Source organism: Enoplosus armatus, chromosome 18 (assembly GCF_043641665.1).
Source record: "Enoplosus armatus isolate fEnoArm2 chromosome 18, fEnoArm2.hap1, whole genome shotgun sequence".
Taxonomy (NCBI): Eukaryota; Metazoa; Chordata; class Actinopteri; order Centrarchiformes; family Enoplosidae; genus Enoplosus; species Enoplosus armatus.
This window is the reverse complement of record NC_092197.1, coordinates 12,282,148-12,388,387: the sequence shown is the minus strand read 5'-3', so window position 1 is coordinate 12,388,387 and position 106,240 is coordinate 12,282,148. Positions and strand designations below refer to the sequence as shown.

Here is a 106,240-nt window from a genome sequence, read left to right as displayed (position 1 = left end):
TACACTTACTAGCCCCTCTAGAGCTGACTTATTGACATGCTATATCTATGTTTGTTGAATCTGTACACAAACAGTTGAAATGGCTTTAAAAGAAGTTACATGCCCAAACTATTTCTTGTTGAACAACAGTTTATCAACCTCACTGTGATGACAAGACTCCAGGAAATGGCTGTGCCCGACTGTTTGCCAAGAGAGAGTTTCAGCATGTAATTCCCCAGAAAACCACAAATTGTTTTTACATTTCTGTTTGTAGACTGATAAAACAGATGAGATATAACATGTTAATTATTGACATTTAGAGGTGTTGGTAGGCGTATTCCTGAATTTTTGACAGAGCCAGCCAAGCTGTTTCCATTTGCTTGGAGTCTTCATACTAAGCTAAGCAAATTGCCTGCCAACCCGAGGTCTGTACTTGCTGCACAGACATGACACTGCTATCAATTTCTTATCTAACTCTGAAAGAAAGTGAATGTTGATCCATCCCTTCAAGACTTTTCTAGTTGAAATGATTCCCTTTTCTGTTGGATCGCATAAGTGTTCAACATTCAGAGCAGTGGCAAACACTTATATTCTACAAAAATAAATGTAAATCTTTAATTGCAATTGATGTTTGAATTCTAATTAAATTGATTTGTTCAAAAACTAATTTTGTGGCTGGAACATGCATGAAATGTCAGTATGTCAACACAATTTAGAATACAAATGACACGAGGGAGAGGGAGAGGAGAAGATGAGTTCACCAAACATTAACATGATGAAGAAGTTAAATGTGATGGTGTAACATTGATTTGACTGGATGATTATTAATTTATTTTATAATCTCCATTAAGCCTCAATGCAAGCAGTAATATAGACCCCAAAAAATCTTCACAAACCCACATCTTCCACACTGATAGACTGGAGTACACATTTTTTAATATGCTTACAAATTCCTCCTTAAGCCTTGTCACAATATTATCCTGTCTGGCTGCACTGACCCTGACTGCAGCATCACTCGATTCTCCCTCTCAGCCTCCTGGCTCACCCTGTTCCAGCATTGAATTTCACCAGGCGCACAAAAATGTCTTTTGCCACTGTTTCTTTGTGTCCCTGCACCCACCTCCAAGAATAATGACAACACAGAGCTAGCCTCAGGTAAAACGTTTCATCGTCCCTGTACTGACCCGCTTAGCTCGCCCCCAACTCTCACCTTGAATCAGGTATCTGGGAAATCCCAAAGGCTGTCGTGGAGAAAGGGAGGGGAGAGTTTAGGATTGTGAGGGGAACTATTTTCTCATGTAGCGATGATGAACCCAGTGTGTATTAGTATTGCCTGGGCAACGTTTCTTTAATTAGCGTCGCTTCGTGAATGATATATCATCATAATGGCTCTCGGCTAGTATGAATATAGCACCATGAGGACATTTGAAAAAAAACCTCACGGTGACCTGGGGGTCTCTTCATTTAATTACACAGCTCACTAAATGTATCTCATCCATCTGAACGACCTTGCTCAGTTGTTCTTCCAGTTCAAATTGCATGCTGATGTAAGAAGCGCTGCAGTAACTTTAAACGTGTTGTGCATGCACTGGAAGTGTGATTGCCCTTCCTTTTCGCGACATACTATATTTCTAGACAATGTTTCTTTTGGGAGGTTTTCGGGAATGTTTAAAATGAGTATCATCACCTGCAGTATTTCCCAAAAATGCAACTTTGGGTTTTGTCTCAGTTTTTGGATTAAACCACAACAGGCGACAAGAAATATTCATGTAGCTAAAAATGAATGATGTTCCCGCTACAATATTCCAGTGAAGAAAAAGTTATATTATCAGGCAGTGCAAACACTTTCAGTTTAGGCAGCCTCTAATGAAACTGAACTGCTACTTTATATTTTGAATACATTTGAAACTCTTTTTGAAAGTTGCTTTAGATCCTCTTTGGTAAACGACAAAGAGGATCTCGAGGCTATAAAGAGTTTCCTTTATCTGCTCTCTTCTTCCCCCTTAGCTCTAAATCTCTTTTATGACTAATGCACCTTTGTATGCATAATCAATATGGGATCTACTGTAACTGTCACCTGTATAAGTCCATGGTGGAGGTAGTCAGCGCTAATATTTTGAACAGAAATGTAATTGAACATGGATTGTTTCCCAGTGAAGTGGTGGGTGCATCAGTGCTCAGATAAAGGCTGACTTCTTTCACAATAACATGATGAATCCTGTCATTGTAAAAGAAGTGATAATATGTTAAAGCATATGTACACCTTGTGTTTGGTGTGTGTGTGTCTGCAACGTAGCAGTAGATAAACTTCTCAATTCACTGCACTTTTACAGTAAGAAGGGTGTAAAAAAGTGCACTTTAAACTGTCTAATTTTGAATTGTAGATACAAATCTAACAAAATGATGTCATCTGTCAGTCAGTCTATTATTTTTTTCCAAAATTGTCTTTTACCCTGAATGGTCAAAGAAAATGAGCTTTCACTTTCATATTGTCTCAGAAATAATTATATGTAATCAGATTTTGTCAGTCTGCCGCTGCGCCTCCTGCTCCTCCCCTCTGCCATGCCTTGCTCTACCCTCTACTGTGCAAATAATACCACTAGTCTGTGTGTGTGACAGGCTATGATCTTGGCACCAGCAGGAGCTGAGGTTGGCTCAGAGATATTACACTTCTTTGAACTTCACAGATGATGGATTGAAGAGCAGTTCTTATCCCTGAAAGTGATGCAAGCGGTAAAACGGTGTCCTCAGTGCACTCTTGTTATAGAAATACATGGACCAGTTCAGGGTTTTTAAAAGGCTGTGACAGTTGCTCTACACGGCCTAATCTGGCACTAAATAATAAGCATATTTCATCACTTTAAACAATAATCCTATTTTACAGAGCACACAGATTGGTTCTAGACACTTAAAGGAGCCAAATAATTTTATGAGCATTTGGATACCTTAACTAACTAACCCACAAGTGGAGAGAGAAAGTAACCAACAACAAAAGTCTGCAACGTGTTGGAATCTGAGGCGTTTTACCCCGACTAGCTCTGCCTAATGTTTACAGCATCTCTCCGACTGCTCAGTCTCTTCAACATGCTCATGATCAGCCTCTGATGAGCCTTGGCTAGTGCCAGCAGTGCTGGACACACAGCAGAAACTACAGCCAGTGGTCTGCTACAGAGGCTCAATGATGGCCCAGCGCCACCGGAGGGATAAATGTCAGCTCGGTGCGTCAAGGCCATTAGATACACATGGTAATCAAGCAACAATTGCAACCGACACATTGACGGACTGTTGTGTTTGTGTGCATTAATAGAGCAAACTATTTATTCCAACATCACATCCTCACACACATTCACTTACTCAATCTCACACCTCAAGCAACTTTACTCTAATAGCACGAACAGCAGTTACAGTATCTGCTTAGCGCTGCATAAATACAACAGACAAGAGCAGAGCTACAACTCGACAGCGTCTCCACTCTCAGGGCCCATCAGAAATAAACTGCTGTTTATGACAGAATATCAGTCCGTTGAGAGATATTTATGCAAACTCTCAGCACTGTTTGTTCTTCCATATTAAATAATAACAATAATGAAAGCAACAAACAAACCAAATCTCAGCACCCTTGGCAACGCATAATCTCTGCATGTTTGTATAGTGTGCTCGCAGGTGTGTTTGTCTATTCTAACTCCAAACAGGATCATAACAGTGGCTGCTGCCTGCCGCTGGTTCACTCCTGGTTTATAAGTTCAGTGTCAGTCAAGCCTGCTCCTGAGAAATCGCAGTGACAGAGGAGACAGTTTGTTGTGACACTCAGAGCGCCGTCAGGACCTCCTGGTGTGAAACATGTTAGCCATGCAAACACCGAGCAGATAATTGCATGCTGAATCTGCCCCTATGACAGATTAATACGCTATTGCAAAACACTGAAAAGTGTAATCATATGTAAGGACATACACTGCATGTGCACACACACACACACACACACACACACACACACACACACACACACACACATAGAAACCTTCCCTCTGGCTACGTGGTCTGTTCAGGGTAATACACTGCCCTCAAATAAATTGAATTTCTTTTCCTCTTCCTGAATTAGATAAGACACCATTAAATTACATTTGCTCCTTGACACTTGACAATGAGATAATTCCAATTTTAGACTCTTTCCTTACTTTGCTTTCTCTCCCCAAGCAACAGCATGGTACGTGTAATTTTAGCCCTGGGTTGGTGACTGGTTAGCTTAGCTTAGCTCGGGCTGACAGGCAAAAATGGTGTCTTGAAACATCTGCATGTGTCTCAGATAAGCTGCCAATTGTCTTGACAGAATGTATGAGGTGTGCACTCGTTTCAACAAGAACAAGTACTTGTTTGGAGACGTATCATGCTTATTCATCGCTACACAGCAAAGTTGGCTATAAAAAGTAGCTCTGAATTAAAAACTGTATAAAGTTACATGAAGGGATAAAATGATTACACTTGGCAGGTATGCAAATGTATTAACACAACATGCCAGAACAATACAGTGTGATCACTTCTGGACCTGTTTGGCTTCACAACAAAATTAATCAAGTGTCAAGAATCCAATTGTTGTATTTTACATAAAGAATTACTCTAGATGTTATACAGTAGTCTACATTCAAAAAAACGGATTCAACATTTGTTTTTCCAACTATGCTGCCAACAACAACAACTCAAAAAAGCAGCTTTCTGCAGGAAGTCACTTCCCAGTGCACAGGTAATGTTTGCTTTCATATCCTATCTTGTTTGCTGCTTGTTGCTACTGTGTGTGTGTGTGCAAACCCCCCTGCTGTTTACAGTCTTTATGCGTGGTCACCCCCATTGTGTGACTGGCTGTCAACTTGTCAAACAAAGTTTTATTGTGAACAGAAAGAATTACACCCACGTTCATCAGCACAAGGTCTGAGTCTTGAAACTGTGGGTGCATAGAACCAGCATTTATACATGAAAATATAATCTTTTGTGTCATTACTGCACTTCTCCAAGTTCGATTGAAGTTGAGGGCAACTGATAACACTTCAAACTTTCTTTATTATCTACAGTCCTTGATGGACATTTCAACAGTTTAGCCGCAGCCCGTACAGGTCTTTTCATGTTTTCCAGCTACAACAAAAAGTCTTTCTCTCTTTTCTATATAAAAAAAATATTTCAAATCAGAAGAAACTCACCAGCATCTGTGTGACCTGTGTGTGTGTATGTGGGTGAGAGAGAGAGAGAAAGTTGAAAGAGAGGCAGGATATTTTTGCAGACTGTGTGAATGTAAAGTCCTGAGCTCCCTGAGTAAGTCAAGGACATGCAACCTGATCAGTCATAATGTCCTCATACTGGATAATGGATATTTCATCTGATATTTAATCTAAATGTGTGCATTAAAATGTACCTGAAGGGATAAGTACCCACACAAGACACTGACACACACACACACACACACACACACATGCCTGGCCAGATGCCATAGTAAATGTAGTGAAACAAGAGGTGGTGTAGTGAAGGTCAAGTCATATTATACCATCATAACCTGGTTATCTCAGCACTCACCGCTACATAACCCCAGCTGCTGCTGCTGTTACTGCACACATCTGCCAAGCATACGGTTTGTGGGCAGGAGAGGAGAGAAAGCACAGGAGTCCCTTGGCAGCAGTTCTGTGTTTGTTAGTGTAATAAGACAACTAGAAAGTTATTTGTGTATGTATTTTTATGAATAAGTGGGTGTTTGCAATATACACTAAATTGCCTTGCTTCTGCCTGTGTGTCCGTGTGCATATTTGTCTTTGCAAAGAGCTTCCTGTAAAGAGCAGCTGGGCACCTGTGCTGCTCTGCTGCTCTCCTTCATCTTTTTATATCTCCATCCATATTCTTGGCACACTGCCAGTCATGTCATTCACTTTTTTTTGTCATCTTTCCCTTGCTTTTGCTTCCCACTGCCTCACTCTCTTATCTCCACCTGCTCTCTTGCTGTCTCTCTCCCTGTGGCCTCTCTCTGTCTGTTTAGCCTCTACTTCCATTAACTTCGCTGTCTTTGTCTCTTACCCTCTCTGTTCTCCACCACTCTCTCTCTCTCTCTCTCTCTCTCTCTCTCTCTCTCTCTCTGTCTGTCTGTTCAGCTGATGTACACTGCCTTAGGGAGCATGGGCAGGCCTCTGCTTTAAACATCACTTTGAACGGCAGTGCCACTCACAGGCAAAGACAGCACCTCTGACACGGGGATTGATAAATCGCGCTGTGCGTCACTTTCGCATATTCAAAGCACAGTCTGTCAAGCAAACATGGTATTTACAAGGAGTTACACAACTCAGAAGAGTCACAGGAGAGTCAGACGTTACTACGTATCTGAGGCACTGGTGAAATCACCACACAGCTGCTGCATATGGCAAAATGCTCTGTGGGAAATGATACCAACGGGTACACAAAAACCTGCACACAACATATCATCAGTTATGTGACTCACTTGCAATACTTTGCATTCTTAGACAGTTCCTCAATACTTTTTCTTCTTCCTGAACCTGGACAGAACCAGATTTGGGGATATTCTCTCTCTCCATGTCACCATCCTTGACTCTCGTTCTGTTTCTCTTAAGACATAGAGAATTATTATTCTAGTGGAAGCAGATGTAAGACATGAAGTTCAGTCGATGTAGAGTGTACCATTGACCTGGTACAAGCAGGTGTAAGGTAGAAGGCACGTAACACCAAAATTGCAGTGCTACACTGCTGGACTGCCAATGACAAACCCTCTCCTGTGTATGTCGTCCAACCGTGGCGCACTGCGAGTCACAAAAATACCAAACTGGCACAGGCAAATGGGGGAAAAAACTGTGCCTCTGGAAAATGCCACTTCACTGTCGCAGAGCTGAGCTTCGTGCCTTGCGTCTGCACATAAATAGAGCCCTTAATGTGAGACTTAACACTCCTTTGGTCTTGATCTGGGTGGCCCACTCAAATTCACAGATTAAAAAAAAAACATTAGTTGTTTGTTATAATGGTTTAAATGACCTCTCTTTTACCTAACAAAGGCCTCTAGTGGCTGTGCAAATTACGACTCTTGTCTGTCAGGAACAAAGGCAGCCGTAATGTGATGTTGTTATAGCACCACAAAAGCATGTGACTTTGACTCTGTAGACCGCTGTTTGAATCATGTTTCTTACCAGCAGTCAAAGTTTGTTTCTTTTGACCATGACCATGATCTTTCCCTTATCTTAGCCAAGTATATTTTGTGCCCAAACCTAATCGAAGCCGTATGAGATCAGAAAACAGTCATATGAATAATTTTTGTCAATTGTAACGGTTTTGGAAGGCCCTGGCAATACTCATACTGTACGTGTTGTTAGCAGATTTTATGTTTTTTAGTTTGGTACACAGACCATAGCCAGGAGTTTACATAAATGTTCTTTGGTTAGAGCAGTGTGAAAATCAGTTTACAGAAACTTACTGTGCTTCAGATGTGAAAATCTGTCAAATCCTGCACAGTGAACATCGTGTCTTCTTTTATTTTTGTCTTCATGTTTTTATCTGCTTGTGTTTAGATACAAAAACATGTGCAATTTTGTTAAAAATCTACATCATGCCGAAAAGGATTAATGTAGGAAAATCTGACTGAGTTATGTGTAGTCTTAATCTCTGAATCTGAATTTTCCTTGGTCTTCTTATCTGACACACACACACACACACACACACACACACACACGTGACATATAGAAACACCTGCTCACGTCCCTGGAGGAGAAATCATATGTGTCAAATGTATTTTCGCTTGATTAGGAGCAAAAGTGGACATGTATGATTCAGCCTTGGAAAACAAAAAAGAGGAAGGCGGTAGAGAAGGCCAAGATGCAAAGAGACAGCATGAAGCGAGTTTAGAGAGAGAAAAAAGGTACAGGGAAGGAGAAGATGCAGAAAGAAAGGAGAGGAGAGGAAGATGTAGAAACATGTTGAGAACAAATGATGAAAACAAAGCAGCAGAGGACAGCTGTGAGAGGACGGATGTACATGTCCTCGATGAAATGTGTAGATGGTTGAAGGAAATGTGTTAAAAGCTCAAGGTTGATGATTGCTTGGTTGTTAGTGCTAATGGTCAGTGCTCAAAAGGCAGTGTGTATAAAACGTACGGATAGGTCTTCAGTTACTATGGCGACAAGGGCTATTACAGACTGACATTTCACCATCGCCTTTTCTGTTCTTTGAGTGGGTGGTTTACACTTAAAAGTTCTATCTTTATTGTACTTGAAGCAACTTCACTCTTCACTGTATGCTAATATCTAAGCTGATAAACATGAAGCACGGTGCAGTCAGGCAGAATTGCAGAGACGCATAATGAGGTTCAACAGGAATTTATGAATGAGAATCTCTCCTCTCATGTGCACTTTACTTGTGATCAACTCTTATGGCAGAGTAAGTCAAGATCTTGTGGAGCTGGTTGCTCTTAGATTATTTTTGCGTCATCACTTTCCAAAAGGATACAGCTAAACTTGACTATTCCCATAATGAGCGTGTAGGATTTGTGAAGAAAGGCTTTGGACCATAAAGTTTGTAATGAGAAAGCCCCACGGCTTCTCTGAAGAGTACTGTATATTGTAGATTGAACTCACAGACATCATGCAAACTGTAAATGTAGTCTGAGCAGTATGCCGTCTGCCTTTATATTTAGTGTGTAATATATGCAGCATGCTGCAGGCCATATAGACAGACAGGCCAGCTGTGCAAGGCTTTAAGGAAAATCCTACATTTTCACAACATACGTCATCATTCCTACCAGCTATTTTTACATTTTACCAAACCCAATGCTGAGATGTGGGAACACAGCAGCAGCGGGGTCCAGCAGGGCAAGTAACACAAGCTGACAGCTTACAAAGAAATCCCCAGTTTCACCACGTTGTCTTACATATTTAGAAGTTCAAACAGAGGTAAATCTAAGAAATTGCCCAAACTGTCCGTTATAAACACCTGTTACTCTTTGCAGAGCTACCTCCAGGATCAACACTGCCCTCGCCTACTTACCGTGATTGTGAGCGTATAGTTTCTCAGTGCAATAATTGACAGTAATGGATATTTCAAAACTTCAAACTAATTTGTTTTAGATAACTGGAATAAACTGGGGTTTGATTACAACCTGTCTGATGATCTGGCCTTATTCTTAAGTGTGTCTTGTGATGTCATCTAAGCAATTAAGTTGCGAGGAAACTATGGAAATGAGGCCCATCTGGGGAAACACTGAAAATGAAGGCTTCTGTTTACCATATTAACTAATACAATTATTGGCACTATTCATTTCAGATGTGCATAAAAAATTCAATAACAAAGCTGCCATGGGTGAGGCACAGGAAGGGAAGGACACGTAGAGGAACAGCAGCTGTTCTTCTGCTGCCATTTCTCCTCACCCTCTTCCTGTTCTCCTCCCCTGCCTCCCTCACCTCCCTTCTACTCCTTGGAATGAGCTTCAATTTTTTACAATCACTCATTGGGATGAGGGCAGCTGACCACCGGCTTGTGCGTGTGCGTGCTGGTGGTATCGGTGTCTGCGTGGGAACCCATCTGTGCGTGAGCGTGATGTGTGAGCATGTCAGGGTGTAGCTGCGAGGGGAGAGCGGAGCGTGGTGCCGCGGGGGAGGGGAGGAGAGTCGGGTGGAGGAAGGGAGGAACGGGTGGTGGCTGTTTAACATGATCATTGAGCAGCCATATTCCCTTCCCCCAGTCTCAATCCATCCACTCCACTTCTCCTCTCCCCTCTTTATCTCAACCACAGTGGATCTACCCCCCCACCCCCCCGACCCCACCCCCATAGTGTATTTTAAAGGTAATTAAGCTGATATGTGAGTACACTTTAAATGCCTTGAAAAAAAAAAGCACATGTGGATATGCTGCCTCTGTAATTGCATTCAGTCTTGACTATTCTGCCAGTGTTTAAACCTTCCTTCCTCCTCCTCTTCTTCTCCTTCTCCCTATTTTATATGCGTTCTTCTCTCTACACCTTTCTTCATCTTTTTTCATCATCTATCTGTCTTTGAAATTTGCTTTTCCATCCCACTCATCTGCTTGTCCTTCAACTCCCTCTCTCTCCTCCTCGTCTTTCTCCTGATGTAATGATTGAGAGCAGCAGCAGCAGCAGACAAGAAACACACAGTCACTCATAGTCACGCTCCGAGGGGGGCTTGAGTGTGTTTGTGTGTGTGTGTGCACGCTGGAGTATGACTGATCTCCCAGGGGGCCAAGGTTGTTCCGAGGGTCACTGAGGAAGTCGCCATGGGAACACAAGCCCCGCCTTGTCTTTCACTGTTGTAGGCCCTCTAGAAGCGCAGTATGTGTGAGTGTACGTGTGTGTATTTATTTTATTTTCAGGCCGCAACATGAACGTAGTCCATGTTGTCATTCCCTATACTAGCTTTAGGTCATACTGATTAGGTGATATGATATGGAGTGTTTAAAACCAGTCACTGTGATGCTAAAACTAAGACAGTGTGGGCAAAATCAGAAGCACTAACATCATAACTGAATTCATGGTAGCTCAATGAATAACCATACAGCAGAGGACTCAAAGGCATATCAATCTGAGTAAGTGTGCAACCTTCAGTCTTCTTCACCCCTGGGAAATTAAAGGAAAAACCTACATTATGCATCTTAGAAAAGTGTTGGTGCCGCCACGAGCCCCCAGAGCCTCTCTGTAACTCTACTGGAGGACTGAGCACCATATTCCCTCGTTTGGTGATTTGATGATGGTTGGTGGAGAGCGTTGCGATATGGTGACTGCGAAGGCCGTAGCATATGGTTCATCATCATTTTCATACATTCAGTGACTCTTCATGCCGTGTAGGGAAGCATCTACACGCATTGTTTTTCTCCATTCATTACTTCAGGTTTTTTTACTTGAATTTGTGTGGTAAGATTCGATTTCAAACTTTTCAGGGCACGGGGAAGAGGTGGGGGATTTAGGGAGATTAGCTCAGGTAAACTCAATCAATGACTCCAAATCACATCTGCTGATACACAAGCACAGTAGAAAGTAATGAATGTTATTTCTCCTTTGGTTGTTTAAGCACACAATAGAGCCTGAACTGGGGCTGAGTTTACTGTAACAGGTTGCATTACATTGTGATGACACTTTCAAAGAAGTTATTTTCCAATCTGGGCAGTATGAAATAGCACTTTTAATAAAATTCATCTCTGCAAATCTTCCCCAAGACTCTTAAGGTACATCCCTCTGCTATAACAACAAAATATCTACAGAGGAGCAAGGTTCGTGTCATAACTATTCTCAGTCACTCTTACGACACATAAACTACAGAGGTCAGGAGTTAGAATCACTGCATATAAAAACAAGTCAGATTTTGAGTATTTCTCTATATCTTTATAATGTGGTTTGTGCAAATTCTTGCTCAATTGACTGCTCCCCCGTGTTCCGCCCATGTGCTGTTTTAAGAGACAGCAAACATACCCTTTTTATCAAATCTAAATACTGCAGAAGCTGCAATTTGAAATACTCACGGCTACACTTGTGGGTTCACATTTTAGCTGGTTAGTTATTACTTCATCCACCACAGTGTTTCCAAAACACCCAGTGGGTGGTGGGTTGCATGCTGTGTGTTCCCTTGCCTAAAATATTTTGTCATTTTAAGCGCATTCAGTGGAATGTTTTCCGTGTTGCGCGGCCTTAATGCTGCTTGAGATGCATTTCCACCCTGCCTAAAAATATCTGGAGCGAACAGTTTGGATGTGACCATGGCTAACAGTTGGTGACAGTAGCTGTGGCTCACAAGCCATGCTGTTTTGTCAGCGTGTGGCAAGCCGGCCAGCCAGCAAGTCTGTCATACAAAGCAGCTCTCTGAACCTCTCCCTCGCCTTTACCCTCTCTTTCTCATCCATCTTTCTGCCTGATTGTACAACCATAGCTGTTCAGTCTGGCTACTGTATCTTGGCCGTGGTTTCATTTAAGCTCCTAGAAATACACTCTCCTACGTGTACATTGTACTGAACGTTGGGTGAATGGACCATAATGAATAATAAATGTTCAGGGTGAAATAAGGAGAAGAAAAGCAGATTCCTCCCATCCTGCTGTGAGACAAGCATGGATCTGTCCATGGTGCTGAAATGAGAAACTCATGAAGCTCCTCAGCCTATATGCTCCTTTTGTCTGCCTCAGCAGTTAATCATATCTATTTTCTAACAAGCAGAACAGCCAACTTCTCACAACTGCATGCATGACTCAACAAGCAGATAACAAGCGAAACCAATATATAAAAAACAAACATATGAATGAGTGAATGGAGCAAAAGACTAACCGTCTCTCTTAAAAGGGTGTAGAGTCTTACCTTCAGAGATAAGAGGAATTCACCGGGTCACATCTAGGGTAGTGGTGGCTCCTTGGAGCTCAGGTCCCGACCTTTGCTGGTTGTAGTTTGTGTCGACCTCAGTCACTGAATAATGAAACCAATAACGGGGAAACAAAAGCCCCAGATGTTTGCAAAGTATTCAGCAAAACACTCAGATGTAGAGATGGAGCTCGACCCGCTGGGCCTGATCCTCTTTGGTTGTTAATTAAAAAGACAAAATAGAACAAATGCGTCCGTGCTGCAAAAATGTCCACGTTAATATTATTTGCTTCTACAATACTTTTCCCGACACAATTCGCAGGCAAAACATCTTTTTGTCCGATTCCAGACTCGCAGAGAGACAAGTGAAAAACACTCCAGAGACGCAAAAGAATGAGCTCCAATAACAACAATATCAACAACAGAAAGGCAGCCAGCCGCGCGCACACACACGCAGTCCCATCCACCGCTTGTCTGGAGTTGTTTGAACAGGAGAGACTGGTACACCAGCGGCTGTCCGCGAAATAAAACACTCCTACGCAAACATCATCACCGGCAGCATGTGTGTCGGAGGAGGAGACGGGATGATAGAAAATCTCGACATCTCCATTTCAACAACCGGCTTCCCACCGTCCGAGGAGGTCGAGGTCAGATATTTGTTGTAGTGCTGCTCCTGGTTCCGCGACCAATCGATGCGAGGCTTTTTTTTTTTTTTTGGAAGGGGCACGCTTCCCTTTCTACCCTATCAATCTATTCATCTATCTCCTCCCACCCTCCGGCATGTTTCTGTCTTTGCATCCCATGTTTGGCGAGAAGCAAGCTGGCAGGCAGTCGCTCTCGGTCTTCAAAGTGTGTGCAGCTGGCCGGTCCCACAGAATAAAGACTACAGTGTATTTCATGCACGGATGTTGGATTTCCGTATGTTTGCTGATTCCTGCAGAGCGACGTCCGGGCACTGCGCGGAGACCGAGTGAAATGCGCTTTAAATTCAGAGGTGGCTCTTAGCGCCTGCAGACCCAGAGAGTAAATGCAGCCTGGAGTGTGCAGCCTGAGAGATGGCGCTTTAGTCACAGGCTCGAGATTGGCTATGGGTGCTAGAGAGACGAGAGAGAGAGAGAGAGAGAGAGAGAGAGGGAGAGAGAGGGAGGGAATGGAAGATGCTGGATGAGGTCCCCCTTTTGACTTCCAAGCAGAAGTCTGTGAGCTGTGATGCGAGGATGCTGAGTTTTTAATATGGGGGTGGAATGTGGCTAGAAATTTTCATTACATAAAAAAAAACTAATGTCTGAAGAGCTCTAAGCTGTACCGACTTGCACAAACACATCTACACATATAAAATGAGTTGTGACAAAAAGTCAACAGAGAAAGTGCACAAGCAGTGGGATGAAGAGGGGGCTGAGAGGAAGAGTGCTGTCCTCAGACAAACTCTGCAAATGTGTCACCAGCACCCATCACACAGCCCAAACCTGAAAGTCAGACCTTCACTACGTCCTCCTCTATTATACTGGAGACCATAAATTCATTAAGCTTTCCCACTTACAGCCACAGCGGTTAATCACCCGAGCTGTATGCATATGTGACAGCCAACTCTATAAAGATAATTAAGAAATTACACCTGTCCTCTGCCCAAGGTTCAGCCAAGGTGGAAAAAACAAACTGGCCCTCTGTCTGGAACAAAACGTTCATTAAATCCCATTAGGATGACGGACACAACTGTCCCTGGAAGGATCATTTTTCTCTCTGTGTTCCTCCCTCTGTCTCTTGTCCTTTCAGTCTGTCTCTATCACCCCCCCCACCCCCGCCTCCAGCCCCCCAGTCCCCGACTACAGGAAGTTAGGAGTCCATCCATGCATGGGACAGACTTTCCTACCTGTTACCCTCCCATGTGCCTCTCTTTATGCCCCTGCTGTCAGCCTCATGAACCTGAACTGTTCCACCACTTTTTCTCCATCTCTCTCTCTCTCTTTTCTCCTCTCCTCTAATTATCCAGTCCGCCCATACAGCGGCTCGCCTCTGCCATTCAGATCGGTCGAGGGGCAGTTTGAGGCAGCGTTAAGAGTAGCAGTGTGAGTTTTTATTGCATTCATTATTCAAACTCATAGAAGTGGAGATTAGTGCACTTTGGGAGTGTGCAGCATTGAAATATTTATATTAGGAGAGAATGAGATGGTTGGATCGGTCATGTTGAGGTGAATTCTGCTTTTATCCATTCCTCTCTTTTTCTGTGTGTGTGTGTGTGTGTGTGTGTGTGTGTGTGTGTGTGTGTGTGTGTGTGCGCGTGCAGGGTGAGGTGTGTCAGAGTGGCTCAGAGGCAGCTCACATTCACAGCATCTTTGTTTTGCTCAAAATAAAATTTAAATTATGCTTTCGTTGTATTATCTATGAGCAGGGGTGTGCGCAACAACACCAACCATGTGTACAATCTTTTGGTCAAAGCTAGATTACCAAACACACAAAGTAAGCAACAGTCTTGGGGCTCCAGACCCCCACGGGGCCGTGAATGTCCTGGGTTCCCTACATGTGAATTGGTTTGGGTGCTTTGAGGATTTGCAAACTTGTAAGGAATTTGCACCATTTAAAAGTGAGACTATGTAACTTTAGAGCAAAGAAATCTTCTTTGTGTAATAGAATACATAAAACAATAAAGCACACCATGCTCAGTTCAATGCACTCTAGGGTTTTATTGTTACAGCCTTACTTGGTCGCTAGCTAATGTTAGCAAACTTTAGATAGATGTAGCTGTGTAACTGACGTCACTGAGTCAGTTTGCTGACTGTATGACTAACACTTGTGGCTCTGTTACCGTGTACACAGTATTTATCAAACCTGATAATAAATGCAATCCTATACAGAGAACTGCAAAACTACCATCAAGCTAAATCAACACAATGTATCTCTGATGTAGTTTAAAAGACGAAGATTATCATATACTATTATATATATATGTATTATACATATAATAAAATGCAATCAGACCCTAGATGCAGTACAAACCATAGCATAACAGAAAACGCATAACACTTGCCACAAAACATAAAACTATGTTCGAAAAGCTATGGATCATTTGTCGCATAGGTTCCTAATCATTTATATCTTCTGAGTGTGTGTTTCTGTGTCCATGCGTGAGCTTCTCCCAAACTGAAAGCAAAGCATGATGGGAACGTTTTTGGGGGCAATATCTGGATTGTTCTAGGCAGGATAATGTCAGATAGATCCCCAGGCTTGTTGCATAAACACACACAGACACGATTACACAAAGGGCGATCATTCTCTCCCTAAATCTGCCCCCCCCTCTTCCTCTCTGCATTCCCTCCGGATCACAGCCGACTTTACGGCGTCTTGTCTCGTTTGTGTTTGCTGACACATCAGTAGTGGTAGTGGCAGCAGAAAGATAAGTGCGCATGTAAGAGAAATGAGAAGGCAGGAAGAAAGCGGGATCAGCAGCAATGTGTGATGGAGGAGAGACAGACTGGCAAAGAAGTAGAAGTCTGATGGTGTAAAAGGTGAAAAGAAACAAAAAAAGACAGAAAAAAGAGATTATTGAGCCTCATATGAAGGCCAGAGACATTAGAAGGACACACACATCTCTGCTTTAGCCTCAGGGACTAACAGTCTTTATTACATTAACTAACACGATACCAGTCTGTGCCTTTCTGTTCCGCTCTCTCTGTTTTCTGCCCAGCTCAGAGCCAAACCTTTCCCTTTATGAGCCTCTTCCAGAAAAAGTATTCAATGGTTTGACATCATGTACAGCATTTAATCCAAAACGCGCAGAATTTGCATCACCCTACAGCACATTCGATGACAACCTTTCCCTGGAATTCACAGCAACTTCAAATGTATTGAATCAATCGCTTTAGACCAGGACATCAACAGAGATGTGTCAAACTACTGTACAAATGAGGTGGCATTCCCTGTAAATTCCCCCATCCATCCATGTGGTCAGAAGTCACCTTCTTTATATGTTTGTGCTTCATATCTTGAGTCGTTCTTTTACATGGGAGCCTCTGTGGTGGCTGACAAGGACAAACGTGGCCCAAAACTTTTCCATTAGGAGAAATGTACTGCAGCTTCAGGTACAATGCCAATTCAAAAACACATACGAAAAAATCTACATTAACAGCAAACACGCTGCAAATACAGAAATGATGCAAAGTCAAAAACACACAAACCCCCGAAAACAAATGCAACAGAAAAATAGTGCAGAGAAAGAAGATATCAGTGAAATATCGAAGAAAAGGCTTTTTCCACAGCAGGCAGTTTGACTTGTCCTACAGCAGGAAAAGCACAGGTATTACTGCAACATTAACGATGGCTCTGTTCTATTCAAGTGTCCCAGTAAGCCAGTAAGACAGTAAACCAGTATGCACAATACCAGGACACCGAAACTGAAGCATCTTAATGGAATTCAGCCATTTTCTTCCGCACCTGTGCTTTTCATTATTTGACAAAATATCATCTGTGAAAAAGCACATTGTTGGCCACCCCTGAGCTATATGTTATACATATATATTTTTTATGTTATGATGGTTTTATTCCACTTTGTTGAATTTATGCCTGTATTTTGTTTTTGTCTGCTTTATGTAAGGCACTCTGTGACATTGAGAAATGCTACAGAATACAAAGAAACTTTAGTATTATCAAATAACAACCCTACAGTGGTGAGAATTAACTCATGTAAACCCTTGATATTTATATACATAATTGTTTTCATTCTCTCAGCCCTGTATTAATATGTATGTTTATATAACTTTATACTTGTACGTGTTTGTGCCCTTTAAACATCTTTTTTTCATTTTGACTTTCGACTGTCGACTGCGAGTTGTTTTGCTGCAATTCCTGATTCTGTGTAATCTTTTTAATACTGTATTGATTCTCAAATGTATGCAGAAGGCCTGGACAGGCCATAGAGCAGTGTTTCATTTCTGTTTAAATTCATTATAATCCATTTGTCCACTAACTCACCTGTTTCTCACCAAATACAAACACACAGACGGACACAAGCACACACACATTTCTACAGGGGCTTTAGTAACCTTTGAAACCAACCTGAATGTGTCCCTCTTGCTTTTGAAAGCCATAATTGACAGTTTGATTAGGTCTTCTGCAGCCTTAGGCAGTGGCTTAAGGAAAGGGCCTAATGCATTAATGCCTTGTTTACGCCTCCACAAATGCTTGCTGCCCCCTAAATCCGCTTTGAATCAAATACCCAACAAGCCAGGTGAGAGGTATATTGTGTGGAATTCTTTTTGTCAGGAAATGCACAAGAAAATGCATGATACATGCTCACCAAAGCAAAAAAAACAAACAAATGATGGAGCGAGCAATAAAGTTTAGTTGGTCTAAGCAGATTGTCGTTGATAATGTCCATGGTTGAATTTGGATCAATTAGGGGCTGGCAGATGTGCAGAATCATGGTTGACCTCAGGGCTTAAAGGATACAATCCAATTTTCCTCAACAAATGTAATACTATTAGGCTGGATAAAAACAGACAACTCACAAGGGAGGAGTCTCTTAAAAACCAAGGTGGGGGATGAGACCGAGCAGTTGCTCAGAAGAAAGAGACAATACCCACAAGGGCTTGCAAACAGAGAAACCTAAAGACTGGAAAGTTAGTGATACTCAAAAGAAAGAAAATGAGGGCCTGAGAGGATAGAAAACATGGGAAGAAGAGAATAAACAACCTCACCTGACCACTACGAGGGAGAAACTGAGTCTACTGTGGCCAGAAAGGAGAGCAGAGCTGACGAGGCAAACAAAACCTGTGAGTGTTTGAGCTTGGGGAGTTAAAGCTTATACAGAACCACAGCGCTGGAGAAAAACTTTCCTCATAACTTTCTGGATTGAACTCCACGTCAACTCTGGCTGAAGAGACTGAGGAACACTGAAAGACAAAACAGAGGTGAAAAGGAAAAAAAAAAAACAATCCTGAGAAAAGATTGAGATTCAGATCCATCATTGAGGCTATGAGGCTCTTCAATAAGAACCTTCGCCTTCAGGACGTCACCATCATGTACTTCACTGCCCTGGCTGCTCTCATGGTCATCTTGGTGGCTTCATATCAGGCGCCCACCAATGCTGTCGAAGTGTCCAGCCTTAAACCAAACCCCTCCAGCCCTCTCCCACCTCTCCCCATGCCCTTCCGTGTGCCCCTCGACCCACGCGGGGAGCTCCAGCTGGCCTGGAACATCAGTTATGCCGACCAGGAGATCTACATGGAGCTGAGGGCGGCGGAGCTCAGACACGGCGTGGTCCTGGGGATGTCTGACCGCGGCGAGCTGACCAACGCTGACCTGGTGGTGCTGTGGGACTCGGGAACCAATAGCTACTTTGGGGTAAGCAGCCCTTCAATGTGCGTTATCTGTACAATCTGTCAAATGACTGAACTTGAAAGAATTTGGGGAGTCAAAGTTATAAAAAGTCACACTGACACAAGGCTTGACTCTAAAAAGAGGAGGGTATAATTTCTCACTCTTCCAATTTTTCTCTGTATGTTCACTTGTCAGATTCATAAATGCACAGGGATTACATGAAAGTCCTTAAGGAGTGGAGGTTTCCCTCTTTCTTAGTGTTCCACATCTGTCTGTGGTCCCTGGGGCATGAGATTGGTGTTTTTCCACGAGGAGCCGGCTTGCTTCATGATCACATGGTCACAAAGGATGTTATCGGCCCCTGCTAATTGGAAATCAGTCAAACTGCACTAATAGCAGGAGCTCATCTGGGAATCATTAGCAGATATTATATTAGCATATCAAAATTGAATCCTATGCTGATTAAGATGTGGAAGATGCCTCATTTTCATAGTACCACACACAAGCCTGTCTAACAAATCCAACCAAGATTTTTTCCCTCAAATTTCCTGATAAAGTTTTCTAAAAAAAATGTATCTTGCTATAAAAATCCCATTTACCTTCCTTTTCATTTGCATTTTGTCCATAGGGTTTATGTGGAAATATTAATGAGAAACAGTAAACAAGGTGAATACTAATTGCAGTAAAAAATGATCCAGTTTCAATTCTGATTCTTCTTCCTGAGAAAAACCTTTTCTATTTACTTTCTCTGTGTCACATTATTAACATAAGAACTGAGACGATATCTACCAACATCTGATTCTTTGTTCATGGATGACATACGCTTGCCTGTTTTTACAGAACCAGCTTCTGGTTTGTCAAAGTATTTACAATTCTATGCTGCTTATTATAGGGTTTCACCACAATGACCTGCAGCGTTAATGTCAGGTCATCCAACTTTTTTCCTCTTTAATGACAAAATATTATATATCAGGTCACTCTCCTTTTTCCTTAAGGCATATCACTTCACTATGCATTGTGTGTGCTGTTAAGTAGTCCCTCTCATCAATGCCTTAAACTATTCAATATATCATCAATATATATCAGCAAATGTTTTTCCTTGACCACAGTAAACATCAGTAAAGGACGTTAATCTACAAAATACATCTAATTTGATAATTAACTGCAATACTGAGAACATAAATGAATCAAAAAGTTACAAAGGGGGCGACATTAAGTTGCAGATTTCTTTTGCTAAAAACCTTTATACTTTTTTTTGACCAACTATTACCACTTGCTTAAATGTTCAACCACAGCAGAAAAGAAATCTCTGCAGGGAATCTCTACTGTGATTCGATCTGAGGCCAGAGGGAGCACACAGGACTCCAGAGGCCACAAACATGAAGGCTACTGGATGGTGAACATCAGAGTTTCAGTCGTGTCTCATAAGTCATAATATTCTCTGTCCCATTATGCAAGCAGATTTATTTATGTATACAGTATGTATATACACAAATTAGACCACCAGTTCAATTAGACAGTGAACAAACTTTGACACCTTACATTATGATAATCAAAGGATACGTCTGGCTTTGGATATAAGGTTTAGTTTTGTGCAGTTTGGTGCTTTATAATTCACGTTTATGTAATTAAATACATTTAGTATTACAAGCAAAAAAATATTTACAAGCAAAAAGTCTTCATTGTAGGTGCATAAGGGAGGAGAATTGAATTGGCATACATTTACATTAACAGTAGCCCATTCATTTCTACCTAATTTCTAAGTTCAGCCTAGTTTCCCTTTAAGTTCCAACCCAAATCCCAGTGTACCATATCCCTGCAGTTTAAAATCAAAACATCACAATGTAACACTCACATCATTGTAAAGTATTTTCTTGTTAAATTGATCTCCTCTCTGCTACCCGACTGCCTTCCTCCCCTTGTCCCATCTGTCTCTCTTCCCTCAGGAGGGAGAAACTACCAGCGGAAGAAAGGTCACTGCTGAGCTGCAGTCCTCTCTCTCTCTCACGCACGCACGCGCGCACGCACGCACGCACACACACACACACACACACACACACACACACACACACACACACACACACACACACACACACGCGCGCACACACACACACACACACACACACACACACACACACACACACTGCTCCTCACAAAGCCAGGCACATTTTAGATATGCTCTACTTCAGGGACTCCTAAAATCCCTTTTTAAATCAATGTATTCAAATCACCATGGAGACTTAAATTTTAAGATTTTGTCCCAACATACCAGGGATATCAAGATGAAATTTTTTTTTTCTTTTCTCTTTCTTTTCTTTGGTTAGATGTGACTCGTAGCTCAGCAAGGAAACAGTGTCCAGGGAAACAAACAAACTGAATTACTAACCCCCCATCTTTTTCACCATACTTAACATGAGATCTGTATCTGGATATCCCATCTGGATAAGGAGAAACACATGTTAACGCCAGGTGTAATTGCACACACAACACATTGTGATCAGAATAAGATCTGATCGGCCAGCACTGTGAACAGATCTCAACCAGGTGTAAATGCAATCTTTACAGCTGGACCACATTCAAGAAAAAAATCCACCCTGCAAGTTGAAAGGTCACCTAACTCCGCCTCTTCCTGCTTGCCTGGCAAAAGCTTAAAGTACAGTATCTAGCAAGTCTTCCCGCACTTATTAATACCAGAACACATGTTAATTCCAGGTGTAAATGGGGCCACACATTGGAATCACATTGGGAAAGCATCTGTTCGTGACCAAAAACTGTTTACCTAACTGCAGCCCAAAACCTAAACATAACTATTACCAAAACTTTGTACATAAACAACAATTTCAAGGCCTGGAACTTTTTTTAATTAAATAGTTGAGATATGTCTCTCAGCCATCTGCAGAGGTTGTCGCTAGTGCATACTGTACACAGACATGTCACATACATAACACATACTATATACTGCCCACATTTCTTTTCTAGATTTATATATACTGTATGTATTTTCAAAACCGTTGGCTTAAGAATCTTTGCGGTTTGTGCAGAACAGTTATATAAGAGGGACAGAGAGGGAGACAGAAATAAGAGAGATCTTAGGTGCTATTCTGGACAGATATGAATGTGAGAAACATAACAGAAGCAGATAGACGGAGCTGTTGCAAAGCCTCCTGGCAGAGAAGTGCAATCTTGTACACTGGGCTGGGAAGGTTTCACAACACGAACTGCACAAACACTTTCACTGATTTCTCTCTATTCATTGTATCATAAATCCACTAAAACTGTGTAGGTTTGTGTTCATTTTAAAATGAACTGTAGCAACATTATTTTTTTCCTCTAGTTAATGACATTTAAGTGACATTTCAGCATGAAGCTTTGTTTCAATAAACTTTCCCCTTCAAACGTTTTTCTGCTAAATTCAACTACTGGTTACTTTTTTCAGTAATATTTAATATTTTTCTACAGTAATTTGTAGCAGCACTTCATATTTAGTATACCCTCCAACCTGGTTTACATGGACACATAGCTCCACTGAAATATATTCAGTGATAGTGAGTTTCATTTGGCAAAACTACACCCTCCATACCTCTTTTAAACAGTTAAGAAAAGATCATCCATAGTCTAATCCATGCCCACTTGATGAATAAAACATAATAATGTGATCTTAAATGTTATATTGTGTCTATTTGGTATTTATTATATTTATTTGACTTTTCAAAGTGTGTCTTCTCCTTCAGGATGCGTGGAGCGACAGCGAGGGTCACGTTTCACTGGACAGCCAACAGGACTACGAGTTGATCGAAGCCAAACAGAAACACAAAGCATTCTACCTGCTCTTCAAAAGGCCGTTCAGCACCTGTGATCCCAGAGACTACCTCATAGAGGTGTGTAAAGTCTTTCTTTCACAGTGTGTGAACGTTTCAGAGTGCGATTGTGAATATAAATTGCTTTTTGGACTTGTTAGCAACATCGGCACTCTATTGACTACTGGGTACTCAATGAGATAATAATAATAAATTCAATGAGAGGCTCTTACTTTGGTTGATTGGTTTATTTATGTATTTATGTTTTGTAAGGTGAACTTAGAAGCATTAGGTTCGGCGTCTGTCTCACTTTTTTATCTTAACAATCCACTTTCTTTTCTAGAATTCAAGAATTAACGGCAACAAGTTATTTTAACTACTAAAGGAAGGTTAACACAGTTGACACTGCTGTGAGCTGTGTAAACTGCCAGAGCAAACATAGAAATGCATCTGTTGACCTACTTCAGAATCCTATATGTTGAGGGATGGTGTGCCGGATATCCTAATGCAAGGAATTAGCTCTTGTTTTTTTAACATTATGGGCTGAGGTATCAGGTGATTCTCTTCCTTATAACACTTCTACTGCAGTGCTCAGCTGTTGGTAGTCTCCCATTGTGTTACCGTTTATCTTTCTGCTGAAAAGCACTATACAAAGAATGTTTTTGATTTACAGCAGGATTCTCTCCTCTACATTCATGTCACCCCTCCAGTCTACCCGAGTACATGTAAAGGGCAAGCACACTTGTTGTCTTATAGGTCACATATGGCCTCAAGCCAAAATAACGTCTGTCAATCCTGAACTGACTGAACTTGACAGCTAACAGGTGGCGAGGAGACGTAGATAACATGGGAGGAAAGGCGGGAAAGATGGTGTTCGAGAGCATGCATGTGTGTGTAACCTAAAGAACCACGCGGTGTATTTGCAATGTGCCCATGTGTGTGTGGGAGGGTGTGTGTCTGCATTTTTTGTGGTATTTTTATTGCTGTCCTTAGTACATATAAAAAAAAGTAATGGCTAATTATCATGGAGCAGTTGCAGCATCAGGTGTGGACATAAGATACTGGAGATACAGTAAGATACAATTTCCACTGAAGCATTCATTATAATGATTATGGTTTCCATGGTACCACATCAGACCTCTAACAAAACCAATGCTCATCACTATGACAACATAATGAAAAGTTTGCCTGAGTAGGCATTTCAGCCAAATAATAATTGTGAGAGACGACTCATTCGAAATACAAATGCCTGCTGTTCATGTTCTGCTTTATCGCCATCAAACATGCTTTCTCATCTGATCGTTTTTTTATTGGTCAGGAGGGAACTGTGCACGTCATCTATGGATTCTTGGATCAACCACTTGCCTCCCTCGAGCAGCTGAACCTGTCCCGGATCCACACAGGAGTACAGAGAGTGCTGATGCTGCGCCCCGACACACCTTCACCCACCCTGCCTCCAGATGTGCAGATGCTGGATGTCGTGGCTCAGAATGTCATCATCCCAAGTCAAGAGACCACCTACTGGTGCTTCATACAGAGGCTGCCTGAAAACATGCCCAAGAACCACATTGTTATGGTATGAATGCCTCTAAAAATGGAAACACTTTCCATGGAGTTTATTTGCACAGTAGAGTGGGTGTTAGAGAGGGAGAGCAGCTATTATTGCTCCTTGTTTACCAGCTGGGCCTAAATAACAAGAGCTGCATTGTCATGGTTGGAAAAAAGAAAAAGAAATCTAAGAAAATGTATCAACAAAACACATTACAATTGATCTTGTATATATATATATAATGTGATGAAACATACAGTGGAATAAGATATGGAAGCTATTGAGCAGTATGTTGCATATAATCTATTTCAGAGAGGTTTTTATTGACATACCTGTCTGAGGCAACAATATTTCTGCAGCTTTTAGCAGTAGAAACACATAAAGCAACGTGGCCCTCTCTTTTTCACTTGTTTCTTTTCCCACCTCTCCCTGTTTCTGTCAGTATGAGTCAGTGATAACTCCAGGTAACGAGGCCATCGTGCACCACATAGAAGTGTTTGAATGTTCACCGGATATCCGCGAAGTTCCAGAGTACAGCGGCTCCTGTGATGACAAGATGAAACCGGGCAAGCTCAACTTCTGCCGACATGTGCTAGCTGCATGGGCTATGGGTGCTGAGGTATGATGGGAAACAGACAGAGACAGACAGACAGACAGACAGACAGACAGACACACACACACACACACTGACTATATCCACTTCCTGTTTCCCAAAACAGTGCTGCAAACACATCCTCAACACTTACCTGAATAATGATACCTGATGCAAATAAACCCAAGTCCTAACCCTAAAACTGCCCCTTGAAGATGTAACAATCAACCAGAATGCCATCATTTTGCAAAAGATTTAAGACTCAAACTATCCCAAATATAGAGAAGCACCCACACAAACACCACCATATAAAGCAGAATAAACATATACACATAACAGGTGTCTAATTGAAAAAGAGTTGGAATAAAGCTTGATTTTGGTGCAGTTCTCGTACCTATTATAAGAGATAAACAAAAACTCCTACGTGACTAATATCCAAGCCTAAAACTGCAGGCAGAAAAACCTTCGATCCCACACGCAGCACAAGTCTATTAAGAGCTCGGAGACAGTCTGTATGTGGGAAGCGCACTCGCGTGCAAATACTTGCTTACATGGACACTCGACACAAACACAAGTGAAAACCACATATTTATGTACGTTGGTAGCTTAGAAAGAGGCACCGTAGGTTTCATCATGGCTGATATTCTCATTCAACCAACTAAACATATAGTATGTTACAGGCTGAATTCTGTAGTCTTAGACTCTTAGAGTTACATATTTAAATTGGAACTACTTCCTATTTTATACTGACAATGGATAAAATGACTTTCCCTGACTTTCCCTCAGCTCTATGAAAGGTTTTCACCTAATTTTCCAGCCCACCACCTCCGCTCTCATCAGCGTTGCTTTGGATATTGAACTTACAGTCATCAGGTGGCCACAAACACGACTCCAAATGCTATGGGCAACTGTTGTCAATGTTACAGCTTGTTCGGCTGCCCCCAAGTGGCCCAAAAAGGTTTTTGTTCATAAAATGAAATAAAAATAGATTGATTCAATACGTCGCCACCACAATTGCATTCCTGGCAGCGTGAAGAAGTCTTTAAAGTTATAGTCCTTACGATTTGCAGTTAACGGAAAAAAATAAAGTGTGAAAACCTTAGTGATCAGTCCATTAGTTAATCATTAGCACCCACTGGACTTTTTCCTTCATCTTTTGGAGGGAAACAAACGAATCGCAGTTCTTTTTTGAGGCAGAGCTCCCAACCGAAACATTCAGTGCAGGAGAAACACACCTGTTTCCTCAGCCAGCTCGTCAGTCAGTCATCTATCAGGCATTAAATCACCACTTATGTACTATGGCTACCAACCAGCCGGCTGACCGAGCAAGCAGCCTGCTAGTCACATAAAGCAAAGAGGACAGGGAACAATGTGCCTGTCACCATATTTCTCTGCTCTGCTCCCCACTGTATCACAGCCAGCCTGGCCCCTCTCTGATTGGATTATCTGCCAGCCAAACAAAAACAAGCAGGATGCCTTCTGTGAGCTGTGAGCTGTGAAGACAAGATTAGGTGGGAAATATTCAGGCCTCTTTCATCACCTCTTAATAGTGTTGTTTCATTCTCCCCGGCACCGCATCTGAAGGGAAACGTGGCCTTGCAAAAACACAAAACAAGAGAGAAAGAGGGAAATAGAGTGGGGGAAGTTTGGGAAGAAGAGAGAAACAATAATGTATGACACTGTCAGAACGCAAAGACAGAGATCAGCACCAGAGAAGAAAAGTGTGTGTGTGTGTGTGTGTGTGTGTGTGTGTGTGTGTGTGTGTGTCGGGGAGAAAGCAAGTCTCTAAGGATTTTACTGTTACGACATGATTAAATAAAACATTTCTTTCTTCCGTTACGAACTGTATGTATCAGCAGAATTGGCTTAAGGTGGGCCTCCCTGTGAAATAAGTGACGACACTGATCATGAATCTAGATTAAATCAAGATGCCTTCATAATAGCGTGAGGTTTGACACCCATGGGGCCAGCAGTGACTCGAAAATTAATTCTTGCTACGATAAGCAGAACAGTTCAGAATCCAAGGAGTGAGAGAGGAAGAAAAAGAAAATATCCCAGAATCCCAGAGGGCGCCTCCATATGAGAATACAACCTTTCTCGGTGTAGAAATAATCAATAAACATCTTTTTGAGCCAGCTCATGGATCCCTGAAAGGCATTTCAAGGTTCTCAACAAGGAACATATTTGATACAAAGATTGAAATTATATAAATCAATGTGTGTAATTTCAGTATCATAATCAGTTTAAAAACACCCTTTGCAGTCTTACAATCTGTTGCTGTTACAATTTTAAATTCTGTGGGTGGTATGGAGCTTGTGAGTAGGCAGGCCTTTATTTTTAGAGTCCATCATCAAAGATTTTAGACAACCACACCAGTAGAGCTGGAGAGAGCTATGTATTGTCTCTGCAGTATGGCAAAGAAGATGAAATGATATGTTTGTGATTCCTTAGATGTACCACTTTGACAGGGAATCACATCTTAAAGAAGGTGGAGGACTAGTTTGAGGTGGATTGGAGAAGCTAAAAGTTGAAATTTAAGACATCCTACTGTGGGTGAAGTGAAACCTTCTCACCTGGAAGTTTGGCAAACACCTGTCGAGACTCCAGAGAGGCCAAATATGTGTTTCAACACTTCATTGGGACATGTTTGCACAGGAATATACATCTGTGTGACTTCTTTTTGTTATCTTCTGACAATGTCTGCCTTGAATGGAATGAGCAAGGGCGCTAAAAAATAAAAAGAGGTGTTTTTCAGTAAAGCTGCAGTGTGTGATTATTGTTTGGTTCCTCTCACTAAAAACACCTGTCAACCTCCACAAGTAGCTTTATTTAGAGAAATCTTCCTCACTCTGAAATGTATTACTTCTATCTCTAATACAATGCCTAACAGAATATAACGTAGGATATTGTGAAGACTTTTGCACGTTACAAAAACATTTTAACTCAACAGCTCTAAATCATCTGTACGATATGTGAAGAGGAGTCTTTGCTATGACTTCAAAGCAGCAGTGCATAATTGAGGAATAATTAATAGTGTGTGTGTGTGTGTGTGTTTGCTTGCAGGCTTTTTACTATCCTCCTGATGCGGGGCTGCCTATGGGTGGACCAGGTTCTTCAAGGTTCCTTCGTCTGGAGGTCCATTACCACAACCCTCTCCTTATATCTGGTACATGCAGCACACACACACTTGTCTTTAACCCGAGCATATACTGTTACACATGCCCTGTCTTTTTCTTTCACACACACACACACACACACACACACAAGCAGCAGGATTCGCCACATCTCTCCCGATGAGTGCCGGGCTTATCTTCAACAGAGCGATTCATTTAAAATTTTCCAGATATACCTTTTGATCTCGCCTGTTCGAGTCACTGCAGACTTTGCCTTCCTTATCCTGATCTGACCTCACAATACATCCTCCATAACTGTCTTCCAATTCTCTACACTTTTCTGTTTTAGAGTTGTTTTCTGTTACAATTGTGCGCATCATCTTCCTTCAAACTTTCCTGCAGTTCAACAGAGATCGAGCAAACAACACTAATAATCAAGTCAGAATAATTAGCAACCCTGGTGTGCTCAGTGATCTTGATATCATTTTTTAAATATGTATGGAGCATTTTATGCCTTTATGAGAGGGTTGACAGTTGAAAAATAACAGAAAACAAGGGAAGAGAGAGATGCAGGGATGACATGCCACAAAAGTCAGTATAGCCGGAGTTGAACTGGAGATGAATTAAACCCCTGAGGCCGCCAGGGAACCTCCTTGATTTGAATTCATAATCTCAGAAAATATCACCAGAACAGCTCTTAAACTCTTAACATCTTGGGAATACTGCCAGGCTGCAGTCATTTTCTTCACCAGTTAGCTTTTACCTCAGTAGGCTTAAAGATTGCAATGCTGTCTTTTGTGGCCTACGCAAGATAAACTCCAGGTGAATCCAAATGTAGCAGCATGTGTGTTTAACCAGGACCAGATGGAGAGCACACATTACACACTCGTTACACCTGTTAAATTCTTCTGTGACATTGTAATTTCTCTGCTGACTGTATGTGACATATTTTAATATTCCATGATATTCCTCATGCAGGCCGTCAGGACTCATCAGGGATACGGTTGCATTACACCCCGAGTCTGAGGCGGTACGATGCAGGGATCATGGAGCTGGGCCTTGTTTATACTCCTGTCATGGCTGTCCCACCCAAACAAAACGCCTTCTACCTCAGTGGATATTGCACTTCGAAGTGTACCCAGACTGTGTGTATACAAAAAAATAAATAAAAATAAAACGTATTTCTTCAGGTTTTGTTCCCTAAAGCACAAAAATATTTTGTTGTAGCTCGACCTTAAAAAGTCTGTTTCTCTGTCTGTCTGTACGCCTGTTTGTCTACCTAGGCTTTGCCTCCAGGAGGAATCTATATATTTGCGTCCCAGCTGCACACCCACCTGGCGGGGCGCGGGGTGAGGACAGTTTTGGTGAGGGGAGGCAAAGAGCTGGAGGTGGTACAGGAGGACCAGCACTTCAGCACACACTACCAGGTGAGCAACAGCAGGACTCACTTTACCCAGAGGGACTCAGTGCAGTGATCCACCTTTGTGCCTTGTGTCTTATATTGTATTAGATGGGCTAAAAGTGAGTTTTACTTCACACTGAGCTGTGTGCCACTGGGATGAAGATTATCCTCAACAAATAAGTAAGGCATTAAGTCTGAAGCTAGCTGTTTCTACTGACGTCCTCTACTGCACCTTTTAAAATAAAAACCTGCCATAATTACAATAATGATTTTTGTGGGTAACCCATATAAACATATACATATACATATATATATATATTCATAACAAGCTGAAAATTACAATCAAATGCTTGATAGTCTGTTGTGTACTTGTTGAAAAATTTAGCACATTATAATCTCCATCCACGGGACAGCAGACTCAATTCATCAACGCAACATCAAAATTGACAAACATTAACATTGTTGAGAGACAGCAGACGACATCTGTTGTTTTTTTTTAAATGCACAATATCCTGAGGCATGTACACACACACACACACACACACACACACACACACACACACACACACACACACACACAGGGCAGAGAAGGACATCTGCTAGACTGCCTGATAAAATCTCCAGCTGCTGTTGATGTCAGACTAATCTGAGTGTACCTGTGTGGCAGTGTTGTTTCAAACCCTGCAGCCTCATTAGGCATATGAAGACTTTATCAAACCATTCTCAGCAAAGCTAATAGACCCTTTTCTCTCTCTCTCTCTCACACACACACACACACACACACACACACACACACACACACACACACACACACACACACACACACACACACACAGCTAATAAGTATGAAAGCTGCCTCCAAGGAAAGCATCAAGAGCAACCAGTGTTTTATCCTGCTGTGTTTGAAATAAATCTGTACAGAGAGAGGGAAGGGCAGTGTAAAAATACATCCAGCGGTAACAAGGAATTCAATTAGACTTTTGAAAAACTTAAAAAAAAAAAAATCACTTCTCTGTCCACTAAGATCTTTATCAGTGTTTGTGTTACTGCTTTATTTCTAGGTTTAGTGTTTTCATGTCCAAATATACAGATAGAAGAACGCAGGAAATGAATGCTCGTTTGATTTTCTCTTTATTGACTGTATTTGTTTTTGTCTCCTTTCTCATAGACGATCCGAGTTCTAAGGAAAATGGTGAATGTTTTACCCGTAAGTATAACGTTAATCACTGCGCCTGCATTTGAAGTGACCAAAGGCAGTGGTTTATTTTGCATTGAAACAAGAATGTGAATTTTACTATTCTGCAAGCTCAGTCAGCTACTTCTGAATGGTAGTGCCCCAGATGTCCCCCCCCCCCCCCCCCCCTTTGCATTTAAAGTATTGAATTAAAGATACTTTGCTGCTGTGCAAGGTGCTTAAATGGAGAGTAAATAGGGACAGGCTGTAAAGTCAGCACTGTGATGGGAAGTTCTTGGAGACAGATGAGACAAAAAGCGCAGCAGCTGAGCTCAGAGCAGAATTCTGTTCAACAAACAACTTAAATAGCTAATTTTCTGTCAGTAACCTTCAATTATCTTCAGTGCTCTTTGGTTAAACTCAAAACGTGGTGAAGTGCTGCTGTGTTTGTGCTTGATCCTGCAGGGCGACGTCCTCATAACAAAGTGTACTTATAACACAGAAGACAGGAGCGAGCCCACAGTGGTGAGCGGCACTCTATGAATATACAAGACGATTTTTATATTGCAAAAAGTTCACCTTGAGCACTGTCAACAACAACAGAATAACCTTGAGCAGTGCCTTCTCTAATCTCTTTCCTACCTCCGTCTTTCTCCTTCAAAACTCGCCATATTTCCTTCATCCTTGTAATCCTTCCATCTCTCTCTCCCTCCCTTGATACCTACATCTGCTCTTTGTACTATATATCCTCGCCTTCCTCCCCATCTCCATCCCAATCTCTTTGTCTCCTCAGGGAGGTTTTGGCATCATGGAAGAAATGTGTGTCAACTACATTCACTACTACCCTCGAACCAAACTGGAGCTCTGCAAGAGCCATGTTGACCCAGGATACCTGCAGAAATACTTTAACTTCATTAACAGGTAGCACACGCACCAACCATCCCTCTCTCTCTCTCTTTTTAATTTTGCATCTTCCTCTCCATCTCCCGTGTGACTAAGCAATTTTTGGTTTCAGCATTCATCCCTTCCTCCTCCACTCTTCGCTCCCGGGAACCAGAGTGATTACTTCTTTTAATCTCGAAAAACCAGATGCTTTGTCCTTTAAAGTGAAACTGTGTTCTCCTAACGCCAATTCTAACTGCTTCTTTTTTTTCAATCTCTTCCTCCTTTCTCAATCCCTGCCTCCCTCTTTTATCGACATTCCTTCAACCTCTCTCTCTCTCTCTCTCTCCTCCCTCCAGGTTCCACGGAAACGACCAGTGTGTGTGTGGTGAGGTTAATGTGACGGAGCAGTATTCTCAGCTACAGTGGGACGCATTCACTGGAGAAGTGCTGGACTCCCTTTATAATACAGCCCCCATCTCCATGCACTGCAACCAGTCCACAGCACGCCTCTTTCCTGTAAGTCCCCCAATCACACACATACACACACACACACACACACTACAATCGACTGCCAAGCCACCAGTTAAACCAGTTCAAAGGCAGAAATCAGTTGGACATGCCATAGTGGGACCAGCTGAACAGACAGCTTGTTAACTTGTAATATAAACACAGACACAAGATGTTTGGATCAGAGCGAATAAATCAATTACAATTCAAAACGGTATGGAGGCCTTGATCAAGGTTCTTTCTCCTTGATCCAAACTAGGACAGATTCCAGTGTTAAGGTGAAGACATCGAGAGGAGAGGAGTACAGAAAGAGTTTTAGATAACATGAAGTAAGCTGATGTAGGTTTGGCAACCAGCATGTAATTTTAAACATCAGGATGAAAGGAAGCATACTTATAGATCTCTTCATACATGTATAAAGATGGAGAATTCATTGTCAGTCATTTATTTCATTAACTTCCACCAAAATGGGGGGTCTTTTTGAACTGGCATGTATTCCATTAATGGTGCCACCACTGGAAGGCAGTTGAAAGACTTTTGGCTACAACTGCTTTCAAAGATATTTTGGGCGAAGCAGTCATGCGTGAAATAATCTCAAAGTAATTCAGCAGTCAGGCTTAAAGTCGGGCTCTTGCATTGTTAGTCTTTGTAGTGTCGATACTCCACATAAAAGGGCAGCAGATGCTGTTTGACATCGGAAGACCTTGCAAGTAATGATGAGCAATGCCCCAACTGTAGGCAAGAACTCATTCAAAAAGAAAATATTGAAATCCACAGCGACTGCCATTTTACCCTCTCAACCTCACCTAACGGCAACCGACCATCTGCTCAGACAAACATAGCCACACAGGTCCACTGCATTCAAAGACTACACAATAACATACATAGCAATCATTTTAGATTTCTTAGTTATTGCTGATATTTAAATTTAGCTGTAGGCACACACAAGTACACCAACATCAACAGTTTCACCTGTCCTACATCACACCTAATGATGACCACCCATTTTCACTTTCAATAAATGAGGAGATTAACAGCAACGACATCACAAGCAGAAATTAATTAACTGTCAAAACATTAAGAAAGCACAGAAGCACTGCTACTGTAATGTTTGGGAACTGGACCTTGTGAAAAGTCTCAGTCTTAAAGTTGTCCCATAAACATACACTCAAAATGACAAAGAAATGTCCTCCAGTGTATTTTTTTGAAGATGCACCATGTTTGATACATTGTACAGTGACAACTGTGCAGTTAGCTAATAAAACCTGCTGTCTAAATATCGAGGACACTACCCAGTTTTTTGCCAAACAGCCCCATCACCAACATCATATATCTGTTTCTCCAGGGAGAGTGGGACAAACAGCCTGTACCGGCGGTTACCTCCATCCTTGAAAAGCCTCGCTACCCCTGTGAGGGAGGAGCACTTCCCACCAGTCGACCCCTTGCACCCCAAGTGTGAGCACGCTTCAGCCCAGGGCGAGGGCACCTGACCTGGGGAAAGTTAAAGAAGCGACTTTGCAGAACATGCCCTGGTTTTATCTCTGTGTATGGGGGATAGAAGACGTCCTCCATTGGGTTTTCTGACACCCACTGTAATTATATGCTTATATAAACATCCACTGTCTGTGTTATTATTAGTACACACAAATTCATGATAATCCTATTAATATGTCAAGTTTCAAAGCATTGGACAAGGGCATTATTCTGACACTAAGCATTGGGATTGGCATGTAACAAACAAAGTGTTGGGAACTAAAGCGTTTTGAAGCAACTTAACTTAATTAACTTCTACTGCGTTACTTTAAAAGTGAATCAACATGATTTTACGACTCCTTCATATTTCTATTGTTCTATTTTGTTCCCCATGTTTGTGATAATGACCAACAGGCATCATTAAGACATGAAACATTATTATGCTATTTGGTGAATCACTTCAGTCTGTAATAAACTGTTCTATAAGACAGACTTGAACTGTAATCAGTCAAATAAAAAGAAAAGAAAAAATACACAATTACTTGAATTTTCAGCCATCACTTTTATTGCTCACCACTGTAATTTTCACTCTCTTTTGTGACATGCTGCTGTGTGTTTTGTGTTCAATGATAAATGTCACAGTTAAAAAGGAATTCATCAATACACAAATTGCTTTGGACAGAACAAATGAGTCATATCCTTCCCCGGGTCTTTAAACTGGTCAAAAAGTTAAGACAATAATAACATGAATAACAATTTTAAGAGCCATATTTAAAAGCTCAGCTTTGAAAAGGGTATCTTTTTTGCATTTAAGAATCAACTTCAGCTGCTTTCTCTCATAAAGACTTTTGCAATATTCACATTACTCACATTACTAGAGAAATTCTATGAACTGAATTAGAAAAACATATTGGAAACATTGTGTTAGAGGACCACAAGTGATAGTGTTTTATCAGTCTGTTTCACACTTCCCATATAATCTTGTTATTAACCTAAGCTTCTACTGAGAACAACCATTTCAATGATTAATGGTCTTCTAGGCAGAATCAATGAAATCATTCCACATAAGTAAACATTTTGTGCTGATTGTGCTGAGAGGTAAATAGTAGCTGTACATACAAATGCCTTTTTCTGCTTTGACACACTTTTTTGGCTGCCGTTCTCAAAGTGTGTGTGATGAACTTTGGTTTTTGTTTGGCCTAAAGTGTGTTAGTGTAAGTGGATGGTAACACAGATGGAAAACATAATTAATGTCAAAACAAAAACGATGTAACTACATGTTGTAGTTAGTTCTCATTACTCTGCATACCTGCATAAAAGACATGAATCAGTTATCAAGGTGCTAAACTAGTGATTTCTCGTCCTGCTGTTTAAGTCACAGTTTTTCCTGTTAACACTGAAAGCGTAGTAAGACATTTTCATTCCAACAACCATGAATTGTCAACAAGGAAACCAGGACCTACCTAGCTAGCAAACCTGATAGCAGTTTTAGATTTTACGTATATATATACACACACACATACAGTGTATACATGTGAAGGCACCATACATTCTCAAGTGTACATTAATTAATGTAATGTGTAATTGTCAAATCCCAAAGAACCTGTAAGGACTCTGGTAGCTGATTCAGGATAATTTACATTTTAATCACACAAGTCCGACAGTACAGTCCAGCCATACTCACTACTCCACTGTACTAACTTCATATTTTGAATTAGTATTAATTAATGAGACGCAGAAGATTTTTAATGTGCTGTTGCTCAACGCCTCCTGCAGATTCTTCACAGTAAAAGTACGCAAGGAAAAAGGGGAGAAGCGATTGTGCCCTCTGATCTGCTGGAAGGGCTTTACCGTGAAGCAGATGCACAAAATGTTGTGTTTGATTTAACAGCGAAACAAGACAAAGTGAGAGCTCTTAAGAAAGCCTGAATTGTTAGATAGCCTCATTAAACAACGATGTATCTGTTAAAAAATAAAACTAAGTTTGCAGTTTATCACCGCAGAGCAAAGCAACGGGGGAGAGGGATCAGAAAACAAAGGAGTTCTTGCAACAGCTGCTTTCTGATAACTCTTGTCTTTTTCTGTCATTTTTCTCCAGCAGTGTTTGGTCCCCGGCTGCTACTGTCTGCCTCAGGGTGTTTTTTTCTCTCTTTCCCCGCAACTCAGATAAACACTCAGGCTGTCTGCCCAAGATTTAGATACCATACAGGCAAGTAAAACTCTGTTTTTAGTCATTGTTATCAGCACAACATCAGTCACTGTAATCTGAGCCCAACTGCCTGAAGGGTTAGTGGTTTGACAATACATTTATTCCCCAATACTGTACTCTATGGCCTGATGGGATAAATTATAGATGAAATATTACAGCTACATATGATGTAGAGCACTATAAAGGACGAAATTAGAATTAATGGCTGGACTCTAATATTAGTTATTATATATTAGTTTTCTCTTCAGCTTAACAAAGGCCCTGGTCACTAACTGAGAATTTATGGTATTTACTTTATACACAAATGCATCTGTAGCTATTTCTTGTAGCCCTACTACCAGTACTTTGGTTAGGGGCAACTAGGGTGGCGTGATATGACGGTATATACTGTGCGATGGTAGAAATGTGCCCACCGGTAGAGACTTGGCAATACCATTTTCACCGTGGGAGCTGTCTCTGCTATATATCCAGGGTTGGATTCTTGCGTGATCTTGCAAATCAAGCTGCCTCTCAAGGTAAAGTGATGTGGGCAGCAGCACTTCTTACCAACAACAGTTGGTAGCAGTAATGTACCTCAAAGCTGGTTTGCCAACCGCCACAAAGGAAGAGAGTGACAAGAAAACAAGGAGGAGGAGAGTCGGATTGTAAATTCTGTGCATGAAGCGTGGTATGGTTATTTTAAACTATTTCTAAATTGAATAGAATAATTACTGTATCATGATATATGCAGTGACCGTAGCATATGTGCTTCATATAAAACATTACCATCACACCTATAATCATGGTAATTAACATTGTCCTCAGGTTCAGTGCTATGCTAGCTGCTAGTTCTTTATAAAAATAGATTAAGACTTGCTCACTTATCCAGCATAAAGGCTTTGCATGGTTTTCAGTGGAGGTTTCAGATTAATGCCCCGTTGTGATTTAGCTTGTTAGACTGTTGATGGTTTGACACAAACAAAGATTGTTCAGTTTAGTTCTCATTTCTAAAACTGGCTAAAAATGATTTGATTACCGATAGTTTATTCGCTCCAAACCAGTTAATGGAAACATCCTTAATTTGCATTTCTTTTTTGCAACATTTCAAAGTTCACTTAAAATTCACTTGACAATTCAATGGAAACACGCCTACTGTGACTCTCAAACACAGAGTGGGTATACAAATGTGGAGCAGAGTTGAAGCATCCTTAACAACAATTCAAATCAGCACGTCTTTGATATCTTGATATAGATCAGTCACCACCACATCCCCTCCATTCCCACCAAATCACAGATATAATATGAACAGTTGCACCACTCTCAGCCTCATTCTCCAACGGCTTTTACATGTGCGGTCCTTCTCAAGCATAGATGCCCTTGATGCGTTTATTCTCAGGGTCAAAAGGAGATTTGAGGTGGGCCTTGGCCTTGTACGTCACTCCCATCCTCTCCAGGGTAAACTCGCCGCTCTTTATGAAATCGGCACTGACCTGATAAAGAGAGAGAGAGAGAGAGAGAGAGAGAGAGAGAGAGAGAGAGAGAGAGAGAGATGGGGTAAAAAATGAGAGGCAAGGAAACCAAAAAAAAGAGACAAGCAAGAAAAGGAGAGAGGGGAGGGAATTAAAATTTTGGGAGATGAGGAGGACCGTGGAGATTAAAACAGAGAGTGAAAATGAGATGACCAATTAATCCGCACTCCGTAAAAATAGTGTTCCCAACTGGCACAGCACTCCAGAACGGACAATTTTACGGCGTTCCTATCTGACAGAAGAGAACAGCGCAGGACTTATAAAACGCTGAAAGCAATTCATTCACTCATGAGTCAATGTCAGCTCCCTCGTGACCCGGAGAGCTAATTTTCACTGACTGACTCCCTTTTCCCTCCCTGCAGTTCTCCCACTGATCTGTCACTCTGTCTCTCTCTCTCACACACACACACACACACACACACACACACACACACACACACACACACACACACACACACACACACACACACCTACCTCTCTCACTGCTTAGTTTTTACTTCTTCCATGTTGGAGGCTTTAGAGGGAACAATGTTGTGGTCAAAGGCTCCAAGAACCTTATTCAGGGACAAAGCCGCCTTCACTCCGGCTTAAAACATCTACAGCTGTGTGACATTACAGAAAAAGGATCACCAGGACCGACGTCGATGCCCTTGTCTCAGTGTTACACCCACTACAATGATCTGAGACTGAAGGCCAGCTACATCAACCAACAAAAGGATCCATAATGTACCTGAATTTGGCTGCATTCAGAGTTCCCTCACAAACCTCTCTAAGTCCGTGTTTCTTAACAGCAGCCCTGCAACATGCTGCTAATATCACTGATAGAGTACAGATACGCAATGATACCAGTAAAATGAAGTTTGTTCTATATATAAATACCAAGTTTTAGTCAAGTGTTCCTAAATCAGTTTCAATTCATTAAGGGACATAAGAAATACATATTCCAAGTTCTGATCCTGAGTTCCCGTGTCAACTGTCTTTTATCGTATCGCTTGTTATCGCTTGATAAATGCCAAATGTCACAATAATCATTCTTGCGTTGTTTTGTACATTTATTGATACCCTCCTGACGAAGTTTAAGACGCTATAACTGCCGTTTCACTCCGACTTGAATGAATTTACTTCAATTTACTATCTTGCCCATCATTATTTGGTGGTGTAGTACACACAAGCTTAACAGTACAACCACTTGTTTTTCAGGAAACACGTACTTGTCAAACACCACTACCATGTGCAGCGCCTGATGGTGAATTGAAAAAGGATATAGAGACATCAAGCATGCAGGGGAGTGCAGACACTTGTATGGCTCTCTACATGTAGGTCTGCTTAGGAGAGAAGACACTACACACACACACACACACACACACACACACACACACACACACACACACACACACTTCTGCTGAAGCCAGTGATGTGATTGTAGGAGATGTGATCTGTAATGCTGAGTGACAGGAGACTACATCCCATAGACCTGTGTGTGTGTGTGTGTGTGTGTGTGTGTGTGTGTGTGTCTTTGTGCAAATGTGTCCGCATTTGTGTGAGTGCATTTCCAAACTGAAGTGCTCGACAAAGCCAACGGTCAATCCGCTTTGTTTCACTGGTCACGACTCGGGGATGGATATTAAACCAATGAGCACGCACAAACACAAAGGCAGACATGCTATCACACACACACAGCATGTGTGTCTATTGAGAACACACTCGTAGATACAGATCTAAATACTCTGACAAATCACAGAAGGATTGTTCTATTTTTCAGAATCTAAAAAAAATGTCTTTGCTTTTGAGCACACCACTTCAACCAATAATTTTGCTGCCTCCTGTTTGATGCTCCATCTGTTATTCTGTGTGTGTGTGCTATTATTGGGAGAGAAACACACCAAAAACTGTATGCTGACCAACAAAACTTTTTGTTCAGTGTAGGGTGAGTGGTGGGATCTGACAATTGATAATACCTGAAGTACCTAAAAAAAGTAGACTGATCACGTTGATAAAACACGACCACACAAATATAGTCCTATGTTTATCTGGTTAGGTGTATGTACTCATTTCAAGCATTAGGAAAATTACATCTGGTGTGCCCGAGCTAATGTAAGCTAATAATATAAAAATGTGTCTATTATAGAGTTCTCAAATTGTAAACAAACAAACAAATATGCTTGCAAATTGTTTCAAGAATTTTGTAGAATCAAGATGTTTTCTTAATGCTCTTGCAGGAATCTGCCTTTTTCAGTCAAGATTTTGAAGCACATTTCTACTCGATTCCCAGAAAATTTGTAGGATCTCACAACGCTGGCAAAACATTTTCTTGATTTAAGAACATAAGGCAGAATATGAGACAAAATGACAAAATTACGACAAACAACACACAGTGTATAGGTATATGTGCAAGTGTTTGAGGTTTTTACCACTCCTCCATCAGGGTTGCGGATATATCCATAACCGATAGTTTTGTCAACAAAGAAGCCATAGTCAGAACGCCGTAGGTGACCAACGGGAACGCCGTTACGGAAAATGGCCTCCAGGCCGAACATCGGTACTTTCCTGTTAGAGAGAGAGAGAGAAAGAATGTTTAGCTATACTCAAACAAACACCACACATGCCCTGTTTCTCAGGGTCAAGAGCAGAGAAAAACATTTACCTTTAGTTTGACCATCATGCACAAAAATACATGTCAGGTTCCTCATCTCATCTGAGGATGTAATCCTACAGCTGAAGATTAAACATTAATAATAACCAAACCATGGGTTGGTGTTATTACAGCTTAGAATCTAAATTAAGTCAAATATTTTGAATGTTTTATGCGTTTTCAGACAAAAATCTAGGAGAAAAAGACAGAAATGTTTCAGTTTTGGTCTGTAATTGCTAAAGAAATCTAGCAAGTAAAATGAATTAAAGGGAATTTAGTAATATTCCATTAAGCTGTTACACAGTATATGGGGGGCTCAGGCATACACATGGCCTTTTTTTTAAATCAGTATTACATTTACTCACTGCACATTTGGTAAATGCATTAACATTAAAGGTTCTGTTCTCTCATTTTTTTCTCACTCTTCTACAATGTTCAAATTTTCTGTTGCTGTAAAGACATTTCATTAATTTCTTTCTAACTAGCATATAATCTCTTAACTGACTCATCAATGGTGAAGCAGACGATGCGCCTCCTCAGCCCCTCCTCCTTCTGTTTCTCTAGCCTATCACGGCCCTGGAACGGGATGGAACTCTTCAGTTTGCAGGTGAAGGCTAGCCCCGCCTCCAAAGGTGTGTCATCTGGGCGAAGGTCAGCATGCCAATGTCTGTACCCTGATAAAGAGGATCAAAGTCAACTGTTTTATTTACATTTCCGTAAACCTCCACCTGAGCTGGATTTGTAGTTATGTTAGGATTATCTAGTCATGACGTCTTATTAAAAGTTACCTTTCTCTATGCTGAGTGAGTCGATGGCCCTGTAGCCTGAGTTGATGATGCCGTGCTTTGCACCAGCGGCCATGACAGCATGGTAGACTGGAAGGCAAGAGTCTTTGGGAATGTGCAGCTCCCAGCCGAGCTCGCCGACAAATGACAGACGCATAGCTCGCACCTGGACGAGAGAGGGATAGAGAGGAGGCTTAGAGAGACGAGAGAGGCATGTAGAGGACCAAGCTGCCATGCCTCTGCTTGTGCTCACTCACACACAAACACAGAAATCAGCGGAACAGAATTAGAATGGAATAGATGGAAAGATAAGATAAAGTGCACAAAGAAGGAAACTGTAATCTCCCTTTAGAAATGAATGTTGTGTCCAAAATGCTTAAAGTCCTGAAAGACATTAAAAAACATCAGGGACCAAAATGAGCAGTTTTTGGAAAGCCTCCCACAGCTTTCCAAAAAAATCTCAGTTTAACAGATATCATCTCAAAAACGTGTCTTTCCAACTGCAAGTAAACCCAGAAAGTAGTCCCCTGAGCAATTACATGCAACTAGAATCTGTTTATCTTATAGTGGAAATCCATGAAAAGTGCACAGTGCGTATCTTGTTGTTTGATTTTTGCAATTCGGAAACTTGCAGGCAGAAACTGTCTTCCTGCGTTTTCTCCTACATCTCTAGGATGAACACAAGTTAAATCAAAAGCATGCTACAGCCTCGCTTAATGTATTATGGCTGACAGGTCAGCCAGCAGGATGACAAGAAGTGGATCCGGCATGCTATGCAATTTGGAACAACAGCTTCTATTTTTTGTTTTTAATTTCATAAAAGTTAAAGGGTTTGAGACGATTCCGGTTGAAGATTTTTCCTGTATCTGTCAGGCTATAAGAAACATTGTGAGAATACCAGAATGGTGGGGATGCAAAGAAATATATGTGAATGAAGAGGAAAAACATAAGAGAAAGGAAGGAAGAAAGGAAAGCAAGCAAGTGAGAAAATGTGGAAGGGAGTGAAAAATGAAGAGAGAAAAGTCTCTCCAACACTTTCCCCAGTGGGTGCTGTGACAGCCAGGCCATCTGGCCAGCCAGGGATCACCCTGGGCCCATATGTACACCATGAAACTCTGGGGAGGACAGTACATGTAGGCCTGCTCTTATTCACAACGCACACACCACCAGATGAACAGGCGACAAACTTAAAAACACACAGGAACACATGCATGCCTCATGCACCCTGTCACTCATACATTCACCAGACACACATCAGACACAGACACAAGTACAAATATGCATATAAACATGAATTCATACGACCTAACATGCATGCCAGCACACTCGCTTCAACTGGCGAGTTGGGAGGAGAGAGAGAGAGAGAGACAGAGAGTGTCTAATGAGCTATGAGGGGAGCAGAGGGCAGAGAGAGAGCTCTGTTCTCGCAGCAGTGCAGCCATTAAAATGTCACCCAGACGAGGCCAGCAACCAGCTGGAACACAGCACAAGCAACGCGCACACACACACACGCACAAACACTTCTGCAGAGCTGTGAGAAGATGCTGACTGCAATCACCGGAGCGTTGCATAATTCATGCAAGAGCAACTAAGACAGAGCGAGAGTGTGTGTGGACATATGTGTCGCTGCGTGTGCCAGTGCAACATGCTCGTTTTGATCTGAGGCCAGGAACAGTGTAGAGGTCAACCTGACAGGCTACATTACCTTACAGCATTATTGTGAGAAAACTGAATGAGAAATACAGCTAAATATAAATATATGATTTCCCAGTGCTTGTAAACAACAGCGCTATAAACTTTGTATTGAGCTGTTAGACCTCAGGGGAAGAAATAGATAGAAGGCAAAACAAAACATGTGGACAGACTTGATATCTAAGTAAGGACGCCTTGAGACATGCCATCTGTCCCACACACACCACACACACACAATCTCTCTTGACTGAATCTTTGAAATAATAGACCAGTTTCACTCAACAGCATGTTATCTGCATAGATTTGTTTTTAATAACTTACATTTTGTTTATTTTTGACAAATGTACCACATCCAATTACTGTAGAAATGAGTTGAGGCACAGAGTGTGTGTGTGTCTATGTTCTCACCTGATGCCCTGCTGCGTTGACAACTTTGTGGGAAGAGAAGGGGAAAGCTTCGTTGCTCAGGTCTGTGTCCAACACCTCCTGAAGAACCTCTCGACTGCACATAAAGAGAAAACATGCAAACATGATAAACAGGGGTCGTGCATTTGCACCTGTGCAGCTGGTGAAAGATGCTTGATCTGTATGCTTTGTAATTCTCAAATTTTTAAATATGTCAAGAAAACATTACTACAAAACTACAGCAGTACCTGTTATATTTGCTGTAGAAATGTACCATCTCTCCTTCTCCCACAAACACACACACACACTAAAAATCAATATTACATAAAGATGAGTCAACAGAAAAAAAGGACTAAGTTTAGCTTACTTTGCTACTTGTATGTTGGTGAGTGGGCAGGTAGAGGCCTTTTCTGGAAGATATTTTTGCATCAGTGTGGCAGGAAGCCAGGGTTGAAGATATTTGGGGAAGGGTTCAGGTTACGCTTGTGTGCACTGTGCATGTTTGTGCATCTGTGTGGGTGCCCCTTTTTTCTAAAAGCAATCGATGTGGTCATAGTTGAATGTAGAAATGTGCGTATGCGAGTGCAGTCATATGTGAATAAAACATTTCTTGCATACATGCATGAGTGCAGTATGTGCTACTATGATGCGCAGGCTGATGCTTGCAGACAGTTTCTGTCCTCCTTTAAGCAACACTTTGTTCACTGAACTCAAGAGCCCGAGAACAAGGCCAATTAGCAATATATAATCAGTGAATGGCTCTGTTTGTGTGTGTGTGTGTATGTGGTGAGGGAGTCTAGCAACCACCAATTTGTTCCTCTGACTTGCCACTTAACTGTGGCTCTCAGCTGTGGATCAGAGGATGCACACACACACACACACACACACACACACACACACACGCACGCACAGGCACACACACACACACACACACACACAGGCACAGGCACAGGCACAGACAGACAGAGCTCGCCTACAGGATATCGCATAATTTCATATATTATAAATAAGGTTCATAATTACAAAGCGCCAGTTTCACCCTTTGGAGCATGCTGCCAAATCGTCAATTCAATCCAGAGAATTGAAAGAGACATCTTTGGGAGAGAAAAGTAGAGACAAATGCATTTCCATAAACGGCATAATTTCCTCTCTCTTCAAGCTTTAAATGAGATCAATTTGTTGCTAAGAAAACAAAACCCAAACATTGGAGGGTTGATTTTCTGTAATTCTTCATATGTGGAAGAAACAATGAGGAGGAGCTGAGAATCATTACTGTGCTGTGCAGAGGGATGCAATACAGATGCCAATCTTGTTTAATTTATTGACACACACACACACACACACACACATATATTGGGCTACTGCTGCTAGTGACGCACTGATTTCAGGTTTGACGTAAGCAATGAAAGCGAGAGGGAGAGGAAAATCTGAAAAGGCGAAGAGGACACTGAGAATAAGTAACTGGGGAGGGAGAGAGTGAGAAGGAGCTGAATAAGATATAAAGAGACATAGAGAGAAAAGAAACTTAGGAGAACAGAAGATGAGAAAGCCTCAAGGAGAAGAAATCGACAAAGCCCACACAGAGATCAGAGTGGCCTAACCCTGCAGCTGGTAAGAAGGAAGAACAAAGACGGAAGATAGCGAGGTGCAGGTGGGGGGGGGGGGGTCGGGAAGAGGTAAAAGGTAAAAGGTGGCCCGGCTTGCTCTTTGAGTGGAAAACAAAAGGGAGGCTGTAGGAAGCAGGAATAAAGTGACAAGCTTGGACTACATCTCATGTCCAAATGTGCAGTACCATTTTCGAGAAATGAATGGATGATGGTAGAAAGAATATTATGACATTTTCAGTTTAGGTTTCAGTTAGTCATTTTCCCAAGAATTGCAAAACTACAAAATGAATAATATGGTATCCTACAAAGGTAACGGTCACTACTGTTAACAGTGAAAGACAACAAAAACACATCTCACACAAAGTGACCAGAGGTGTTGGCAGTATTATACAATGGTAAAGTATTGGACAAATCAAATGTTTGACCTGATGATGACACTAAATGGAAAGTTTATGGATCACCAAAGTTTCAGTTCAACCAAAACCACAAATGTGAACCTCATCTTTCTGGTAAATGTTTACATTAGAGATCTCCTGAGCCAATCCCAAAAAACTGGTGTTGGGCCCGATCCAGAGCATATTTTAATGGATCACTATGAGCTAAAATAAAGCTGATTATAACATCCATTCAACCATAGATTCATTTTAGATTATGTCGCATTCGGGTCCATACAGGCTTGAATCCAGTTGCTCTTGCTTCCATGAGGCTTCTTATGCTTTTACACGGACAGGTCCTCCTATGACTCAGGTAAGATAGTGACGGGTCTTGCCAGGTACAACACATAAACCCATTGACCTCTAACCCATGGCGTAAACTGTTGTTGAGACAGAAAGCACAACTGCGAGTAATCTTTATCATTATCACTCACTATCACAGTTGATGGCTACGTTAAACTGCAGAATTACCCTTGAACCTCTCTGCTTCTGTGTCTTGTTTTCAGTCCCTGCGCTCACTCACCGCTTATGCCTATGGCCAAGTCTTGAGAATGGGCTCTTAACCTGCTCTCCTCTTATCGATCCAACAGCTTGCCTTTTCACTTTCCCCACCTCTTGTGTCCAGGATGTGAATCATAACCCGTCTTCAGACCAATCAGTTACCTTCTTCTTTTTTTCCTCTCCTCTCCACCGCTCTTTGCCCTCACTCACTCCTTTTATCCTTTTCTCACCTGGATATATAAATCATGACAATGTCTCCGTTCATTATATCCCTTTTCCTCCCTCCCTCTCTTCTTTTCTTTCCCCACCTCTTGGGTCCCTGGATGCTGATCATCCCCATGTCCTCAGAGTGGTCTGTCAGCTTGCAGTGAAAGCCGTGGTCCTGAAGAACCGTTCTAATGTGGTTCCAGTTGTGTTCGGCGACACCTCCTCCGATGGCCAGGTAGTATGCATCACCTGGAGAAAAGGCAGGAAAAGGAAGTATGATGGATAGAACATCAGACAAATACAACAACTGACAAAGCACATAAATCGACAGCCACATCAAAATACAACAAAAGATACAATAATTAAATGACAGGCATTACATGTACTTTGGCAAAATAAGTTGAAACAGCCGTATTACTTTCAACTACCTTTGTACGGATATATTCAAGAGGACGCGTCAAGATAACATAATTAATCGGGCACCAGGAACTTTTCCACATCATGGCTTTTAATTGCAGCTTCCCACCTAAGAAAGAAGTTTTTTTAAATGAATAGATTTGACTTTCCTGATCTGTGTGCACCCTGGGGGTGACATGCAACAACGGCCCATCTGGGCTCAAACTGGAGACACTGCGGTTATGTAAACCCCTGAGAACCCCACTCTATTCATACTATTCATTATTGGTTGGACTTTCTGGTGAAGGAGAAAAAAAAATGGTGGATGAGGACATAGCCTTCTGTTCATAGCAAAGTAGGAAAAATGACTGAATGGCGAGCACAACAATAGATGCATACAGTAGAGCTACAAGATCGAGTCGAAAGATTGAACTGAAAAAAATGAAAAGGATATAATAATAATAATAATAATAATAAGTAAAGATAACAGATATATAGTGGGTTGCCAAGCTGCACGTCTCCCCACCCCCTCCTCATCTCCCTATCTCCCTCTTCCTAGCCTCTCCTCCTTCTCCTCTCTTGCACTCAGGCTTCTCTGTGCCAGACCATCGGCCGTCTCTCCCGGCTTTTGGTGCCTCATATACTCGTTGATCTGGATCTTCGTCCCCCAGGAGATTCAGCCTCTCCATTTATCTCCCTCTCTCCCTGTTTGCACATTATCATGGCTCTCTCTCCCTCTGTTTGCGTGGCCTGTCCTCTTTCCAGGTGTCTATGGATTCGAATCAAGGGTCTAAGGACAGAGGGTGTTGTATGGTGTTCAGATTGTGAAGCCCCTTGAGGCAAATTGTTATTTGTGATATTGGGCTATATAAATAAAACTGACTTGACTTGACTTGACAGTACTGATAGATAGACTGGGAGGCAGAACAATAAATAGAATAGCACAAAACAACAATAAATCCAAAACAAGAATGACAGATATATCCAGCAACAGATAAAAATACAACAGTTAAAATGAAAAAACACAACAGTGATAGATTGATAAACAGAAGAATTAAATAACAGAGAGAGCAATAGATATACACTCTGTTTCTCACCATTGGACTCTGGTGCCAGGGGCAGGTTGGCAGCACCATGCTCCAGTCTGCTCACTGTCAGGTCAGCCTCCGCCCCTCCTCTCTTATTCAGCATGCAGGTATACACAGTGGAGCCTGAAACACACACAATCATACGCATTAACAATTAATTCTCATGGCAGACTTTGTAGGCCAATTTAAAGTGTGCAGTCTCTTGAAACCGAGCTGATGGAAATATTAGAATAAAAAATGAACCTGAATCTGAGGTCAATCTTCTATTTGTAACTGATTCTTTGTGAGTAATCCAGTTTGTAAGCTTTTGTGTGACTGTGTGTATGTGTGTGTGTGTGTGTGTGTGTGTGTGGCCCCTGTGTGCGAATAAGAATGAATTTTTAATAAACTCAAATGTACTTAAACTTTTTTCACAACTTTGTTGTTTTTAAGAGGGGCAATTATTCTCAATCTCTGCCTCCAGGGAATACACTCACCCTGACAACACGTGAACCTCATCTTTCTCTTAAATAGTTACCAAGGAAACGACTGAAATATGAACCCCAGTGAAAGTGATTGCTGAGAACATCACTTAAAGATATCATAACGAGAACATCAAGAAAATTACTCCCTAATGAATGAAGTCTGCATATAATCACAAGAGACAAAATAATAACATTTCAGTCATCCACTGGCCAAATGAGCTGATGGCTATAGTGACATGTGGCTGTCCCTCTGTCATCTCTCATTTGAATGATTGACGGATGTTACAGTTTCATCCCGTCACTGGTATTAAAGAAAACGGTGTGTAAATGTGTAGGCGAGGCAGAAATCAGCCTGCTGAGACATGAAATATTCTCAGAGTGGCTGCTGTAATTGCTGTATATTGAGAATTGGGAGCAAGAAAGGGAGAGTGACAGACAAAGAGGCTGAGAAAACAATATCAGATGATGTGTCACTAAAATCTACCTTAGTAAGTGGGGTGAGAGCTGGTTGGTCATAATGAGTGGATGATAATAAAGTGGAAGTAGATGTTAACACAGGAAATCAATCAAACTAGGCTACAGAAAAAATAAATGCATTTACAGGTATCACACAGGCAAACACATGTCCTTGTTTAACACCAGCTGTGCAAGCTACTTTAATTACAGAAGGTTTCTAATCCATCTAACAAGAGACAGACAAAAAAAGAACGGTCTAAATTGGTACAGTCCGTAATATGAGTCAGGATGTATCATTCTAACTTATTTATTTGTTTGTATGTGTATATGTCTCTAGGATGTATGTACTCATGGCATGAAAAACAATCAGTATATAAAGAGTATTTCTGATATTCCACTTTATTTATTTATCAGTTTTTGATCGTTATAAATATTTGACGTTATATATGCTTTTTAATGACTCTTGCCCCCTGGTGTCTTGTTAACATATGGCATTACTTAAATCACTGTGATAGTTTTATTGTATCTTTTGTGACCTCAGAGGACCTCCCTATGTGGAGTTCCCCTTCAAAGCCCCTCATCTGTAGACTTGTTTGTTTCAAATTATTATGACAGTAATCATTTTTTTATTTGTTCCAGAATTAGTGCAGGCTATGCGTTGCATTCGGCCTATTCATTCAGTGTCCATGGATCAGATCTGTGAGGTGGTCCCACTGGGAGTCACCAAAATCAGACATTTTCAAATGCCACACAGGTCACATGACAGATCTCAGCTCCTGAAAGGATATCGCTGTCAACACAGAGGCGATCTATCTTGTTCAGCAGTGAAAACGGACAGAGAATGAAGTAGGAATGTGAAAAAAGTGGAGATAAGAATATCTGGAGCATTTGGAACTGTCGGTTTGGTGACTTTTAAAAGTTATAATATACTGGCATTTAGTGTTCGTGGTATTTTGAGATTTTGTGGAAGAGTGGACTGTTTTGCTCACGTGTTGGCATCTTGTTTAGTCCCTCTGTCCATGTATCTGCCCTCTTCATTCTGTCAATCTTTTCTCCCATCTGTCTGTGTCTGTGCATTTGTGTGTGTGTGTGTGTGTGTGTGTGTGTGTATGTTCTTAGTGCAGCAGACTGACCTGGCTTCTTGTTGACATCAGCAGTGAACAGCCAATCAGCCGCCTTCTTGGCATCTGGTCCAGTGAGATAGAACTTTCCAAAGTAGGACATGTCAAACACGGCTACACCATGTCTACATGAGAGGCACTCGCTCTTAATCTGCATTTTGAAAAAAAAAAAAAAAACAACACACACATCCAATTAAAAGTGACCCTGACATTAAATAAAAGTGTCGTCCTCTCTTTGCCAAACATTTCTAAGATGACTGTATATATTTGGAGCCAGATCCTTGAAGGAAACATTCATCACAACTGTGAAATTAAAGGGAGAACTAATAAAGAGGTTCTGACGTCAAGGTTGGTAATTCTCCCCTTGTGGTGTGTCCTCTGAGCTGCTGCGTTAGTTTGGTATGCACTTCATGCACCATAAACCTCACAGACTGTACTCTCACCACTGTCAGTTGTCCATGATTGTTATTTCCCATGAGGACACATGTTCCCCTTCCTCATGGGAGCCTTCAGAGAGTGTTCATACTCATCTGGGGGAGTTTTTTTGGCCCATAGTTGTTTGACAAAACGGGAAGTTGCATGCAATTTAATGACACTGTTCTACTGAATGACTCACATGTTCACACACACAAACTTTTACGCTTACCACGTCATGATGGGGAGGGAAGTCGAAGGTGTACTCTTTGCCCAGCAATTCATTGTATTTGTAGTTCACATTCTTCTTCATGTCGTAAGCTCCATAGTAGTCATAGTCTTTAACCTTTGCAATAATGCAGACAAACAAATAGTTAGAGGCTAATTCATCAGCAGCGTTTCCAAGTACAGAGAAGGACAAAGCATTGGGCCAGAAACTGTGTCAGTGTCGTCCATTATTGGCAGTCAATCTGTTCCAACAGTCGCTATCCAGCCAGCATTGTGAAATAATTTGCATCTTAATTGTTTATGTCTTTCCAACTGAGTGAGTATGTGTTAGTGTACAGTATATATATATGTGTGTGTGTGTGTGTGTGTGTGTGTGTGTGTGTGTGTGTGTGTGTGTGTGTGTGTCTCTCACAGGAGCAGGCGCGTCTTTGTTGAACCAGCCAGGTCTTTCCCAGCCATGTCTCTCCTGGAACACACAGCCCTGCTCCGTCAGCACCTAAGACAAACAATCACACATAAAGACAAACTAAGAGAGTGCCACGCAGCGGAGAGTGTTTACTGTCCAGCGTTTACTTTGGAGTCATTGCACGAAAAACATGTGCCAGAGTTCACAAAATGTTATTGTCCTAAATGTATTCTCATATTTAGCAACTTCACTCTTCATGTCCACAGCAACCACAGTCTTACTCAAGGCCATTTTGACTGCAAGCTCTCCCTACAACACTGACATATTATGAAGTTGTTATGGGGACTTTGCAAGCAAACAATAAGTATTACATCAATCTAACATGGGAGAAATTGGTTAAAAAAACCCTATTTTTTAGTGCAAACCTTTGCCAATATAGTTCACTTGTTAATTCTTGATTTCTTGACCAGTGTAAGATATTTCAGCTCTCACCATCCTCCTTGTTAGAATTGACAGTCGCCCACAGTTGGTAGGTATGTTCTGCTATGCTCTCCTCCTAGCAGGCAGCTAGCTGTCTCTTGCCAAAACTTCCCACACGAGCTATATTTACCATCCGTGCTACCGAGGTGGAGAAAACGTGTGAGCAGCAGTGTCAGAGATGGCCTGTTTGTGCTATGAAATAATTTCGTATCGCCTCCTAAAAGTAGACAGTCTCATTATTTGCACAGGGACAGATCAAACTCCTTAAGTACCTCTTAGCCATAATACATGCAGTCGTGATTAGGAGCAAGAGCCGGTGTTGTGAAAAGAAGCTTCTTTAAAAAAGAATAATTAGACTTTCAGTTTTTCTTCTTCTTCTCTTTGCCACCCCTACATTTATCTGAGGCTCTCCAACAGTAGGAAGGCTAGTTGCTAGGTGATGGCCCTCGACGAGTGATTAGCAGGGGTCTAATGGGCTTGTAGCCGAGGGTTGGACCAACGCAGTCTCACAGGGATTGTGCTCTCCTTCAAGCTACAGTCTGTCTACCTGAGAGCAGTTATTTGTGGCTTTTCAGTGCTCTATACTGTAACTGGCTAGCATAAAATCTGGTGCCATAATCATACTGAACATAACATGATAATACCTCACATGCACTTCTATCATGCAAATTAAGGCCTTTTGTTGGAGAAAGCTCTAATGGTAAGGAATTGAGTCTTAATGGCACAGTGTTGTAAAGCTGCCTGAAAATAACACTGAATGCTGACACAATCTATTCAGCCTCGCAAGTGTCCATCAGCTCATAAGTCTGACATTAGGTAAATGCTTTCATTTTAAAGCGCCATCTGTAATGACAATGAATGTAATGTCAATAATAATAATAATAATGTAATGACAATATTTAAGGCTGAAGTCCCAAATTGCAATATGGTCTATAAATATTTGTGAGTGGAACGTTTTGCACTGCACTGGAACACAAAAGTGCAGGTGAGCATATTGCTGCCTGTAGCACACACACCACATCAAACAGTACTAGGATGTGCTGATCTGGGGGGGGGGGGGCAAATGTGATAAAACTGCTTTTCTGAAAATACAATTAAGCAGCTGATTATGCACATTAAGTATTAAAAAATAATAAAAAGTTATATTACATTGTTTGCATTAGAAAATGTATTTATGTAACGTGTGATATGTGTTGTTTTTTCAGTTCCATTTTCCACTTTGTAATCAAAATACTAAATCAGATTGTAATTATTTCAAAATACAAGTCAATTTTTCTTCATTATGTACAAATTCACTGTGAGGACACAAACCACTAACTGAAAAACATTAAAACAGTTACAATCCCTTCATGCCTTTGCTCATTCTGTACAGAACCTTTAAAAAAAGCCCCTCGGGAAATCTGGTTAATTATGTATGAAAGGTGTCGGGGAAGCTAAATAAAACAAGAAAAGTAGTAGACATGATCTACAAAATACATCGACAACATTGCTAATGCAATTTCTGTGACAGTAATCTGTTCTGAAAGAATGCCTGCATGCGTGAGTGGGGGTAGAAATTGCAACAGTTAAAGGTAAATGAAGTCTGGAAACAGGAAAGCAAGGCTAAGTGGGTCATTAATGCATAAAATATGGTGGCGAAGCCCATTAAGAGTTTCTGTCGGGCTAAGGAGAGAAAGGAAGCTGAAAGACATCCGAGACCAGGCTACCGAAGCTAAGTGTATCATTTATAGTCATGTTGGCACGCATCGCATTAATAAATGCAGCTGTTGGGGATAAGTTACACAGCTAACTGCTGTCTGCCTGAACCTGAATCAGCTATTTGAGCAGAGAAGACAGGAGGAGAGAGAGATGGGATCAGAGACAAATGATATCTTTGTAAACATCACTACTACTTCAAGATATTCAAAATATTCACACACACATGAAAGCACACACACGCATGGCTGGTTCTACATTCCTAATCTGAGTTTTAGCATCAGTGACTGAAGTGTACTGTTTTGTACTCCATACATTCCTGCACACGGGCAGATGTTCAAGCCTGCACAACCTGGGGTTTCATTGTTTATATGTCATATTTGCTCTATCGCTACATTAGTCTCAATTATCCAATCAGATGCTGAGGTTACGGAGGTTAATAGAGGGAAAGAAACAGCAGCTCTTCTCTCATACAAAATACAGATTGTGACAAGAACAAAGACAGTGGCAATCACGGGAGGAGAGAGAAACAGACATAAGGTATGAATAGCGGGATGAATAGAAGAGGAAATTGTGTTGGGGAGGATGTCAAAAAGAGAGAATACCACGAGAGACAGATGAGTGAAGGCTGTGAATAGATGGAACATGGAAAAAATGACATCTATGTTAGGAAACCTTGTCACTATGCATCCATCGGTCTATAAATACCTAGAGATACACAACACTGCCTACACAACTTCTCATAGAAAGTAAAAGCCCTGCTTACCTAGCTGAAAGTGCTTGAATAAAGCCAAGGCTGTGAATATGGGAGAGGCATCAGAATAGGAGAACATTCTGCTTTCATTTGACTAATCATACTTTACTTGTTCGATAAAGACACAAACACTGTGTACTTTGTATATTCAGGATGGAAAAAAGGAACAGGAACATGCTTCAACAAAACACAATAACTCCACAAAACATATTTTCTTGTCATTTGGTCAATCCATGTGTGTATTTTTTGTCTTTTTTGTGTATTAGTATAAAATGTTATACATTTAATGAATTATCTGTTCATAGTTGTTTTCATTCTTGCTTTCTATCATTAGCAATAGTTGTTACATGTACAGAGGCAAAAAGAAAAAGAAAACAGAAATCTTTGCCAATTAATTTTAAATTATTTGCCTCTACTTAAATGACTCACAGTTGAAAGGCATCTGACTAACTCACACCGGAGAGATGCACATTAGGGTTGTTTCCTTGAACTTTTCAAAAAAACAGCCTGTCTAACCGTCTGCCCGGAGATCAAACCGTCTCATCTACCTGATGGAAAGGGTCCTTCCTCATGTTTCGGCTGGCCAGCGGCTCATCAAAGGGGAACACCACAGAGTAGTTTTTAGCATACGACTCGTGGCTCCTCTCTCTGATCCAGCGTTGGTTGTCTGTCAGCGAGTTATGGAAACGCCTTAGACAGGAGGGAGAGGGATTCAAAAAGATTAATGCTCATTAAATGTCACAATCATTCAGACTTCATTAAAACTTTGTAATTATTCTGGTTCCTGCTGCTCCTTTGATAAAATGCCAATCTCAAAACCAGGTTCTGCATTGTAGAGTGGCACCATACGTGTGACACGTCCTGTGACGGCCGTCACTGCTCAAATACTTTGTGTGCATTGATGTACCTGATGTCGTAACCGTACATATCCTTTTCAGGGCGGCCATGTATGATCCAGTGAGCCAGCTCTCTACCACAACCACCTCCCAGCATCATGCCTGACAAAAACACACACAGAAAAACAAAGGATAACACAGAAACTGTTATGAACAACATCTCATAATCACATTCAGTTCCTTACAGAAAACACATTCATTAATCCATTTTAATAATTGATAAATCGCTTAAACCACTTATTAAGAAAAAAATGCTAAATTAGCTGGTTTTATTCATTCTTCTTAAATGTGAGGATTGCTTCGTGTCTATATTTATATATATATTATTTTAAATTGAATAATTTCAATGCTGCAACTAACGACTATTTTCATCACTGATAAGTCTGTCAAGGACAAAAGAGAAAAATGCGCATTGCAAATTCTCAGAGCAAAAGGTGACAACGCTATTGCGGTCTGACGACTAATGGGCACATTTCACTATTTTATAAATGAAATGATTTAGTGGTTAATCCAAACAATATACTGACAAATTAACTGATAATGAAAATGATTGTTAGTTGCAGAACAAATACACAGTTTGAATCCAATTCTCACAGATTACTAGGACCATTGCACACGCAGTAGTTGGGGAATGAGAGTAGAAAATCTGATAAAAAAAAAAACAGGACCTCTCTCACTGATGGCCTGTCTGGAGGACGGTGAGTATGTCTCATTAATTTGAAGAAGAGAAGTTTTTGTCCTCTGCCACAGCCTCTATATGTCACATGACCTACAGAGGATTGTTTTGACCTTTGTTCCATCATTTGACCCTTGCTCACAGCTGCCCCTGAGAAACCTGACCTCATCAGCTGCAGCACTCTGCTTGTTTCACTCTTCCAACAAACAAACACTGGCAATTCAATATTTTATCCATCCAGTCCCAAAACTGCTGGGTTAATGAGCTGCTCCCTTTTAGCAACCCCCTTGTGTTGTGTTGCTGGTAATTTGCATACATCGTGTGTATGCTTATACACACTCTTGCACGTGTTGTGAGCACATCACCATGCAGCAGCACGACCAGTGCGTCCTTGCATCCCTCCTTCATCCCTCCATCTCCCACAGCGTCCCCTCTCCCTCCATCTCTCCATTGCTCCACTCATCTGCGGGGCACTGTCGCTCCGGGCCAAAGCCTGGGTGGACATTTGAAAGGCAGGATAGATGGATGGATGGATAGACAGCAGCCGGGGTAAGAGCGATTGAGGGAGGAGGGTGGTAGGGGGATGATGGAGTTCTCGCAAGACAATGTGGAGACAACCAGCAAGACGAGGTGGCACTGATAAATGTCACCTGAGATAACCACGCTGATGTGTGAGCGTGTATCTGCGTGTGACCCCTCATGCTCGTGCTTCCACTCATTGTATCATCGCCTCCTCTCTGCCTTTGTACTTCCCCTTTCCTTATCCGCTATCGGTATCTCACTCTATTACTGTTAAGTTTATTCTGCGCAAACATTCGTTCCTTTTCAGTGTTTGTTCATTATCTATCACTCCCTCTCCTCTCTTCTGCATTGCTCTCAGATTATTTTAAGATATTTGTTCTCTCCCTCTCTTGTGACATTTATAGTGATGCCACTAGCAATTTAAAAGAATGCTTTTAAAAGATGGAGAAAACTTATTTCTCTACCATAGCTGCCCAGTAAGCATGTTGATTTGCAGGTGAAAAGACATTTAGACATCTTGATCAAAACGGTGCAAACTCTAGAGCATTTTGGAAAATGCACTAACCAATCTAATGTCTGCAAGGCAAGAACGCAGTCAGGATTTGTTTAGCGTAGCTTAGCATAAAGATTGGTGGCAGAGGGAAAAAGCTAGCCTGGTTCTGTCTGTCTGTTCTGTCTGCCTAGCACTTAAAGCTCACTAATCAACACTAGCTTTTTCCTCCTGTTTCCAGCCTTTATGATAAGATAAGCTAACCGGATGCTAGCTGTATCTTCGTATTTACTGTACAGACAGGAGAATGCCACCAACCTTCTCATCTAACTTTGCAAGAAATAAGCGTAATGTCGAACTATTCCATTAACATGAACATGAATAGCATTTAATTGACTGTATTTAAAGTCTCATCTCCACATAGAAATAGAATCACTGAAATACTGTTGCAACAACATTTAATGTAACTTAGAGGTTAGGAAACCAGAAAAAGGTGAATTTGTTTCAGGAATTTGTTTCTGCCTTTTCCTTCTTTTTTTCTTTAACTACTAACTTTTTAGGGCAATCATCCCAATCAACCCTTCCATTTATCTCTCTATCCTCCACCTATGTCGATCCATCCCAGCAAAAAGCATTATGTCACTGAACCCATTGGTTTTCTCAGCCTTCATTGTGCACTGCCTTAAATACAGGCAATTTTCTGTGCCTTATAATGAGATAAAAAGCCTCATTATTGTGATTACCAGCAACGTGCTGATGCAGCTGGGTAAGAGGTGCAGCAGTTAAAAGCAATTTAAGAACCATAATCACAATAAATAAATGCACTCAAAGTTAAGAGTTCAGCATGGTGCTTTGACACTAAGAATAAGTAACTTAAGGTTGCTAGGCAACACATACAACTTCTGCAAGTAAGCACAGTTGCTAAATGCTTGGAAACCAAAGCGAACTCCAGCAAGTAAAACGAAACAACTGGAGGCTTAAAAAGTTACAGAGCACTCACTGATGGATTTCTTAATGTGAATCTGTTGACTTTGACCCTGTGGTTTCTGAATTGTCTTGCCCTGCCTTGAGTAAAATAAGCCGTGTGAGTTCATGTGTGATGGAGTGAAATGAACAGAAGACTTTTCTCTTGCTAGAGGGCCAAAGAGGCTGATATGGGGAAAAGTGGACATTACCAAGCTTTGATAAAAAACTATAATGTTTTGTTTCTGTGTGTGCATGCTGAGAGCAAGTGTCAGGCAAGTGGAAGGCAGTTTTACCATCCTTGCTGTGCATGGCTGGTGGAAAATGCCTAATTATCAAGTTACTGTTACCAGGTGTGATATATCAGTGATGCTGGGCACATTTCAATGAGCTTGGTCCCTGTATGACACTTTAAAACAATATTTTATCCACCTACATTCAGATAGGATAGGAACATTTTTATTTGGATAAAGAACAATTTATCTGTCTTATATGTTCTTTAATAATTTAGTCCATTACGGACCGAAACTAGTGACAAATTCCCAACACAATTTGCAATAGCCCAATGTGATATCTTAAATCATTTCAAACTCAAAGATATTCAATTCATGATGATATATAACAGAGAAAATAAGAAACGTTCACATTTGAGACACTGGAATTACTGGACTTTTTCTGTTAATACACTAATTGCTTAATCACCTAATATTGAGGCAATATGTATGAGATATAAAAGGAATGAACTGCTGAGGGATAGGAACGTATGAGCCCTTGTTAACCAACAAGATCCTAACTGACCTACAATCAGATTGATGGACAAGATGAGCGTCGCATGGATAAGTGGTCGGGGAAAAAAGAGAGCAAGAACAGCAACGAAGAACCAGCAATTTTCAAGAACATAGCATCCAACTTACAAAAACTACACTTCTGGAGCAAAAAAAAAAAAAACAGAGAAGGAAGGTCTGTGCATTATGTGTGTGTGTGTTGTATGCTCACTCATTAGAGCTCCACCTCACTGCACCTCCAAAGCTCTTGTAATAACAACTTTAGAGCTTGACCCTGCAGTCTTTTGCTCTTATGCAGAAAAAAAAGCTTTCTCTCAACTGTATGTTAACACTGATGGCGATTACTTTACCCTTTCCGCCCCCTCTCTCTGTGATTTTCAGATTGCTGAGATACTCACATTCCTCCCTATCTAATGTCAGAGGTAAGCTAATGGAGTAAGTAAGTAAGTAATGGAGTGACTTAGGTTGTTGTTTGTACATGTTTGTACATGTTTGTACGTGTGTGTGTGTGTGTGTGTGTGTGTGTGTGTTCTCCATGGACTCAGTGAAAAATAAAATGCACTCCATTATTCATTTGTGCCTTGAGAGTGTCCACAGAGATTGACGATGCCTGGGTCAAAATCTAGGAAAAACACTCTTCGGCCATTTCTCCTTGCTTGTTTTCTTATTTTGCCATATACTTTCTTTGAAGATCCCTTTGACCTTTCAAGCTCTATCATTTCATGGTTCACTCCAGGGGACACCATAAAGTATTTAAAGGCATACAACTGTGAGTGATATGTATCATCTGTTTTTGGTAAAGATTATGACGTTGACAATCGTACTGGAGATGTCTTTACACCCTCCTCCGTCGTCTTGTGCACTTCTAATTGTCCTCCCTTTCTTTTCTTATTTCTTTTAAAAGTCTCCCCCCCGTTCTTCCTTCGATCTTTCCGTCCCTGCAGCACTTACCAGCACTGTTGAAGCCACAGCCTAGGAAGAAACCTCTGACCTCTGGGGCTTCTCCCATCAGCGGCTTATGGTCTGCTGTGAATGACTCTGAAAACAGTCAGCGAGATGAAAAGAAAGATAGATGAAAGTGGCAACAAATGTAAGATATACAAAGTTATCACAGAGGTAACTAAATAATAATAAATAAAATAAATGTAAAAAAAAAAAAGGACAATGGAGTTGGACAGAGTTGATATCAATTGATATCCATGGTGCAGGACCTACAGGTGTGTGTGGTAAAGCGGTTAGCTTGTACCAAAAGAAGAGAAATGCTCTTCCTGTTGGCTACTTAAAATGCTGTGTGTTCTCAGCTGGCTTGCTAACGTCAGTCACTGGTCAGCCAACATTCAGGAATAAGCTTTAAGCTTTTCTTTTGTGCCATGTGATCATTCAGGGAGTATTCAAATTAATCTAATTTACACCACCTGCAACAGTAATTTGGTCCTGTGTATCAAAAAAGATTTTTAAATGAAAGTGTTGAAACCTGGACAAAAGTAACAGAGACAGAGAGAAAGGACATAAATATATGTATCATAGTTATCCATTTGAACTGAACTGAAAGAGAAGGAGATCCAAGGTCAAGTACTTCACTCACTGGGACTAAAAATACAGACGTGTATTCATTCTCCCTCACATACATAGACACACATGCATGTATTATGAAGATGTTCAGCAGCCACATTCAATTAACTGCTGAATATGCCAAAAGAAAACACGTTTAACCTTTAACTTCGACTGATCTAATTAATTGCAATTCCGACCTTAATCCTAAACCAACCTTTTGAAGATTACCAAAACACCTTTCTACTGTATGTTTTCTATCCTCTTGAGGACATAGGAACTCATAACATTTCTGCTCTATTCGTCCTCAAGCAAACGGTTGAGGACTCACTATGAAAACTAGAAAATTGTATTTCCCACTGAAAATGCCTGTGAATGCTGTCAGCTGAAATAAAAAGCAAAGCATTGCTGAAAATGCAGATATCTGAAGGGAATTTGCTTGAAAAATCTGAAAGCAATAATGTATTTTGCACTGCACCTTCCTTACTTCCTGACTGCCTTCCTCCTTCCTTCCTTCGCTATTTCCTTAATTCCTTACTTCCTTCCTTCCTCTATAACTATCTGAATCAGCTTTCACACTAACTAAATGCTCACAAGGTGTACTCATCATATAAACACAACACTTGAAATGAAACAAAAGCTAGCCTAAAAGCAAGGGTCACAGGCAAGGAGATGCTCTGCAACAACAGCAGGACTCTAATAAAACCCTCTTTCTATCTCCTTCATTTTATCTGAGCTCCCTCTTCCTCCAACCTCCATCTTTCTTGACTTCTGACCTTCATATATTTTTTCTGTCTCTGCCATTCTCTACATTTCATCTCTCCTTCTTTACATATCTACTTATGTTGTTATCCGTCATTCTTTCCCTCTTTATATCTCTATTAAGTTCTCCAATTCTACTTTTCTCTGTTCATGCTTTGCTGTTTCTTTCTGTCCTTCTCAGATTTCTTTCTCAGTTTATCTGTTTTCTGTCTCGTACTCTGGTCATTTATCCGTGTGTGTGTGTGTGTGTGTGTGTGTGTGTGTGTGTGTGTGTGTGTGTGTGTGTGTGTGTATCTGTGTAAATGTATGTTTCAGCTGTCACTTGTTTCACTTCACAAAATCATTCCGACTCTCCAAACAGCTGCATCACACTATGATGACGAAAAATCCAATTCGATACTGTAACTTTTCAGGCCGCACGGCCGACCGGCTCACTCAACCACTTTGGCAATGTGATATTGCCTGGACAGGAAGTCAGGCTCGAGCTAATCAAACTATCTCCTCTACAAACATGACACATAGCCTGCTAGTTTAGGTATTCATGAGCGAATGCACTATGGGAGTGGTGCTTGTGATTTTTCACAGACGAATACATTTCGCTTTTAAATTAGAATGTGTCCAATCTAAAAAGTGTCGTGAAAGTTGCTTGTTCCCTGCTGAAATGCATAATGTTATAAGAAATGTGCAAGAAGGGCTTGCAGGATTTTCACAAAAATTGATGCTTCTGTGGAACTGTGGTGTTTGTGTGTGTGAGTACCTGGCCCACAGACAGTGGACTTAATGCCAGTCTGCTCCAGACCAGGAACTCTGTTGATTGCACCCTCAATATGTTGCATGAATACGTCCCAGTCCAGGTCAAACAGGCTAAAGGCAAACTTATCAGACACCTGGGAAATAAAACACACACAAATACATGACTTACTCATTTCCTGTCGAGCAAGAATGTACAGTATATGAGGACTTTAGTTTTACTAGCAAAATACTGGCAAAACAGAAGTGTGTGTGTTCAAAATGGCTTCCCATGTTTGGATGTTTTTAAGGATTGTTGATTTCAGTTTTTTTCACATATTTACAAAAAAATATTTTTAAACTACCCACTCCTGAGGGAAAACTCTCTGTAGGTTCATCACAGCGAGCAACTGTCACCATTGTTTACATGTTGTCATTTGATGCATTGTTATCATAAAACTATTGATTATAGCCGCTTTAAAATCTAAAAACACTCTGGCTGTTTTGTTCCTATTTCCCACAAAATGAATCTACACTCCTGCAGGGGATTCTTGGCTGTTCGAGGCTGGTGCACCACCTCAAAGCAAATGTCATCCAGACTGACATGCTCTTTTTCCTTTTTCTTCCTCATCACTGTCGACAAGAACACTGTGACTTCAGTCCAAGTCACCACATGTGACTGTAGACAGCCAACTGCGTGAGTAAGACACACACACCGCAGCCGCAACGCTCAATCCTGTTGCATGTAGCTGTTGAATCGACTCTTTCTCACCAGGGAATCAACATCTGTCAAATCAGACCCTTCCCTCTCAGTTCCTTGTCCAAGCTTTAATTTGCTCCCATCTGGACTTCTGTAACTCCCTCCTTGTCAGCTGGGCCAAAATGGAGCCTTTAGCTCCTGCAACTCATGCCTAGCTGTGCAGACCGCCTCGCCTTAAAATTCTCCCCTCCTACACTAATCTGACTGACTCAGGGTGCTCAAATTGAGTCCAGCACACCAGCTTATGCTCTGTGCAGCAATTTTATCAGTCATGTATTTCTCTCTATGTCCTGGCACTGATCTGGTCACCCCTCCATTAAAACTTGACTCTTCTCCATACTGGCTCTTCGATCCCAGAAAATTCTTTCAGAGGGCGACTGCCTGTCTGAGTCATTGCAGACACATCACGTTGCATAACAGCATCAACTTACAGCCTAAAATGTTAAATATGTTAAATATAAGTAATTCTTTAAGTTAGAAATCTGCAGTTAGACAGAAGTGCTGAGGGAGAAAGGAGTTCCTATGGATTTACAATTAGCATTAGTGGTGACACTTCTTTCAGTTTTGATTAAGACTTGAACGTCACAGGGATGTGCGGGCTGACAGTGGCTGCTTTCATGTGAACAAAGAGTTTCTGCATTATTACCGAGCACTGACACTTAACTGGAGTATCTGAGGAGCAGTGTTCTTTGTCCTAGACACCACACTTCTCTCAATCCCTCCCAAGCCATCGATCCTGCTCATCTTCACTCGGTAGGCATCCCCTATTCTCTTCCGTCTCCCTGCTAATTCTCCTTTCTGTATCTCCTCTTTCTTCCTCCATTCGCCTCAAGACATCAAAGCAACGCTCAGCTGCAGAACGAGAACAAAAGAAGCTGCTTCTGCACAAAGAAATCCTCTAAAATGTAAAACCACTGAGGAGTCTGTAGACAGGCAGGCAGCCAGACAGAAAGACAGAAAGTCTTGAAGGCAAGAAGATATTATCAGTGTCCTACAAAAACTCAGATGCCTTTCAGAAAAACTGAAACGAAATATTTTCTATTATTTACATTTTTTGGGCTTGGTACATTTTATTAAAGACAGAGATACCTTCTGTTTGGATTGGAAGTTCTACCACTTGCACATGCACAACATGCATGCACAGGTTGAATAGATACAGTAATCTTTACTTGAATAAATCAAACAGGAATGTATGAGGAGTGAAAAGTGAAAAGAGTGGAACACCAGGACAGGAAAAAGAGCAGAGGTGCCTGCCACCAAACCTTCCAGCCCAGTGAACAAACTGCTCTAAAAACCTGCCCTTGAGAGAAAGTACGCATCCATGAAGACCAAGACCACCTGTCGATTCACAGGCTTTTATAAAGATCAATCTCCAAAGTCAACCACACCTTTAAAGAGTTTGTCTGTGCATGAAAGAACTGCCTGCACGATTACTTTTTATAGTTGCCAAAGAGTTGTTTGAATAACTTGTCTTCACAGCCTTTTGTAATTCCAGTCTTTTACAGAAATGCTTTGGTTTTAATGTTCCAATAAAAGCAATTTCACCAGTAGTGGCACTAAAAATGTAAGGTTTGTGGGTGGTGCTAAAAGAACAGCTATGGGGTCATTAAAATCAATGGGTTTATCTCCTTTGGGAGCACGTATTATGCTCATCTATCTGCCTAGTAGAAATGAAATATCTAGTGTGCAGGCAATAAGACACTTGAGTTTCACTATTTTGGATAACTTACCCTATTGAGTATAAAAACCCTTTTAATAGAAAAACCAAACTTTTTAAATGTGTTTAATCTTGCTCTTACACAAGCTGTGTAAGTATTGAATTTGATACCCAGCACTTCCTACAGTACCCAGCAACAAACACTGAATCCATTAAGCCCTGTTTTTCCACACTTATTTCATGTATCTCTTTCTATTCAGTATAACAACTTTTCCTCAATGCACCACCACCACCGCTTAGCGGAAAGACGGCAAACAGGGTGAAACAGCTAGCCTGTCCAAAGGCAACCCCCAGTAAAACCACAACTTTTTTTTTTTACACTTCAGTTTTCGTATGGATCAAACCAACGAGATATAATGTGTTTATTAGTAAGCTTTCGAGGTGAACTTTAGCAAGAGTCAGGCTAACTGTTTTCCCTTACTTCTTGTCTTATACTAAGCTAGGCTAGCAGCCTCCTTGCTACAGACATGTGAGTGGTATCAATCTTCACTTAGCAAGAAAACAAAAGCATATTTGCCAAAATATCAAACTTTTTCGTTATTGTACATTTTGCTGATAATACTTCTGTATTTTTACTTACTTAGTACTTATTAATTCTGTATCATGATATACCTTTGCTTGAGGAAAGGATCTGAATACTTCCTTTCACCACTGTGGGAAATATAAGTGAACACACACACACACACACTCACACAGTTTTATGAGTCCTCTTATGAATACGGTTTGACCTTCAAGCTAATACAGCAGCAAGTAATGAAGACAACGGAAAGAAAAACAAACTAAACAAGAGATGAGGTCAAACTGACGGAGAGAAAGAGAAGTGTATAAACAGGATTAAACTTCCCAATCAAGGATTTTATTTTATGTCAAACAAGACGGACATTGCGTCATGGCTCTCATGTGGGCACACAGGCAGTCAATACACACCCTTCCAAGCTACGAGATGGTTAATAATTCAGTTATTATCCAAGCTTACCTCATCCCAGAAGATAGGGTTCTGTTCATAACCACCCACAGACAGGGCGTCACCTTGGAGACGCAGGTACACTGATGCATCATGGTCCCTGACATTTGGCATGTTCTGCAAAGAGTGGAAACATTCAAAAAGTGAATAAGTCTGAACACATTGTGTTGTAATAGTAAATTCATCTTCATGAACAAGAGGAGGATGGATTGTTTTCACATTACTTTTTTCAATTGTCAATTAATTGTTTAGCTTTTTAAGCATCTAATTCAACAGCAAATGCACAACATAAGTTACTAGAGCCTCAATCTTTATCTAAAAAATGAATTGCTTAGTTTGATTGGCAGCTAGAGCTGTAAAATATTCATTCACAATGACAAGACACAAAGAAAGGCAAGCTGATGGCAACATATTTGAAGCTGCACCAGCAAATGCTTGGAATATTTTACCAGATAATGGACTAAAATTACCATCAAATTTCAGAAAAATGTTTTTTAAATCAAAAGGTATCACAATGCTTGTTTGATTTTATGTATCCCTTTTTCCCCTTTACTCCACCCAGATTCTCACATTCAGCGCTTTGTATGGTATGTAGGGGTATGTACAGAACAGGGTATTCAGGCATAACAACCATAAAAATCTTTACAGCACCAGTGGCATATACAATGACATACCTTAACAAACCATAACATTTCTTTATGTATGGTATGGCAGACACTAACATACCATGAAATCCTCTTTCAAAACACAGCAGAGAGAAGCATTCACCCCCTTGAGTCACAGTAAACATTCTTGCAGAAGTGGCTAATGAATAGTTACACTTTAAGTATGTTGTGTCATTTGTATTCAATCTGTCACGAGTGCTTTTCATTCGAAAGTCAATTGGCTCTCTGGGTACAAAAGCAAAATACCAGTGAACAAGCTGACATTTGGAAAATGGCGCACTACATATAATAAAAGCCAAACTGCTCCTTTTCCTCTCTCTTCTGTGCTTAGTACAGTCAGGCAGCTTACTCCATGTGATCAATACTGAGCACTGGACTTCAGCACACTCTGTCCTTCATGTATTCACACATATAAAAAACAAAAAAAAACATACTCCAGTTACTATCAGCCAGCTTGGTACTTTTTAAATCTAAATCCTACAACAGCCTCTGCGGACAAAAACACATCTATTCACACACAGACATGTGGTCAGCATGAGATGTTTGACCTGACAAGTTGCACACCCTGCTGGGAACAGATTTCCTGATGGCCTCCGAGTGTGTGAGCGTGTCATTTTGTGTGTGGGCTGATGTCTGTGTACATGATGTAGCAGTAATGCTGGTTAAGCTGCTCTTAAACTACATAACACAGGAAAGCTCTGACAGCCCGCCTAAAACCACCGCCCTCAAGAGGATGAGCACAGTTATGCATGTGTACACTAACTGACTCTAACACACACACACACACACACACACAAGATCCACAACCAGAGTTACAGTGGAGCATGCACACAAGCCATGTCAGACATGTGTTACATCTGCATACAGAGGCCTCCACAATGCCTACAAATACACACATTATCAGCATTAAATGAAACAAAGCAATCTCCCCTTCTCTCTTACACAAAAAAGCACACGCATCTCATTCACTCACTAACAGCAGTCTGAACCATTAAAGGAGGAAATCGACAATGTCACAGTGCCCCCTGTTGGTCACACAGACTTAATACAGACAGGTGAAGGAATTTATGTCTCCATGGGGAATTAAATGAACAGTCATATCTAAGTTACAGTACTACTTTCTATGAGGATACCTGAATAGTGAATTATAAATCATGCATAACGTAATGTTAGGCTTTAAGCCTCCCTAATGATTTATGACATCTTACACATGCAATCAGGTATCATAGTCACTTATGATTCCTCTGCCCTTTTTTTTATGAAGGGTTAAAAGTTGTTGGAAACATGTTGCTTTACGTCACCATAAAAATTAACAAAACAATGAACAATTAAAATGTATCTATGTTAACATTATATTACAAGCTCTGAAATTGTAATGCTTGCTTAAAAGAGCAAAAAATGTATAATTCTATAAGACACGTGAAATGTTAAGGTTGCAGAAGGGCTGTGCATGGAAGATGGAAAACACAAGATTACACCTCCACAAACTACATAAAACCCAAAGGTATGTTGTATGAATAATAACAGGTGAAGAGCACAACAGCTCAACATGTAATTCGGTAGAGTTAATAAAGTGCAACTTGCAGATTCTAAAATGAAAATAACCCCATACTGAAACAAACACAAACACAAGTAGCATAAATACTTGTTGGACTGTGTTTCACCATTGACAACTACAAGAATTTTCAGGCACAGTTTTGCTGCCCAGGTCAGCACTTTCTTTCAGGATATGATGCTCCAAAAGCAATAAAATAATATAGGAAAATACCTGCCATTTTCCAGCACACTATCAGGGCCTCTAGGACGGTGTGCCAATGGTTGATTTTAGTTTTAGTATAATATATATGAACCACAGTCAAGCTGTTCAGATATGACAGACGAGGGTTCTACTGTACCTGTATGCCTTCAATTCTCTCCGTCACCACATATGCATGATGCATCGCGATAAGAGGCACCTTAACTCCGGCCATTTCCCCCAGCTTGGCAGCCCACACACCTGCATGTAACACACAGAGACAAAAATATCATAGAAATGCCACCTTTAATTCTGGATGCAGGCAAAAACTTCTTTTGCATTAAGTATCAAACCTCTTTGCAATCTCACTTTTAGGTGGCATATTTGCTCCTAATATCTCCCTCAGTTACATCAAGAATGCACAGTGTCACAAAATGTGCAAATAAAATGTCAAATAAAGCCAAAATGCTTTCAACCTGTGGCTGTGCTGTCTTTGGAGTGATTAGTTGGCTGAATCTCACCTGCGCAGTTCACCACACAAGGTGTCTCAATGGTCCCATGAGGGGTCTCCACTGCCTTCACCTTCTTCGTACCGAGGTCATCTGTCCGCACTTGAATTCCAGTCACAGGGCAGTTCTCAATCACCTGATTTAAGGACGATGGTGTGAAGTTATTCATGTGGGGATAATGTATAAGCTCTGCTCTACCCTTTAATGTATAGCAATGTACAGAGGAGTTGTACAGTAAATAATTTTATTATCTGCTCACTGAGGCTGTGAAAAGGTTTTCTATTCACAAGTGTGGCCTGATATTCTCCAGTGCTGCTGTGATGGCGGTATGGGTTCAGTCTACTGAATTTTAATCCTATTCACATTTTCATAATTCCTTCAAGATTACCATAGAGTAAACTAATGTAAAATGCTTAAAATGTGACAATGAATACAGTTTCAGTGGTTTTGCTTTAGCACTGTAAGGCTAAGTATGGTAATCAAGGAGTTGTGACTTTTGTTAGTAATTTAGTAGTTATTTTTAGGACAGTATTTTTGGATCTGATAGCCTGAGCTTAGCCTGCTGCCCAGCAGCTGTGTAGTCTCAGTTACCATGGTGATCAACCCAGAAAGTAGCTACCTTCACGGGGCCAAAAAGTCTAAATCCTAAGGTTAGCATTTTATTACTAAAAGGGCTTGCCTCTAAATTTGTGTGTAAATCCCACATTTTGTCTCTCTCAATTTTTACTCTACTTTTGTACAAAATGACCATCATAAATATGCAGCTCTTAGTTAAAAGACTAGATAAGCCAGATATTTGCTATAAATCAGTTTAAAAAAATATGGTGGTGTGTGTTACATTTACTCACTGCCATTCAAGGTGTCATTTGTTCGAAACAGCAATTAATATTTAGCTGTACACAAGGTTGTGACATGGCTATCTACACTGGGTTCTCTTGTACAGATAAGGGTGCTATTTTTACACTGTACTGGGTTGTGAGAAAGAAATTAGGCGGCAACTCACTCATACAAGTTGGAGTTGCGGGTAAAACAAAGAAAAGTTAAACCTTATACCTTAATTATTATTTCTAGCATTTCCTTTAAAGCTATTTGCAGTGTTCAAATGGGTGGGATTTACTACATCTGAACAATTAACATGGTGTAAAGCAGACAGAAAACTATGCTAAACTGAACTGAAATTTAAATCACATTCACACAATTGCATAAGCTTCTAATTACAGTGTTGTATTGTAGCTTTTGGCGCGCTTAAATATAAATAAATACAAAACCTCAAAACTCTCAAAACTCAAAAAGACTGCAGTCACAAAGACGTATATCCACTGTAATATATGATGTACATCCATGAATAGAACAAAACATTGTGTATACTGCTGGACCAAGAAAACCACCAGTCAGCACACCAGTGCACATTACCGTGGCTCCCCTGGCAGAGGCAGCTCTGGTCAGGGTGGTGCAGGTGCCTGCTGGGTCCATGGTGCCATCTTTTGGTACATACAGGGTTCCATACAGATCATCAACGTTCATCAGAGGATACAGGTCCTTAGTCTCCGCAGGTGACAGGACATGGGACTCGATACCATAAACTTTACCTAGCTAAAAATAGGGGGAGATGACATGTTTTATTGGTTATGGTCTTGCATGAGAGGGATTATTTCATATAAAAGATGATCACTTGTATCCCCTTTATTCTGCACAACACCTCCTGCATGTGCTTTACAGTAAAAGCTTTCAAGCAAACAGATCTCTTTCTTACTGTGAAGCAGCTGCAGGAGGAGTTGAGTGAAAGTCACTAGTAGCATAACATGTTTACTGCTTTGTCATGGCTGAATCGGTTTTAGACGGTGCAATAGTAATAGGTGAAGTTTCAAGTGAACTTCAAACCTAAGACACACATAATCGAGGTAAACAAAGCCTTTCCCTGGTCATGTGCCACCATGGTGTTGAGCAATGACAAACCCAAATATCAGCTCTACATTTCAAAAGACCTGAGGAGTAGTTGCAGTACAGTGCACATGCCATTAACATGCAACTCTTTCTCAAAAACTGGCTAAGAGAGCAAACTGCTTTTTCTTGTAGCACAAATGTGTACGCATTTTACAAAAAGTTACTTGCTTGGCTGATTTATTTTGACTTGTAGAACTAGTAGCGTTTGCAGCCACCTGCTTTGCAGGGGACTCAATGACACCTGTTGCTATGGAAACCATTTATAGCTACAATAAAGCTATAAGCCAGTTAATTACATATTAAAATAACTTCGGCTAAAAACAAGAGCAGTCGCTGGGGCATTTCTGTTCATCGGCTGCAGTACTGTCAGTATGGAGCCTAGCATTAGCAAATGTTAGCCAGTTCAATTTCTCCCTCTGCACCAAGCATTATGGGGCTTCCTTAACTAAAGGAAGTTTGCTTTCTGACGCTAGTTAACACTGCAAGAGGAATTAGTCATATTAATTAATTATGTTTAAAATTCTAAAATAAATTACATGATAAATTAGAACATTTATCTCTATAAAGAAAATACATTTTTGGTCCCAATGTGACACTTCATAGAGGGAAAGTTCAGTTCAGTTGTTCAAATGTTGGCATTTCATCACGTAAAAAACTCGGAAAACAGTGAGAAGTACCAGTTTCACATTTCATACTCCTACATGTCCCATAATAAGTCTTTAATTGCTTTATCTATCAATGCAATTTCTCACAATGGCCAAGAACCATACAGGATCTGGATTCTTACAGACATGAGGCGCTTGTACTCGTCCAGCCTCTGCTTGTTGGAGGCAATGAAGAGTCCACCGTTTTGGATCCAGCCTGTGTGGAGACCCGTCTCCTCCTCCAGGTCTTTGCTGATCACATTCCTGGTGTGGGCCAAGAGCTCCACCTCAACATCACTGGGACGGAGCTGCCACAGCAGGCCTAGTGAACAGGCACGCACATCGGCAGATGTACAAAACTTCTCAGACAGCGATGCATGTAGCAGACTGGACAGTGTGTGAGCACACGAGTATGTGAACAAACAAACACATCTACCTACCCCTGCTGTAGATAATGAGCACATAATGAGCACATTATCTACTGCAGGGGTATTCAACTAAAAATCGTCCAGTTAGAGAAAATTTCCTCAAGCGAACGTCCGGAACATCATAATGTCTAACTTGCGTTGTGATTTAGTGTGATAGATATTGAAGTAGCCTGGTAGTTGTTTCAACGTCTGCATGTAATCAACAACTGACTGTCAAATCAAATAAAGAAAGTACAATTCAAAAACATTTTGACAATATTTATTGTCACTTAAAATTGAACTATACAGATATATAATACTGTAGATATGTATAATGTTCTTCTCTCATTACCTAAAAGAAGCGCCGCATTTAAAAATAAAATAGAAAAAAATAAATAAAATAGCTTTTGAAAAATTATGCATCTTAAAATAAAGTGCTTAATTTTAGAAAAATAAAATACAGTGTAGCAGCAGCTTGAGTTTCCCTTTTTCTTTGTTAACTGTTTCATCATCTCGACTTAACAGTCTCTCTCCCTGTATCGTTAACTCGTCTTATCATCTGTCACTCGCCTCTCACCTCTCTCGTCTGTCTGTATTCAGAGTCGCAATGTTTATCGCCTGGAATGCACAGATTTGATTGGCTGAGTAGCATCAAGTGAGCTGGCTTAACTCGTATGCAATTGTTCTGCGAGTTTCCTGATCCGCTAAACTAGTGCCGTAAAGACTAGAAAATCTGCGCCAGTTAAAATAGAAGCGCCGCGTCAAAATTTAAAATCCCTTAATAATTTATTGATTATAGGCCCGGGTCCGTATAGGAAGGCGTCTGGGTCCGGACTCGGGCCGTGGTCTGCCTGTTAGTGACTTATGATCTACAGCAATCTTATCAAGGCTTGAAGTACAGGTTAGAAAGAACATACTGTAGGTAGATAAGTAAAGCGTGAGAGTAGGGGTGGATAGTTTAAGACAGAGTGCACTTGATGTAAGTACTGTATATGTAACAACATGGATTTGCCTTTATTGTTAAACCAACTAACCCAGAGTTCTTTACTCATTGCATGCTTTACATGGGTTGGAACCATGCTATTAATGCAGAATTAAAACCAGAATAGCAAGATAATATGGGATCATATTTGGATGCTCAACATTTCAGCATGCATTCTCTCAGGTACATACACACTCTTACACCGTCCACATTCTTACAGTTTGTTACCTGCAGTGTGCCAGGTGGTGCCAGCAGTCAGTCTGTCTCTCTCCAGCAGAACTACGTTGGTCATCCCCATTTTAGCCAGGTGGTAGATGGTCTGACAGCCCAGACTGCCTCCTCCGATCACCACCACATCCGCTGACCTGAGGCAGGTGGCAGAGAACTAAATGTGAACTGAGAACATGACTTTCAAAGTTGGACAAGGATGATGCCACTTAAAACTCGAACAAGCGATACCAATCACTGAATCTGAAAAAGTCGACCTACTGATTTAAAGTTTTTTTTCACCTGAAATTAAAAATAAACATGTTTATATTTTTTTATCATTGAGTAGATGAATGATATCATTGCTTTTATCCACAGTTGCCATTATGGCAAAATGATGTTTGTTTTATTAAACTGACAAATTGCTTTCAGACCTGAGTGATCCACAGAGCATCTACAATCTGTTCAGGTCTTGTAGAGCCCATCATGACCATTACTCCTCCATCAACTGGTCCATATCACAACTATGTATTGATCCACTGTACAAACCCCTCATCTTACCCAGCTATGTGCATGTTCTTCATCATAAATCATCTTATCGTGATGTAAGAATTCAAACATAAGCTGGTCTTAAATTGCAAAAAGTACTGGGAGTTTTTTGGAAGACTTTTACAGCACAAAATAGAGTAAACACCATCCATCCATCCACTAAGCTAACCTGGGTAAAGGTTTAGTGGGCCCAGAGGAGGCTCCATCCTCCTGTTTGAGTGTCTTCTCGTAGGGAACACTTTTTTCCTTGGTGGGCTCTGAGCTGTAGGACCGAGCTGTTGTCCGGCACAAGGGAGAGAGAGGAGGCCGCACTGCCAACACCACACGCCGAACTGCGCTCCCTAGGAAGGCCATGGCCCCTGTGGACAGTCAGCACACACAACAGGAAAGAGTCACCTTGCAGAAGCATATGTGGATTGTAATGAGCAGAATACTCAACGTCTCAGACTAAAGTCAGGCCCAATGCAACCTGTTTCAAAGTTGTTTACAAAAGCCCTTTTCTGAATTAAATGGCAACATGACAAATGACATGTCACACATGTATACAGTATATTCTGCATCTGCTTGTTCTGGTTGCAGAAGATATGTCACACTTATTTATAGTAATTCAGTATTCAAACCCAAAGAAATTCCAAAGAATTATTCCATATACATTAAGGTGGAAATGTTCAATAAAAGTCTGGTAAAGCAGGTGGCTATAGGTTATTATAGGTTATTAAACTCCATTTCCTGTCAGCAAACACCTGCTTTGACTGGTGTCCTAGTTTTCTGCCACAAATGTTGCAAGTCAGCAGCTGGCTGCAATATGAACTAAGTAGAAAACGAAATGATTACTAAAAGAGATTAATCTGCAACTTTAACATGGTCAATGAATGACAGTATTGTTCCTTAGGGAGAAATCCCTGCTGGATTCTATGCTTTCTCAGCCACATGGCTGATGTTATCAGAGGGTTCAACGCATGCCAAGAACAGGTCCCGTGAACAGGGACACTCAGTCCCAGTTGCCTGTCTGTAGTTCGAATTTATGCAACCTCCAATCGACGATTTGGAAAAAAACATCGTTGCAAACTTCAAATGAAGTGTGTAGAAACTGGCTGCTGAAGTGCAACCGTGTTGCAGTAACTGCAGACATTGCTTGATCCTGCGCTCCTTCAAGTTTTAATACCACGTTCACAACGCCCAGTGATCGCTTCGTTGTACTTGAGAATTAAAAATAGCATGCAGATTAACGTGTATAACGCAACACACCCATTGAATAGACTGCATGCACTTGAGTGTAAACGCCACGTCCCGATATATGAAAAACAGCCTGAGCAGCTGCAAGCCGTAACGCAACATGTGATATCTCGCGCCAATACGCATTTAATGCAAAGCAACGTTACCAAACCTGCAAGTCCCATCGTAAACTTTGTTGCATGAGAGCAGCACACTTACACTCGATTCCGAATGGCGTTTAAACCAGAGAGAGAGAAGGCGCTTTACAGTGTAGCCCGAGCTGCAGTGAATGTGAGTTGTAACGGGGCCGCAGTTACAGTTCCTGTCTTAACCCCTCCCCTCCGCACTCGCTGCGACCGGTCTCTCAAACACAAGCATGCTGTGCACTGGAAGGTACCAATCAAAAACAGGTCAGTCAAATGAGGACACTGCAAATTATTTCCTTATGTTGGGACTTCAAATCCCTACACAACTCATGTACATTTCAGTCTGCCAATTAATCAAACTGTGCAGAATTGAATAGAAACGAATTTCCCCATGATGAAAAATACCTTTTAGAAGTGGTCAGCACAAAGGTAATATGTCTGACCACAAGGAGATAAAACTTGCAGCAGTATGGCCCTTTAAAGGGTTAGCAAGACCTGGAAAGTCCTGATGTCATAGTTATGAAGAATTGTGCGAGTGGTTTCTTCCTTCTCCTTTTGTTTTTCTTCTGTCTTCACATTTGGATAAAATCAATGTTCACTTGTTCGCCCACTAACGGGTTTACCCAAGCACCAACCTCCAGACCGAATGGCCAGCAAGAGGCGACTCCACTGGTTGCAAAAAGAAGTCAGATTGTGTAGGAGTCTATGAGAAAATGACCCTACTTCTCACTTGACTTATTACCTCAGTAAACATTTTCCTACTGAGTTTATGGTCTCAATCGCTAGTTTAAAGTCTTCAATACAGCATGATGTTCATTTAGTACATTATGATCCCATTTGGAGTAAAATAGACGATAAAGTAGGATGTGCTTTACCTCATCTCTACCACTGCGACCTGTCAATGAGACCTTCGCATATTATCAGGGAGTGTTTCATATTTTTCATAGGGTAGACATGCTGGTGGTTGCGACCATAGACTGTACATAAAGATGGACGACGCGTCTCCACTTTCTCTCACTGTACAAAAATGAAGCCAAATTATCCCGGATACAGCCGCTGCCAGGGGGGAGCCCAACCCTCTCATAGACAGAGGCCAGAGTTCATAGATGAATGTCCAGTTTATAATGTGTCCTGCCTGCCTGTTTCTCTCATGCTTGGCCACTTGATCAGTTGAGTCAGTGTCCTGGTGAAGGAATAGATCAGATAGGCCTACATGTATATAGAGTGGAGGTTTGTGAAATGATTTCATGCTCCCTTGTACTTTTGTATTTTTAAAATACAAAAACACTGTAGTTTATTTTGATACATTGCGTGGTTGCTATATTTTGTAGTTTAATTTGATACACTTACAATTTGTGTATTTTGAATCCTGTATCAAAATAGATTTTGATGTATTTTTGCCCACGGACCAAGGATTCTCCTCTGACGGCTCAGCAGATAGCTCTTGATTGTGGTGTGCGATTTGCACAGGTTATGAGGCAATGGGTTGGGCGACCTGGAGTATTTCCTCATCAACCATCCCTTACAAGGGCGAGTTGTGCCCGTTGCCCGGCTGCTTTATGGTCTCCCATCTCTACCTTTGTGCAAAGCCCATTAGAGGGCGAAGCACGTACAAAATAGAAATAGTAGTTACCTGGATGTAACTCCAGCTCTGAGTATGTGTGAAAATGTTCACATAGCACAAAAACATTGTCAAAGGAGAAACGCAGAGGCAGTCGATTTGTTGTTCGTTCTATTTAAATTCAATTACATAAACTGTGTGTGTGTGTGTGTGTGTGTGTGTGTGTGTGTGTGTGTTGGAGGAATGTCAGGGTAGCAGCTGTTGTTGAGAGTCCTCAAGGTCCAGAGACCAAACCAAGCAGAAGTATAACATCAGTTCTGCATAGGACGTCATGTATGAAGAGTTTGCGTGTGTGTTTGTGAGGCATTGGATACACAGTCGAGGATATCTTGTAGTGGAAATAAAGGGTGAGACGAGAAGAGAAGAGAAAACATTAAAAAACCCAAAACAACGCTTCCCAAGTAACTGAACATTATGAAAACTGTTGAAAACTGGCTGCTCTGTAAACCTGAGCCATGTGCAGTTTCTCCACCTGCCAAGTTGATCTCATGAATCCCCACCTCCAAGCTAGCAGCCAATAAGGAGCTGAGTTTAGGTTCCCTCCTGCGACAGGAGGATCTCTCCAGTTCATACAGCCTCGAGCAGGACGTGAGCTGAATCTAGGAGCTGCAGCCAATCCCTCTATCCTCTGTATTCTATGTGTGTGTGTGTGTGTTTTGCTGTGCCTCTGGTCTGAAACTAAGAAAATGGTCTACACCAACCTTTGAACTTTGTTGTCTTCTTCAAACCCTGGTTTCTGAACTATGATTAAGCACAAGTGTGTGCGCTATGCTTGTGCAAACAACAACCCTAAATGCACGTAGGTTGTATGTTGTGACTTATCTGAAGCAACGTTTCATTCATTCTGATCTGTGGCTTCGTGTTCCAGAGGGAAATAAGGTCACTGAAACTGGGTAGTTTACTGCATGTGCAGACAGCTGTGGAATGCTTAGGGGTAAATGTGTGCGCTGACACACAGCTTTGTGTCTGTATGTCAGCGCACACATGTGTGTGTGTGTGTGTAGACACAGAAAAATAAACTCTCTTTGGGTCAACAAAATTAAATACGAAAAAAAGAGAATACAAATTCTAGTCACAATCTGCAAAGACTTTCATGAAATCCAGGGAATAGTACCATGTGTGGTCCACTTGCTTGTTGCATAAAATTATATTATAGTCAGTACAACATCTGGTAGTACTTTTTGGTAGCTTTTTTCAAATTACTGTATACTTGTCCACAGAGTATCTAAGTATACAATAACATTGGTTTATTGCCTAATAAAAAATGCAGAACCACAGTCAGACAATGACAAAAGTGTAAAAACTATTTCTTTATTAAAGTTTGAAAAGTTTGCTACACAGTTGTACTAACATCCTGTTTTATAACATCTGAACACAAATGTATTACTCACAGACATTTGAGAGGATTTAGGCAGAAAAGCCATTGCACTTTGATTGCTTGTTTTACATCATGTTGTGTGACTCATCCGTCAGCCACATCAAGAAAGACTCGACAAATAAATTAAGACATATGAAGGAAGAGCAACACTCATAATAACAGATAGAAAATGAATACATGAACTCAGACCATCATGAATGCTTATGAAGACAGACGAATGTAATATAAATTTCGTGTAACTTGATCAGCGTAATTTAAATCCATGAGGGACATCAGTTACTTGCATTGCAGCCCTGTGTCAACACATTCCTAGATTTAAGGATCCCAGTGATGCTACAAAAAGGTTATTAAAGGCTGTGTTTTAATATGGCTTTTTCTCACTTCTGCTAGACGTATGGGGTAATCTTTTAACATAAGATGTAGCACAGGAAAGCAGCAGCAGTCCAAAAACTGGACAAACGTGTAACACCAGTTGAACCAAAGTTACCCTCTTAGACTTACACTGCAAACTGGACAAACTGGACAAGCTGCATTGACTTACTGTCGATTAAATTGAAATGATATGAAACATTTTTACGGTTTTGATAATGTTAACTGCTTTTTACGATACTTTAGAGAATTGTCAGATACATCTCAGTTGGAGTATAAATAGTTTGTGGTTTTATCTCAAGAATATTACATTATATTATATAATTTCTAAGTCTATAAACAAATTAAAAAGCCAGATGGGAAAAGATGACCTCGTGGGAGTAGAATTGGTAGTGTTAAATAAATCTGACCTCTGGCTAAATGTGAAATGTAAAAAATACATTAAAACACAGCCATAAAGAAGCTTAAATTATTCAAATGAAAACATTCAATGTGAAAAAAGTACTTCCTGAATACAATCTAGTACCACTGAAACAGTCTTATACTGTTCCTAGAAACCACGAGGTACGTCAGCTTTGAAACTGTTAATGAAGCCAAAGGGAAATATTAATTAGGGTCAGTCTTTGTGTTAAATACAACTGCATCACAAATGGAGAAATGGATAAAGAGACAGATGTCAACATGGAAAAAAAGAAATAATAGCATAGCAATTAACTATATCAGACTTTTGTCCAGACTTGCCAGGAGTTGTGAACAGTACAGCTATAACAGTCCTTGTAAAGTCGCCTCTCCGGTTTCCTGTTAAAAGCTGCGTTATTAGCATTACAAACATGCAATCATCACAAGCACACACACCAACACAAGCATACATTTGAACAAAAAAAGCTCTTGACATCAGCCACACAAACTGTATAAACTCTCATAATATTAAAAATGTCTGAATAAAGTAAAAAAACAAATTTAAAGGATGGATTGTTCTCGAGAAAAATCTGTTGTGCAAGTTCAAGTATTTGAATTGCTAACTAAGACATCTGTATTAAAGTATTAAAACACACATTGTTTTACTTTACAAACAGCCTCAATTAACATTGTCCCTTGTATTGTCCCCCCCCCCCCAAGAAATTGCCTTGTACCATACACTTGCTAACATGCTTTGAAAAAACCAAAGTCCAGTCGAAATGACACTGAGCATGCCAGTGGCACAACACGGAGTGAATTTAAGTCTGAGAACATTTTCCGTTCTCAGCTTCTGTCTCTCTGACCTCATGGCCTTTTGACCTGCAGGTTCTCCACAGCTCCGCACTAAAGTTCATCCTTATAGGCAGCTGACAGCATGTCGGGGGGAGGCGCAGCCCCTTTCAGGGTCTTGTGGGAACCCCTCCAATCAGTGCGCACAGAGTCATCGTCCCACAGAGTTGACGTCTCCGTGTCGCTCACCCACTCTGGATCACCGGCGTAGTGACACGGCTGGACCAGAAGGGGGCGTGTACTGAAGGCTTGTAAGTTTCTGTTGGGGAAATGGGACTTGTAGTCCGCACTGCAGAGAGAGAACAGAGATAGAGATGATATAGATTTGATTAATTTGAGACTTTAACATATATTTAGTACGTCACAATAAAAAAAAATATACCTCCTAATTACAGTATGGAAAACTAACAGCGTCAGAGATGAAATATATTATTTTGTGATTTATCTGGAATACACTGATTTGACAAGAGATGGAGACAGAGGCTGATTTTCAAAGACAGTTCAGTTGCTCTTAGCATGAGGGGCGACAGCAGGACCACTGTGTGGTGTGCGGTCGCTGTGCATTCTTAGCGGACTAGTCAAGCATATCGAATTAGAATCAGAGAGGTGAGAGAGAGAGAGACAGAGAGAGAGAGAGAATAGAGAAAGTGGGTTGGCTATAAGCCAGTTTTCCACACATGATGGAGCACACAGACACTGCCAAGCCTTCTGGTTTGCAGGCCCTTCGACTCAAGGTGCATTTCATCTCTTACAGTCAGCACCTCATATGTGCTAGATCCTAACCGTGGGATGATGAGAAAAGTCGCTTTGTTAGAGCTAACGTCAGGGATATTAGGGCTATAAATTGGGTCAGGGTTGCATATAGATGCAGCCAAAAAACAGGTGAGGTGAAGTTTATATTTTATAAAACAGAAGTGTTTTTAATGAGACAATGAATGCACGTCACAATGTCTTTGTAAGAAACCAGAAACAAACAAAAAACACAAATTACATCAACAACCATCTTGTGTGAGTTAAGGGGGTTATGGGATAGAAACAAGAATGTGAACCTCTTGCTGGTGCTAGAGGAAAAGTCAGGGGGTCACAACCAATGTCTGTACTGGATTGAATGGCAATCCATCCATTAGTTGCTGAGATATTTCAGCCTGGACCAAAGTGTTGGACCGACTGTCAGACTGGCCAACTTTCCCATCCCTTAAACCATACCAATAGTGTGGCTAAAACATTACAAGAAATGTTCATTTAAAAAAAAAAATCAGGAAAAGTCTGCTACAAACATCTGAATGCCCTCTAGCTGTTCAAGTCTATCTGGCAACCACACTACACACTAAAGCAGGAATCCACAAGAGATGCTGCCATGAAACCTGAGCATCATAAAAAGTGCTCATATAAGCTAGTACTCAAGTACTATGTAATCCCATTTCAGAATTTAAATTATTGATGCATTAATGTGTTCACGACAATGTTGCAGCTGGTAAAGGCGGAAATAATTTCAATTTATTTATATATATTTTATCTGTATTCATTTATATACTGCTGGGTGGCTTGTAAATTTCAGGCTTAATTAAATCAAATTAATAATATCATAATTTATTTGTTGATTATTATATTTTGTAGCATTCATCTGAATCTGTAAAGTAATTAAAGTTGTGAAATAAATGTAGTGAAGTGAAAAGTACAATATTTGAATTCCCTGAATTGTAGTGGAGTAGAGGTATAAAGTAGCAGAAAATGGAAATACTCAAGTAAAGTACCTACAAATTGTACTTCAGTACAAAACTTGAGTAAATGTACTTAGTTACTTTCCACCACTGAGTTCTTTAATCTACTAACTCCACAAAAAAATAGGCTACATATATAAGGTTTATTCAAGTTTAGGCAACTAGGAAGGAATGTTATGAGATCAGTTTTAGCTTTATAGGTCTGGCAGCAGAGGGAGGCTGTAAAGTGCTGAAAGACACATTTATCATAGAAGTCGCTGAATGTGAAAGTGATTGATAAGAAACAATTACATAATTTCACCAAAATATTCATCAGGATCTAAGATTAAAGCAAGAAAGGTATGAGATGTGCATGCATAAGTTCAATAAATGTGCACATTCCTGCCGGTCGAGTCGGTCATACATACTTGGGATGTTTGTCGTACATGATGGGGAGGAATTCATCCACAGGCAGCATCTTGGACAGCGGCTCAGCGTTGAGCAGTTTTTGGGCTCCCTGCAGGGAGATGGCGTAGGACAGGGTCCAGTACGAGTAGTCGGCCATTACTAAGTTACGAACGTTCTCCACCGCCTCCTCGTTTTTGGGATTCACCTGCTTCCTGCCGAAGTATCTGAGGAGACATAAAGCCATAATAAGAAGAAAAAAGAGGATGAAGGAGAACAAAAACAATTTTGAAGAACAGAGGCAACGTCCAAAACATCTGGGTGCTGTTGCAATGTTGCTTTTCTTTGTTGCCAAATCATTTTTGAAGTGTCGTCTTTCTGCAGCATTTGTTCTGCATGTGTGTGCTGCATTTTCAGACAGTTTTGGCAACCACAACACACACAAAAAAAGCTGGTACATTTCTCATCTTCCTGCTCATACATACTTTCAAAATGACTTCATCGTGTGCCTGACATTTTGTCTGATCATGTCAGTAAGATTTCAATTAGAAACATTTGTCTCTATGTCCTGTGGAAACCACCATCACAGAAACACTGACACACATGTGAGCGATGTGCATTCCTGGACCTGAATTCTTCCTCTGACTTATGAAGCACTTCCTCAACACACATACACACAACATACTTTTGAGGACACTGTATTGACTTAACCTTGCCTTACCCATCCCTCCCTCTTTAGCCTAACCCCTATTAAAACAAGAACCACGTGAATAAAACGTGTCCATCTTACATGATGTCCCAGTCCAGCTCCACCTGGTCCACCTCCTCCATCAGTCTGAGCACTCGTCGTTTGAAGTTGGCCTGGAAACGAACGTCATCTTCAAAGACCAGCGCCTTATCCATCTGCATGTCCACCATCTGAGGAGAGGAGGGAAAAACATTTGTTTCAGAGATGCTTAAGGAATACAGAGAAAAAAACATGACATTTATTAAAATGTAGACTAAATTGATGGAGAAAGAAAACATGGGACAGTGACAAAGAGGGGCGAGACTCATCTCAGTCAAAATATGAACTGAGAGTGTCTTGAGTGCATGGCATACCTAGTAGGCTTGTGTTTTGATATCTGGTTCCATTTGGGGTCAATTCCCAAGTTGCTAAAACCCCAACTTGAAACTTTTCAAATCAAATCTTTTATCTCCTTGTTTATAGCAACAACAAAAAAATACAAAATGCAAAACATGTGGAGTAATTTAGCTAAATAGCAGATATGTTATCTATCTGGCTAAAGTTTTGGTCTTTAAAATGTAGTTTCTACAGCTCCTTTATACTTAAAGATTTATGATAAATTCTCCCCACCCCATCAAACAAACTACCTAAACACATTTTATTATAGGGATTTGGGAGTTTTTGTGTTTGATAAACAGATTTGATACTAGGTTCAGATACAAAATAAATGAATCAAACTGACCCCTAAACCAGAATACCATTATTACAGCCAGAGGCTGGTTAGCGGAAACAGGGAAACAGCTAGCCTGGCTGGATGGTTTGTCAGGTTTTACACTTTTGGTTTTTGTACATCAAACAAACAATAACATGTTAATTAGTCCTTCATGCCAATAAAGACTTTTATGTATAATGTGCGCATCTTCTCACCTCCTTCCAGACGAAGTAGTGGCTGAGGAAGCAGCCCACCTCTCCTTTGGTCAGGGTGCGTCCAGAGAACGGGTCGTAGTAGCCTGAGAGCAGGTCGACACCCAGGATCTTAATGTCACTGCTGTTCAGTGCACTGTATACACACACACACACACACACACACACACAGGTATTATATTATTATATTTACATATTTACACAGTCCACTGTCGCCTGCACATTGTTCCCCAAAAGAATCTCAGTGTTGACATAATTTTGTCTCTCAGATTACACCGGAAAGAAACATGCTCCACCATGTCCAACACCACAATGAATATCTCCAGTTGCAGGTGTATGGTTTAATGTTGCAACTTTTTTCTTTTAACACAACCTGTGAAATGAGAAAACTCCCTGGTTGTGCACATGTACAGTGTACTAAAAATAGATTTTTTTTCCCAGTTGTACATGTCTTCATTCAAATATTTCTCAAAATGTGATTAGCAATAAACCGAGAGCCTACAGTAAAATCATGAGCTGAAAGAACAAATCGTTACATCTCTTGAGACAGATAACAATAAAAGTAAGCAGAGGCAGAGACAGGAGGAGGGAAAGAGTAAGGGAGAGCAAAAAGGGGGAAGAAATGGGCCCACGTCAATGAGTTGGATTCAGAAGGAACAGTGCAGAGGAACATTTAACCTTGCACATATAAGTGACTGGTCATAAGAACTGGCCTGAGCCACCTTGAGCTTTATAGCAGCTAGAAAATAAGACAAATGGATGGAAACTCAGCTTTGGTTATGGTCCATATATTTTCTTTTGTTTTACGTCATAAATAGATCAGAATTTGCTTAAAATATCAGGATGCTATCTGGGAACCCAGTCAACCAGATCATGAACTGATGTATCGGTACGTTTCTGTGGGGAATTTTCTTTCCTTCTCACCAACCATTCTCCAATCTACATTTTCTCTCAGTATCTGCTATTTTGGTATTGATTTTTCTCTCTTTCTCATAGAAACACTCAAAACACACTTTACGTCTAAGCCAGCTGAGTGCTCTCACTATATTGAGTCTTTCCCTGAGAGTGCACTCACTTTCCATCCACAGCGTCCACCACCTTGACGTCAATCTCCAGCTCATTCAGAGAGAACAGCATCCGGTCTCTGCGGTCAGAACGCCGTCGCAGATTAATCAGATATATCTGAGGAGAGGAGGACAAATGGTTATTTAACTATGTAGACAGCATGTTATACCTCCCACCTTTCACTCCTGTAAACAAGTTTATGTTCTATACTTTCTTTAACTCCATTCCAAGAAAAATAATTCCTTTATGCTCTCATTACTTCTTAGCCCTTTGTGTGAGTTTAAAAATCGAATTAAAAGCAGATGTCAAGACAGGCGGGACACAAATAAAAGATAAGGTAGTAAAAGATAGCCTTGTTCTAATCATGTTATACTTAAAAGTTCAGAAGTTAGGGTGCAATGTTTTTCCACAGATGATGAGACTATCATGGTGTTTGAAAAACATCTAATGTATGTATATACAGTATATCAACATATCAGAAATGACTGTGTTCCTAAAACTACCAGAAAAACATTGGGGTGTCTCTTACTTCATCAAAGCCCATGAGGTCTCTCTGTTTGGGGAACATGTGGACGTAGCGAGAGGAGCGCATTGGAGGACCATCAACTGTTTGACAAAGAAGGAAGTTAGAAGAGAAGGACATCATTTAATAAGTTAAAGCTGAACCAACACAACATGATGAACTTGCACAGGCATGACTAATAAGACAAGGATTAACAAATGAAGGCTTTAGCTGCTTGCCGTCTGTGTATCAGTTTGTTTGTTGTTCTCTGTCTTTTTCAGTGTTAACAAATAGTGAATATGATCTGCTTTACTTACTCATGGACTCGAGATGGACATGGACAAAGTTGAGGCGATCGTCTTCCAAGGTGTGGTGAGGTTTGGCCGGGACGTTCAGGTAGCCGTAGCGCTCCTTGTTACACAGGTACATCTGTATCGCTGAGTAGCATCAAAGATGAATCAATTATTATTTTGCTTGAGTAAACTATTATTTAAGTGGATGTGATTACTAAAAACATAACCACAAAAAAACCTGCAGCCCGGCAGGAGAAGGCGAACACGATGATGTCGTCGTAGGGCCATGAGTAGTCCTCGTGAGGAGGGAAGAAGGCCAGTTTCTTCATGCCTTCCTTCCTTAAATCCAGCAGCATGGTGGAGTGGACCATGGGCACAGGGAAGCAGCCCAGTCTGTGGCGGTGACGGGTGGGGAAATACTCTGCTGTTCGACGGTAATATCCCTGACAGAGAGATGGATTAACATGTACAGAAATATAATACTACTATTATATTACTATGAAATGTTTATTTAAAAAAAAAATTACAGGCTGGTGTTTGTGCAAGTATCAGATGGTAATGGCTGACTTCTCCTTGACACAGTTTTTTTTGTTCCCTTCCAGCAGATGATTGATCGCTATCAAGTTCACACGCTCACCTGCGGAGTGATACCGCACCAGTAGTTGGAGTACGCTCCCTGAGAGTCTAGCATGGGAGCGATGACAGACTTGTTCTCTGCTATCATCAGGTTGAGGGTGTCCGGGTTGGTGAGGATATTGTCTGTGTCCGCATACTGAAACAGAGAGACATAGAGGAAAGAGAGGAGAATAGGAGAGCGACTGTAGTGTCATGTCTCTGGAACAATCGTTGCCAAAACTTTTTCTTGGATGACACGACAGGAAGACATCACATCAGGTAAATCACAGTAGGGACCTGGTATGACCCTTACACTGCCGTCACAAGAGAGATTATTTTATTGTGTACCAGGATGTAATCGGCCCAGCGTTTCCTGGCGAAGTTGAGCGCTGCCTGCTTCAGCTTCATCACATACTCATATCTGCTGTTGGGCCAATGCTTAGGACCCAACTCTCCTGCATACGACCTAAGACAGAGAGAAACAGAATAGAGACATTACAGTTTATTGTTGAACTGGATTAGGCTGAATAGTTTCTTTAGCTAAATACCTTTCCAGAATAAATGATATAGTGAAAAGGTATTCAGCATTTTAAAACCACTTCTCTATGCAGACTTTCAAATCAAAGAAATAAACACCAAATACAAAGAAATACAGCTTATAAAGTTCAGAGACTGTAAGCAGATTAGTCGAGGGCAGTCAGACTGTGTAATTGACATGCACAAATAATTTGGCCTCTCCAGCTCAGACAGCTGTCCACACAGAGTTACATGTATGGGCAAGCAGAGGCGTGCTGCATCATTCCTCATTATGCAATGTTAAAATGAGGGTTATCTTTAGGCAGCACAGAGGCTCCACCATGAATAATAGGTGAACTACAGTCTTAGAGGCGATAAAGGTGTGCTAATAAACTAAAAAAAGAGTGAGCAAGATCAGTGCTTAAAGTTGATCATTTCAGTTGATAAATTCTACTTATCACCAACAGAATGACGCTTCAGGGAATCTGTGATTGTGATCCTGATCAAATAAAAGAGAGGAAGTAGGCTTACTCCTTTCTTTTCCTTCATATTAACGCACCTCCTGAAGTAAGAATTGCTTCCATCTACACAACACCTACAGGATGTTTGCTTCCCCAGATCACTCCAGTAAATAAAGTTCAATACATTAAATATATTTGGACTCACGCGGGCTGGTCCATTGGTCTCCACTCAACATAATGGTAAAATTTCTGCATGACAGTCAGCCACTCTTTCAGTATGGCTGTGGTGTTGTCGGTGTTGTGATCCGTGGCTGCCCTGAGGAGCACAGAGACAGCAAAGAGAGTGTAAAATAAATGCACATCATCAAAAGTGACGAAGATCTGACTGAGGAACTGATGTGTTTCAAATGCTGGTTTAACGGTGGGAAAATTCATTCCAACAAATCTTTAAGACACACAAATAATTACCTTCATTTCTGTGACTGAGTACATTTTCTTTTGCTGTTATTGTATGTATGTATATTCCTCTGATATATGCTTTGGATCTATTTTACCTCATAAGTCAATTTCTGAGAAAGCTTTCTTAAAAAGAGAAGATGGTCACAATGTATATATAGTATATCATATAGTATCATTAGATATACTATATAAACTATATAAATAGTATATCATTGCAATATCTGTATAAACTCACAGGGGGCATTTTTCTGCATTGTGTACTTTTACTTTTGATACTTACAGTCTGTTTTCCTGATTATACTTTTACTTAAGTTACATTTTCAAGACTTCAAGACAGCGTGGTGTTTGTACTTTTACTTAAGTAAAAGGTCTGAATACGTCCTCCACCACTGGTCCATCAGGATGTCACATTGGCTCTTTCAGGATATCTATATATAACTGTGCGTAATCTTCAAAAGTGTTACTTTTACATTTGAATAGCTTTCAACACCAGTAATACTTACTTCTATCTCAGAGCTGGAATATCTACTCCAGTAAACTTTCACTTGGCGGAAAGCAGGGGTGGGCAATATGATGATTTACACCCTGAGTCAATATAAATTTGTCAGCTGTCAGGAGATTTTGCAATTCCATTCATACTGTGGAAAATTTCAGTACTGGATATTTACATGATATATACATTTTGAAGTATTTTGATTTGTCAGGTGTTTCATTTTTTGGATTGACTGAAACACTCTTTTGTAGTTATGTCGTCTATTAACAATTTCTCAAATGATTTATAGACAACTATAAATCTTCATAGACTGTGACAGCAGATTTTTTTTATCCATATTTCCACCCCACCTGGAAAGTGTATTTGAATAACACACCACCTGTCATTATCACCTTTATACAAAACACATAACATCACATTTTTACATTTTTACTAAATCATTACTCGCCATAGGCGGTGTTACATGATCATCACAGCTCCATTTTGTGCTGTTAGGCGACCTTCCCTCTTCAATCCAGTTTCATCAAATCAAAACCGTCAACGCACAAGCAGAATAGGTTTTAAATGAGATCAGGGTTACTTTATGACACATCAACTACACCAAAGTACCCCACAGAGGCACATACTGCTAAAAGAAAAAAACTCCTCGGAGGACAGTTCCGCTTGTGAGTTTTAATCATTAGTGTTAGACATATTTTATTAAAATCATTGCTTAAAAAGGCAGTTAGAACAAACTCCACAGAACATAAAATGTCATGCAATCCACAGAAGGAAATGAATGTGGCGGAGTGAAAGGCAGCCGAGGCTGTGAAAGGCACAGAGGGGACGGGGGGGGGGGGACGCTGCTGCTTTCACAAACTAATTTAAATGCCATTGACCTTTTGAACGGCTGCTCTAGTCGGATAAAAAGGAGAGCCCTGTACAAACAGCCTGGCTGTGCATGCAGTCCACAGAGTCCATGCAGGAAACCCACCACACAGAGATGCGGTCTTTGGGGTAGTTGAGTCTCTCCAGGGATCCGAGGTAGTACGGCAGGGAGTGAGCGGTGTTTCTGGCAATGATAACCACAACCACCGTAGGCGGCTGCATCTTCGACTCCTCCGGATACTTTTCCTCCGAAAAGTAACATTCAGCCTGTAAAACCAAGGCCCCTAAAGCTAGAAAGAGAAGTAACATGGTGGAAGCGGTGAGGGTATCAATCCGCGGGCTTCAGCAGCACAGCACGTAGCCGCTGGACGCGTCAGCAGTCCAAGAAAAAAAGAGGGTTTTCCCAAGTTTTCAACCCCCCCACTTAGTGTTCAGGCCGGTTTGTTTTTTCCAAGAACAAATCCCAACCCAGTCAGAGAGAGGGTTATATTACAACTTCCGCTTTCGACCTATGGTACAACAAAAGTCTGACAACGTTATCCAAGGATGAAGGCGTGATTTGGCCAGATTGTAGTTCTTCGTAAATCCCCGGAGACAATGGTGAGATAGTGGGGAAATGATGGCGTTTAGCAGTAAACATCCAGGCAGAAAATACTTTATCACTAACTTTACAGCAGGCTACACGTGTAAAATATCAAGAAATAGGCCTATATTCATAGTAACACTTTCAGGTGATAATACCTCGTTACTTTGTGTCAGCTCTTATAAACATGTAGACTAACCTTATTATACATTGTATTGTACATTTAAAGTTCTGAAATATAATATGTAAGAGAGATGCTGGATAAAGATGTAGTCTAAAATGTTGTAGCAATATGAAGGCTACAGTCATCATCAGTATGGTAGTTTCTGGTGTTTGTTCAGGCAGCAATGTCAGAGCTTCACCAGCAGAGGGAGGTTTTGATCCAAAAGAAGGCCCAGTGCTCAACCTGTCTGAGGCCTCTGATCTCATGCCTTTCTTTGGTTAATGACGGGATGTAACTAATTACATTTTCTCAAGTGCTGCACTCAAGTACAGGGGGTTAAATGTACTTTACGTGAATATTCTAACTTCTACTCTTCTACATTTGCTTTTTACTCCACTAAATGTATTTGTAGTATAGTATATAGTACATTTGCATTGTACCATTCTACATAAAAAAATATATGATCAACTTAGGAAATATTGTTGTAGATTAAAGTACACAACAGTATAAAATTGTTCAAATTTTCTACAATAATAATATAACACATTGAAAGGGGGGATTCTGCATAACAACTACATTTGAGGCTTTTTAGTAAATTTTTCTGATAATACTTAATACTTGTAATATTAGTAGATATTTTACGCATGTATATTTTTACACTGCTAACATTGCTAAACATTGTTTACCTCACACACTCTGTGGGTCACACACACTTGTGAAGCAATTTGACATTTCTCAAAAAAAGATTATGTTAAAAAAAGCAGATCATTGGAAAAGGTGGGAGTACTTTGGATAGAAAAGTCAGCTTGCAAAAGGATGAAAATGATTTGTAGAGGTGGGGTTGGGCGCTTACATGTTTGAAGCACAGAGAGTCTGGTGGAATGTCACAGTGACAGAAGGGCTTCTTGGCTGCAATAGGCTCCAGTAAAAGGGTTAAGTAATGAGTTTAAAGTAGTAAACACTGGAGGCTCGGTCAGCAAAACAATGATCAGTGGGACTGATGTTCAACCTGATATTCATTTTGAATTCTGCAGGTGGAGGACTGTTCACTGAATCAGTGGAGTCAGGCCAGTTCTTAACAACAACACTGGAAAGTTTGTGGAGTTTAGCCAAGAGGACTCCAACATTTAAAATGCAGCTTGTAATTTGTCATTTTCCACTTGCACTTTGGCTTTATTTATTATAGCTCTATAGCCCTAAGTGGTCTATTGAAAAGTGAAGCTTTAATGCTCTCACAGAGTCCATTGTTGAGAAAGCACTAAGAAAACAGAGATTAGTTCCTCAGTATATAAAAGGGTCAAAGATGCTTCTTCAATGTGTTGGGCGCTACTACGTGGGCACCAGACACTCCACACCTGAGAGGAGGATGTAGGAGCAGACAGGTGCACACAAGCCAACAGTCACAAAACAAAGGAATATGCCAACAAGAAATGGGACTGTTAGCTTCCATTACTGACTTAAATAAATAACCACTGGTATTTGTCAATCATAGGGTCAACAAATTCCTCCTATTTAATAGTCTCCTCCTGATGAGGTCATATTACGCTTCCCTCTCCAGTCCCCACTTCTCATTGTGCTCCTCAACATGGTGGATCAACACAAGTGTTCACTTCGGGTTTTTGGCTGCAGGGGATCACCTTGAACCTCCTCAATGACCCTTTGGAGGTCCCTTGGGCCCAGTTTGAGAAACTCCTTTAACAGCTGTTGTCAGGACTGTTTTCAAATGAAATAAAGAAATGCAAGATTCCAGTCCCTCACTGGTTACATCCAGCAAGTTTGAATCATCTTAGTTTGTAGAAAATGATTTTATAGCGAGTAACATCCGTGTGTTAACATAACCTGAAGCAATAATCTAAATTAGATCGATTAGCAACAATATCACTATTATACTAACAATCTAAATTATGGAAATAATGTCAAATCCATCATGTTCAATCAGCAGTCCGGCCACACTCATACTGTACATACACATGCGCTCAGTTAAATCTTCAAGGAAATCTTACTTCAGAAGAAGAACGCTTTTCTAAAAAAACAATATTAGAGCAGCATGGGAAAAATACAAATACTAACTAAAAATAATAACAATTTTTCCAAAAGACATGGTGGCACGTAAGATGAGGCATTGACAGAAAGTTTGGTTTGGTACATTTTTAGCTGAGAATTGACTGAGGCTAAACTCATAGAGAATTTAAGGAGGCAAATGTTTTTGTACTAATGTTCAATTTGCTCAGCACTCGAGTGAAACCTCAGGATCAGAAGTTGAGGTCGACAAGACAGAGGCTGTGAAAAGAGCAGACAGAGGGATGATGGGAGCAGGAGGAAGAGGATGAGGGTGATGGAAAGAAGAAATGAGGAGAGGCGTAGAGGCATAAATGTGGCTGGAAAATAATAAGCAAAGTGGTATATAATGAATTTTGACTCTTTTGGTGGGCTCGGTGAATAAACGGAGGCAGTCATGGCTGACAATAGCGGAGCTGGGTTAAAGGGGCCGTTTGTGTGGACAGGTCAAGGGGTTGAGGGTCAAATCTCTCCTATTCATGACACCCCAAGTGTTGCCACGCTCACACACACAAACACACGCTCTCACGCTCGCACGCACGTATGTCGGGGGCACTTTCCCAGCGTTTGTGGCCGAGGCCGATCTGGGAGAGTTCAACCTCGGGTGCACTAACTTTTCACAGCGAGGTCAAGGGTGAAGATGGCGTTTGTGTGAGGGGGTGTGTGAACGCGAGATGGGGGAGAAGGAAAAAGAAAGACAAAAAGAAAATCTCCATTTTTTTGACCAGATTGCAGGAGAGAAAAAAAGAAAACGTGAATAAACTGCAAGTCATTGAGTTACTTGTGGTGTGTTTAAATGGTCGGTTAACCCAAATTACAAATAAAAAAACATATTTTCTCACTCACCTCTTGTGGTATCTAGCCATGCAGATGGCTTTGGTTGTATTTGTGCAGGAAGCAGAGATGTGTGCCTCCTTCCCAATACAATGGAGGTGAATGGAATTTAGTTTGTGGCACTCAAAGCAGTGAAAAATGACATTGAGTGTCTTTTCAGAATCCACTTATCCTGATTAATCCACAGTCCTTGCTGTGAGACAACAGTGAAGAGAAAACTGTTCTACAGATTATTATTATTATCATTATTATTGTCATTAAAAAATGAATTTAATTAAATTAAAATATTATTTTTCATTGCTGGAAGTCCCACAAATGAAATCCTGTACTGGAGCGGCAGCAGAAATCTAACCAAAACATCTCAAACTAAAAATAAACCAAAACTATCTGCATGATGCCACTGAAGATAAGTGGGCAAACATGCATTTTGGAGCTACTCATGCATGTGCACACACAGTCACACTCACACAAACACACAGCTCAGCCCGCCAGGCAGCCACCAGCATCAATCTCTCTTTCATCTTTTCTTTCGCCCAGTCACAACGCTTTAGTTAGCGTGAGAGAATGAGTGGCTGCAGGTTGGGATGTGTCAGAGCGAAAGTGTTTCTGTCTTTGTGTTTGTGTGTGTTGGGACCGTTGGGCTGGTACAGGCAGCAGAGAGTCGTGACATTCTCACAAGCTTCCGGGACCTTTATTGCTGTGGCAATAATCAATAGCGTTCCCACAGAGACTGTCTTTTGGCTGGGCGGGTCAATACCTGTCACTCAGGGTCTGAGCCGTGGCACATACCCTCTTACTCAGCAGCTACAGCGGCCTCACTCTGTCGGCTCCCCTCCTCCCATGTCATCTCATGTATCTCAGGAGTGTGATGTTTTCACAATTTCAGCAGTCATGTGTTTCATCTGAAATCACATCCAATTGAGCCACTTCTTCTGTGAACATCTATAGTGACGCCAATAGGACTGCAACTGATGATGATTTTGATTATTGTTTTTCAATTATCCAGTTATCCAAAACCCAATTTGCAATCATATAAAACAGAAAAAATCAGCAGATCTTCACATCTGAGAAGCTGGAGCCAGAGAATGATTTGCATTTCTTGATGAATGACTTAAACGATTAGTCGATAATCAGCATCGTTATCAATTAATTTTCTGTCAATCCACTAATAGGTTAATCTCTTCAGCACTAAACTCCAGTTGTGTGGTTGTGTTATTGTAAACTGAATGATTACACAATCATCTTGAGCGACCACTTGAGCTGATGAAATTCTTTCAAAACTAATTTTATGAACTGACATTTAAGTAAGCAACAAGTCAGTGCGTTTCGGTGTGTGTTTGTAACAAACGCACTACATTTAAATCACAAATACTCAACCTTACAGACGTCATGTTTCTGATCACAATGGACAGTGTGAAGAGGGGGTGTTGAGGAGGCGGCAGCAGTATAGATAAATTCACTGCCAGGCCAGTGGGCTGGGCGTTTTTTTTTTTTTTTTACCCCAGGTGGCCAATACTGCTGTTTAACTCGCGCTTAAACAGAATTGCTTCCGTAAAAAAAAAAGACCTGTGTACGTCAAGTCCAGTCTTTACACAACACCGCTGAGTCAGCACAGAGAGGCCGATGCTCAGACTGAACGCCTGAAATAATGAGATTATGAGGTCAGTGAAACAGGTATGATTACATTATCTGCTCTCATGAATATGAAACAGATCATCAACAAAACATTTACAATCTTTGATTTTTGATTTGATTTTTTTTTTTAAGTATACAATTTTAATGTATGTCAAATACAATAGCTGCCCAGTGAATTGATTTTACAGTAGATGATGGCCGTTATGATGACAGTCTGGTGTAACGTGAAGTTGAGGTTTGGAACAGAAATAAAACTTTGGATAATGAGATAAATGGACATTCTCTCTTTAACTTCTCACAGAAATCTCAAACCTCGTGCATTAACTCAAAGGTGGCTTTACTTTTGCATCTATAAATCTTGCAAACATTGACACACAGTAACAAATTGCAGGATATTTGTGAGCAACCCTGGGCCCCCATGATCTCTACAAAGTAATGGTGAGATTAGTGTAGACTTCTCTGCTTCTCATCGTCTCTGTTACTCCCTGGATGACGCTGTCCGTCGCCTCGTTGCCAAGCAACAGCGCAGCCACTGTCAAAGAATTCTGGGGGATGTTTAGGCAGCGGCATGCTTGGGGGGAAGGAGTGTGTGTGAGTGTGTGTGCGGTGGCAGAAGAGAAGCAGGAGTGTGTGTTGGCCTGGGGTAAGAGAGTAGCAGGACACACTCAGTTGTGCATTTATATGAGAATTTTCTTTTAATCTTTTAATCTCAGCCATTACGCCACCTGGTGATTCTTCAAGATCTATTTTACAATCCAGCCTTTCATCAGTGTCACAAAGTACACCTCTGATCTCTGACGAGTCAGCTTTTCCTCTCCCCAAGACAAAACTTGCTCGCTCACACTCACACACACACGTATGTTTCTGATGTTTGCAGTGTGTGTTCATTGCTTTAGCCTGGTCACAAGGTCAAATTCTTGACCCCCAACAACACGTGAAGCAGTCTCCTGTCAGCAACAATGGATAGTAAAATAAGATAGAAGAGATGTGAGATTTGACTTCTTCAGAACATCATCGCGAAAATATTTCACCCTTAAGAAACATTATATTTTGGCAATACTACATGAAAAAAGTGCATGTTCATATGAGACCATGGGACACAGAATGAATTTATAACGAAAGTTAAAACTGTCTCTCTCGTGTGGTGTGGCCTTAAGCCTTCGATGCCCCTCTGTAATTGGCTTCCTGCATTTGCTGTCTGTCTCCTTTAATGCCCCTGGTTGTGCGTCATATTTCCTGCTGATCTCTTACATTTTCTCTGCTAAATATTGCAAGCTGCCAGCAAAGATGAACAGGTCCCACTTTTATCAAATTAGTGTAGTGCTTCTCCCATAATGATCTTCTTAGAAACCACAATAGTGCTCCAGCAGGTAGATATATGGATGCAGGGCTTGTGTTTGTCCACCGAGTCTGTCCAGAAACTCTCCTCCCAGTTTACCTCTTTGTCCATTTGTCCTGTCTTGCCTGAACATGCTTCCCACTATAAATTTCTCTGACATTCCCTGCCACAGCGTTGCCTCTCTCCCTAACCTCTCTGCTCAGCTCTCCATCCTCTATAGCAGTGCCCTAGCAGCGGGGAGGAGATGCCTTCACCAGAGGAGGTTTATTTTAAGGATTCCCCTGTTCCCTTTGTCCTCTCTCTCCTCTCCATCTCTCAACGGGATGGTTTCATAGCCCACCCCACTGACTGGGCCTCCCTCTCCCCTGCCAGGCCTTTTAGCCAGCGGGTTAAACATTGATTTGTGAATGGAGGGTAGCACAGTGGCCCCTGCGTAGAGTGCAGCGGTCCCCTACTGTTTCTGTGTGTACACACACACACCCCTACTATACACCACCAAGACTAACAGCCAACATGAAAGCTACTGAGCTAAAAGGCCTTAATTCAACAGCTGAGGATAGTTGATAGTGTTTTTTGTGCTGCTATTTAGCCTCTAATAGTTTTGATTAGATTTTTTTTAAATGCAAAGTTTTAAAATTTCCACATTCAGCATTGTGTTTCTCACTAACTGAAGCCAAATACAGACAACTTCAGAGAAAGAACTGGAGGAACAACATTTTGAAAGGACAGCCCTGTTCAGTGCTTGACCTTAAAGTGATCCGTATCACCTAAAAAGGATTTACTATCCAATATTTTAACATTTGCTGTCTGAAAGTTGATAAGGAGATTTAAGGATGTTTCTTATCCACAAACTAATACATGTTTGTGATACACACATCATGTGCATCACTTGTTGAGCTGTCACTCAGTTTTTGCCACACATAAACAACATTACAGCAAACTTCTGATGTCTCTGTGATCTCAACAGCATATGTTCAATGTGATAACAAGGTCAAAACCTGCACTTTGCACTGTGGTGTTGTTTCACAGAATAACCTGAGACTGTAAAAACTCTTCAGGTCCCTGAGTACCATAAGAGAGCGATGTCAAGGTGAGGGTGAAAGTGGACCCTCTTGACTTGGTTTCCCGCCTCTGGAGGACTCAGAGCCTGAAAAGCCAGAGAGAGAGAGAGAGAGAGAGGGAGAGAGAGAGAGAGAGGGAGGAGTGGAGATGGAGGAGTTTGCTTTTCACAGCTCAAAAAAAAAAGAGCAATGAATGAGTGACTGGCTGAATGAATGAGAGGCGGGCTGGGGCTGAGAGGGGCTCTGGCCCTGTGGATCAGCAGAGGTTAACTCGGCTTCTTCAGAAGGATGAAAAGGGAAAAAACGGATTGAGCTTTAAAGAGGAGGACCCCCTGCGCCCGGGGCGGGATCAGACAGGATGATTTATTAGAGAGAGAGCGAGAGAGCGAGAGAGCTAGAGAGAGAGAGAGAGAGAGAGAGAGAGAGGAGGTGACGTTTGTAAGCATCAAAAAGCTGCAGCGCAAACGCAGCATTCAAAAGTGCTGATATGCACGACATGAGGATGGGCTTGATTCAGATTCCAGCTTCCAGTGAGAGGGAGACACAGGCTGGAGAGTCCTTACCTCTTGAATTATACTCACATATTTACACTTTCATACAAAACCGTTTTAGGCATCTCGATAGGATTCTTTTCAGTGTACTGAAATGCACTTAAATGAGCATACAAACAGAAAACGCCCAGAAAAGCTCTGTAATTTGGTTCTTCTGTATAAATGCTTGTAAAAATCTCATTAGTCACAGTGTTCATGATTTAACCAGGTGCGCTCGAGGGCTAAAAGCTTTAACCTTGGCGTTTTAAAATAAATAGAAGAACAGCTGCACATAGTGCAACATGATAGTAGTTTATAGCAATAGGACGTGTTCAATGCATTGCTAAGCCCATACAAAATGATCACTGCAGTTTTGCGCTCTTTTGTATGAGATGTGCTGTACAAATAAAGATTTATCATGATTCAAAATAGAAGACAACGCGGCCTCTGTCGCCCCCTTCAATCGGCTGTCACATGAGCATCATAGAATCCACTCATTTTCTGTCACTCCGGACAACACAGGCCTACAGTAGGCTGCCCTTTCTGCAGCAGAATGGCTGCACATGGCGCTGAAGGCACCGCTTTATGTCCAAGTGCCTGGTTACAGCGTTGCACTAGTTTGCTCACACAAAAGAGGGGGCACAAGACAAACACTAAACGTCATGCAGTGCGGTCAGAGAGTAAACAGTGTCGGGATTGTGATCTCTTTTTGGGTAGAAAATAGGGCTGTTGTGTCTTTAAGAGGGGCTGCTGGTCCCTCATCGCAGCTGCTGGCGTGTGTGTGTGTGTTCGTGTGTGTGTGTGGTGTGTGTGTGTGTGGTGTGTGTGTGTGTGTGTGTGTGTGTGTGTGTGTGTGTTACATAGAGGACAGCGGAGATTCATTACTTAAGCAGTACAATGGACATTTATCACCCCGTGGTGTTATTCAAATTCAGTACCAAGCGAGGACCTTCTCCACTCCTCTCTCCGCCTTGCGTCGCGGCCGCAGCGTTTATTGTTGGAGCAGCGTGAAGAAAAAGCCAGGAGGGCAGAGAGACATGCATCCAGTCAGTCAGTCAGTCAGTCCGAGAGACCCGTAAAGGAAGGATGGAAGGGAGGGAAGGCAGGAGCGTCTCGGAGTGTACGAAGCCCGCTGCTGCTCCTGCTCCTCAGCCTCTCTTCTTTTCGTCAGCATCCACCGCTGCTCGCTGGGGGCCATTTGGACGGAGCAGAGAGATCCGAGAGAACGCACGACGTGGGAACTGAACCAAGGACGCACCAACGGGAACTAAGGGGTTTCCTTTTTTTTTTTAAATTGCGGTTTCATCACCAGCTATAAAACACGCTCCAAGTGTCCGTCTTCAAATAGGAGAGGAATTTTTCTCTTTTTTTTTTTTCTTTTTTTTTAGATATAACATCCGTGGAAAGCCATTGTGCATCTTGAGGCACCAGAACTGAACAGTCTTCCCTTAAATCGATGACAGTAACACAGGTGCAGAAATGGCGTTTTCCCGGTCGTTGTCACCTCGGACTTTAAAAGGAAAGAAAGTGCAGTTGAGCTGCTTGATTCCTGTCTTTCAACCCCCCTCCCTGCTTTTTTTGAGACACTTTAAAAGTAAGACTCTCCGTTGAACCGAAGGAGATGACATTTTACTTAAAGATGCAACATTCAGCCATCTTAAGGGCCCAGAGATGTGGACACACTTGGGGTTAACTTTACAACTAGCAACCAGTGTAAAGCCATGGAGAGATAACGGTAGCCTTTTCAAACAGCAGTAGGAAAAGTCACAAAGCTGCAACAATGCCTCCTTAGCGTCATCAAACAACTGCTAAAAAGGATGGACTTTCTTCTAATGTGCTGATCAGTCCACCAGCTGGCGTTAAATAAGGGAGTGTGCTCAAGCATTTGGGATGCACTAGTTTGGAGGAAAGTTGCACTACAGCCTATATTTGAATATTTTTCATTGCAAAGAGATTTAGTCTTCTGCTGCAACAGCTCAGTGTTGGGAATGCAGTGAGAAAGCTGATTTTTTTTTTTTTTTTCAAAGGAAAAGGCGAATCCGAAGCGATGCTGAGCAGGGAGGATGTCAAAAATAATGCACAGTACTGCAACTCCCTGTCTTGTAGAGGAAAAAAAGGGAAAGGAAAGAGTTTTCAGTGTCAGACGCAGCCAACGCTGTCAAAGGGCATTTAGGCAGCCGTAGCAGGTGCAGCCATGGGCCTGTACAATAACTGCCCGTGCACACTCGTGATTTAAATAATCAAATGCTTCATTTCTCCTTTTAATCCTGGCAGAGGATACACAGAGTCTTTAGCGACTGATTGTCCAAACGCAATTCTTGAGTAAACTCAAATTCAACCCCAAGAATTGTGTATGGACATCTGTTGCTGCAGACTCACATTCATCACTGCTGTCTTTGGCCAAACGCCACACCAAGAATGTAGGCCTCCAAACCACAAAGAAGGCTATAGAAAGGCCTTTAGTCCCCGTTTTGTTTTGTAACTGTCTCCCTTCAGGTAAGATACAAACCACGTTTACGCATGCTATGGAGAAAAAAGGGCGCGGGACTGGGCCAATAAAGTGGAGGAAACCTCATCCTGCCTCATGTAATGTGTTTTTCGGGGTGTGCGTTGTGGTCGGCCCGATTGGTATTTACACTTTGTCGAAGATCTAATCAAGACTGTTTGTTTTAAATGGCAAATATCGACTGGGAGCATTGATGTATCGACTGTGTTTGGCAAATAGTAGAAAGCAGTAAGTTGAGTGGTCACAGAGTGAGGCCTGCATGCAGCGTTGTGGAAGAGACGAGCAAAGCTAAAAACACACTGGACCATCTCAGAGACATGAAGTCATGAACCAGGAGGATAAACACAAATGAACGAGGCGGATTACATAAATAAAAAAGTTTTCGATAAAAGCTACCTTTGGCGGTAATAATAGCTTCTTAAATAATTCCTAATCATTTCTTAATATATCAAAAGCCTCTTTAGAGCCTATGAAGGCAAAGCCTAAAGTGCATCCTACAAGTAGCCACTTAATCACAGACATATTGCTTCAAACACAATTTCTACAAGGCATTTAGTGTTTCTAAGGCAGAATCAAAGACAGTGTACAACACGTGAAGGTGTAAAAACAGAAAACACACAGAACAGAAGAGGCCTGATGGCTGATGATGCCAAATCTCTGGAGCCAAACAGCGTCACTGATAAATCACGTGGGGCACTTTTGGACCATTAGGTGTTTTTATCTTTTCACTCTTTTCATTCTTTTTATTTCTATTTTCATTAATTAATGATTTTACTACTTCAAATTATTTTATTTAATTACAAATTGTTAAACATTTAAATAATATTTATCTAATAAAAAAAAAAAAACGATTGAAGCTCTTCATGCAAAAAAATATAAAGTATATAACCTCTAAAGATATTTTCTTATTTGAAATATCTTTTAAAAATATATTTTTATTTTTGTTCTCAGTTGTAGACTCACCATTTAATTCAAAACCACACACACACACACACACACACACACACACAGGCAACGTGTGTGTTGTTGTTGTTGAACATGAAAGGCTAACCTTTCTTAATTCCAGGGGATCAGTGCATCATGTTTGCTCCTGCAGAAACGCTTCTGTGTGAAAATGAAGTCTGCTGCTGTTTCTCGTTATTTATGTGGCAGAATACTGCTAGCCTCCAAATCAAAGCAGCATATTAATTAAATATTTTGATATCTGAAGCCTGTTCAGCACAATTGCATTATTTGTGCACGTGTTTTTCCTGCGTGTTTACAAAAAAACAACTGAATAACATGAATGTGTTTCCCACGGGGACAATCATCAGCAGGCTGTAATAGAGTCCTGTAACATTTCGATCGTGGTGATAGATGCTACAAACAATACCTCTAATTAAGAGTTACTTAAGGCTGTAAGCTTAGTTTTCATTGTTGTGCAATGTGAGCTGCATATTTGTAACTACAGTGTTCTGTTCACATGCAGCTGACTGAGTCTCAGCACTGGATTCACTGCAGGAAACTATGGGAGCCTGTGGGTGCAACAGCAAAACAAGATGGAGAATCTGGCAAAAAAAAAAGGGTTCACTTTATGCACAAAAGTTCTAGTTAGTAACAGTTAAAATTGTGTCAACATAATCGGAGTATTATTTTCTTTAGGGAAGCAGGTTACTTTTGCTCTTTTTCCTTATAGAAAAACTATTTTTCAAAATCATCCCATCAGCCTGAAAAAAAACCCTAAATCAATGCTATTATGTGAAATCATAATCTGGCAGTTTATTCTTTATCGGCTACTGCTAACTTTATGGCTGTTTACCACAGGCTGCAGAGACCAGGCGCTTTTTATGTTGCAACATGAACTGTTCCGAGCCGTTTATATGATACACGTGTGTGATGTGATGGTGAGGCAGCATCGTCACCATCTCTCTCCTGCTGAGCAGTCAGCCAGTGTGGACTGAACTATAAACCGTGCAGGTGATAGTCCAAGCCCTGCAGGATGATGGAAGACCTCCAGTATTTATAACAGAGCGCTTACTTTCTGGCTCTATAACAATGGAAGCTGAGAGGGAATAAAAAGTGAAAACTAGAGTCTCATACAGGTTATAACAGATAATATTAATAAACAACAGCCAACATAAACTTCGGAACCTTTGATGTTCTCAATATTTGGACCAAATAATTAGAAAAAATGCAACAAATTCAAATGGGGGCATGAAGCCTGAACACACACTCCTCATCTCCTCCCTCTCACACACACTGTCAGTATCCAGACCTGCACTGGCTGACACCCCCTCACAGCCTCATTAGCATTTCCTTTCTACCGGCCATTATCGGCCGGTTTCCCGTTGCAAATCGGACTCCACAACCGAGAAAAGGTTTTAGGTCGCCCCGGGCGTTCATGGGAGGGCAGCCCGGAGGCTAGACCTCGACCTCCCGCAGTGGTCCTGCAGTTCACACCCCACACTTACTACATACCCCCCCCCCCCCCCTCTCTCTCTTATGAATATTCCAGCTGAGTGGGCTATAGGACGGTAAAACCTCCCTCAAGTCTCGTCTAATCAGCCTAAAACTGCAGTGTGATCACAGAGCTGGGCTTAAGTCGATCAGATATAAGACATCACCAGCAGTTATCCAAGCGTGATGCAAAATCTTAATTGACAATCGCGTTTGGCTACAGGCCTGCAGGGTGGTTCGGATCCCAAACTGGACTTTTATGGGGACTTTGTCGGGAGAGTTTGTAAAGTGCACAAACACACACCTTGTGGGTTTGTGATTTGTAAAAGAGGAAAAACAAACAAACAAAAAACAACAACTTTACATTGGAGAACAAATTGACGACAGTTAACATACAGCAGTAGACACTCCCTACAAAAAGATTACTGTTCATTGCAACCGCCGTATTCTTGGTAAATTAAAGAGAAGAGTGTATAATAATGACATTTTCCTAATCTATTGTATAATTAATTCGTTATTTCACCGCTGTGTTTGTAACTAAAAATATTCCCTCCTGCCAGGAATAAAAAAACCTCAGGCAAAGAATACATACTGTTCAAATGTAATGTAATGAGTATAATTACACAAACTATGGCATGACTGTGTTGTTTTTAAAAAAAAAAAAAGCTTTTAATCTTTTTTCATTTTGTGAGGAAAAATAGCAAACAATTAGAAGAAAAAAATACATATGTTAAGAAAAACGTATTTTTCAATCACATGATCCAAAAAAAAAGGAGAAAACAAAACTTTTCTTTATTTTAACCCCCTAATTAGCATTTCTAAGCACTATATTAACATTTAATAATTGGTTTATAACACTAATATAGTTGTAAGCAGATGTAAGGACATTTGTTAATTGTATTAATGGTCAACAACAACTGTAACTTCACATGTGAAGCACCTATAACTGGTTGCTGGTGTATAAACAGATAATGAATGACAGCAGTGCAACACAGTAATAATCATATAAAATATGTCTTCATAGAAGAAGTTAGAATTGTTGACAAATACATTAATAAACACTTTAAATGTTATCATATCTGCTCACAACTACATTAACGTGTGTGATGAAGACTTGATCAAATGTTTATATACTGTTTAGAAATGCTAATTAGGGGGGTTAAAGTGAAGTGTTTCCTTTATATCTCCTGAAGTAAAGAGATAAGGTCATTTTATCTTTCTACAGAGGATGCAGCATTTATTGGCCAACTGTAGGTATTTACACACCCGTGAGATGACCAGTACAACCAGAGCCTCCTGTGACAACAGAAAATGTTGGTATTTACGCAAATGTGCACAGAAATCCTGTCTCACAGTTTCCACAGTTTTCTTGGTGACCATTTCTGAATTTCCACTCATTCCTGCGGGTCGACATCAATCACCTCAGATTGCATCCACAGTGTCCAATGGGGAGGCGTGTTGTTGAGATGTGGGTGGTGGGGGGTGAAAGGGTGCAGAGGATGTGAAGAAAAGGCCGTTACAGAGGTAAGTTTGTATTCCTCAAGTCATTCTCTATCCTCCATGAAGAGTAGAAATAAACACGACGTTGTCTTGGTCTTGTAGCTGGTAGTCCAGCTCCCCCTGAGGTTCAGAAAACACACAAAATATTCAATATTCAAAAAGTAGAAAGTAGAAAATATCTTTACTAATACAAATATGTGTATTACTCCTGTGTTCCCATTGGGGTCCAATCAATGACAAACTTTTCATTTCATTTACATCCTGTAATTCAATCAATGGATTCAAATTGAAGCGTTCAGACTGTGTGTACATGTAAATATGTGTTCAGATATGAGACCCCAAGGACAAACAGCTGGTGATATGAAACATTAACTGACTCGATCTCAGTGAACACATAGGCTAACCTTCACACTCACACAGTTTTCCTCTTCCTGATTTAAATGTTTACACAAGCATTTTTATATAGTTACAGTGATCTACGCATGAAGACATAAACACAGCTGTGTACATGATCTCCAGTCATTTAACACTGTAATGGTGCATCCTGAAAACCAAGAGCTTAAAATAAAAATAATTCATGTTTTTACAAGCCGCTGGAAACACACACTCTCTCTTTACACCATCTGACAGTGAACGAGGCTCCCAGTGCTCACCATTAGCTCCCAGTCTGCATCATTGATAAGCACCAGAATCCCAGGTCTCCTGTGGGAAAACACACCGTTTTGAGCGAGACACATTTCCCAAAGGAAACACAGACACAAACACACCAACGCATGCGTGTAAAAGATACAAACAGTTAGCGCAGGTAGAACATTTTAAAAAATCAAGACAAAATACAAACTTTGAAGATGTTATGAAATATGAAAACAAAATTATTGAAAGAGGCGCAACAACAATTATTAAATTATTAAATGTATTAAATTATTTTCTCTCTGAATGTAAGCCCGTCTAATTAAATCCTATTTTGAAATAAACATACACATTATAACTAATTAAATTCTAACTAATTATCACCAATTACAGTTTAGTCTTGACATTTTTGGGGAGGTGGATTGGGACACAGAGGTCACTTGTTTGCTAACACTACCTAACAGTTGTAATCAAACAAATGTAGTTGGACTGGAAAAAAACAGATACTTGATGAAAACACCTGAAACTAACTAGAAGAAAATTGTAAAAATATGTTTGTCTTTTTACTGAATTCTTTTCAGATAATATTTACAATTTATAGCAAAATGTAGCCCAGAAAATCATAAATCAAGTCAATCAAAGTGTTTTAATTTTAAACTTTCAACACTCAAAGTAATAAACAGCCAGTATTACGTTTGGTATATTTATGATAATAAATCTATCAGCATAAGTGACTGTAAGTGTGTGTTATGTTCGTATTACAGCCCATACAGGATCATAAACAAGAGCTTTGGGGTTACTCTCACTGCTGCTAATGTATGCACATTTAATCTGCTCTATATAGAGCACTTGTATTTCCAGTCACAAATTCACAAAATTGTTTTCTGGCTAACAAGGACTGAAAATAATGATTGTTTTTTTTTTCTTTTTTAATAAAAGAGACATAAGTGGCTGAGGTAAAAGAGTTGAGAGATTGTGGGGGGAAACAAACTGTCACCGGAAATTAATGGGGGCCCAAAAATAACATACGGATGAAGCTTAAAAAAAAATCACCACCCTTCAGAAGAGGATAATGGGGAAGGGTAACCATAGGCACCTATGGGTGCAGTATTTCTTTTCTGAAAGTCACAGAGGAAACAGTCTAGGTGATGTGGATGGTGAGATAATGCCTGCAACAGATACTGATGCCTCTCATGCAGTTCAAGAGAGCTTCTCTCCACCTTGTAGGTGCTCTATGACGTCAATGAGAAAGGGCAATGTGAGAGGAACCTGTGAGTACAAATGTGTGTCTACACAAGCAGGAGACACACACACACACACACACACACCTCAACAACAACAGGGCTGCGTTGAGGAAAAAACAAAAGAATTAAAAAAAAAAAAAGGTTGAAGATTGTAAACTAATCACACACAGCACCCATAGATCTTTTTTTTAAAGATAATGAAGAAACACCTTGACGATGGTTTGCTCAAAAGCAGTGTGTGCTGCCAACATGAAGCACGCACAAACACACACATCTAATCTATGAGTTTTATAGGTAGTCCAGCCTTTTCTCCATTCATTGGTTAGGTGGTGCTATAAATAGTCCTGCACAAAGGCAGCTGTAAAAGTCAGCCATCCCTATAAGGCTGCTTGGAGCCCTGGACCCACACACACACACATATATATATATATATATATATACACACATATGTGCATACAAACACACAAGCTCACACACACAAGCTCTCACACACAAGCTCTCACACACACACACAGGTAATCATCTTACTGAAACCCATAACCTGAAGGATAGGATAGTTTTTTTCCAGCATTTCAGCAGTTTTGAAAAATGCTTCAGGAAGCTCCTCGACTCACCGTCTGCTTCAGTTTCATTTTCAAATTCTCAAAACATTGAATCAAATATTACACTCATATTTTGGTAGTTCCAGTTCCATTTTGTTCCAGTGGTGCTGTAATGTATAACGTATCCTTTAAAGGTTATATTGTCGTACACAGATCAAGTGTGTGTCAAGTGCACGCACACACTCACACAGAGTCTCCCTGGACAAAGAGCTCGGGCCGTTCCTTCAGCAGGTTCCGTTGGATCCAGACCAGCAGCTGCTTCATGTCCCCTAGAAAACACACACACATACACACACACACACACACACACACACACACACACACACACACACACAAGCCCATACACAGGCAGACAACAGAGATCACAGGTCAGGGGTTAAGGGTCAAGGTGCATGGTTCCAGCCCCTGGGTCGATGTGACGCGACGGAAGCACCAGGCGGGACGAGGCTGTGTATATGTGTGTGTGTGTCTGTGTGCATGTATATTTATGAGTGTATGTGTATGTTTGGGGGGGAGGAGAGGACACTGGAAATGGGGGGAGGGTTGACTGATGTCAATGGCCAAGAGCGACATTGTTCACCTTGGTTAGAAAGAAATAAAATGAATGAGTTGTGTGAATAAATCCAGAAACGACTGAACTGATTAGATAACAAAGACCATCTACAGCTGGATGTGTAATTTTCAAAGGTTAAAATGAAGAAAATAATTGAAATATTCAGCCAGACATTTTCCAAAAGCATCTATCTCTTAAAAACTATAAATTTAATTATATTTCTCTCTAGCATTACACTTGAATACTGACATTTTTCTAATAAAATGAACAGAAAATCCAACTTCAGCATAACAATTTTCTTTGTTGGAGTCGAACATTAAATCGCCTGAGTTTGAATATGAATCTGCTTGAATTTGCTACGAGTCTGACCTCCCTAACAATCAGATTGACCTTGTCTCAACAATAGCTTGAGCCTCACTCAGACCGACTGACAGACAGCCACAAAGCCAACGACAATGAGAGGTTTTAGGATAAATCCCCACGAAACAACTAATAATGAATATATTATAGTAATGGCGGTCGTTGACATTAAGATTCAAGGTGGTGTAAGAGCTTCTGAGTGTCTGTGTATTAGTGCTCGGTGTGTTTCCTTAAAAACTGTATGTTTTCTTATAGAAATAGGAATATGTGAAATAATATGGACACATTAACACAACGAAACACACAAATCTAATATTTTCTTGTGACTATTTCCTGGTGGTGTGTTCGAGTGTACGGCGTGTGTGTGTGTATGACCACAGCTGTCGACTTAATGTACATGAGCATGACGACTCGCGATAACACTTGAGAGCAGCACTGCTGGTAGCCATATCACACACACACACTCGCACACGACATCAAGATGAACAGTATCGGCCTCTTTGACCAGTCTACACAGGAACGAAAGAACAGAGATGAGGGATGGAAATGTAGAAGGAGAGAGTAAATAAACAGAAGAGAGAGAAAGAGCAAATACATTACAAGAGAGAAAGAGAGCAGCAGCAGCAGCAGATGGAGCAGATACGAGGGTTAAGAGGACGACAGTGAGTCATCCCAAGCCAGGTGTAAGGAGAGCGGTGAAGCCGGAGCAGGTAGGCGTCGAACCACACAGGGATTCACGAGTTCAGCTGGATCAAAGGCAAAGCTAATATCACATTAAAACAATGCAGACACTACAGTTTTTACATGAAATACCTTCAGGAAAATTAAGGAGAAAAAAATGCTGCCTGCTCACAGTGGAGACCAATTTGGATTTCGCTTGACTTTTCAGTTAATTATTCTATTAGATTTATAACGCAGGCATACATTTTGTGTTTGGTATCTGAAATCTTACATAAATTCACCAGCACACCTGCCTTTTCATACACTGAGAGAGGGGTTACAATGGGATTTATGTGTTTTTAAGTTAAAAACTACACACATCTTACAATAAATGTTTGTTTTTTAATTTTACTGTGGAGGAGTCCTCTTACAAAAGGTCATGGTTTAATTCATTCATCCATAAAAATTGCAGAAATTACAGTGCTCCCATCTCAATCAACCAACACCGATTACAAAACGGATCATACAAAGACCTGCAAGATGAAATAAAATAAAATATAAACTAAGAAAACATAAAAACATATTTCCACAAAGAAAAGAAATATTAGAAGGCCTACTTGCGGCATTTAATTTGTGACAATACAAGATTAATAAACATTTAAAAAAAAAAAAAGATTTCTTGGGGCACCTGCAGGTCACTGTGGCTATGAGGGCAACAGACTATGTGGATGATATGTGATGTACAAAGTGTGTGTGTGTGTGTGTCTGTGTGTGTGTGTGTGTCTGTGTGTGTGTGTGTGTGTGTGTGTGTGTGTGTGTGTCCGCACATGCAGCTCCAAGCCTGTGTGAATGGTGTTCAGGTTAATTGCAGTGCTGTCGGCCAACTCAGTAGTATAATGATAGTGCTGGTTTTCTATGGTTCCAGGCGTCCATATAAAAAAAAAGACAAATACCTCCCTTTGCAACACACACACACACACCACACACACCACACACACCACACACACCACACACACCACACACACACACCACACACACCAGAGTAGTAGGCAGTGAATATTGACCTGCACCTCTGCGGGGCTAAAAACAGAACTAATCACTACAGCAGTCATAACTCCTTCTTTGTGGTGACTCCTTTCTTTGCTCTCTCTCTGCCTTTGACTATTGGTAATTTTTCTCCACCATTACCCCTTATTCGCGCTTTCATCCTCTCACCCCCCATTTACTTTTTCATTTGCTCTCTCTCTCTCTCTCTCCGTCTCACACACACACACACACACACACACACACACACACACACTATTTAATTCTCTCGTAAAAACCTGCTCTCCTCCCCTCTTGCATCTTTTGCCTCCTCTTTTTTTATTTCCCTCCCTAAAACGTACACACGAGCAAACATGTTCAAAGTTGCACACAGAAAAATAAATAGGCTGTCTTAGCTCAATACACAAGTCAATAATAATTCACACCTTCATCAGTTAAGATTTTAATAACAGAAAT

General features: G+C 40.9%; 4 protein-coding genes across 4 annotated transcripts in view; 1 reads left to right on the top strand and 3 right to left on the bottom strand.

The window, feature by feature from the left end:
* The first annotated feature begins 18,266 nt into the window (after nucleotides 1-18,266).
* Nucleotides 18,267-33,089, top strand: dbh (dopamine beta-hydroxylase (dopamine beta-monooxygenase)). The gene is made up of 12 exons (XM_070925198.1): nucleotides 18,267-18,635; nucleotides 22,343-22,489; nucleotides 23,727-23,984; nucleotides 24,400-24,576; nucleotides 27,613-27,715; nucleotides 28,641-28,807; nucleotides 28,946-29,089; nucleotides 30,233-30,271; nucleotides 30,704-30,763; nucleotides 31,032-31,159; nucleotides 31,480-31,639; nucleotides 32,976-33,089. The coding sequence occupies exons 1-12, from the start codon at nucleotides 18,267-18,269 to the stop codon at nucleotides 33,087-33,089; spliced, it is 1,866 nt and encodes a 621-aa protein (XP_070781299.1).
* Nucleotides 33,090-36,441: 3,352 nt separating this feature from the next.
* On the bottom strand, nucleotides 36,442-71,396 carry sardh (sarcosine dehydrogenase). Its single transcript, XM_070924712.1, has 21 exons — nucleotides 71,212-71,396; nucleotides 70,515-70,651; nucleotides 69,041-69,219; nucleotides 67,723-67,902; nucleotides 66,322-66,445; nucleotides 65,961-66,061; nucleotides 63,413-63,517; nucleotides 59,988-60,117; nucleotides 57,869-57,955; nucleotides 53,493-53,583; nucleotides 53,134-53,275; nucleotides 49,663-49,746; nucleotides 49,255-49,368; nucleotides 48,621-48,759; nucleotides 46,577-46,690; nucleotides 45,185-45,332; nucleotides 42,338-42,431; nucleotides 40,241-40,403; nucleotides 39,958-40,126; nucleotides 39,232-39,367; nucleotides 36,442-36,781 (listed from the first exon to the last, which is right to left on the bottom strand). The coding sequence occupies exons 1-21, from the start codon at nucleotides 71,394-71,396 to the stop codon at nucleotides 36,653-36,655; spliced, it is 2,751 nt and encodes a 916-aa protein (XP_070780813.1). The 3' UTR covers nucleotides 36,442-36,652.
* Nucleotides 71,397-77,002: 5,606 nt separating this feature from the next.
* cercam (cerebral endothelial cell adhesion molecule) lies at nucleotides 77,003-86,355 on the bottom strand. The gene is made up of 12 exons (XM_070924497.1): nucleotides 86,153-86,355; nucleotides 84,433-84,543; nucleotides 83,599-83,716; nucleotides 83,273-83,407; nucleotides 82,874-83,078; nucleotides 82,660-82,779; nucleotides 82,370-82,446; nucleotides 81,851-81,957; nucleotides 80,779-80,911; nucleotides 79,915-80,042; nucleotides 79,148-79,351; nucleotides 77,003-77,308 (listed from the first exon to the last, which is right to left on the bottom strand). Exons 1-12 carry the CDS (start codon nucleotides 86,353-86,355, stop codon nucleotides 77,074-77,076), a joined length of 1,776 nt encoding a protein of 591 aa, XP_070780598.1. The 3' UTR covers nucleotides 77,003-77,073.
* Nucleotides 86,356-99,999: 13,644 nt separating this feature from the next.
* urm1 (ubiquitin related modifier 1) overlaps nucleotides 100,000-106,240 on the bottom strand; it is a 10,175-nt gene continuing 3,934 nt past the window's right edge. Inside the window, exons 3-5 of the mRNA XM_070925018.1 lie at nucleotides 103,355-103,436; nucleotides 101,345-101,393; nucleotides 100,000-100,811 (exon numbers count right to left, since the gene is read on the bottom strand). Of these exons, the coding sequence (XP_070781119.1) occupies nucleotides 100,743-100,811; nucleotides 101,345-101,393; nucleotides 103,355-103,436 (200 nt within the window). The 3' untranslated portion in view covers nucleotides 100,000-100,742. The remainder of the gene's footprint in view (nucleotides 100,812-101,344; nucleotides 101,394-103,354; nucleotides 103,437-106,240) is intronic.

Bases quoted from the DNA above. Each gene is read 5' to 3' on its own strand.
- dbh (XM_070925198.1), top strand. From the start codon at position 18,267: ATGAGGCTCTTCAATAAGAACCTTCGCCTTCAGGACGTCACCATCATG. The intron at 18,636-22,342 runs GTAAGCAGCCCT...CTTCTCCTTCAG, and splicing joins GAACCAATAGCTACTTTGGG to GATGCGTGGAGCGACAGCGA. The intron at 29,090-30,232 runs GTGAGCAACAGC...CCTTTCTCATAG, and splicing joins ACTTCAGCACACACTACCAG to ACGATCCGAGTTCTAAGGAA.
- sardh (XM_070924712.1), bottom strand. From the start codon at position 71,396: ATGGCCTTCCTAGGGAGCGCAGTTCGGCGTGTGGTGTTGGCAGTGCGG. The intron at 70,652-71,211 runs GTTAGCTTAGTG...CACCTGCCTCAG, and splicing joins CCCACTAAACCTTTACCCAG to GTCAGCGGATGTGGTGGTGA. The intron at 45,333-46,576 runs GTGAGAAACAGA...CCTTTTCTCCAG, and splicing joins CCTGGCACCAGAGTCCAATG to GTGATGCATACTACCTGGCC.
- cercam (XM_070924497.1), bottom strand. From the start codon at position 86,355: ATGTTACTTCTCTTTCTAGCTTTAGGGGCCTTGGTTTTACAGGCTGAA. The intron at 83,408-83,598 runs GTACACAATAAA...TCTCTGTTTCAG, and splicing joins GCTGGGCCGATTACATCCTG to TATGCGGACACAGACAATAT. The intron at 81,958-82,369 runs GTAAGAGACACC...TCCTCTCCTCAG, and splicing joins ACCTCATGGGCTTTGATGAA to ATATATCTGATTAATCTGCG.